Source organism: Haematobia irritans, chromosome 3, assembly GCF_050003625.1.
Source record: "Haematobia irritans isolate KBUSLIRL chromosome 3, ASM5000362v1, whole genome shotgun sequence".
NCBI lineage: Eukaryota > Metazoa > Arthropoda > Insecta > Diptera > Muscidae > Haematobia > Haematobia irritans.
The window spans coordinates 80,422,180-80,566,358 of record NC_134399.1 but is presented as its reverse complement, the minus strand read 5'-3'; the positions used below and the strand labels follow the sequence as shown (position 1 = coordinate 80,566,358).

General features: G+C 33.5%; 7 protein-coding genes and 1 long non-coding RNA gene across 9 annotated transcripts; 4 read left to right on the top strand and 4 right to left on the bottom strand.

The window, feature by feature from the left end:
• Positions 1–17,183: 17,183 nt before the first annotated feature.
• LOC142230424 (uncharacterized) lies at positions 17,184–17,852 on the bottom strand. The gene is made up of 3 exons (XR_012720681.1): positions 17,519–17,852; positions 17,344–17,454; positions 17,184–17,278 (listed from the first exon to the last, which is right to left on the bottom strand). It is a non-coding gene; the product is annotated as an uncharacterized LOC142230424 (long non-coding RNA).
• Positions 17,853–25,226: 7,374 nt separating this feature from the next.
• Positions 25,227–26,339, top strand: Kmn1 (kinetochore Mis12-Ndc80 network component 1). The gene is made up of 3 exons (XM_075299147.1): positions 25,227–25,447; positions 25,512–25,548; positions 25,915–26,339. Exons 1-3 carry the CDS (start codon positions 25,309–25,311, stop codon positions 26,261–26,263), a joined length of 525 nt encoding a protein of 174 aa, XP_075155262.1. The 5' UTR covers positions 25,227–25,308; the 3' UTR covers positions 26,264–26,339.
• LOC142228658 (transmembrane protein 242) lies at positions 26,226–27,051 on the bottom strand. The gene is made up of 3 exons (XM_075299148.1): positions 26,868–27,051; positions 26,555–26,793; positions 26,226–26,503 (listed from the first exon to the last, which is right to left on the bottom strand). Exons 1-3 carry the CDS (start codon positions 26,920–26,922, stop codon positions 26,372–26,374), a joined length of 426 nt encoding a protein of 141 aa, XP_075155263.1. The 5' UTR covers positions 26,923–27,051; the 3' UTR covers positions 26,226–26,371.
• Positions 27,052–28,298: 1,247 nt separating this feature from the next.
• On the top strand, positions 28,299–29,532 carry LOC142229758 (NFU1 iron-sulfur cluster scaffold homolog, mitochondrial-like). Its single transcript, XM_075300325.1, has 3 exons — positions 28,299–28,453; positions 28,517–28,764; positions 28,820–29,532. The coding sequence occupies exons 1-3, from the start codon at positions 28,323–28,325 to the stop codon at positions 29,341–29,343; spliced, it is 903 nt and encodes a 300-aa protein (XP_075156440.1). The 5' UTR covers positions 28,299–28,322; the 3' UTR covers positions 29,344–29,532.
• Positions 29,533–32,051: 2,519 nt separating this feature from the next.
• mahe (maheshvara) lies at positions 32,052–46,555 on the top strand. Its single transcript, XM_075299146.1, has 3 exons — positions 32,052–32,464; positions 37,238–38,767; positions 39,446–46,555. Exons 2-3 carry the CDS (start codon positions 37,340–37,342, stop codon positions 40,781–40,783), a joined length of 2,766 nt encoding a protein of 921 aa, XP_075155261.1. The 5' UTR covers positions 32,052–32,464; positions 37,238–37,339; the 3' UTR covers positions 40,784–46,555.
• A 6,636-nt stretch (positions 46,556–53,191) lies between these two features.
• Positions 53,192–54,534, bottom strand: LOC142229834 (uncharacterized). The gene is made up of 2 exons (XM_075300413.1): positions 54,474–54,534; positions 53,192–54,414 (listed from the first exon to the last, which is right to left on the bottom strand). The coding sequence occupies exons 1-2, from the start codon at positions 54,482–54,484 to the stop codon at positions 53,232–53,234; spliced, it is 1,194 nt and encodes a 397-aa protein (XP_075156528.1). The 5' UTR covers positions 54,485–54,534; the 3' UTR covers positions 53,192–53,231.
• A 570-nt stretch (positions 54,535–55,104) lies between these two features.
• Polr2A (RNA polymerase II subunit RpII215) lies at positions 55,105–63,596 on the top strand. The gene is made up of 6 exons (XM_075300002.1): positions 55,105–55,624; positions 55,703–56,227; positions 57,761–58,717; positions 58,789–61,606; positions 61,666–61,854; positions 61,909–63,596. The coding sequence occupies exons 1-6, from the start codon at positions 55,547–55,549 to the stop codon at positions 63,018–63,020; spliced, it is 5,679 nt and encodes a 1,892-aa protein (XP_075156117.1). The 5' UTR covers positions 55,105–55,546; the 3' UTR covers positions 63,021–63,596.
• A 244-nt stretch (positions 63,597–63,840) lies between these two features.
• fd3F (forkhead domain 3F) lies at positions 63,841–128,365 on the bottom strand. 2 transcript variants are annotated; one of them, XM_075300004.1, is made up of 5 exons: positions 126,870–128,365; positions 120,813–120,908; positions 70,798–70,969; positions 70,249–70,735; positions 63,841–65,422 (listed from the first exon to the last, which is right to left on the bottom strand). In XM_075300004.1, exons 1-5 carry the CDS (start codon positions 128,033–128,035, stop codon positions 65,064–65,066), a joined length of 2,280 nt encoding a protein of 759 aa, XP_075156119.1. In that variant the 5' UTR covers positions 128,036–128,365; the 3' UTR covers positions 63,841–65,063. The 2 variants fall into 2 exon arrangements, with proteins under 2 accessions (XP_075156119.1, XP_075156118.1); XM_075300003.1 differs by having other exon boundaries at positions 63,842–65,425.
• Between the last annotated feature and the right edge of the window lie 15,814 nt (positions 128,366–144,179).

Below are 144,179 nucleotides of genomic sequence, written 5' to 3'. Positions count from 1 at the left end.
CATTACCAAAATTAACATTTTGCTCTTGAAACATATTTGGGGTGATCATATTCCTTATATGGTTGTAAACACTATCATTTTGGAACTCGGCGAATTGAGGAACAATTCCATAGGCGATAAGAAAAACATTTTCCGCGGCGAAGAAATACAATAACCTTGTCGTCAAAAATTTCCTTTTCTTTTTATTCCGGATGTATTTTATTTGCAGGCAGGTCAAGTTCGATAATATTCGAACTTGACGGTTCGATCCACCGATTTGACTTCCTGAGTATATAGTCACCGCTACCTTTATCCGATTTTCATGATATTGGAATTCTAGAAGTATTTTAAGTCCATAAAGCGCAGTGCTAAGTTTGGAGTATAGCGGTTCGTGTTTTGATATTGCGCCCATATAGACCGATCTCCCGATTTCACTTCTTGAAGGCATGTAAGCCGATTTGCTTGAACTGTGAGTCCTAGAATAATTTTAAGTCAGTTAAAGGCTGTACTCACAGTTGCCACTGGAGCCAAAAATCATCTAAAACATTTGGAGAAAATTTTTACAAAAAAAAAATACGAAACAAAAACAAACTATTTTTCATAATTTTATTTTACAAGAAATTATGTCAAAATTTTATTTTTGTAGAAAATTTTTAGAAAATTTTGTCAAAATTTTCTTTCTATAAAAAATTTTGTCAAAATTTTCTTCTATAAAAAATTTTGTCAATTTTTTTTTCTATAGAAAATTTTGTCAAATTTGCATCACTATAGAAAAATATTTTGTCAAAATTTTATTTCTATAGAAAATTTTGTCAACATTTTATTTCTATAGAAAATTTTGTCAAAATTTTATTTCCCAAAAAAAATTTGTCAACATTTTCTTTCTATAACAATTTTGTCAAAAATTTTTTTATAGAAAATTTTGTCAAATTTTTATCATTATAGAAAATGTTATCAAAATTTTATTTCTATAGAAAATGTTGTCAAAATTTTCTTTCTATAGAAAATGTTGTCAAAATTTTCTTTCTATAAAAAATTTTGTTAACATTTTATTTCTATAGAAAATTTTGTCAAAATTTTATTTCTATAGAAAATTTTGTCAAAATTTTATTTCTATAGAAAATTTTGTCAAAATTTTATTTCTATAGAAAATTTTGTCAAATTTTTATCACTATAGAAAATGTTGTCAAAATTTTATTTCTATAGAAAATTTTGTTGTCAAAAATTTCTTTCTATAAAAATGTTGTCAACATTTTATTTCTATATTCTTTTTATAGAAAATTTTGTCAAAATTTTCGTTCTATACATTTTGTCACAATTTTCTATATATAGAAATTAGTTGAAAGGAATATTTTGCAAAATCTACCAAAACTTCAAGAATTCTACTATTCTACCAAATTGTAAATAATCTACCTTTTTTGGTAAAATTCTACCAACTGTGGTAACCGTGGCTGTGATATATTTGATATATATTGGGTTATGTTTTCAAGTAGTTAAGTTTATGACTGAGAACATGAAAGCCACTAATTTCATCCGATTAGCATTAAATTTTATCAGCCGTGCAAAAAATACCGGTATTTTGTAGAAATCGTCATTGTATGGAGGCGTTCCCGCTACATGATTGCTCCAATTCCTTATGCTCTCTATCTCTCTTTTAGAAAGGCATCTGAGAGTAGGCTTAACCCCCTCAAGAAAATGTAAACCCCCAGAATTTAAAAACCTATAAACCATTATTGTATATTGGAGGCTCTAGTTTTATAAATACATATGTATATAAATAAATATTAAAACAAACCAACAAAAAAATAAATAAAACAATTTCCTATTATCGCATGGGAAAAGTAAAACAAATAACAAAATAAGTGTGTGTGTGGTTTTCCGTTATCTTCTCAAAAATACTCTTCGTAAGCATAATGAATGGCAAGAGAGAGAGTGGCAAAGGAAGAGTCAGAATGACAACACAAATGCAATCAGCCAAAAGAAAACAAAACGCCCATATACAAGGTCATTTGCAATGCAGTTCAATACACCTTTATTGATAGCCAAAGTATTGACGTAGGACCGTAAAAGCAAAATGCGGCCAAAGCACAATTCCCCCTTTCCCGAACATATATAGCATGGAAACATCCGCGCATAATATAGTATGTAACAAAATAAGTTTGCGATCAAGTAAATGGTGCAAGTGCAAAATACCATAACGAATTCAAAGTCGCAAAAGCACGCAGAGAAGAAACATGATTGCCACAATCATATTCGAAGAGCAAAATAATATGACAGGAGCTATTTTTGCGGCGTCCATGTAACATTTTCACCTGCAACCATGTTGGTCCAGTGAATATGGTTCTAAGAAAAATAAAATTTTCCTCATCTAAAATGTTATTACATTGATAAAAAGAATATTGTTTGAATCAAAAGACAATGGTCACGATCTAAACTGTTATGGTATTCGTCAAAAATGGTTTTCTTTCAGTTAAAAGAACATGGTCACAACCTAAAAAACTTTTTTCGTGGTCGAAAAAAAGACGCCACTTGAGAAAAGAAAACACAAAATTAACTCTATTTATTTATAAATTAAATCATTGTTTACTTGTATTTATAATGTCGTGCAAGCTAACATCACATATTTTTACACATTCAATTTGGTTTAATTTCAACAATAAGAAATCATTCCATATTTACTTCGTGATCATCAAATGTTCTAACGCAGACATCATATAACTGCAAATAAAAATAAATGATACCGTATAACAAAATGCAGAACAAAAACAGGTACATTTTTTCAATTACACTTCCCTTTTTGTGGAATGAAAATCATGTGTTCCTGCTCAATGTTTTTATAAAATTATTTTCGCTGCAAAAAAGTTAAAAAAATTGGATGGTCGCGAAAACAATGTACATGGCCTTTTTGGCCATTTAATGGTTTTAGACATGTCTATACGTAACCTATAAAAATACTTTTTTCCCTGCAAGAAAGTAAAAAAATTGAAAGGTCAGGTACATGACCATGTAATGGTCTCAAATTCTATCATTTAAATAATATGCTTATTGCCAACATTTATTTTTCTCCGCTCGAAAATTATTTTTACAAAGACAAAATACATGGGTTTCGCGACAATTTCATACTCTAGATAAGCATTAAATGAGTGCGGCAACCATGTCCAAACATGTTTTTCTGTGGGTGAGATTAAGAGAAACAACAATTAAAACAAGTAAGAAAAGTCTAAAGTCGGGCGGGGCCGACTATATTATACCCTGCACCACTTTGTAAATCCACATTTTCGATACTATATCAAATCCGTCAAATGTGTTGGGTGCTATATATAAAAGTTTTTGTCCAGAATTCATACATTTAAATCTGACTCCATCTGAACAAAATTTATAATCTAAAGACTTACCCCCATATTCATAAAAGTAAACGTAAACTTTAAACTTGCTATTACCATACAAATTCCTTCGATAAACTATTAGTAAAACTATGAGCATTAAAATTTAAGTCGGCTAATGCCCTGGGATGCTACACTATGTTAGTAAAAAAATATGGGAAACATTTTAATCTGAACCAATTTTGAGGCAACTTTGCAAAAGTGTATTTATGATTTATCAGTCGATAGATATGTATTAGAAATAAAGGAAAATTTGAGTCACTTTTACAAGTTTTCGACTTAGCAGTGGCGATTTTATAAGGAAAATGTGGGTATTTTGGTCATTTTTGCCCAAATCGGAAAAGCATATATATGGAAGCTATATAGAAATCTGAACCGATTTCAACCAAATTTGACATGCATTCTTAGTATTTTAATTCTACTCCCTGTGCAAAATTTCACGTAAATCGGACTACAACTTTGAACTCTGTGGTCGTATGACGGAAAATCGGGCGAAAGATTTATATGAGAGCTATACTCAATCTAAACCGATTTCAATCAAATTTGGCACACCTGATGATAGTACTTGTTGAAAAAAACCAATCTTGATTTAAACTTGTAAAACCGTTTATTCAAATTTTGGTATTATTTGCTAGAAGTCATGGCTGAACAAGAAGGTTAAATCATAGGCCCATATGATTACAATTTTTTTATTTCGACAAAATTTTAAGATGTCAAAATCATATGTTTATGGTGATTGCAGCTCTCCAAATGACACTGCATAGCAAATGCACCTCAAACAAACTCGCGCGTTCAAAGATGACTTGAGTATCTTGATAACATATTCCAGACCCAAAATACCACGCATATCAGTTTTTAAACTGCATCATAAACTGTTTTTGTTAATAGATGGCGAAGATCCATTTGACTGACTTCCATTCTTAACTTTGGTGGGTATTATAGTCTTATTTGTCTCATATCGGCGTTCCTCGGATGAATTATTCACTTCACAATCACTCATATATGACACAATTAAATTTGAACCTTTATTTTTCTCTGGATTTTAATTATTTTTTCAGGACAATTGAAAGAATAAGTAATTGCCACTTTTACCAATGCCATACGACTCTTTTATCAGCTGATTTTGACTTCTTAGGGCCACTTTCTCAATGTCTTGTTATTATTTATCGTGTCGATAAGACAGCTGATCCCATACAAACATTTTACTAACCGGAGGTTTATCCTCCGGTTAAAATTAATCGGATCATGAGAAACTGGCCATTAAAATTGTAAACAACATATTGAAATTTGTTGTTTTTGTTATCGTGATTCAACCTCCTTATTCAGTCATGCTAGATGTTTTGCAACAATTAAGTTATTTTTATGCATACTGACAATGTTAGAAAAGTTATTCGAATTTCAATGATAAGTTGATATACATATATATAAACTGGAAACAAGTAAAAATTATTAACAGTACTTATTGTTCTCCTGTTGCAAAATTTCAAGCAAACTAAGGTAAAACTCTGGCTTCTGGGGCCATATAAGTCCATATCGGGCGAAAGATATATATGGGAGCTATATCTAAATCTGAACCGATTTCAATCAAATTTTGCACACTTGACTATACGACCAAGTGTTATGTTTGTGCAAAATTTCAAGCAAATCAGGGTAAAACTCTGGCTTCTGGGTCCATATAAGTGCATATCGGGCGAAAGATATATATGGGAGATATATCTAAATCTGAACAGATTTCTTCCAAAATCAATAGGGTTCTATTCTGACCCAAAACAGGAACTTGTGCCAAATTTGAAGGCGATTGGACTTAAACTGCGACCTAGACTTTGATCACACGAATGTGTTCACAGACCGACGGACATGGCTAGATCGACTCAGGGACCCACCCTGAGCATTATTGCCAAAGACACCATGTGTCTATCTCGTCTCCTTCTGGGTGTTGCAAACATACGCACTAACTTATAATACCCTGTTCCACAGTGTGACACAGGGTATAAATATTGCTACGGAAACCTTATATATCCCGAAGAAAAAGTTCTATAATGTCCCAGAAGGAATTATTCATGTAATAACCAGATGGCATTACTTAAACTGCAGAAGTGCAAAGATAATTGAGTATAACAAGATTGAGCATTGTGCTCTTATAAAGAGAAAACAAATGTCAAGGTGTAGAGGGCTATGAGAAAAAATTGTTTTATTTGTCAATTTTTTCCAAAGCAGCTCTGCCCAGGAATAAATTCAAAACGGCAATATTCACATAAAACCATAATGAATATTCGCTTTAAAATACACATACGTTTTATTTTAATTTTCTACAATCGTTTTGGTATTGCTTTTGTGGATTTTTATTCCGAAATTTATGAAAAACACAAATGTTATGATATTTTCCGACGCAAACGGCAGTACATTTGAGAGACACGTCGACGCAAACTTTATGATATTTCGTTGGCAGAGTCCTCTGGTGCTTTAGTTTTGTTATGACAAGACTGCATCTTCTTCTCAATTATCTTTGAGAAGTGTTCTTCAAAGTATAACAGTATATTAACATATTCTAAAGACCGGTACAAATGTGTGTATCACAAGTGAAAATGCAAAATGTTCACGCCCACACCCAGAGAAGGAGTATGATCACCTTCTGGAGCAAAATGTTATTTTGTTTTCTCCCAAACATAAAATGGTTGTCAAAATCAGATACATAATGTCCGAGAAAATAACATTTTGCTGTACACTTATGCGCTTTGCAGACTATCAGTTATTCCGGACGGAATGTCCGTGTTTGTAAAGAATCTTACGGTGTGTCGGATCGATACGACTTGTCGGCGATGACTAAATAATCGGTAAATGTGTTATCGATCCCATAAACATGCAGCAGTATCGATTATGCCTTCGGACTTAACTTATAATGTGCACAATACATGGGATATGTTCGACACGAGCACTGTCGTCCGGAATAACTGATAGTCTGTAAAGCACATTAAGACCATTTTCTCAACCACAGATTAATATATATTGTGTCGATAAAATCGTGTATTTTCTTATAAATACCAACCGGAGAATGACAAAAAGACCGTTATAGTTTTGCATCGTCGTCGCAAGGCGCGAACAGCACTTGGTAACATGATTAAATTTATGAGCAAATTTGATACATATATGTTTATGTTCAAATTTTAATAATAGAACTTCGCGATAGTAATGTGTGACAGTGAACGCACATTTCCTTGACCGTAACCTATAATCGAAAAACAAAAATAAACCCCACCTCATATCAAACAAATGTATGGAACGAGTGGGGAGATGGTGTGATGGATAGCCAATCTATTATTGCCTTTCCAAAATCGGCAGCTCTTATCTATGCGGGACTAATGTTTATTTGTTTTCATTTTGTTGGGGGGATTGGCACGTGTTTTGTTGTAGTTGATGGAAAAAAACTAACTAACTAGAAAATAATATGCAAAAACTACAAAATAATCTTATCAACCGACCGGAATCCAATGAAAATGAAATTAAAAGTAAAAGAAGCAAAAAAATGTGTTAGACGAAATGGATAATGATACTGTTACGTTTTTATATTTAGGCGTTTTTAATTACCCGACAATTAAAACACAGTTCTTTTAAATAACGGCAATCTACAATTTATTTACTATGACTTCACACTTTACAATTCGTTCACACTGAAGTTATTCGTTTGACGCTTTAATTAAGACTGACTCGTTAGCAGCATGCGAGCGCTTTTATATATGACGGTGTGGCAATACGAGAACATTCTGGTAGCACTACAATTTTTCTGGCAACGCCAGAACATTCTTAGACAATGCTAGAAGGATCTACGACCATTAAGTAATTCGTCTGGTGGCTGCCAAACACATACACACTCACATAGATATATGCTCGCATTACTACAACAACAATGACAATAGACAATGAGATGAAATGAGAAAGCAAAATAACAAAGCAAAGGGGTTGTTATTCTATGAGAGAGTAAGAACTAACATTTCGGTAAGCAAACAAAAGAACATAAAAGAAATTCAGGAAAATACTAGAAAATGAATGGATGATTCCAACAAGTGATAGCGAAATTTTATCGTTACAATTCTAAATTTTAAATTAACGGAAACTAATTTAAATAAACTTATATCTATAATTATCAAATTCGTAACACTGCCTCCCGCTTAAGCCTGTTCGTCCCGAACAGGCACAGAACCTGTTCCGTAAGGAGCCAATCGTTCCAGATGTACAACTTTCATCTTTGATCTAGGGCTGTCGTCCTTCTGAATCCGGTATACAACATCATTGATCTTCTTGATGACTTTGTATGGGCCTTCCCACTGTGTTTGCAGTTTAGGACACAATCCTTTCCTTCGTTGCGGGTTAAATAGCAGAACCAATTCTTCTTCTTGGAAGCCTTCAGTATTTACAGCACGATCGTATCTCGCCTTCATTCTGTTGCTGACCATTTTTATTTTGTTGCGCACTGATTCGTGAACTTCACCGAAAGTGTTTGGGATGTCGTTTCTGTTTTCTTCCATGGCGAGCTCATTAGGTTTAGCACCGAATATCAGATCACCAGGCAACTTCAACTCAGTTCCGAATAGAACATTGGCCGGTGTTCGAGAGGTGGAATCATGAATGGCAGATCTATACGACAGCAAAAACTTTGGTATATGCTCGTCCCAGTCCCTCTGGCCGTTGTCCACTACTTTTCGAAGATGTTCCTCCAGAGTGCGATTAAACCTTTCTACCATGCCATCGGATTGTGGATGTAATGGTGTAGTCCTCGTTTTCTTGATACCAAGGGATTCACACATCTCTTTGAATATGGCCGATTCAAAATTTCTTCCCTGGTCTGAGTGAATCTCGGACGGCACACCGTAGCGATATATCCAGTTTTTGTTGACAACATCCACAATCGTTTTTGCTTCTTGGTTTGGAATTGCATACACCTCCGGCCATTTGCTGAAGTAATCCATGACCACAAGGACATAACGGTTTCCAGAATCACTTACTGGGAAAGGGCCTGCCACGTCCATTGCTATTCTTTCAAACGGGGCTCCTGGTCTATATTCTTGCATAGGACCTCGACTTTTCCTTGTTGGACCTTTCGCCTTCATGCACTTCTCGCAATTGGCTACCCATTCAGCAATTGATTTCTGGCATCCAACCCAGTAGAATCGTTGCTTCACTTTCTCGGCGGTTTTGGTTATTCCCAGATGACCTCCACTGGGACCATTATGGAACTCCGCCAAAACATCTCTTATTTTGGAATCTGGAACGATGATCAAATTTCGGCTGCTCTTGCCATCTTCGCTTTCCCATTTACGTTGCAGGGATCCATTGACTAGAACTAAACTATCCCATTGAGCCCAGTATGATTTCATAAGTGGACTTTCGGCTGCAATGTCTTTCTTACTGGGCTTCTTGTTCTCTTCCTTTGCCAAAATAATTTTGATCAAAATGGGATCTTTACGCTGTTCTGTTGGCCAGTCCACTCCAGATTCGACGTGTAACAGCCGAATATCAACAATCTCCTCCTTGTGTTCAGCTTTCGAGCAGTGCTTGCATTCTATACTGCAAGGTCGACGTGACAAGGCGTCAGCGTTACCGTGTTTTCCACCTTTTCTATGCTCGATACTGAAATCATAGCTTTGGAGCCTCTCGATCCAACGTGCCAGTTGAGCTTCCGGATTCTTGAATTGGAGCAACCATCGTAGAGCTGAGTGATCAGTCCTGAGCAAGAAGTGTTGTCCATACAAATATTTATGATAATGTTTTACACTCTCTATGACGGCTAGCAGCTCTCGTCGCGTTACACAGTAGTTCTTTTCGGGCTTGGACAACGTTCGGCTGAAATATCCGATGACCTTCTCCTTGCCGTCTATCTGTTGGGATAGCACACCTCCAATACCATGCGCGCTAGCATCTGTATCCAAAACAAATTTTTCGCCCGGAATAGGAGCTGAACATAAAAGTTCTTTTAAATGTTGGAATGAATCCTCCTGTTCGTCGCTCCACTGGAACTTCTGACCTTTTTGCGTCAATTTATGGAGACTAGCGGCGATGCTGGCGAAGTTTGGGACGAATCGTCGGTAATATGTACATAACCCAAGGAAACTTCTTAATTCGTGTAGATTTCGGGGTCGTGGCCAATCTCTGACAGCTTGGATTTTGTCTTCATCGGTGGATATGCCCTCTGCAGTCACATGATGACCCAGGTATTTAACTTCCCGCTGGAAAAGGGAGCATTTCTTTGCGTTAATGCGAAGACCAGCGGCTGACAATTGCTGGATAACGTCTTTCAAGTTCTTAAGGTGCTCGTCAAATGTTTTGCCCATCACTATGATGTCGTCCAAGTATATCAAGCACGACTTCCAGTGCAACCCCTTCAGTACCCGCTCCATCAATCTTTCGAAGGTAGCCGGAGCGTTGCAGAGCCCGAACGGCATTACATTGAATTGCCAGAGACCGCCATTAACGCCAAAAGCCGTCTTTTCCTTGTCTTTCTCGGCGATCTCTACTTGCCAATATCCACTCTGCAAATCAAGCGTAGAAAACCATGTTGTTCCGGCTAGTGTGTCCAACGTGTCATCAATGCGTGGAAGCGGATAACTGTCCTTTTTGGTGACATCATTCAGTTTTCTGTAGTCCACGCAGAATCGGGTACTTCCATCTTTCTTTTTGACCAGCACAACTGGGGAACACCAAGGACTTGATGATGGCTCGATCACTCCACTCTCCGCCATTTCCTTTATGAGCTTTTGAACTTCGTCTCTTTTTGCCAGGGGAACACTTCGTGGTGCCTGTTTTATGGGCTTTTCTTCTGCGGTTTTAATTTCATGTTTCACTACAGATGTTCTTCCTTGATTTCCCTTTTCAGAAGCAAAAGCACAGGCGTTTTTCCACAACAATTGCTTGGCTTTATTTCTCTCTGACGGCGATAGATGACGTGTCCAAGCCTCGACATACGCTTCTAGATGTTTTCTCACTGCTCCATGTGTCTTTGATGAGTTGCCTTCCAAATTGACTATTGCCTCGGCTGGTGTACATTTGCCAATGTCAGAAAATTTTACAATTTGCTCGTGATTGTCAGACAAGTTCAAGACACGAACTGGTATTAGTCTCTCTTCGTTCGTTGTTACCAGGGCATTTGCTATCAAGATGTTGTTGCTTTTGTTTTCTGCTGGTTCAACAACCCACAATTGGCCGACTTCACAATCTCCATTCATAGGAACCCATATAATTGCTTCGGCATTCGGTGGTATAGACTCTGACTGGCTCGTTGTCAAACGTCTGACAGGTGTATTCTCGTCGTATCCCACGTTTACCGTTATTTCGGCATCGCACCATGTCATTACACGACGCTTCATATCCAGATTGAGGCCAAAAGCAATCATGAAATCCGCTCCAACTATAACTTCGTCTACAATATCGGCCACAATGAAATCATAAGTAACGGATTTGTTAGCAATAGTTAATTTTACGGTGACCTTTCCATATACGGTTGCGGGTTCCCCTGTAGCCGTGCGTAGCTTGACTCCAATCAGTGGTGTAACTTTTCCTTTTACTAAATCAGATCTAATGATAGACTTTGATGCACCAGTATCCAACGTCAAAGTACGCTTGTCGCCATTAATAACACCCGCAATAGTTAAATTGTTATTTTTCTGTTGAACTATTGCTATGGAGATGGTGGGGCCATCGTCTGTGGGAGCCAGCTCTTGCCCCGCTGAACTAGCTCGATTTAGTTTAAAGATGACTCACTTGACTGTGGGGTCACCTTCTTATGGCTATTGTTTAATGGAGATGGTGATGTGGACCTTGACCGTTTGCGTCGTGCTTTGCATTCTCGAGCTAGATGTCCCGGCTTATCACAGTTATAGCATTTGATCCGGGATTTATTTGCCTCTTGCTTCATTTCTTGCATTGCCTGCTTCATGGCCTCTTTCATCGACTCAATAACGGACTTTGATTCATCACACTCTGTCTCTACTTTACGTACTTTGTGAATTTGAGGCCGCGCTAGCAATCTCGCAGTCTCCTGTGCAAGTGCGAATGTTACTGTTTCAGCGAATGTAGCCTTTTGTGACGCATATGTTGCACATTTTATATCTGGGTCTCGAATTCCATTGACGAAGGTTTCAATCTTGATGCGGTCCACAAGAGGATGACTCTCACCTGGGTATGTCAAAAGCACTAGCCGCTCAACTTCTGTTGCGAAATCTTGTAGGGTTTCATTCGATTTCTGGATTCTTCCTCTCAATTCCATTCTGAAGATGTCCTGCTTGTGCTCTCCACCATACTTGCGTTGAAGTGCCGCTATTACTTCATTATAGTTATTTCTAGAAGCAGCGGGAATGCTTTGTATCACATCAGCAGCATTGCCCTTTAATGCCAATAGAAGTTCAATTGCTTTATCATCGTCATTCCACAAATTTCTACAAGCAACCATTTCGAATTGGAATTTGAAGACATCAAATGACGTTGAGCCATCGAAAACAGGAGTTTTGATTTTTGAGCCCTCGATGACGCGCACTGGACCACCTTTAATTTCCAGCTCTGACATTTTTTTCTCGATGTGCAGAAACTTCTCATCATGAACCATAATTTTCTCATCCACGGAAAGAACTTTCTTATCCAATTCCACAATTTGATTTTCTATATGGTCCACACGTTTCTCCATGCCTTCAGAAATTTGTTGCAATTTTTCGTTGACCATTCTAGAATTTTCGTCGAATTTTTCTTCCAATTTTCTAGAATTTTCTTCCATTTTTCTAGAATTTTCTTCCATTTTTCTAGAATTTTCTTCCATTTTTCTAGAATTCTCATCCATGATTTTTCTAGAGTTTTCTTCCATCATTTTGCTCAAAACATTGAGCATTGATGTGTAATCCACAACACTCGAAGCCACAGATGGAGTTTCTACACTGCTTGTATTGACGAGTATTGATTCATCAATGTCCTCCTTATAATCAAACTCATGCGTCGCAATGTCCATATTACGCCGTTCAAACTCTTCCAGTAGACGCTTTTGAAGCTGGGCCTTATTGCCTGTTGTCGGCAGCTCCAGTTTGCTCAATTCCTTTTTTAAGTCTTCCACACGAAGCTCATTAAACTTCATTGTAGATTGTTTTTTTCGTTATTCCACTTCTGACACCAATTGTTACGTTTTTATATTTAGGCGTTTTTAATTACCCGACAATTAAAACACAGTTCTTTTAAATAACGGCAATCTACAATTTATTTACTATGACTTCACACTTTACAATTCGTTCACACTGAAGTTATTCGTTTGACGCTTTAATTAAGACTGACTCGTTAGCAGCATGCGAGCGCTTTTATATATGACGGTGTGGCAATACGAGAACATTCTGGTAGCACTACAATTTTTCTGGCAACGCCAGAACATTCTTAGACAATGCTAGAAGGATCTACGACCATTAAGTAATTCGTCTGGTGGCTGCCAAACACATACACACTCACATAGATATATGCTCGCATTACTACAACAACAATGACAATAGACAATGAGATGAAATGAGAAAGCAAAATAACAAAGCAAAGGGGTTGTTATTCTATGAGAGAGTAAGAACTAACATTTCGGTAAGCAAACAAAAGAACATAAAAGAAATTCAGGAAAATACTAGAAAATGAATGGATGATTCCAACAAGTGATAGCGAAATTTTATCGTTACAATTCTAAATTTTAAATTAACGGAAACTAATTTAAATAAACTTATATCTATAATTATCAAATTCGTAACAATACATTATTGGCGCTGACTCAATTTTAGTCAGTAAAACAAGACCAATGACACCTTTGGACATAAAAAATTAGTCTATAGTGCTAATAAAGTATTTTCGGGCTAAAGGCCGGTATGCACCTCTAGCGAAATTTTCGGTAGCAAAAATTTATTTAAGACTACAACAAAAAAACAGGGCTGTGTACACAAATTTTAAACCAGCTAATCGGTATTAAAAATTGTTAATAGATGTTCCAAATATTCCTCAAATAAATTGTTTATTATTTACAGACCTTTTAAAATTTTTACGCACACAATGATTCTAATAAATTAAATGTTTGCTGCCAATATATGCTTTTGACAACCCTGTTATTTTCATTAGAGGTGCGTGCCAGCTTACGAAATTGAACGCTACCGAAAATTTCGTTAGCATAAATAGCAATGCATTTCTTATGGGAATGAAATTTTTCGCTAGAGGTGCATACCGGCCTTAAGCCTGGTATGTAGCAATAGCTGAAATTTCAATATTTGCTAAATACAATTGTCAGTTTTATGTGTTATATGTATATTATGGGAGCAAAATATAAACAATAATTGCTTTCACGGAATTTTCGGTAATAAAAGTAGCCAGAGAAGGAATATAATCACGCCAAACATGTTTCACGAGCAAAATGTTATTTTTGGACGGAGAACATGGAACATTTTTGCCGCAAAAATGTTGTTTCCTCGACAATCATATACATGGTTACCGAAATCAGATACAAACATGTTGCATGTTCACCGTCCAAAAATACCATTTTGCTCTTAAAACATGCTTGAGGTGATCATATTCCTTCTCTGGGTGTTTATCTTATGAGTAGCGAACTTTCCGCCAAAGCCCAATAAACACAAACGTTTGAAAAATGCTAAATTTCAACAATTTGTCAAACATTTTTTCAAAGGATTAGGGTAATATTCAAGTTGAGAAATTGTTGAGAAAATCGCTTTCTCAACAAAAAACAGACATTACCCTCAACAGTGAAATTCAACACATTAGCAATAATATCTCAAGTGTTATCCTCAAATTGAAATGCATCGCTACTCAATAATTTGTCAAACAATTTTCGATGCGAGTCAAATTCAAAATTAACATCGTTGCAAATACTTTTCAACCTAAATTTGTATGAATGATATCCCCACTTCAAATTGAAAGTCAAAGCCAAAATTCTATGAATTTTGTATAATTTATTCATTTTCATCAAAATAAAATATATAATAATACACTGCACTACATAATACACTACAATACCAATTTATAAATAATAATCTTATTAAACATATCAACAAATAAGAACAACAAAAAAAAAACAAACAACAAAACTTTAAATATCTTAAGCATTCAACAGTAAACACTTTTGCATTGCACCCTCACAAAAAATCGCTTCTGTAACATATACTCCCAAACATATTTTGCTTCAAGCATATACATTTTTGGGTATTGCCCAAACATTTATATGTTTGATCTCTACCAATACATAATATGTTTGAAAGCATATTGGTCTAAAAAATATATGTTTGGGTAGTCTAAGCTCCAAACATTTTGTATTTTTGCATCCAAATTCAATAATGTTGTCTTCTAAAAAACAATATGTTATTATGTGACCATATAATATGTTTGGAAGCATTTTGCACCCAAAAATATTATATGCTTAAAAAAATTCTCCCAAACAATATTGGGCTCAAAATTTTATTTATTTATTTATATATTTACAATCATAATGAATTATGAAAATAAACAGGTAATATAGGTGCTAACAACATAGGTTTTTGACCTGAATGCTCAAAATCCCCGACATCTTTCTCACTTCCACGAGATTTTTTAGTTCTTAGCACCTTTTTCTGTAATACAAACATTGTAGAAGAAATTATTCAATTTTATGATTTTTTTATTTTAATTTTACCTTTTGCCGGACGGGGATTCGAACAGCGGACCACACAGTTTGTAAGGATCAAAGAAGTAGCTGATCAATTGCCCAAGGAAAAATAAAATGTTAATTTTGTAATAACAAGCAACAACCACCAACTTAATTCAATATCGCTCCCTGTTAAATAGCGCTCCAAGCTACTAAACACATATATGTTTATAGGCTATTTCTAAATTAATATATGTTTGCATCCAAGCATATTATATTTACAAACATTTTATGTCCCAAACATAATATGTTCTAACATATTAACATATATGTCCCAAACATGTTATGCTAGTTTATGAACATTATATGCTTGCACTCAAAAATATTGTGTTTAAAAATTTGTATTCCAAACATATAATGTTTATAGCCAAACATATGAAAAACAGTCTTTTTCATCCGTGTGATAATTCGATTTCCTTCCTTTTGGTGTCATAAAACAGCATTAATATTTATTAACATGCGGGCAATTTGAAATTAGGAACGTACTGGACCGCGAGTTAGAATTGATTTCCAGCAGAAGGAATTCACAAAATATCCATTTTAAACTGATAATAGCACCGTCAAAAAAAAATCGCTTCTCTAACATATGTTCCAAACATATTTCGCAGGAAGCACATATATTATTGGATACTGCCGAAACATTAATATGTTTGTTTTATGTGAGCGTATTATATGTTTGGAGGAATTTTGAGTCCAAAAATAGTATATGCTTGGAAGAATTCCCCAGAGAAGATTGTGCTCATTCCCTCACATAATTTTCACTTCCACGAAATTTTTGAGTTCTTCGCATCTTTTTCTGTAATACAAATATGTCGGTTTTTTTCAAATGTCTATTCCCTTGGTTCCGAATGTCTATTCTCTTTATTCCGAATACTCATTCTAATATTCAAATTAAATAATATTTAGACTTAAGCATATTAAATTTTTGGCCTTATCATGAAACAGTTTTCCGAAGCAACATACAAGCGGTTTCACAGAAATTGCTCTCATTCCATTCTCTCGCTGTGTTATGTTGATATCTTTTTATTCAACCCTCCCGGTTTCCATCTCTATTTCTTTCTCTATACTCACTCTCTCTCTGTCGCTCTCTGAATAAAGTATCACAACATATATATGTTTACTCGAAATTTGTAAATTTATATATGTTTACATTCACACATATTATGTTTATGAAACATTCATGCCCCAAACATAATATATTTTAACATATTAACATATGTGTTCCAAACATTTTGTGTTAGTTTAGGAACATTACATGTTTGCACTTAAATATATTGTGTTTAAAAATTGTGCCCGAAACACATTTTGTTTATATCGGAACATATGAAAAACATATTTTTCTAACAGTGAGCATATGAATTAAACTGACGATGTGATGCACATTTTCATCCAGAAGTTGTTGATTTCAACAATTTGTTGTTTTTAACAACTTTAATTGGTTGCACTTGTAATGTTTCTGGAAACTTTTTCTTGTCGATAAGCCACTCAGCTTCTTAATGTTTGCAAGAATGTAGCATCCAAAGATTTTAGTTTACTGCAAAGAGATTTAAATTTAGTGTCTTCTCTAAAGTGTTGATTTAATTTTTCATATTGATAATAGCATATGAATTAAACTGACTATGTGATGCACATTTTCATCCAGAAGTTGTTGATTTCAACAATTTGTTGTTTTTAACAACTTAAGTGTGTAAATATAACCATAGCGATAGGCGGTAGGCGAAACATTTTTGCCGCAACGGCAAATACAATAAGCTTGACGGCGAATAATTCCCTTTTTTACGTTTCCTAGCGTTTTTGTTGTCAATACAGCACGCTTTGACAATATTAAACAATGAAGTTGAATAAAAACATACAATGGCTTGTTATTTGTTGAGTTATTTCAAGAAAAAATAATCTACACGTGTCCAGGCAACAGATATTCCTAATGGTGAGTTAAAAAAATTGATAAGCGATGGCAACACTATACCAGTTTTCGCCAAGGAGTTAGAATAAGTTTTAATTTAGCGACACGCCGCTAGCCGTCACGGTATTCCGTCGCGGATTTTGGGCTTCCCATAAGAAATACACGTAAATAAGTGTTCGCCTACCGCCTATCGCTATGGTTATATTTACACACTTAATTGGTTGCACTTGTAATGTTTCTGGAAACTTTTTCTTGTCGATAAGCCACTCATTTTTCATTGGTCAGCTTCTTAATGTTTGCAAGAATGTAGCATCCAAAGATTTTAGTTTACTGCAAAGTGATTTAAATTTAGTGTCTTCTCTAAAGTGTTGATTTAATTTTTCATATTGACGTACCAATTATTATAAACTATTTGAAGCAGTTTCAGTTAATTGTCCACCATTTTTTCATCGGTCAGCTTAATGCTTTAATGTTTTCAAGAACGTAGAATCCATAATTTTAGTTTTCTGCAAAGAGATATACATTTAGTGACTTCCTTAAAGTTTTATTTCATTTTTTATTTTCACTTACCTATTTTTATAAACTATTTGGTTATTTGTCCAAAATTTTCCATTTTTTAATTTCTTGCAATTGACCACGAACTTCGTTGCACAAATAAGTATTGAAAACCACATGGTTTTTTCGTTGCATTTTAGGGTAGTGTTTTGTCAAAGTTTTCTCATATTATCTTCAACACATTTTCAAAGATTTCGTCAACATTTTGGCAAATTGGAAGTAATTCGCAAACAATTTGAAGATGTATTGAAGATGAGCTATTTCAAGTCAAGTTGAATTTATGTTGAAAATTATATTTACCCTCAAACTGAAAAGTTGTTGCATTTGAAAAACGCTCATCCTGTGTTTATTGGGAGGTTCATACTACCCATAAGAAATGCATTGCTATATATTTGCTAACGAAAATTCCTTGAGGTGTTATTATCGATTATTTACATTTTGCTCCCACAAGAAATACATTGTAAAACTGTGTTATTGGGACGCAAACGAAATTTCCGCTAGATGTGTACACCTTTAATCAAAGAAAATGTGTTTACATTGATAATAAAGTGCAAACAAATCACTAACAAAATTTCTATACATTTCTTAAACTACTAAGTTCGTTTCTTGCGAAAAATGAATATCTTCATCTATCTCCGTAAATAGGGTCTCAAACCCAGGGATGTTAACTTATTTATGCGAAATAATATACCGGCCTATTTTTTCACGCGGAAAATCCAAAGTTGTATAAATATGTGTTTGATAATGCTCAAAACAAAGATTTCGCTTTTATTCCACGCTAACGTTTTTTATATGGAGTATAACAGTTTTTCGTGCGAAAACGTGATCTTAGTACTAGGCTTAATGTAGAACACCGTTCGGATTCGGAGGTGTTCTGACAAGGAGGTTCCTTGTTATTGAGCTGAACATCACAATGGACGCAATAGTCTAAAGGTCTGGTTATGCATCCAAAAACAGCTCGTAATGCGCTTTACAGACTATCAGTTATTCCGGACGACAGTGCTCGTGTCGAACATATCCCATATATTGTGCACATTATAAGTTAAGTCCGAAGGCATAATCGATACTGCTGCATGTTTATGGGATCGATAACACATTTACCGATTATTTAGTCATCGCCGACAAGTCGTATCGATCCGACACATTGTAAGATTCTTTACAAACACGGACATTCCGTCCGGAATAAATGATAGTCTGTAAAGCGCATAAGCGTAACGTCATAGACCAAGTAATGTATAGACATCTCAAGTGAATTCACCATGGTTTTGTTTATTTGCAGAGCGCAGTCATTCCACTCAATTGCGCAGTCAAGTGACTCAATTTCTTTTTGGAAAACAAGAATTACCGTACAAATCAGTCAATTTGCATTACAAAAAAGGTGTGGATGTATAGAATTTTATATGCTTTTACAATATTTGGTGTTTCATCAAGAAAACAAAGGAAAGAAAACAAATTAAAGCCAAATTAAAAAATCACTCAATTGCAGGAAGGTATAGACATATCAAGTGAATTCACAGCGCTGTAGTTTGTCTGCACACCGTAGATGGCTCTTTTTCGTCTGCAAATGAGTGATTTTTTAATTTGGCTTTATTTGTGTTTTCTTTCCTTTGTTCTCTCGTTGAAACACCAAATATTGTGAAAATTTATAAAATACTATTCATCCACACCTTTTTTGTAATGCAAATTGACTAATTTATACGGTTATTCTCGTTTTCCAAAAAGATATTGAGTCACTTGACTGCGCAATTGAGTGGAGTGACTGCGCACTGCAAATAAACAAAACCATGGTGAATTATCAAGATATGTCTCTATATTTTCTTGGTCTATGGTAACGTTGCGTGTCAGCTGTTTGTTTTTGATATCATAGACCAAGGAAGGTATAGACATATCAAGTGAATTCACAGCGCTGTAGTTTGTCTGCACACCGTAGATGGCTCTTTTTCGTCTGCAAATGAGTGATTTTTTAATTTGGCTTTATTTGTGTTTTCTTTCCTTTGTTCTCTCGTTGAAACACCAAATATTGTGAAAATTTATAAAATACTATTCATCCACACCTTTTTTGTAATGCAAATTGACTAATTTATACGGTTATTCTCGTTTTCCAAAAAGATATTGAGTCACTTGACTGCGCAATTGAGTGGAGTGACTGCGCACTGCAAATAAACAAAACCATGGTGAATTATCAAGATATGTCTCTATATTTTCTTGGTCTATGTTGATATACTACACACAGTAGAGGTGTGCACGTGACACGAAATTGCCATGAGCGTGAGTCGCGAAAATTTTCGTGAGTTACGCTCACGGCGTGATGGTGCGTGAGCGTGATTAAAAAAATCAAAACGTCGTGCGTGAGCGTGAGTCACGAAGATATTATCTTCGTGAGTGTACGTGAGTAAAGATTTACGCTCACGAAAATAATCCCACTCACCAACATAAAACGCTTAATTGTTAAATTCATTTACAATTTTAGTGACACCTGGGATCTTAAGAGTGTAATAACGGTCTCGACTTTAATAATGCTCATGTGTTCAGACACGTCGTTAAGGTAAATTACTCAAAAAATTGTTTGTGAGTCACGACAATTTTAGTGAGTCACGGTATTTTTCGTGAGTCACGACATTTTCGTGAGTGAGTGTGCGTGAGTACAAATTTTCTTTTCGTGAGTGTGCGTGAGTCCTTCCAAACAATATCGTGCGTGAGAGTGCGTGAGTAAGATTTTTCCGTCGTGAGTGTGCGTGAGCGTGAGTAAAATATTACTCACGTGCACACCTCTAACACACAGTGGCTCCAAATCCTTTTTTGGAAATAGTTCTGCAACTTTTGAACGGATAAAGATATCAACATAATTTTTACATTGTGTGAAAGCCGAGGTGTTTTCCTCTAAGTTTGTGGGTCCCTAGTGGGTCCACGGGCTGACATGTAGAGGTTGAAAGTTGGTCACCTCGGGGGTACGAGATTTTGTTTTAGCTTCAAACCGCAATTATGAACCGATTTCGACGTGTTTTGCTGGATAGAACTTGTAAAACCCTCCAAAAAAGTATGCGTGCGTGTGCGAATATATTTTACATTTTTCGAGATATGGAATCCACAATTTTATTTTGGAACAGCAGACATTCTGCAGTAAAGTCAGTAGTTTGTTGAAATTTTCTGCCGATCCGATTAAAATTATAAATTCACTCCGGTCAAATGGACAATAGTAAAATGGTACACATTATATAACTACATTAAATTAAACATTAAAAAACAAATTATTATGCAAAAACATTTGTTAACAAGCCACGAATCGCGAATACGAAGGGAGCGCAGCTATGTTTCCATTAAAATAAAAAAAATCTCTGCCAATTTCCAACTACTTTGCTTTTCGTCTTTGATAGCATGTTTATTTAGTGTTATTAGCTCCGTTCGAGAACCCAATAACTTTTGATAATTATCACAATTTTTTACTAGAAGTCCATCGATTACGCCAAAAAGACGGCGAAAGAGAGCGTGGGACTACATTTGACAGTTATCAGATTGGTAAATTGCAAGTTTTTGCTAGTGTTTGATAACAACAAAACACAAGTAAAATGTACATGTTCCGCAATTATACTGTAAGCTAAAAACTGAATATGTTTAATGTTTTTGAAGATCAAATGTCAAACGCCAACGCTGTCAAAGCATCACTTTTTAACGAATTTAACACGAGAAAAGCCGGGAAAATGGAAAATTGGTTAAAATTATTTTGTTTTGGAATATATTTTCCAAAATTTATTTTATTATAAGTGTTGTTTTTGTCATTTAAGAAATTTGCCATAACTTTTGTAGTCCTTTTGTTTTTAATAATTTGTTTTAATAATTTTTAGATTGGAAAATGGCTATTATACATTGATATAGGGAGCAACCGTCGTGCAATGCTTCATGTCCGCTTTGCATACAAACGGTTATGGATTCAATCCCAGTTTTGACCAAACACCATAAAGTTTTGCAACGGTGGATTGGTGGATTACTCCCTCTGTAATACTGGTGAAATTTCTAAGTGTTTGAAAGCTATTCTAAAATTTTCATCCCAATGGGAAATGATGTTCAGGCTCGGCTAATAAAAGGAGATTCCTTGTCTTTGAGCTAAACATGGAATCGGGCAGCACTCAGGGACAAGAAAGAAGTTCAACACTGCAGTATCCTAATGGACTAAATAGTCAAAGTGAGCCTATAGCTAACCTAAACTCTACCCGAATGTATCACAATTGGCAAAGTTGCAAATGTGAGTATTAAAACCAGGATAACATTACAACGATGCTATTTTAGCGAAATAATGCCAACTAAATACGGCCTTAAGAGAATAGCATACATTAGTGCTGTTTTCTTTTAGCACTAGATGCCCTAAGACGTGGAGGACTAAAAGAAAACAGAGTACTCGTTTATCCAGGACATCTCCAAAAATATGCAACACTGTCATCAGCTGTTCAAAAACAATCACAGAAAAGAAGTGAAATCTTGCATTTTTAATGTATGAAATGCTCCAATTAGTAATAAATATTTATTGCTGCGATTATTTATGACACTGTACCACTTTGAATTTCATGTTTTTCGATAAATTAGTCACAATAAATTGCTATTGTGAATCGAAGAAGTGTCACTTTATCAAAATACAATCTGGCAACATCGGCGCGATTTGCACTGATGAGATGTTCTGGATAGAACACCAGTGCAACGATGTTCTGGATGGCCCATACAAATATTGCATCCAGTGCTAAAAGAAAACAGCCCTATTATTCTCTTATGGGCTTTACAGAATATCAGTTATTCCGGACGACAGTTGGCAGCGCATTACAGACTATCAGTTATACCGGACGGAATGTCGGTGTTTGTAAAGAATCTTACAGTGTGCCGGATCAATTTAAGAAAAAAAAAAAGAAAACGGACAAAAGGGAACCCTCTCACCACCTTCGCTCTATTCCGACCTGATATCGGACTATCACGTACCCTATATTAATTTCACAAACTATTCAATGGTCCCTATAAATTCTATCGAAGTAAATCGACAAAGTTTATTTCAATTTTCCCCTTCCCCAATCAGATATCGAAAAATCATATACTAATTTAAAAATCATGTATACATTTAATCACCTCCTCCCACGTTCCCTGTAAATTTCAAGTAGATCGTTGAAATTTTGCTCTATTGTTTTAAAAGGACGTCACTTTCCCCGATACAATATCGACAAACACCCTAGTGAATAGCACCCCTAACTTTCCCTGAAAATTCTTGAAACTTTCCTTCAAGTGTGGGGCAAAGAAGGTTGCCTCTTCGTTCATAACCTTCCCCCACTGCCTTTGTTAATTTCAAGAAAACTTAAGAATTTTTGTTGTTTGCAGCTTTAGAGGAGGACCTCCTCCCCGACATAATATCGAAAAGTGATGTAGCAAATTATAAGCCTAAAGGGTCGACCTCTCTTCCATTCAAATATCACAAAATCAGGTATCAACTATTAATATCGTAAACTCTCCCCAGCCCTCTGTAAATTTCAAGTAACTTGGTAAAGTTTAATTGTTTCTCTGTATGTACTTAAGAGAAGCGGATGTCTCACTATGCCTTTTTATTTTTATTAAAAAATCAGGAACCTGATATAAATTTCATAACCTCACCCATTTGTTCCGTAAAATTTCAGTCGGGGGAGTTTAGTTTTGTTTTCACTGTAGCGGATTTTTTTCTAGATGCCAACCCCAACATTCAATGAAAATTTCAAGCAAATCGCATAATTTTGTTCCAAGTCTCAAAAAGTATGGAAAGGGGGGGGGCCTCCCCCGTCCACATATGAAATCATCAGGTACCCCATATTAATTCCATAACCTCACCGCATGTTCTCTGTAAATCTCAGATAATTTAGAGAATTTTAGTTTTTTCACTGTACTTTAAAAAAAGTCGAACAAAGGGGAGGTCTCCCTCCGCCACCAAATATCGAAATATAAAGTAGCGGATCTTTGTCTAGATGCCAACCCCACCCTTCAATGAAAATTCCAAACAAATCGGTCAACTTTGGTCCAATTTTCAAAAAGTCCGACAAAGGGGAGGTCCCCCTCCGCGACCAGGTGTCAAAAAATTAGGTACCCTATTTTCACCATATGAACGCCTCTACAATCTCTGAAAGTTTCAAGTAAATCGGTTCAGCCGTTTCGGAGCCAACTCGGAACATACAAATAGATTGAATTTTATAGATATAGAAGATAGATGTTCGACACGAGCACTGTCGTCCGGAATAACTGATAGACTGTAAAGCGCATTACGGAGATATATGAAGATATTCGTTTTCCGCAGAAACATGCTAAGCATCAGGGATGGTAAATAAAATTTTTAAAAAAGTACAAAAAAGGTATTTTTTGAGCAAAAAAAGTACTTTTCACTAAATTTCAACAAAAATTCCATTAGAAGATTATTGTCAAGAGATGAATTTTAAAGACAATAAAATTTTGTTTGTCAACTCCTCAATTTTAAATATTTTTTTAGTTTTACGTCCGCTTACAAAGACTACCGTAGTATTGCAATCACGGTTGACACAGTTTTACTTCATGGTACATCATAAATTTTCTGTAGATAAAAATAAATTGTTGACAAAATTTTCTAATGAAATAAAATTTTGACAAAATTTTCTAATGAAATAAAATTTTAACAAAATTTTTCATAGAAATAAAAATTTGATAAAATTTTCTATAAAAATAAAATTTTAACTAAATTTTCCAAACGAAAACAATTTTGACAAAATTTTCCGTAGAAGTAAAATTTTGACAAAATTTTCTGAAGAAATAAATTTTTGCAAAATAAATTTTTTTGTAGTTTTTGGTAAGAAATGTTGGTAGATTATTTTTGTCTCAACTTTCGACCGTGACTGACTAATGGTTCGCATTATTTTAGTATGCGATCGATAACTTCTCATATATAAAGAGTTCGTGTGGAAGCTTAATATAGAAACACATGCTTTTTCGACTAAAACATTCTTGAAATTCAATAAAATCGTGTTTTTGACTATGGCTTTTACAAAATCAAATTTGTAAAAGACTATTAGCAAATAAGCAAAATACTTTCTTAAAGTATTAAAATATATTGTCAAAACTATTGTACCATAAATTCGATATCGGATCAAAAAAATGTCATACAAAAGGTACAAAATAATTCGCGGGTGTACTACGGTACCAACGGTGAAAAAGTATTGAAAAACGTACTATAGTACTGCATTTTCCATCCCTGCTAAGCATTAGAGGAGAACACTTCACACAAAGAAAAAATTGTGTTCATATCAAAAGTTACAGAGTTATATTCAAAAGTTACAGAGTTATTTCCACTGTGCGATAGCCCATAACAACGATTACCCAACATTAGCAAAACATAAATGTTTCGTATGATTCAGAAAAAACAAAAATTTACGTCTGCCAATAAATCTAACCTAACTTTCATCTACCGTTGATTCAACTCATACACGTACGTCAAACGTCAATATCACATGTGATTATATATTTGTAATTATTTGAGAACAAGAACACATAAAAATAAAGTAATTTTCACTTCGGAAACCGAACATATTTCCGGCCTTTGTGGGTAACGGATGCTTTATTCTGTCGCTATGGTCGTAATTACACACACAGTCGTAAATGCCGTACGTTACTTTACATTCACCACTAACGAAGTTAGGTCGTATGATCGTCTAAGGGATGGGTTGTATGAGGGTATGCGGGGTATTTTTGTTTACTTCTTCTTCTTCTTTGATAGTAGCTTGAAACATTCTTTGACAGAGTTTAAGCTTATAATTGTATCCTATAAGTGATTGGAAGAAAGTATGGAGCATAATATTCCCATATTAATTGATACTGAACCCGAAACTAGTATAGAACATGATGTCGAAGAGAAAGTAATCACAGTAGCGAGTAATGCGACACAAACAACAAAGAGTTTGTTTAATGTTACTTTTGAAAATAGTAATAACATCTTATTTCGCGTTAAAAATATTCCAAATTGAATCTTCTATTGTTCTCATTTCAGTCGAAGACGAAGATAATGAAAGTGCCGAATTTAAGGAGTAAGTTTTTGTCAGCTTTGCTTTTTTTACGCTGTCCAATCCATCCAGACCATGTCTATACGGATGGTGGGTCATTGGTCTTTAATACTCGCTATCAATATCAAATCTAAGGGTTTTGAAAATTTATCATGATGTGTTCTTAATGATTGAAAAAGGCATTTGGAATAAGGGTTTTATTATGACATCTCTTAATCTATTGAAGCATCACATAATGCAAAAATTATGCTTCTGTTCATTCATTTGTTTCAGTTCAAAAGTCGTTTTAAATTCACTTATTTCAGATCAAGGGTCATTTTAAATCACTAATGCGCAGAAAGATTCACATTTGATTAAAATATGCTTACACGTCAATTTCTCATTGCACAGCTACGAGTCCCGTTTGCACAGTGAAATGAAAGACTGGAAAACATTGTTGCGGAGCACCTACAATGAATTGAAAAAGGCGAAGGAAAAGTATCCAGTAATCGACAAGACAATATTGCCACCCGAGAAAAGGGAATATTTAGAAAAGGCTCCTTGTTTGCAGAGCTTCATTAGGGAGTCCTTGGAATTCCGCCAACAGGCCCATATATTTTTGGAATTAGATTATCCTGAGGTCATGGATATGGTTGCAAATCTAGAAGATATATGCGAGCGACGTATTAACTTGGTAAAAGCCCAAAAAATGAGAGAAAATCTTGCAAATTATCCCAGAACTTTATCAAACTCTCGCTAAAACAAAGCGATTTGTTCTAGAATATTTCTATATAAAAGAATATGTTTTTCAATAAACTTTTGGTTACTTAACAAAATCTAAGCTAGTACAAAAAATTTTTGAAATCATTTATTCTTTGCCCCATGCAGCCAAATATTTCATTAAATCAGTCAAGCTATCAAAATCAGTTCGGCTGGTAGGTGGCTGATCACTGGTGAGTTTTGGTAGGCCACTACCCATTTTAAAGCGGAATTCTTCCATCTGAAAAAAATCCCTAATTTAGCAAACGATATAGAATATGGATTTACCTACATTTTTTGCTCCTGATAACTTCCAAACACCATAACAAAATGCACCTGTTCCCAGCACAGCGTACAATGTTCCCCATCCCAATGCTCGCATGGCTAAGGCCGACCCTTCATCCAATAACAGTATAGTTTTTGTGCCACCTTTTTCTATCAGTTTAGATTCTGACTTCTTTGCCTTGCCAAGTGTTTTCGAGAAACCAAATAAGGCTGATATTCCTCCAACTAAACCAAGAAAAGCGGCACCTGCACAATGCAAAAATGTTTTGTAATCAGCTAACAAGCCGAAATGAATTGGCTCTTCCGATCTATGTACATACCTTGTATTCTATGTTTTTTGTTGTCGTCGCTAATGGTTGACTGGCGTTCATTCATGTTTGTATTTTGTAATTGATTTCTTTCTTCTATGTCAATTATTTTTTATAGTCTTTGTTTTTTATTTACATTGTTTTGGTTTACTTGAGGAAAGTGCCGTTGACTGATTGTGCTTAGTTAAGGGGTATGTTCAGTGATGCCCATACAGTGGGGTCAAATTAAGCGAACCAATAAAGCCTGGAAAGTAACAGAATATGAAATTCTGCTCTTATTAATGCTGACTTCATTCTCTCTACACACAAAAAAGGAAATACCTAATTTGACTTTGTAAAACTTTTTTATATGGAGTTGAAATGATTTATGCAGTCTTTTGTTGACTTACGAAAGGCCGATTCGAACATTTTACAAAATAAACTTGGTTCATGCTAAGATCTTTAGTATTTCGTATTATTATTCTAATGAAATTTTCACATTTCAAAACTTATGTATTTTACAAATTTAATCGTTCATCTCTACAATGAAATATGGAGACAAATACAAGAATATGATAAATTGCCATATTATTGATATGGCATATTTTCGAATTGATCCACGTCAATGGAAACTCGTTAAATTGTATACTCCAACACACATTTTTTAAACAGATGACGCAAGATAGAAGCTCCCCTATTTTTTGACATAATATCATTCCATAAGGACATTTGAAATCTGGAAAAAAGTGGATTTTGCAAGTATAATGTGAATGAGGTATTAGATCACACCCTTTAAAAAAGTTATATTGTGTTTGTGTTTATAGAGCTTAATTTTTGACTTTAGTGTTTAAACTCGACCTTAGTACCAACCACAATGTTACATACGCTCCGTAACACCAAACATCCTGCTTTATCACATACCACACTATAAGAATGGTTTTGCTGGATTTTTTCAGGAAAATTCGAATCCCTTGCGATGTTATTTACTTGTTTAGAGGCTGTATGTATATTTCGTGGGTAATAAATATATATCAACAGTGATAAGACATTTTGAGTTTTGTTTGGGGTATCTAGCAATAAATATTTATAACAAGTAGAAAATAGCAAATAGAAACAGTAATTTTTGGCTATTCTAACATTTTATTTTAATTTCTGCCAAAAAATGCTTTCTCAAATAAGCCAGTTGAAAGTTTGTAAAATTTACCAATTTTATTGCATGATTTTGCAATGTGTGTACCCAGAAATTTTCATTATCGCTTATATTGGATTTGCCGAATTTGAATATTTATAGTATGCAAATTAAAGGTAATAAAGAGTATATTTATAATTTAAACAAAAAACTCCGTGTCCGTGGACCCGGAGTGGTCCCAGACACTATCCGCATACATTGCGAATCCGATAAAAGTCCCGGGTGCATACTGGGCTTTTAATGTAATGCACATGTTCATTTCTTCGTGGAGAATGTTCAGTTAGCTTAAAAATACAACCATGTCAACAGCTGTTAATGTTTACATAAAGGTTAGAATTATTCAAACGGTAACAATGATAAGAGCCAAGATGTCCAAAATAATATTGAACGCAATTAAAAATTCACGTAATATAAACAAATCAGTGTTAAGGTAATGCAATTTACATATATATTTTTGATGGGCTTAATACAATACTTTATAATCTGTCATTAGCAATGTTATCCAACAGAGGAATTTCATGCAACATGTAAATGCGATTAATGTACAGAAATTTGGAAACAAAAGTAGGCTTTTAGCAAATAATGTAGCTTTATGGCAACAGCAAGAGCGAACAATGTTCATACAGACACAGGATACACCAAATCCAGATAGCTTGAAATTTCTTCCCGGTGTTGATGTGCTTGGAAAAGGAAACACTTATGACTTTCCTGCTGTTTCAGCAGCTTACTGTAGTCCTCTAGGTATTTTTATTTAAAGCATATCATTACCAATAGTTACTTAATAAAATGTTTACAGCCAAACTTCTGTTCCGAATTGAAGGGGTGCGTTCTGTGTTCTTCGGAAGTGATTTTATAACAATCTCTAAAGATGAAGAAGCAGAGTGGGGTATTATAAAACCTGAAGTCTTTGCTGTTATCATGGACTTTTTTGCGAGTGGATTGCCCATATTGAATGAAGCAAAACCGAATTCAGATACACAGATCAATGAGGAAGATGATGATACCGTTATGATGATCAAGGAACTATTAGACAGTCGAATTCGACCTACTGTCCAGGAAGATGGTGGCGATATAATATTTATGGGTTTCGAAGATGGCATCGTAAAATTGAAAATGCAAGGTTCTTGCTCATCATGTCCCAGTTCGATTGTTACTCTTAAAAATGGAGTTGAGAATATGTTGCAATTCTATATACCAGAGGTGCAAGGTGTTGAACAAGTATTTGACGCAGTGGACAAGATAACAGACAAAGAATTTGAAAAATTTGAACAGAACCTAAAATTGAAGGAAAAGGACGGTGGAGCAGCTGAAACGAAATAATAAAATAAACATAATGACATTGCAAATGCGACTACCAAAAATCTGTACGATGATTCGTTAATTGTTTGAAAAGCTTTTGGTTGTAACACTTTGCAAATTGATAACATTATGGGATATCCTAATATATTACTTGGTTATTTATACAAATAGATTAATGTGTTATTAAATTAGAATCTAATATTGACCAAATCATAAGCATTTTACTGGAAAATGAGGTATGTTGATATTGTCGTATTCACAAATCAAATTGGGTAAATCAGGTTTTGAAAAGATGTTTTGTCATGTGTTTCTTATGGAAGAATATGCAAACAATCGACCATATCGTCATAATGAATATTTCTATGATTTACCTATGAGTAGCGGAAATTTAGCTAGGACTGCAAACCCGGCTATATAGACTCTTCATGAACCACTAGAAAATTGTGCGGCCTTTTTATCTACCCAAAATTTTTGCTACCCATAATAAATACCAAAGCATTAGCTATCCAAATTTCCATTGGCGTTATTACAATTTACTCCCATAAGGCCGGTATTAAGTTGGCATTGTCGCCCAAAGTTGCGCCATTTTTCACGATTACTTTTCTTTAGTAAATCATTTCACAGATAATAAACATTTTCAATTGTTGCATTGGATCATTCCCCCAACATGTTATAGTAAAATTTGCAACAAGAAGATATAACTTTATTCTGTTTTTGCAGATATATTTTTTCTATAAAACCTGCTTTGCGCCTCTATCGAAAACTCCGAACCAACAGGCATGTTAAAATCGTATTATTGGACACAAACTGGTATAAGTCCAATATCCATAAGGTCATTTGAAAATGAAAATATACAAATATGTATCACAATTAGGGTTTTTTCTCCGGGAACGGGATCCCGGGAATTTGTTATTTTTCGCTCCCGCTTTCACGGGAATGAAGTGCGGGAATTCCCGGGAAATTTTCTTTACAATATTTTATATATAATAGAGGATTTTATATGGCAAATGACAGTTGAAATCTAGTTAAAGTGGATTTTGGAAGTGTAATGTGAATGAATATGGTACCAAGTAGTAGTAGTTGCCTTGTGGGAAATACATAGTCGTGGGTTCTAGCCCAGATTCTAAAAAAAAGATTGCACTTAAAAGGAAGATTGCACTTCCTAATTTATGATTGTCATATTTCTGGTAGACTGAGTAAACCTTTATAAACAACGGGATATTTTACTTTATGTATCTCACGTTTGAAATTGCACAATTTAAAAATGTCATAATTATTGCAAGGATTTTTTCATGAAATATGAAAATTCCAACATTTATTGAGATAGTTACCTTAATTTCAAATTTATACCTCGTACACATTAGGCTCGAAATCTATCATTTTCACCCAGCTGTTACAAAAAATCCCACAATATTAATAGTCTTCTTCGGAAAACTATACCGACTATGCAGACTGTCTTTTAACCATTGTAATATTTTTTATTACAAAATATTTCGTATTTTAGTATGATTTATGGCTGATGTAAGAGATCAACATAATATTTATTGTGAGTTGTTCAGACAGCGCCTTAAAACCGTAGCTTTAGGCGATTTCAAATTTATTCAAATGTCTAATAACTTAATAACTATACACATTCCTTTGTGGTACCTCAACTTCTCTCTCTATGTTTACCTCAATGAAGAGGGGCCTCTTTTTATAGCAGCGTCCAAACGGCATTTTAAATAACGATGAAACTACTTATAAAAACCTTTTGCTCTTCGAAACTGGGACTGAACCCATGACCCTTTGCATGCAAATCAGGAATGCTAACAATTGTACCATGACCGGCCACCAAAGTGGCTTCAAATTACAAAATGAATTAAAAATTTTAAAATACATATAGAATCATTTTCTTTAGCATGGTGTTCACTACTGGCGAAAATTTTTTCATGGCTATAATGCAGTTTTTTATATTTATTATGGAAATAAAATCGATAAATATGACTACCTGAGCTTCCGGTAACGAAAACAGCTATGACTTTTTTATGGTGAGCGGAATGTCGATTTTTCAAATGTTGACATTATTGAAAACTCGACTTTGTCACCACAAAAATTGTTACATCACATTCTCTTTTCAAATCAAAAGAGAGTTTATTCGATAAATTAGTCTATTTTTTATGCTGTCAAAAGCCGAAATGCTTTTAGAGTAGATTTAAAATTATAAATTAAATTAATTTTTCTTCAAGCTCGAGGTCTTAAAAATGATCTAAATTTGGTCAAATACAACGTTCACACTTGGTATGATATCCCGATCAAAATCTAAATAAATTTCAGTATATTTTCAATAGGGAAATATCAGCTGACTCGTTATGGATTACCAAAAATTCGATTTGTATATCTTATTGGAGCAAAATGTAAACAATTTATTAACCATGTTTTTACTCGAACATGGGCGTATAACTAGGCCTCACGGGATTTTCCGTAGCTAGATTGTCAATGCAGTTCTTATGGGTAGCCGAAATTTTGTCAGTGGCAGTGTATAAGTAGCGAAATCACGCTCGCTCCCAATTTCAAATATAAAAAACTACGCTTTGAAGAATAGTGTGAACGTACTATTAATACGTGCCTTTTCTACTAGTGTAGGCATGTCATTACCTTTTTATATCATTACTGAATGAGTACCTTTTAAAGCCGTCATAATTTTTTCACCGGCTCCTACATTTAACACGAAGTTACTTCGTCGTTTTCATTTGGTTGGGTTAAAACCAACATCGTCGTTCCTCGCTTTTTTGCTACAGAATTATTTTTATTTAAATAAATTAAAAAGTAATTTATTTAAATTTAGTAGATATAATAGTAGCATTAACACTTAAATATTTGTAAAATATTTAATCAAAAACGAAGAACGTACAAATAGAAACAAAGTACTTTTTTCGTTTTACTACTACGGCAGAAAAAAGCGACGAAAAAATCTAACTACTGTGAAAAAATTGATTTTTCATCGTCATACAAAGAGCAAACGAAAAAATCGAAAGCGAGGCGGCGGCTTTGGTCTTTGGAAAAATAACTTGTAAACGATATCTACATTAAATTTGGATAGAATATAATATACAAATTTAATAAAAAAAAGTCCCAACTTCTTGTGTATAATATATAAAGTTAGGTAAGTAGCACATCTTTTAGTTTTCCTTTTGCTGTTTCTCTTGTCCAAAGTGTGCTTAGTTGTAATGTGTGTGTATATAGTGTGGCTGCTTAGCTTAAGGGTTGCCAGCTTTTTTTTGGTGGTGACAAAGTTACAATGGCTTCATAGCATTATGTGTTTCAATGAAGTGGTTGGGGTAAAGGGTCATTTGATATCGATACCTAAATTCATTAATATATTATTTAAACAAAAAATAAAATCCCAATTTTATTGTCCGGAGATAGATGAAGAGAACTTTGAATTAATCACAATTTCAGAGTTATTTTGCATGACAAAAAGAAAGATAGCGAAAAGAAACTATCCCTACTCAAAAACATGGATAAGGACATTGAATTTCACGACGAAAAATAATCATGTCACAAATAGCACACCTTCGAAACGGTTCGAACATTTCTATTCTGGCGACTTTCTGCAAAACTCATTATTTGTACCCATTTATTACACTCAAAGTAGACGAAAAAGAAAAAAAATTAAAAAAGCCAGCCTGCTGTAAGAGAAAGCAGTCACAGTTTGCAGAAATAGCCAACATTGTCTGCTAGTTTTCAAACTATATTACTCAAAAACTTGTTCTAGCATTTAGGAGTTTTAGAGTGCTGGAATATGTAAGAAACTTTTTGATTCTTGAAGATACTTTGGGTAACGTTTTAAAAACCAATAATCTTCTAAAATTTCGACACATTCATAATTTAGTGGATTATTAGTTGCTATTAGAAGCGATTGTTTTCTGCAAATATATAATTTTAATTTTGAAGTTAATTACACGCTCTAAAATGTTTGTTATGAAAAAATATTTCTTTAAAATAAAAATATTAGTTTTCGTACCAGCGTACCAGCCACTACATATTTATATTTTGTAGATTTTTGATAGAATTTTTAAAACTTTTGGTAATTTTAGACCGAACAAGGTATTAATCAATATTTTTTGTCTCCTTTGCCTATTCATTAATATAAATGAAATAGGGTTTGAGAAGTAGAGATTCCTGGTTGGAATTTTGCCCAGAGAGGATTTCTAATGGAACTTATGGGTCCGTGTTGTCGGATAGCAACCAGAGCTTTGGAAGTTTAGCCAAGTATACTCGATCGCAGCTCTAGATTTCTTCATAAACTCGATTTGGTATCGACGCCAAGTTGTGTAATTCTATCTACAGGCCGGTATGCACCTCTAGCGAAAAATTTCATTCCCATAAGAAATGCATTGCTATTTATGCTAACGAAATTTTCGGTAGCGTTCAATTTCGTAAGCTGGTACGCACCTCTAATGAAAATAACAGGGTTGTCAAAAGCATATTTTGGCAGCAAACATTTAATTTATTACAATCATTGTGTACGTAAAAGTTTTAAAAGGTCTGTAAATAATAAACAATTTATTTGAGGAATATTTGGAACATATATTAACAATTTTTAAAAGCGATTAGCTGGTTTAAAATTTGTGTACACAGCTCTGTTTTTTTGCTACCGAAAATTTCGCTAGAGGTCCATACCGGCCTTACACCGTACATATTCATGACTTTAAAAGTAAAACAGATTCCAAATTTAACGTAAGTAGGATGACAATTGGGGCTTCTAGGTACGAAGGAGCTAAAATTAATAAATGCCATATTTACCATACCATATAAATTGGAAATTTCAGTCATATTATGGTACAACAAAAATAAATTTTTATCAAATTCATATTTTGCTATGTGCCAGACCTTGTACTCGATCAGTACTTACAACTTCCTTTTTTCATCAGCTTGGAAGGTGACCAGAGTTGTTAGGTGACCAAAGTTGAGGTTGCTGCTGGGGCCCAAGTAATTTTAGATCCATATCTAGACTAAGGTCTTGGAAAATTTAATTAAGGTACAAATTGAATTCACAATTGAATTTCTCTGATAACCAGTATGCCTTTCGTCATGGGCATAATGCTACTGCAATAAATGGTATTCTGTTGTTGCATATAGTGAAAGCACATAGTGGTGTGAATTATAGTAAACTTTTGCTAAAGCTTAGTAAACAGTTTCGATTATAGGTTTCAGCATGCAACCTTATTTTTTCCTATGTATTAGGGCGCATACAATATGTTAAAGTGGAAGATAAGCACGATTTGTTGGAATTCTAGCAACAATTGAAGATTTTTTCCTGTTTGGTAGATTAGAAGAATTCTTGAATTTTTGGTAGATTTTCTAAATAATTCCTCTCCAACTAAGAGGTACTCCAATTTTGAGAAAATTTTCTATAGAAATAAAATTTTGAGAAATTTTTCTACAGAAATAAAATTAAATAATTTGCTATAGAATAAAGATTTTTACAAAAATTTCTGTAGAAGTACAAATTTTGACAAAAAAAATCGTAGTCATATTGGACAACATTTTTAACTTTCCAAGTATCATAAAAAAACTGGTTATGATAGGCTAATAAATAAGCCATGATATTACATGTACTAGAGTACGCTGTGTGTACTTCGTACAAACAAGCATTAGAGCAAAAAATAAAGAACGAAAAAGCACAAAAATCATAAAATATCTTTAAAATGTTTAATTTTCGTTGTAGATCATACTATCAAAATCAATTTAAATTCTTCTTTTTTGCAGAAGTAGTAATTTTACTTTGATGGCGCAAGCTAAAATCCTTATAACATTTAAAATTCGACACATTTTTAATTCAAGAGAAATTTTTTATACACTCAAAAAATCTAAAATATAAAAAAAAAACATTTCTTTCGAAAAGAAAAAAAAATCATACTAACCACAAAAATTTGATCAAAAACTTTAAAATAGAATATTTTAAAGTTGGGAAATTGTTGGTAAAGTTTTCTTAAAATTTTCCCGACTTGGAAAATTTTAATACCTCATGATAAATGAGTATTCATAGTATGGCGACGCCAACAAAAGTGACAAATTTGTCATACTAACTAGAGCTCGAACGAAGCATCGGCATTCGGCCATAAATCGATAATCTGCCACAAATCGGCCTTCGGCGTCAAGAGGCCGGTTAACCGAAGTCGAAGTTTTTTGAATAATTTAATTATTTATAAAAAAATTATAAAAATCCTTTTTTGTCATTATAATATCAAACTACTGGACTGAATTACCATTTATTTTTGTATTTATGCATTTGTTGAAAATATATTGAAATATTGAACTAAAACACACCAAATTTCTTTAATTATAAATTTTAGGAAAATAATCGGCTTCGGCCGATTATTGCTTTTTTTGGCCGAACATCGGCATCGGCAAAAAAAAACAGCTTCGGTCGAACTCTAATACTAACCATTGGTGATCTATATATTTTTTAGTCTAACTACAAACAAATCGCCTTGTAAAACCTCAAGAAGTCAAATCGGAATATTTTTATATATTTCATTTCATTTTATTTAACAATACAGTAAGCCTTCGTGGCCAATAAATCGTATTGTTCTTAAAAAATACATTAATAGTAATTGTAAAGTTATCAATCCTAATCATTAATACTTAAATTACCCTACTATGCCTACCACTCCACCATCCTCACTTTGGCCAAAGTCACATAGAAAACTAATATTAATAAAGGTAAACTAACACCTACCATTGGTAAATAACAGTCAACATTAAATATATTCATTCAAACTAGTCCGTAGCAAGTTCCTAAATTGATTCTCAGGAAGCCCAAAATCCCTTACTGCTACAGGAAGATTGTTCCAAACCCTAGCAGTAGTAACAATAAACCCCCTCTCAAAAAGGGAACAATTTATTCGTGGTCTAATTATCTGCGGATTTCTCACCGATCTGGAAAAAACAAATCCCTGAAGAAGTTCATGTAACAACCCATTTCTTTTCATCCTATGGAAAAACATTATATATGTAGGACCTACACTTGAAATTTTTGTTTCCTCCAGCAAAATCCTTAGAATACGGCTCCATATCACGATTTCAATGTTTAAATGTCTTGTAGACAAACATTTTGTCCGATTTGCTTACCTTGTGGTTATAGTAAAAGCAATTTGGTCGCTTTCTACCTTCTTCGGTAGTACCATTTGAGGTAATGGAGATGGCCGAACCGGGTTAGAAGACGAGAATGGTGTCTTATCATATAATACCCATATTAATCCAATTGAAGAGTAGACTTTTTGAACGTCTCGAAGAAAATTCTTCGAATGTCTCTAAATTAGAGAAGTAGAGCTTATTTAGCTCGTACAATATTTTTTATTGTCCTTCGTGTTTGAAATTGAAAATCTCACAGATATACGAAAAAAAACTGACTCAGAAAATGAATACCTCTTGCAGGGATCTAAAAATGGGATGTTTGATATTATTAGGTAATATTTCAATTTATTAAAGAGGCCAATAATAGTGAACTGCCATTAAAAAAAAACTGTCTTAAATCTATTTGAATATTTCCAACGAAAATACACATTTTGTCATTTCGCTTATAGTGAATATGTAAAAGTGGATAGAATAAGAATAAATAAAATTGATGAAGTGTGTTTAGTCATCATAATTGGCATTAAATCCCTTGCAACACTGTGGTACCACTTTTTTGATACCCTTATATAAAAAAACTCGTTATTAATCTGAAACCTTTAAATCAACATCCAAAAGTTGGCTATTTTTACCCAGTATATTTAGATATTCTTGACGATATTAAGATTTTTTATGGCGATATTTGGTATAAACCACACACAGAGTGTGTACATCGATAAAAACATTTCGTATTTCAGATAAATTTTTAAATTTTAAATTATCTATTTCCCTTCTTTTGTGCATACACATATTTCAGGATATAACAATATCTCTTCGAAGAAATAAACTTTCGAATATCGCTAAACTTCAATTCAACTAAATATCACTGAATTTTGATATAAACTAATTAAGCACGAATATGTATGCAAACGGTTATACTGCTACTGCTCCCGGTGTTGGAGGTCCGGTTCCCAATTATGGCAATGCTAATGCCGGTGCCCCACCACGAGCTGATCGCCCACATTATCAACGCAATGCAAATGGTATGGCTAATGGAAGTGTCGGTGCTGTTTCTGGAGGCTATGGGGGTGCTCCCGCCAATATGCCAGGAGGTTATGGTGGCGCTCCACAAAATGCTGGCGGTTATGGTGGAGGTTACCGCGGCAATTTCAACCCTATGATGGCTAATGGTGGTTTCTACAATAATGCCAGTGGAGGCTTTCAACCACGTGCCAAAAGCTCCAATTTTGGGCCACGTTATCAGAAACCCCAGAATGGCGGAGGCTACCAAGGAAACAATATGTACAAACCATCGATTAATTTGGCCAACTTATCGAAAGAAGAACGTGCCGAATTACAGCGCGAAAAGGCTAAAAATCCCGGACGTACTCTCGATACACCAGAGTGGCACAATTTGCAGCCTTTTAAGAAAAATTTCTACAATCCACACCAAAATACTGTGAATAAAAGTGAGCAGGAAGTCGAAGAGATGCGTGCAGAATTGCAGATCACAGTTTCTGGCAATGATATCCCTCATCCGATTAGTTCATTTGATGAGTGTACTCTCCCTGAATATACCATAGAGGAGATGAAGCGCCAAGGTTTCACCAAGCCTACAGCTATCCAAGCCCAAGGTTGGCCCATTGCTTTATCGGGTCGTGATTTAGTTGGTATTGCCCAAACTGGATCTGGCAAGACCCTGGCTTATATGCTACCCGCTATGGTCCATATTGCAAACCAACCGCCATTGCAACGAGGAGATGGACCCATAGCTTTGGTTCTTGCTCCCACTCGAGAGTTGGCCCAACAAATCCAGTCAGTTGTGCGTGATTACGGTCATCTGTGCAAACCAGAAATTCGCCACACATGTATTTTTGGCGGTTCCTCAAAAGTACCCCAGGCACGTGATTTGGATCGTGGTGTAGAAGTTATTATTGCCACACCTGGCCGCTTGATTGATTTCCTGGAGAACCGTACCACAAATTTGAAACGTTGCACATATTTGGTTTTGGATGAAGCCGATCGTATGTTGGATATGGGTTTCGAACCCCAAATTCGTAAAGTCATTGAACAAATACGTCCAGATCGCCAAGTTGTGATGTGGTCGGCTACATGGCCCAAAGAGGTGCAAGCTTTAGCCGGTGATTTCCTCAACGATTACATACAAATCAATATTGGATCCATGAATTTGTCAGCAAACCATAACATTCGTCAAATCGTTGAAGTTTGCCAAGAAAATGAGAAGCCCCAACGAATTGTAAAACTTATGAATGAGATTTTGCCGACAACAAATAATGCCGCTAATAACAGCAACAAAATTATTATATTTGTTGAAACTAAAATTAAGGTAAGTACATTTGCATGAATAACAAAGTATTCCCTTATACCCGTGTAGACATGATAAAATTTTGAATATACCCAGGTTAGAGGTGTACACGTGAGTAATAGTTTAATCACGTTCACGCACACTCACGACTGAAAAATCACACTCACGCACACTAACGCACGATATTTTTTGGTGGGACTCACGCACACTCACGAAAAGAAAATTTGTACTCACGCACGAAAACGTCGTGACTCACGAAAAATTTTATGATTAATTTACCTTACCGAAGTGTCTGAAAACATGAGCATTATTAAAATCGAGAGTGCTATTAAACTCTTAACATCCCAGGTGTCACTAAAATTGTAATTGAATTTAACTCTTAAGCGTTTCATGTTCGTGAGCAGGAATATTTTCGTGAGTGTAATTCGTTACTCACGCACACTCACGAAGATATTAATTTCATGACTCACGCTCACGCACGACATTTTGGTTTGTTAATCACGCACACTCACGCTGTTGTCATGAGCGTTACTCACGACTCACGCACGAATCTCGAAACTTTTCGTGAGTCACGAAAATTTCGTGTCACGTGCACACCTCTAACCCAGGTGTAACCGTTTGCCCAAATCTACATCAAGGCATATCTTTCAAATGATGAAACATCTTATCTCTCAAATATGCTTAATGTTTTTTTTTTAGGTTGAAGAAATCTTGCAAATCATTCGTAACGAAGGCTATACCGCCACTTCTATACATGGTGACAAATCTCAAGCTGAGCGTGATCTAACCTTAAAAGATTTCCGTAATGGTAAGTCTAATATTTTAATTGCTACCGATGTTGCTTCCCGTGGTTTGGATGTTGAAGACTTGCAATATGTCATCAACTATGATTATCCAAACTCTTCGGAAAACTATGTTCATCGTATTGGACGCACGGGACGTTGCCAACAATTGGGTACCGCCTATACATTTTTCACACCAGAAAATGCCAAACAGGCTAGAGAATTAATCTCAGTATTGGAGGAAGCTGGACAACAACCAAATCCAGCTTTAATTGATATGGCTCGATCAATGGGTGGTAATGGCAATGGTCGTAACAACAATAACCGTCGATGGATGCAAAATAGTGGAGGTAATAATCAACAACGTAATAATCCTCTGAATTACCAAGCTAATGGTGGAGGAAGCAATGCTGGTGGCTATACACCAAAACCCCATTATCAACAATATGGAAACAGTGGAGGTAATAACTTTAATGGTGGCAATCAGGGTGGAAATCCGGGAATATCCAGAAATACTAATGGTGGTATGGGTAATTGGAACAATCGTAGTAATGGTCAATTTAATGGCAATGGCCAAGATCAAGGACAGGGAGGTAATAGACCTTATCGTCCACGAGCTCCTTTCAATGGAGCCAATAGTGGTGGACCTCGTCCTGTTATGGGTGGTGGCTTTATGCATCCCCATATGGCACCCCATATGCAACAAGGAGCCGGATATATGCCACAACAACAACAGTATCGGCCACGTGGTCAATATATGCCACCAAATGGTAATGCCCCACGTTTCCAACAGCAACAACAATTCCAAAAACGTGAGTACCAACAACAACAACAACATCCCAATGGTCAATTTAATAAACCCCAGACCCAGCAAATGGAAAATAACCAAGTTCAAAATGAAAATGCAGCCGCCCAGCAGCAGCAGCAACAAATGGCAAATATTGCAGCAGCAGTTGCGGCTGCAGGTGGCCAAGTCGGTGGTCCAGCAGAATATCCTAGCAATGTGTCTACACCACCAGCAGGTGCTCTGTATGCTGCCCCAGCCCAATCGCCACCAACCTCGGCAGGTGCTGCTTATATGTACGATGCTAGCGGTATGCTGGCTGCTGCCGGAAACCCATACGCCACCGGCCAGTTTGGACCACCACCTACAGCATACTATGCCCATCCACATCAATTTACAACTGCTGCTGCTCCCAATGGTAATGGGGCTGGCACACCTGGGGCAGAAATGTTGGGCCAACAGCAACAGTAAATTATCATGACCAGAAATAATTTCTAGATGGATACACTCTATATTTTCTATACCCCTTGAAACTTCCTTTTGCTTAATATACAACATAAAAGAAAAACAAATATTACTACTATTACATTATTAATATAAAACAAAGGAAAACAAATAATATCTATATAATTATCTATTAACAAAGAATATCAATTGATCGCCACTAAGGGATAAAACGAAAATTAAACAAAAAAACAGATTTCTTTTTCTCCAAACATAAAAAAATGAAACCAATCAAACATGGAGTATTTTCGAATGTAAGCAGAAAAGCGGGATCGACGCACAGCATTTCATAGCAGTTACATCTACTATTGGATGCTGGTCATCTATGACAACTCCTTATTTCAAAATAATTAAGAAAACGAAGGAATAAATCAACATTACCACCACCAACTACTACTCCTCACATACACAAGCGTAACATACAATAGGTCCAACTATTGAACTCTGCTAAAAACTTCCTTGGCAAAAATTCCAATGAAATATTTTAAAAAGATTGCATTTGCTAGATAAGCTAGAAAAAAAGAAAAAAGTTACCATTAAACACGAAAAGAAATACGAGCCGAGCTTGTGGATACTTTAGAAAAATAGCTAACTAGCTACCTCTTACAGAGGAAATTATTAAGTAAAATTATTCCCTTTATATTAAAACAGAAAGGAAGAATACAGCAGAGAAGAAGGATTTAATCTTGTATATGTAGAATTAATAATAATTATACCCATAGTAATACATTTTAAGTTTTTTTTTGTTTTGGGTCTAGACAGGACAAACAAAAAACTCTAGCAAGTAACACATATTTCAACGTCAATAATATTTTTGTGGAATTGAATTTTATTTTATTTTGAAATCGAATTAATTATGTACTAATTATTTAAGATTTTGTTCCGATTTTTTTTCTACTTTTTATATTTACATATGTAATAATATTTTTTCTTAAGCATTTTGTTTGTAAATTTACAATGAGTAACAACAAAGAATGTTCGAAATGAATGAAAATTTTGAAAATCTAAAAGAAATATTTCAAAATAAAACACAAATCAAATCAGATCGTAGAAATAAACAAAACAACTCTTCAGCCACTATACATATATATAAAATGATTAATTTGATTTAAACAAATTAATGAGCAACAAACAAATTTCATACATATATGTATTTTCTTTTCTATTTTTGTTTTAAGTATTACACGAAAGATATAACTTTATAAACAAGAGTTTGTTTGTTTTTTTTTTTAGATAATTTCACAAACAAATGAAAACATACAAACAAATAATTTCAAAATATTATTTTGTAATTTGAAATTAGTTTAATTTTTTTTCGAAAACAATTTCTTGTTGAAAACAAGTAAAACGTTAAGTAAATTGATACTTGCCAAAGCCGCCGCCGCCGCCACCGTTTCGCCTTTTTGTCATTTAGATATATAGATTGTTGTATTCTCGTAGAGATTTATATATACAACAAGAACAACAACAAAGAAAAGAGAACAACAAAATTTAAATATTTGAATTTAAATTTAAATGATATACATATGTGCAAGTAAGCAAGGACGACGACTCTTTAAAATATATAGTAGAAATTAAATCCATTGTCACTTTTTAGTTCTTATATAAATAATATACTACTACTAAACAAGAAAAGCAAAGAACGACAAACAATATAATACAACAAAATATATAAAAGAAATTGAAACTATATATGTATAAAAATGCGCCACATTCATCCATACAAATACAAGAAGGGATTTTTTTCGGGAATTGTTAACAATGACTTGAGGGAAGAACGTAACATAATGACATTTTTTTCTAATTAGAAAACACAAAGGTTGTGAAATTTTAGAACATATCAGTATAACAGTTTAACAAGTTTAGTTGGAAATAATTAATTTAAAGTTGATTTACAATTTAAATGACTTTTAGTTAACTTTCTACACTCAGAAGAGAATAGATCTATCGTCAACAATTTTACGATGGCCGATTCGCCACTATCTGTAGGCTTAGAACGACCGAACCGTAATTGCCAATTTAGTAAAAAGTTCACTTTGTTAAACCATGTAGTCCATAGCGCAAAAAAAAAGATTTTATATTTAAACAAAATGTATTGATCACAAAAAAATTAAATTAAAAATCTATAAAAAATATTGATTGAATTTATTTTTAATCAAAACAAAAATTTAATCACTCAAGTTAATTGAATCATTTATGCTTTTAATTGAAGTCTGAGATTGATATAATTTTTTTCAATGATTGAATCAATTTCAATGAAAAAATAATTAGGACAAATAATTTCGTGATTGAAGGCAACAAATTGAACCTGTGAACCAAAAAAGGATTCATTTAAAATTTAATTGAATCAATTGATTTCTTGATTTTTTTGTGGTCAATTATTGTTTTGATTTAAAATTTAATTGAATCAATTGATTTCTTGATTTTTTTTCTAAAATTTAATTAAAAATGTCATAAGAAATATTGGCTTTATTCTTTCTGGATCTTCAGGCCATATAATTTTTATGGACAATCTCTTATTTTTTTTTGTACATTTTTTTTCCTAAGAAATCCTTAAGAATTTTAAAATATCACAACCTTTGATATGTTGTTAGGCAATTAGAAAATTAAATAAAATCTCCTACTATAATACACACATTATTTGAAATGTATATGATGAAATAAATTAGTTATTTTTGCAAACCAAACCAAACAAAGAAAAGCAAGAAGAAATAAGAATCCTTTATATGTGTGTTGTGTTTTTTATGAAAATGGAATATATAAAGAAAAGAAACAGAAACTAAAACAAATGGATATTGGAAAAAACAAGAGCGCGAAACTAAAAGTAATTTAAGTAATATTTTCCCCTTTAATTTTTTTAAAAACAAAATACAAAACAATTTTTAATTCGTTAAAACTTAAAACGAACGAAATAAACAATTGAAAGAATAAAAAAGAAATTCGAATTTAAAATGTTTGAAATAAGCCTAGATTTTAGTCGTGCAAAAAATCTCGTTTAAAAAAGTATAAAGTAAAATAAAACACAAGGGAAAATACTAAATGCCAACACACAACCAAATGGAATAAAATACATTTTTGTATTTAATTATCTGTGTTTATACATAATAATTTTTTTTACCAAAAAGATGCTAAAACAGAACATTCTCAAATAAACAAAAACAGTATTTTTGTTTTTGTGTACGAAAACAAAAAAGAAAAATTGGATAAAGTCCATGTGGTTTTTGTTCAGAAACTCTCTTTGTAAAGCAAATAATAAAAACCACAACAAACAAAGGATCTCATATTTTTAATTACTATTATATATTACTTATTATATACTATTTTTTTTTGTTTTTTGTTTTAAATAATACTTAAATTTCTTTCTCACGTTATTCTCTCTCTCTATATATATGATATAGATAACAACAAATGCTGTGAATGTTGTTTTTCTTGGGAACTTTTTAAATCATCCCCTCTTCAATGAAGAGCGAAAAGTCGAAGAAATAACAACAATTTTTTGCATTTATTATACAAAAAAAAAAAACTTAAAAAGACGAAATAAAATATAAACAACAGGAATTCAAGAAATAAACTTAAAAATTTAAACTATTTTTAAATGAAAATACATGTGATGTGATATAGATTTATAAACGAAGATACATTTTTATGGATGACATGAGGCACATTCTCTTTATTAATATTATTATTAATATTTTTGTTTGTTTTGTTTTACTAACTTTACAATAATATTTATTTGCCCCGTTTTTATTCATAAACCACTATATACTGTGCTACAAGAAAAAAGTACAAGAAGACATATACAGACAACGGTATCCTATAAAAATTTTATGGGAATTTACGAGATAAATATGGCATCTCACCGTATTGAAAGAATTCGGCCCCTTTGAAATTCACAAAAAAAAAGGTTTCAAATTCAGAAATCACCAGTTATAGAATATATTTTTTTGTAAAGAAATTTGAATATTTTATGAATCTATGAATTGACATTTTCGTTTCATACAATAAAAAAAAACAATATCTCATTTTTTGAAACCTTTTTATGAAAAAGAGAGTTTGCAAACCACGAAAAAGTAATATTTGGGCGGATTATTGAAGAAAATGGTATAGAAGCTTGAAATTTTCGTCACCATTTTATTCAAATAATTTCACAAATATTACAGTATCACACGGGGTTCTATGTTATTGTTTTCAAAGCATTTTATTAATGATAATTATAATTGCAATTTGGGGACACATGAAAAAATTGAATAAATAAGACCTTTTAATTCCTTAAAAAGTTACATATTTCTAAAATTTAATTTTCTAGAAATTTTAGTGAAATCAATTTCTTTTGTTTTCTTTTTTTTTAATTTTCCATGGTTGTTTCAATTCTTCGATTATTATATTTGCCAACGTATAACAACTGTCTAGTTCCTTTGCTGTCTATTCATGTATATGTAATATTCCCCACTTTTTTCTGCAGTACAGTATTATGTTCACTACTACCCTTTCCCAAAAAAAAAATACAATGCATTAAAACACTTTCTATCTATCTGATGATACAAAAAGTACACGAAAAAAACTATGTATTGAACTTGAAGAAAAGTTTTTTTCAAAATATACGAAATGACTGATTTGGGTTCATAAATTTTTACCATAATATTAAAAAACAAAAAAACATAAATAACAATAAAATATCGTATCGTATGTTACCATAGCGAAACAAAAAGAAATAACTAACCAAAAATGTGATATTTCTAAATAAAACAAAAAAAATTGTATTACCTTTTATTAACAAACAAATAAAAACCTACACACACAAGAGAGTAAAAGAAAATTAGATTTTGTTTTAAGAAGCAATCAAAAAGAAAATTTCTTACTTGGTATCGAAAAAATTTATTTATCAAATCAAAATGAAAAATAATACATGGTGCTAAACTTTCTTTGAAATGCAACAAAAAGTAGCCACACACATACAAAACAATTTTTTCGAAAAATAAGGAAAATTCTCTTTCGAAAAATTGTAAACCAAGAGAATATATGAAATAAAACAAGCAACTTTAAAAGACTAAATTATTATTACTATTATTATCTATAATTATGATTTTTTTTTTGTAAAACAAAAATAAAAAAATTAGTAAACCAAAATAACATACGATATTATATTGTAAACCTTAAAAAAATGAAGGCAAACCCCTAACAAAATTTAATAAATTGTTGTTCTCATTGATTGATGTAAATTGAATTAAAAACAAAAAACAATTTTCTTTTGTTTTACATAAATATTTATTCTTTTTTTTCTATATTATATTTATTGCATTCTGTTATTTCCTTTTACCAATTATCTTTAAAAAAATACAGAACTATAGAATATGAGTTCAAAATCACGCCACCATACGTTGTCATTGACATTTTTGTTCATTTATGTTTCTTTTTATTTTTTTTTCTACCATATTTGTTAATTTTCTTTTCAAATTCATTTATAAAGCCAACAAGAAACAAAAAGACCGACCTCTATAAAGGAAGCAAAAATCAATAAATTAAACCACGAATGTATTAAAAAAAAAAAAAAAAAACAAAAAAAGAATAAAACAAAAGAACAGAACTCAAAATCAATTCAAGCAAATACTTTCTTTTATTACTCATTGTATATGCAATAATATATGTTACAACAATTGTCATTAAACAAAAAGCAAACCGCAAATAAATTGAATTTTTTGTTAATTTTTATTTTTTGAAATATATATATAAAAAAACACATGTTTTGTTTTTCTTAATCTATGATTTTTTTTTATTTTTGCTTAGCAGAACATTGTTCGATAATAACCATATTTAAAATGGATGGGTAATCAATCACAGTAGAAAAATAAAAAGAATTCTTTAAAAATTGCATATTCATGAAATTCATTTGAGATGGAAAGCTGCTTACAAATAAAATTTGTACCATACCCCTATGTACTTGATAATTTTGAGAGTATATATATTTATAGACAAAAGCAATTTAAAGGGGATAAATATGTACCGATATAAAGTGTCAAAAAGTTTTTGTTTTATTTTCGAAAAAAAAGTTTCCGAAATTTAAAAATCAAATATATTATCATCTTTCCAAGAAGTCGAAAAATCGACGTTTTTAAAAATACCGATTTTTGATTCTTCAAAAAAATTCAAAATTTAAAAATGTAAAAAAGTCGACTTTTCCAAATTTTCAAAATTGGAAATTTATGGCGATTTCGATTGGGGAAAAAGGTGCAACATTCTCGAAATTGATTGCAAAATATGAAGTACACTGTCATACGTTTTGGGACCTGAATCCCACACAATATTATGATTTAACAATAACTCTGGAATGATACTATCATTTGGGCGAAAATACAATGAGGGAAAAAGTAGTGAAACGCCAAGGCAACACATTTTTTTGCGAAACGTAAACGCCCTTAGATTCTGGCTTCGAATTCTGTTTTAAAAATAATGCCACGCATAGAGGCTGCGATTGCCCTGTTTGCTCCTTTGAATTCTCTTCTGTCCGCTGAAATGATAGCATCTTTTTAGGTTGCTGGCAACATTTTAAAAATGCGCATTCTGTACAGACAAAATGAAGGCAAAACCTTTTGTTCGGAAAACACCAATAAAGTTGAACGAACGTCCGTCCAGACATGTGTCACTATTTCGGTAAATGAAATGAATGTACATTTATCAATTTGCCATTGGTTTTAATGGCGTTTTGCGCAATTAAAAAAACAATCGAAAAATCAAATACTAATATTGATACCTAGTCTTTGAGGTCCGGTTTGAGGCAAGTACACTCGTGATAATAATAGCTTAGGATCGACTGCTATTTTTCGACAAATGAATTACTGCCATCTGAAATGACAGTAATGGCAGATTTGCTATTAGTGCTCAAACTAACCCCCTATCTTTTGTGATCTTATAAGTAACATTTTACAGCGTGGCCTGAGATCATCTTTTAACAAACTTAATATCACAAAATTTAAATATTCATATTTTCTATTGAAAAAATTCACTCCATTTAATTTGAAAGCTTTGACGATGACCTAGTCTATAAAAAAGCCAAAATATTTATTGTCGATATAAAATATAGCCACTGAAAATGGAAGTGATAAATTAATACTCCATACAAATCACATGGTTTTAAAATAAGTAAGTATGTAAAATAATGGCCAACTATAAAAAAATCAATTCCATTTAATCGCTCTCTACAAACCAAGTTCTGTTTTCCAAATAGTATGGTATTATTGCAATGTTCACAAGTGCTTCTCTTTACGAAAAGAGCTTAAATAAATTTTTTGTCACAAATTTAATGTTCTTATCAGTCAAACAATAATTAAAAATAAAAATGTTACAGTATTATATGCATTACAAAATTATATTTGGTTTATGTATGTAAATCTTCATTATTATAAGAACTCGAAACAAAAAATTGCATTTGAAATCTTAAAAGTTTATACAATTTTGATAATTTTTTTATATATTTTTTTTTCTTAATTGCAATTTAACAAACATTGAGAGATATGTAAAATGTGTGATAAATGAAAACAAAAACATTTTAGACTAAAATTTGAAAATCTATAGAAAAAAATGTTATGAAGAAAACAAAATGAAACAATTATAAGTAAAAAAACAATTATTTATAACCACTATGAATCAATAAATAATGCATTTTTACTTATATACATCAACAAAGAACTTTAAAAGTTTTCTTTAATTAAAGCGACGAGTAAACTCGTATTATCCATAAAGGTATTAAAACGAAAATGACATTTTTATATAAAATAATTTTTATAAAAATAAAGATATGAGATACATATTTAGCCTAAAATATAAAAAAGATATCACACAAATCAATTATTCAAAACTCAAAAAAAAAATGTAACCAGCACTTTTAATTTTCCAATAACAACGAATTCATATAGACTTTAATCATAAATCTCTCCATTACGGCTCCACAAAATAACAACTCAATGAAATAAGGCCCTAGAGATAAAATTAGCCTCAAAACATATAGAAGGCAACAACAATATTCGGGGATCTTCAGTTATTTTTGGGCTTTTAAACATGGTGGCCACACGAGTTAAAAATAATCTACAAAAAAATTCAAACAATTCTACCACATTTAAAAATTATCATTTGGAAATTTTTTGATGAAATTTTGGAGGTTGGTATGGATAAAGGCTTTTCTTTCAAAGAAATATTTTATTAAGTCATATAGCATTCCAAAGAGTATAGAAATTTGCCTTATTAGCTTAGAATTTAATATTTGTCCGATTTTTGAAGATAGCGGCCGTTGTTATTCAATATGAATATTGCTAACGTTGCAGTACAAATACAAACAGAATAATCGATATCATCATATTTCGTCAGAAAAAAAAAACAAAAAGCAAGAATTCTACCAATCTACCAAACGGTAAAAAATTCCACCAAATGTGCCAACCGCGCTTTTAATGCGAATAAAAGATTAATTTTTCCAGCTTCTTAAGGGATGGAATTTTTATTGAATCTGTCATTATATAAATAATCTGGTGTATAATATAAAAATTGTTACTTTTTATTTACCATAAATATTGGAACTGATAGTAAAAGGGCATACACCAAAATTCGTAAAAATGTATCAGCATGCACCGATTTGAAAAGTTTTTCGAAAATACCGGTTTTTGTAAAATACAGACTTTCAGATATTACAAAAAATGCTTAAATAACACGTTTCTACCAAAAAAAAAAAAAGAAATTTCTTGTATAGAGTGAAGGTACATTTCCCCCAAATTTCCCTTTTTCAAGATTTGGATTCGAGATTTTCGTAGTAAAAAAAATTTTCTGTGAATTTGGTATAACCATGTGGTTGCAGAACATCTCTAAATATTTAATTTTGTACAAGAATCCTCATAATAGAGGTAGCCATGAATTAATTATATCTTTTGAGTTGAAATACTTCAAACTTTAGATATACTTAAGGAATAATCAAATCAAATGCAATTTAAATTATAAATAAAAGAAGATTACATTCATAACTATAATAGACTTTATAAAGAATACACTGATCAATGTGTACTTAATATTTAAATTTTTTTTTGTTTGCCTACTACAAACAAAATTGAGATTATATTGTTCGAAAATTTTTTATTTATCATTAATTTCAATGTCCGTAACGTTTTCCAAACACAAATCTTTAGTTTTGTTTTTCATAAAAAATGTTGACATAAAAGAACGAAATATGCAATGAAAAATTAAACAAACGCCGAAAATGTTTGAATTATCTAAGTGTTTTAAACACATGCAAAGATAACATGAAATCATAACTTTTTTGGAAGTAAATAAAAGTTATTTTGAAATAATAAAATGCGAAGAAAAAGAAACTAAAAACGCAAAGGAGTTTTATTTTAGATGGATGAGTGGACGTATGATTGGGGCAAACAATATATTCCAGCAAAATTTGGTATTTTATAAGGTAAGCATGGTCATATGGAATTTTTAATTCGATCGAAATTATGTAAATTAATTGGTTGATATAAATAAAATTAACTATATATATTTATAATGTGATATTTCGAGTAGCAAATTTCAAATCTACTATAAGGGCTGTTTTCTTTTAGCACTGGATATGCTAAGCCGTGAAGGACTAAAAGAAAACAGAGTACTTGTTTATCCAGGACATCTCCGAAATATGCAACACTGAAATCAGCTGTTTAAAAACAATCACAGAAAAGAAGTGAAATCTTGCATTTTTAATGTATGAAATGCTCCAATTAGTAATTAATATTTAATGCTGCGATTATTTATGACACTGTACCACTTTGAATTTCATGTTTTTCGACAAATTAGTCACAAAAAAATTGCTATTGTGAATCGATGAAGCGTCCCTTTATCAAAATAAAATCTGGCAACATCGGCGCGACTTGCACTGATGAGATGTTCTGGATAGAACACCAGTGCAACGATGTTCTGGATAGCTCATACAAATGTTGCATCCAGTGCAAAAAGAAAACAGCCCTATAGACAAGTTGTAGGAGTAGAATTTTCGAGAGAAAATGTTAAGTAAGATTTTTGTCGGAAAAGCCAAGTTTTTGAAATGACCCCTAAAAATTGGCTTTCGTTTTATTTATTTTTTTTTTTTGTAAATATTACTACATTTTGTATAAAATTTAATCTCTTTTTGTCGGAAAATCCTAGCTTACGAGATATCGACAACTGAGAACATTTATATTGTGGTTTTTGGAAAGTATAGTTGCAATTTTTATTAAATTGAAAAAAATCATTATTTAGGGCCTGGGATCTCTCCGAGTTCAACGGTATGTAGTTTCTTGTTTGAATTTGAAATACACTATTACTTCTTATTTGGATACCATAAATGTGGGCAAGGAAAAGAAGTATGTTCGAACGGACATACTTCAAGGTTTATTGTAGCAACACACAAGAAGACAACATCAGTTGAAAGAGGACACTCAAAAACGACGATTGTGCGCAGGACGACGAATCGCTCAACATTTTTCATTCCTTCTTCTTAGAAAACGTGAAGTTTATTTCTTTTATTTTACCAATATTTTAATTTATTCCTTTTTATTTTACTGAACATTGAATTAAACATTAACAAAAATCTCAAATGTGTTTCATCTTTTACTACCGATCGTAAAATCCCACATAAAAATTATATTTGGAAAGATTTTCTGTGATGGATTTCCAAATCCAATATAAGCTTTAATTCCATTAAACTTCGAAAAATCTATGCCCTGACCTAAATCGGACAACAAGTACATTTAAGCCGATTTGATATCCTCTATGCTCAAGAATTAGATTTGAGAAATTATAGAGATGATCGTCTTACATGGAGAACGCAACTTGATAATCTTTAAGTTCATGATGATACCGCTCTTACTTCAACGCAGCTTATCATCGAGGGCCTCCTTTCCGCTTATCATGTAGGGATTTTAATTAATTGATAATTGACAAAATACTTTTTCGCTGCATTTCACAACTTTCGTGAGATAGAATCTCTGCTTTCTACTATAAAGCTTTGATCTAAAGAATGCACTTCTTTTTTGTCTTGTCCGAATCGAAGGCCCGTTTTCTTAATATTAACATTTTATCTTTCTTTCTTTATTGACAGTAATATATAAAGCCTTCAAGGCCGATAACAATATTACAAACTTAATTATCAATAGTCTATGATACAAATTCAAAACATAATTTTATCTATATTTGTACTAGAATAATAACGATAGTGTCTCCCCAGTCAAATATATTAGTGTTAACTAGTTAAATAGTATAAAAATATAAATTTTTGCCCTTGCAGCAACGCTAGTATACAGCGACTAAATGACATGTTCAAATTTGAAGCAAAGTGATCAATGAGCTTTTTTCTGAACACAATGTTAGAAAATGAAAAGTTACGTAGTTCCTGGGGAAGATTGTTCCAAGCTCGCATGGTTCGCACCAAAAAAGATCACTCATAGAGTTGTGTTACCATATGAGGAGGTACTAATTGTGGATTACGAGTAGTCCTTGTAAAAATAAATTGTTCCATTAACATAGGTGGAAGATTAGACTTTATAATTTTGTAAAAACATTTCCATAATTCAAAAAATCTTTGAAAGGGAAGCCCCAGAAATTGTAAGGCATGTTGCGAAATGTTGTCGATTCTACGCAGTCCATAAATATCTCACAATTATATGAAAGCTTCGTTATCTTATCGATAGAAACTTGACTAACAGGTGGTTATCCATCTGTAAAAGCCGAATTTAAGATAACGGTCATACTCTTGAAGGCCCTAGACAAGTTATCAGAGTTGCTGAGAAGATAAAAACCGGCGATGTTTGCAGTTCTGATGCATCTGGAATTGAACCCATGATCCGTTGTGTGCAAAGGCTGGTTCGTACTTTACCATTATTGGCTTTTGGAAACTATGTTCTTCCTCATCGACCTCGAGTTCGTCTTGGGCCGCTTAGGATATTCTCTGTTATCTCTTCTACCTAGAAAACCACTGAAATATTTTGAAAAATCTACCAAAACATCAAGAATTCTACCCATTAAAGCAACCGTGATTGGTACTATTAATGGAGTCCAGACATATTGGTTATTATAACCTTGTGCCTAGAACTCAGGGTTTTCTCAGGCGTGTCGTCATATTTACTGCGGTATTTCGTAATGGTTCCACTTTCCTGGACAGATTCATAAATAGGTCTAGTGTTCACTACGATCTCGAAGAGCAAATAGATCAAATGTATTTTGTATGGGCGCCTTTTATATTAAGTTACATTTACCAAAGCCAAGAAAGAAGAATTTTTTGCAAAGAACAATAAATTGTGCTTAAATGCATTTGTCAAAGCATGAACATTCAAAGAACATATGTATATAACCAATTCTAATTTGTAGAGAAAAACTCAAGTGTTAAACTTAACTTTAATTTTATTTCTTCAAAATGACATGACTAAGCTTGACTTCTGGCAGCTTTGCGTTCATAATATCGTTGAACGGCTGCCTCAAATACTTCGCCAACGGTACGTTTTTTCCAAATATCTTCTTTACTTCGCTTCGGTTTTGGTGGAAGTTCTGGTTCCTCGCTCTCTACTAAAGGTACTGGCAATTTTTTCTCTTCATCGGGAACTATTGCTGGGTCTTGCGTTTTTTCTTTTTTCAATGAATCTAAATTAAGAGCTATCTTACTACTTTCAGAAACAGAACTAGCATTTGTTATGGAATCATTAGCTACTTTAGCTGACTTGTCAGACTTTTGTTTGGTATTGTTTTCCTTGTCCTCAGAATCGGAAGAGTCCGAATCATCAATACTAAAATCTGAATCAGCATCTATATTATTCGTTAAATGTTGTTTTTTATCTTCGGTGTCTTGAAGGGATATGTCCGCAGGTTTTTCTTCCTCTTCATCATCCGAGGATTTCCGTTTCCGATAAGCTCTTTGCTGAGCGGGTCGCCCAGATTTGATCGGTTTGTACGAGATCGCATCTTCATTAGAATCTCCAACTCCAGAACTAGTAACTTCTGGGTGCAACTCTGGCTTTTTTACATCTTTCGTCGTTCCCATTTTTTGTTCATATAAATGGCGATAGAAACCATCTAAGTCCTTTTGTTTTCTTACATCGCCAATAGCTTCGAGATAGTCATCGCGCTTGTTCTGTTCTTCCAGCTTACGCATTTCTTCTAATTTCTTACGATATGACGACGTAACAAAAGCTTCCTTGTCTTTGAACTCTTCACCTTCAGCTTCACGTTCCTTCTGTACTTGCCGTTCGACTCTCAGTTCATTTTCCAGCTTCCGTCTTTCTGCGGTTTCCAAAAGCTTAGTAATATATTTGGGTTTCTTGGGTTCATTGCTTTTGACTTTCTTTTCCTCTTCTCGTTTATTCTCCATGTCATCATACAATTCATCATATTGGAAAACAGTCGGATCTTCGGCTAAAGCTTTTTCTTGCAGATTCTTGGCCCGCCGCCTTTCCATAATACTGGGCCCTAGGGCAGTTTTCTTCATTTGCATTTTTGGTGGTCCATTGTCCGAATCCGAACTACTGCTTTCGTCGAAAATTGAAGGTCTGGAGACTTCACGATGCGTTGCAGGTGCTGTCTTTTTCTGTTGACCAGGAATAATAAGGCCATATCTGGAAAATGTACAAACGTTTCACAATTTTTGTAAATAGAGAATTCATATTTTACTCACTGTTTGGACATATTGAAAACAATAGAGTTGCCAAGAGAACATTTCTATGGTTGTAAAATTTGTTAGACAAATAGTACTAACAGTAATCACGGATGCCATATTGGCTCTTGCCACTTTTTTGGGTATTTTGTTTTCACGATGTTTTTCAAGATTATAATTGTAAAGAAGGATGAAAATTTATCCCAAATGATACCCACTACGAGTGTTTTTACTTGACTGAAGCAAAGTAATAAATACGGGTTTAACTCACGTATTTTTTATGGAATTTTATGTAAAAAGCAATATTATTGATTGCTTTAGCTCATTCCCATAGGTTAGGTTAAGTTAGGAAATGTCACCACCAATACTGAAATGGTATAATACCCCACTGCATCCAAGGTAGGCATTCAACCATTTCATTATTTATTCCCTACATATTTATAAAAATATTTTGTTCAAAGTCTATCATCTTTTTTTGAACATTTGTGCTGAATAACTTTCCCTATAGCACATCTTCCAAGCACTTTTTATCAATTTTCTTTTTGAACTAGATAAGTTAAAGATATGGCAACTCCATAATTAACCAACTGATTGTTGCTACGGGCGCAATACAACTCTGGTTAAAATGGCGCTCCGCGAATTGAAGAAATGCTTTAATTTTCAGACGGCTGCCACAACCTGCTGCGTGCGTTTCAGAAAGAAAATTTTGTGAAAAGCCGGAAAAACTCTTCAAACTAGACGAAAACACAACAGAAGTAAGCTTAGACCAATAACAATGCATTTCTAATAAAATTTTGTTGCAAATCGAGGATTTTTCGCGAAAAATTCATCGCAAAGATTCTTTGTTTCCGTGGAAGTTTGTGAAATTCATAACTCACGACGCAGCGAATTGAAAAAAACGACCGAGCACGAAGTGTTAAGCAGAAACGCATATATAGAGACGTGCCAGTGGAGTCTCAATCTTGAGGTTAGCTGTCTCAGTAAGACTCAAGGGAAAGTTTTGGTGCTGCAGGCTAAACCTCAGCTCCGGAAGAGCAAATTTTGCTCGAAAATTTTCTTTAGTTTAATAAATAATTGATTAAAAGCCATTTATCATGGCTACAAACGATTCAAAGGCCCCATTGAGGCAGGTGAAGCGTGTGCAGTTTGGTATCCTATCTCCAGATGAAATTGTAAGTTTTTTTGTTAATAAAAACTACTTTCAGGATGAAATTTATTACGCACTATGCTATGACTGTTTTTATTTACAGCGACGTATGTCTGTCACGGAGGGCGGTGTCCAATTTGCAGAAACTATGGAAGGTGGCCGACCAAAATTGGGCGGCCTCATGGACCCTAGACAAGGTGTTATTGACCGTACTTCCCGTTGTCAGACATGTGCTGGTAATATGACTGAATGCCCTGGACATTTTGGCCATATCGATTTGGCTAAACCTGTTTTTCACATTGGTTTCATAACGAAAACCATCAAGATTTTGCGATGTGTTTGTTTTTATTGTTCCAAAATGTTGGTTTCGCCTTCAAATCCAAAAATCAAAGAGGTTGTTTTGAAAACAAAAGGTCAACCAAGAAAACGTCTAGCGTATGTTTACGATTTATGCAAAGGTAAAAAGATTTGTGAAGGTGGTGAAGACATGGATATGACAAAGGATGGGCAACCGGCTGATCCTAATAAGAAACCTGGACATGGTGGTTGTGGTCACTACCAGCCATCTCTCCGAAGAACTGGATTGGATGTGACTGCCGAATGGAAACATGTTAATGAAGACTCACAGGTAAGTCATGGGAATTTTTTTTCGGGAATAGACTGTCAAAAAAATCGAAAATTCCATGTGGATATTTTGTAATATTCAATATCTAATTTTAACAAAAAAAAATCTATTGTAAATCGCAGAGTAGACGATATTGTTTTTTTTTTTTTTTTTTAAAGAATTATTATTTTAATAAGTATATTTATGTACCGTGGTGCTATGGTTAGTATTTCCGCCTTGCATACATAGTTCCATACATGGCTTACCGAGAATAAAACCGAAGCCGATTTGTTAAATGTATAATTATTTGTTTCGAGTGGTTTATTTTGATATTACGAGCTTTTTTAACAAACTTTTTTGGGACTTTCAGCATACAAAATTCAAAAGTCATTTTAATTCAATACAGAAAGAATTAATATGACTTGAATTTTGTATGCTGAAAGTCCCAAAGAAAAAATTTGTTAAAAAAGTTGTATATCAAAATAAACCACCCGACACAAATAATTCGGTTTTATACATTTAACAAATCGGCTTCGGTTTTATTCTCGGCCGAAATAAGCCATTTTTGCCGAACATCGTCTTCATCCAACAAAATTTGTTTAGGTCAAGTTCTAATGTACGGACATGGGATGAATGTGAAAAGTCCATCTTATCAAACCTTGAAAAAGTCGAAAGATAGAAAATTTGTCTCCAGTTTTTAAGCACATTTAGACTTGGAATCATTTGTGATACTGAAGGTGGCAAGCGTCTCTCTTCATTACTCCACGTTGGCTCTGAGTTAGCATGACTTTCAGGAAATTAAACTGAGCTTTGCACAATTTATGCCTAAAAACACAACGAAATCTCTTGGAAATAGGAAATTTTGAGATGTCTGCCACACTATGGCACTAAAATTAACCCCCATATGCGGACAGTTCTCAAAAGTAGACAAGGAGACCTAGGATGTCTACTTCTGAGAGGTGTCACCACGCCTAAAGCTATGGTCACACTAGGCAAATATTTGACCAAATTGAGTGCCAAACATTTTTCCAGAACCATTTTCCAAATATCTGGATACGGTTTTTGGAAAATAACCCTACCATGATGTTAAATATCCAATATGAGCTCATAGTGTTGGCTGGCTTGGCTGTGGCGACGGATTCTTTTTCGATTTCTGTCAAATATTTGCCCAGTGTGATCATAGCATAAGAATCGAAGATTGCACAAATCAAATCAGAATTTCTCTATCTCGAAAAATATCGACAATAGACTTTATAATCCAAAGTGAAATTACTTACTTTGCGAAATTGTAGGACAGTTTTGCGAATAGAAACATAACATAACAAGAACAGAATGTGCAATTTTTGAATGGATAAAGGGGTTGAGTATATTATTTGAAATTTAGGATTATACGATGACGATTAGTTTATTCCAGTTTTATCCGCCATATGTTTGACGAACTGTTAGTTTTAATTTAATTTTTATCCGATATAAAAAGATATCTACAATTTACTTTCTATTAAGTGACACTGAATGGTCGTAAGTGATTTTGTAAAATATTTTCTTAATCTTTTGTAGGAGAAAAAAATTCAAGTCACAGCTGAACGAGTATGGGAAATTCTTAAACATATTACAGACGAAGAATGTTTTGTTATGGGTATGGATCCTAAATATGCCCGTCCTGATTGGATGATTGTCACAGTTTTACCAGTACCCCCATTGGCGGTGAGGCCGGCTGTTGTTATGTTCGGTGCCGCCAAGAATCAGGACGATTTAACACACAAACTTTCGGATATTATAAAAGCCAACAATGAGTTGCGTAAAAACGAAGCATGTGGTGCTGCAGCCCATGTAATTTTGGAAAATATAAAAATGTTACAGTTCCATGTAGCCACATTAGTCGATAACGATATGCCCGGTATGCCTAGGGCTATGCAGAAATCAGGAAAACCCTTAAAAGCTATCAAATCCCGTTTGAAGGGTAAGGAAGGTCGTATTCGTGGTAATTTGATGGGTAAGCGTGTGGATTTCTCGGCACGTACTGTCATTACTCCCGATCCCAATTTACGTATTGATCAGGTCGGTGTACCTAGATCGATTGCACAGAACTTGACTTTTCCGGAATTGGTTACACCATTCAATATAGATCGTATGCAAGAATTGGTGCGTCGTGGTAACTCACAATATCCCGGAGCTAAATATATTGTACGTGACAATGGTGAACGTATCGATCTGCGTTTCCATCCTAAACCTTCAGATTTACATTTACAATGTGGCTACAAAGTTGAAAGACATTTGCGTGATGATGATTTGGTTATTTTCAATCGTCAACCTACATTGCACAAAATGAGTATGATGGGTCATCGTGTAAAAGTTTTGCCATGGTCAACATTTCGGATGAACCTGTCGTGTACTTCTCCATACAATGCTGATTTCGATGGTGATGAAATGAACTTGCATGTACCACAATCTATGGAAACAAGAGCTGAGGTGGAAAATATTCACGTTACACCTCGACAGATCATTACTCCACAGGTAAGGTGTAATAATTTGAGACGCCAATGATGAGGCTAATATTCAATTTTTTGTTTGTTTTGTTTCTATAGGCCAACAAACCCGTCATGGGTATTGTGCAGGATACCTTGACAGCTGTACGTAAGATGACAAAACGTGATGTCTTCATTACGCGAGAGCAAATGATGAACCTATTGATGTTCTTGCCCACTTGGGATGGTAAAATGCCTCAACCTTGCATTTTAAAGCCGAAACCTTTATGGACTGGCAAACAAATTTTCACACTTATTATCCCTGGCAATGTAAACATGATACGTACTCACTCTACACATCCTGATGACGAAGATGACGGACCCTATAAATGGATATCTCCCGGTGACACCAAGGTAATGGTAGAGCATGGTGAATTGATTATGGGAATTCTGTGTAAGAAGACCCTGGGTACTTCAGCGGGTTCTCTTCTCCATATCGTTTTCTTGGAATTGGGTCATGAGATTGCAGGTCGCTTTTACGGTAACATTCAGACTGTCATTAACAATTGGTTGCTGTTGGAAGGTCACAGTATCGGTATTGGTGATACAATTGCTGATCCTCAGACTTATAATGAAATTCAGAATGCCATTAAGAAAGCCAAAGACGATGTCATCAACGTCATTCAAAAAGCCCACAACATGGAATTGGAACCCACACCTGGTAATACACTGCGTCAGACTTTCGAGAATCAAGTAAATCGTATTCTAAACGATGCTCGTGACAAGACTGGTGGCTCTGCTAAGAAATCCTTGACTGAATACAATAGTTTAAAGGCTATGGTGGTGTCTGGTTCTAAAGGTTCCAACATTAATATTTCTCAGGTTATTGCTTGTGTAGGTCAACAGAACGTTGAAGGTAAACGTATACCCTATGGTTTCCGCAAGCGCACATTGCCGCATTTCATCAAAGACGATTATGGTCCTGAGTCTAGAGGTTTCGTAGAAAATTCATATCTTGCCGGCTTGACTCCATCCGAATTTTATTTCCACGCTATGGGTGGTCGTGAAGGTCTTATCGATACTGCTGTAAAAACTGCTGAAACTGGTTATATCCAACGTCGTCTTATAAAGGCTATGGAATCTGTAATGGTAAACTACGATGGTACTGTACGTAATTCGGTGGGTCAACTTATTCAGTTGCGTTACGGTGAGGACGGTTTGGCTGGAGAAACTGTGGAGTTCCAGAATTTGCCAACCGTGAAGCTATCGAACAAATCCTTTGAGAAGAGATTTAAATTTGATTGGTCCAATGAGAGATATATGCGGAAAGTTTTCACCGATGAAGTTATCAAAGAATTGAGCGAGAGCGGCAATGCTTTGCCCGAATTGGAAATCGAATGGGATCAGTTGTGCCGGGATCGTGAGGCTTTGAGAGAAATTTTCCCCAATGGCGACTCAAAAGTTGTATTGCCCTGTAATTTACAAAGAATGATTTGGAATGTGCAAAAGATTTTCCATATCAATAAACGAATGCCCACAGATTTGTCTCCCTTGCGTGTGATTAATGGTGTTCGTGATCTTTTGCAACGGTGTGTAATTGTGGTGGGCAATGATCGTCTCTCTAAACAGGCAAACGAAAATGCCACCTTACTTTTCCAGTGTCTGGTTCGATCAACATTGTGTACTAAATATGTGGCCGAAGAGTTTCGTTTATCCACAGAAGCATTTGAGTGGTTGATTGGAGAAATCGAGACCAGGTTCCAACAGGCCCAAGCCAATCCCGGTGAAATGGTGGGTGCCTTGGCAGCCCAGAGTTTGGGCGAACCTGCCACTCAGATGACACTGAATACTTTCCATTTTGCTGGTGTATCCTCAAAGAACGTAACCTTGGGTGTACCTCGTTTGAAGGAAATCATTAACATATCGAAGAAACCCAAAGCTCCTTCCCTAACCGTGTTCTTGACAGGCGGTGCTGCCAGAGATGCGGAGAAGGCCAAGAATGTCTTGTGTCGTCTGGAACACACTACTTTGCGTAAGGTGACAGCTAATACGGCAATTTACTATGACCCCGATCCACAACGAACTGTCATCGCCGAGGATCAGGAATTCGTCAATGTCTACTATGAAATGCCCGATTTCGATCCAACTCGCATTTCTCCCTGGCTTTTACGTATCGAATTGGATCGTAAACGTATGACTGATAAAAAGTTGACCATGGAACAGATTGCGGAAAAAATTAATGCCGGATTTGGTGATGATCTTAATTGTATTTTCAATGATGACAATGCCGATAAGCTGGTCTTGCGTATACGTATCATGAACAATGAGGAAAACAAATTCCAAGACGAAGATGAAGCTGTGGACAAAATGGAGGATGACATGTTCCTGCGTTGCATTGAGGCCAATATGTTGTCTGACATGACACTACAGGGTATCGAGGCCATTGGCAAAGTGTACATGCATTTGCCACAAACGGACAGTAAGAAGCGTATCATCATCACGGAAACGGGTGAATTTAAAGCTATTGGTGAATGGTTGCTGGAAACTGACGGTACCTCAATGATGAAAGTACTCTCAGAAAGAGATGTTGATCCTGTGAGAACCTCCTCTAATGATATTTGTGAAATTTTCCAAGTATTGGGTATAGAGGCTGTGCGTAAGTCGGTCGAGAAAGAAATGAATGCTGTGCTACAGTTCTATGGTCTTTATGTAAACTATCGACATTTGGCCTTGTTGTGTGACGTAATGACAGCTAAAGGTCACTTGATGGCCATCACTCGTCACGGTATCAATCGACAAGATACTGGTGCCCTTATGAGATGTTCATTTGAAGAAACTGTTGATGTGCTCTTGGACGCATCGGCTCATGCCGAAACGGACCCTATGAGAGGTGTATCTGAAAATATTATTATGGGTCAATTGCCGAAAATGGGAACAGGTAAGAGGCAAATGTTTGTTGGAAAAACTATTTTTATTATTCGTCTGTGATATTTACAGGATGCTTTGATTTGCTTTTGGATGCTGAGAAATGTCGTTATGGTATAGAAATTGCCAACACTATGGGCTCAAGTATCCTGGGAGGTTCGGGCATGTTCTTTGGAGCGGTCTCAACGCCTAGCATGTCGCCACCTATGACACCTTGGCAAAATTGTGGAACACCCAGATATTTCTCTCCTTCGGGTCAAAGTAAGTCCATTGATGGTATGATTTAAGTTAGATTTAATCCGATTTTTCTTGCAGTGAGCGGTATGACTCCTGGTGGACCCAGCTTCTCTCCTTCTGCTGCATCGGAAGCCTCTGGTATGTCGCCAAGTTGGTCACCAGCACATCCTGGTTCGTCGCCCAGTTCTCCTGGACCACCAATGTCACCATTCTTTCCACCATCACCAAGTGTGTCACCATCATATTCACCAACTAGTCCCCATTATACGGCATCATCGCCCGGTGGGGCATCACCAAGTTATTCGCCACTTAGTCCAAGCTATTCACCTTCGAGTCCAGCGTATGGTTCAACATCTCCACGTTATTCTTCGACCACGCCAAATTTCAATCCACAATCAACAGGTTATTCACCATCGAATAGCGGCTATTCTCCATCTTCTCCCGTGTATTCGCCAGCTTCGCCGTTTCACTCTTCAAGTCCTTCATATACTGGTAGCGGTGGCTCAAATACGTACTCTCCAACAAGTGCTTATTCACCAACTTCTTCCAATTATTCGCCAAATTCTCCTTCGTATTCGCCAACTTCACCTTCTTACTCACCTTCAAGTCCTTCATATTCCCCTTCTTCACCATGCTATTCACCAACTTCGGCATCCTATTCTCCCTCGTCTCCAACATATACGCCAGTAACTCCATCATATTCACCATCATCTCCAAATTTATCATCATCTCCCCATTATTCGCCGGCCTCACCGGCTTATTCTCAAACTGGTGTAAAATATTCACCAACTTCGCCCAAATATTCACCACCTTCACCATCATACGATGGCTCTCCAGGATCACCACAATACACTCCGGGATCTCCGCAATATTCTCCAGCTTCTCCCAAATATTCACCGAGTTCTCCGTTATATTCGCCCTCGTCGCCACAACATTCACCTGCCAACCAGTACAGCCCAACAGGATCGAGCTATTCGGCCTCATCTCCCCGTTATTCGCCCAATAACATGTCTGTCTATTCACCAGGAAGCACAAAATATTCCCCAACGTCACCCACGTATACACCAACCACACGCAATTATTCCCCAGCTTCGCCTATGTATTCTCCAACAGCGCCATCGCATGGCTATTCACCTACTAGTCCAGCATACTCGCCTAGTAGTCCCACTTATGAAGAGAGTGAAGACTAAGATATTGATGATAATGCTGTTAATGGTCGGCTATAAGATTAGTATCGACATTAAAACTTGGTTTTTGTATTAACTAAATGAAACAGCACGCATTTCCCCCTCATATCATCCATACATGTGATGATACCACTAGGGATTAGACACAGACACACACACGATTAGAATGTAGGTTTTAAACAATAGTAACAAAATATATTCTTTATTATATGGATTGTAGTAAGGATTGTAATAAGAAGTTTTCAATTATTACGGATATATATCCTCATCCTTTTGTTTTCTCCTCTATTTTTTTTTTCTTCACTATGTATTTCAAAAAATATATTATTTAAGGTGACGTAATAATCTATATAATTAAACACAAAATAATTATCACTGTTTTGATGCGACGAATTGGTTTCTCAATGAGCGGTATTTGTTGCACTCCAATGTACACAGAAATTGTCAAGGCAGTGATTATTTTTGTTTTTAGCAATTTTAACCTCATTTCTTTTGGAATATATAGTTTAAAGTATGTAATATTTTAAATTAAAAAAATAATAAAAAATAAAAACCATATATTCATACCAAACTAGATAATTGTAGACCTTTATTTGATGAAATTACGGCAGTCATGATCGAATATATCCTTTCGGAGTGGAATAGAAGATTAATATCAAATAATTGAGGAAGTGGACACCAAACGTGAAAACAACTTCAATAATCTAACCTAACTTACAAATCATTGCTTAAATTCGGTTATAGTAGCAAAATCCTCCCGCAATTGCGGATATTTTGATTGAGCAGCAAAATAAAACCACATATTTTTAAAGGTTTTTAGTTTTCATATTGTTTTTTATTATAGGAATTACAACTACTTGATTGGGAAATAAAACTAAAGTGTGATTCTATATTTGAACAGTAACTAAGTTGCTAATTATAATTCTCCGCTTAATCTTTGGTTAGTTTTTCTTTTATTTTTTGATAAATACTTAAACAATATTCTATTTAAATTAGATTGAATTCTACAAATATTTGTGAGACTAGAAAAATAATATGGGATTTGTATAAGGAAATTTTAGGACCTAAGTTAATTTTAAATAAATACAAAATAATTAAAAAGGCAATATTCATACAGCATTAAGGATTGACTGAGATTCATAAGTCAATCCATTCATGGGAATTTGAGTGAATAAATGATTCGGTGATATTTAGTTAAGTTTTAAATTTTCACTTTCCGTGTATTATTTGATAAGTGTTCAATTCAAATATATGTTCTAGCTCTGAATACACGACACCATGTTATCGACTGTTAAACTTCTCTCTTAAAACCCGGCAATTATCTCTAGTGAATGTTTTGCTACCCATGAGAAGTGTATTGCTATTTATGCTATTGAAAAGTTTGTTATGGCGATTTGGAGTCTAATAAAATGTGCAACATTTTCGAAATTGGTTGCAAAATATAAGCGACATTATAGAATCTATAAGATTTAATATCCCTTACAATGTTATAAATAAAGGCCTCCAACCCGAAATTTCCGTTACCCATAAGAATTATTTATTGCGATATATTTGCTACTGAAAATTCCATGAGACGTTATTATCGATTTATTACACTTTACTCCCATAAGAAATGCATTGCAAAACTGTGTTATGGGCACGCAAACGACATTACCGCTAGAGGTTTATACCGGGCTTCAGGAGAGAACAAATTTTAATAATCGATAAAAACATCTCACGGAATTTTAGCAATACATTCTTTACGGGTAGCGGAAATTTCCGCTTGTTATTCATACTAGGCTTAACTGATTGTAAAAATAATAGTCGAGAGCGCCGCTTTCAAACGGAAGTCGTCACGTAGTCCGTGAATACTTCCCTAATGATATGGACCTCACTCATATATTTTCTCTGCATCTCGGTTTCTTGACTAGGATTTGTGAATGGCGAATACATTTTTGAATTCACTATTTATTTATCTAATTACTTGCAGGATCGGGAAGTTGGTATAACCACTGTAATAAGTGGTTGCATATGCACTTGCTGATGTTTTTGATCTTCGTCTTTGGGTCATGCAACAATATCGGTTGCTGAATTGTAGGTGAAGTAATTTAAATTGAATTCATCATTAAATAAAACCACTTCCGTTTCTTCCCCACTGGTATTTGCATCATGTCCTTGCTGATGATGATGCTGATTATGGTGGCCGTGATGATGATGATGATGGTGGTGATGCTGATTACCGGCTGTAGTATGACTGTGTGCCAGAGGATGTGGATGTGATGACATTTGTATACCCAATTCCAGAGGATCGATTTCGGTTACATAATACGGTGTGCTTGTCGTATGACATTGGCTGGAAGATGAGGTAAGATGCCGCAGGCCACTTTCATTGACGGCAACATCCTTATGTATAGGGTTGAGATAGTCTTCTGGGACAAAAAGAAAAATATGATTATGAATAACGGGAAATGGAATGAAAACAAATCATGAGCACCCAGAAAGAGTTACAGTGATAGAACAAGTTTCATTATATCAACGAAATGTGTCGCTAAAATTGAGCCAACGTAATAAATTCGTTAGTACAACGAAATTGTTCATTATTATGACGAATTTTCTGTTAAACAATTAACTGTTTCGTGCTATTTACGAAAGTTTTCATTGTCAAAATGAACATATTTCGCTTTATCAACGAAAAACTGTCGTTGCCTCAATTTTAATGAAATTTTCTTTGTGTGTATGTCGATTCGTTGTGTTTCTTAAATAATTCCTGTAGTTTTTACTGATAGTGGATTTTATCAGGCCCAGCGATGTAGAGAACACTACAAATTATACATGATCACGTCTTCCAGTTACTTAGAATTATGTTTTTTAGCGTCTTAGCATTTGCTTTCTGAGTAAAACTGCAACAATTGGCGTTACCACTGAACACCTAAGTAAACCTAAGCGTTCTCTCGAAGCCCTGTATGAGATATGACTCGACATTAGTTTTGTCCCATTTTCGGCGGAGCACCACGAGAAGTTCAACACCTGTGGTATAACTATGGTCGGTCTGACCATTGAGTACGAATGGAAGACATGAAAATTCCGACAATATAGCACCTGAAGTATCACGAGTTCATATTATGTCAATGCTTCTTATAGATAAACTCAAAGGTGGAAACAAGGTTAGGTTTGTTTGGGTATAGTGGCATCCCGTTTTTTTCAGTCTCAATTCGACTATTCGGTCCATTGTTATACCACTGTGATGATCATCTCTTTTTTCACTGAATGCTGCCGGATTCTATGTTTAGCTCAATGACAAGGGACCTCCTTTTAATAGCCGGGTCTGAACGGCGTTTCACATTACGGCGAAACAGTCTGATATGTCACCAGCATTACTGAGAGGGGATAAACTACCGCTGGTGATGGCTCGAAAGTGTATGCAAGGGGTGCATGCTAACCATTGCACCACGGTGGTGCAATGGAATTAAAATATTTGCTGGTAGATAAAGAAACATGGATATATGAAGCGCGAGATCCAGATGTACCATAGAGGACCCCAAGTGATGGCCCCCATGACCTTAACTGGCCTGAGAACTTTTGGATACCAGGTAGCATGCACTGCCAAACTCCCGATTGCCTTCATATTCTGGATATGGATGTAGAATATATTGATAGACCCTAGGTTACGTTCTTGTGGCAGCTTGGTACGTCGGGCTTAGTTTGGCAGATGTGATACCATTTGAAACAGTCGTTGTATCTCAACACAAGCTTTTACGCAACCTTCGCATCAGAGTACGAACCATTATAACAGATTTAAGGAGAAATAACCGGGGTCTAGAAAACAGCAAAAATAGTACACTCATAGAAAAAACTCTGCTAAAAACAGCAGACGATGTCTGCTGTTATATTTTTGTACTTCAGGGCGTAATGAACAACAATTTATAAAATTTTTAGGTTATAAAATTTTCCCCAAAGCCTATTTAAGAACCAAAAGTAGTTTTTGGTATATTTTTGCACTGTAATATACTTACAAGCTCCTAAATACGATCAGCAAACATTTTGTTTGCTGTTATGCCTCAATTCGACAAATATTCAGATTTTTGGTCAAATACTATAGATATTCATAAAATATTATGTTAATTATGTTAGGATAGCTCCTAAGTTGACATTTTTATTTGTTTTAGCCAAAATCAAATATGTTTCAGTGTAATCGAGCTTCAAAAATAGCAGGAAATGTTTGCTATTTCAGCAAACAGTGACTGCTGTCCCTTTTTCAGCAGACTTTCTGCTGTTTTAGCAGACTTTTCTGCTGTCCCTACTAACAAATTTCTTTGGGTGTATGTACACTTGAGGAATACAGAATCCATGAATTTTAATGTAAATACGTTTTTAGGTTAACAGCAACGGAAGAATATGAGCCTAAATGGCAATATTCTTGGCGTGACGTTTGATAACCTGTTCCTCCATGGTAAATACGTTAAAATGGCTGCTAAGAACGGAATCCTGGGGTCTGGTAGCACTTTAGAAAAAGGTAAGGAGACGAATCAAAAGATTTACGAGTTGATTGATCATCCTCTTATCCATTATGCGGAACCCGTTTGGACTGAGAGACCCAATGGAGGTACCTCCCTGCAGTCGGTGCATCATACTACACTTCAGATAGTCACTGGATGTCACTCTAAGACACCGGAACAGCATTTGCAGCATGAGTCAAAATGCTCTTGGTGAGGCAATTCTGTGATCTCCTAACTCAACAGTACCTCATAAAGTGGAGGGGATAAATCACCCGAGGGCAACCCAGGAGGGCAACTTCTGAAAGAGCCAAGGCCATCCAGTTCGATTTCAGAAGGGACTTACAATGAATTAGTCACCTGATCGGCAATGACAGTGATGAGGGAGGTACACACGGCAGTTCAGAAGGCGATCTCTGTATAACAGTGCAGCATTGTACCTGGATTGGACCACCACCTGTCAGCGACATGGAGATGCAGTCGGTGCTGCCAGTATTTTCCTAACTCTTGTCCCCAAAAATCCCCAATTTAAATTAAAATTCTCAAAAAAAATACCCAATAAATTTATACCAAGTGTTTTTTTGGAAAAGGTTAAGGACTAGGCTCTACTGTAGAAAATCCGTAATAATGTAAAAATTGAAAAAAATATGAAGATTTCATAACACAAACCAAAGAGACGGGTGTTCAAAATTTTATCCGATACAAGTCCACATCGAATTTTTATCTTATGCTAATTGTCTTCTACATGCTCGAGAAATAGAAATGGGAGTTCGGTCAACATGTGTATTTATGAATCAAAAATGAGTTATAAATAGTCAAGAAATAAAATTGGGTGATCGACCAACATGGTGGAATATCTTTTCCAAAACTGTGGAGTACGTAGATGAGGGGGCAACATTTCGAGCAGACTCCTTAGGAAATAACTTCACATTAGTATAAAAAATTCTTAGGCAATCAGAGTAAATTGTAAAATGGCTCGTGGACCCCAAATAAACGCTGTGGAATAAAGAGGAGGAAAGGTTTTTTATACTTGTAGCATGTAGAAGGAAAGAATAAAGGGTGATACGGTCAAAATTTGGTCAATATAAACTTGACATATTTCTTTCAATTTTGCATTTAAAAAACCTGAACACCCCTCATTTTGAAGGTGTGTGTGTAGAATGTTGCTCCTATTTTGATTTTGGAATTCACTCTTCAGTTGTCAAAATGCCGTCCAAGCAAGAAGAGCAGCGTATCAAAATTTTGCTCGCGCATCGCGAAAATCCGAGCTACTCGCACGCAAAGCTGCCAAATCGCTAAAAGTTGCCAAATCAACCGTTACAAATGTAATTAAAGTGTTTGGGGAACGTTTGTCGACAGCCAGGAAGTCTGGATCGGGGGGAAATCGAAAACCGGAAGCCGCTGAGACGACAAAGAGAGTTACCGGTAGTTTCGAGCGAAACCCTAACCTCTCTCTACAAGATGCCGCAAATAAGCTGGGTGTATCGTCTACAACCGTGCATCGAGCCAAAAAACGAGCCGGACTATCGACTTACAAGAAGGTAGTGACTCCAAATCGCGATGATAAACAAAATACGATGGCCAAAGCGCGATCCCGGAGGCTGTACACGACGATGCTGACTAAGTTTGACTGCGTGGTAATGGACGACGAAACCTACGTCAAAGCCGACTATAAGCAGCTTCCGCGAACTGTCAAAGTTCGCAAAGAAATATCTGGTTTGGCAAGCCATCTGTACCTGTGGCTTGAAAAGCAGCATTTTCATAGCTTCCGGGACTGTCAACCAAGAAATTTACGTGAAAGAGTATTGGAATAAACGTCTGCTGCCTTTCCTGAAGAAACGCGGTTGTTCCGTACTGTTTTGGCCGGATTTGGCATCTTGCCATTACGGTAAAAAGGCCATGGAGTGGTACGCCGCCAACAACGTGCAGGTGGTTCCCAAGGACAAGAACCCTCCCAACACGCCAGAGCTCCGCCCAATTGAGAAATACTGGGCTATTGTCAAGCGGAACCTAAAGAAGACCAAAAAAACTGCTAAGGACGAGCAGCAGTTCAAGGCAAACTGGCTTTCTGCGGCGAAGAAGGTGGGCAAGGTGGCTGTACAAAATCCGATGGCAGGTGTCAAGCGTGAGGCCCGGCAATTCGGATTTGGAAAAGCGAAAGCCTAACTGAATATTTTTCCTGAATTTTATACTAATTGAACTTGAAAAAGAAATTTAATTTGATTTTTTAAATAAACGATTCCACCGATTTACATGCGTTTTCCCTTGACCAAATTTTGACCGTATCACCCTTTATCGTACAAAACATAACTCTAAACCTGATTTAATATACTGAACAGATTTCGGAAATTTCCCACAAAAAATTTCCCACTGTCAACACTGTACAGGTGCTATATCTACTACGTTCTGGCATCTTCAAGTACCTGGACAGTTACTTCTGCCCCACCAGTTCTAAATGAAAGGACAGGACATTCGCCTCACATCACGAGGCATCTCTTCGCGTGTCCCGAATCCATAAGACCTGGAACCTACATCACTCTGAACTCACTCTGTCTTTACTGCGGCAGCTCGCTTCCTCAAACAGGATGTAGGCGCATATTTTGCCGAACTCAATGTAATTGCTTTACCTTTCTTTCCTTTGTAATAACGTATGTATATATCCTAGGGGCTACAACAACAACAAAAAGTCTTTTCCGTTTCATCTGGATTTCCATCTTTTCTGGGTTCCCAAGATTTGTGAGATACACATTAATACTTACCATTATCCAGTAGAACATCTTGATATGTGCTGATTATCGATTGATGATTTACAGATTGCACTTCAACTTCTCGATGGATACCATTCAAAATTTGGCCAGCAGTTTTTCGCAACTCCTCCTCCGATAATAATTCATTGTAGGGGAGGTCATGTAATGATTGCTGATGATGTTGGTGCGAGGTGGACTCACTACCACCAATGTGTGTTATATTTCGACAATGATGAGCCGCAGAGTCATTCGTTCCACTATGAGTTTGTTGTTGCTGTAACATTTCCTGTTTTATTGCAGCAGCGGCCATTGCAGCTTCATCATATTGGCAAGGATCTTGGGAACAGTTGTTGACGTTATTATGATGTTGAGTGTTACGAGGCTGCTGCTGCTGCCTACAGTTGGCATTTGATTGTTGTTGCATTTGCTGGTGATGTTGAGCCAAACGTTCACGATTCATTGATTCCATTTTGAAGAATAAATCTAAACGTTGTTTTTTCTAAGAAAAAAAAAATACAGTTGTTTTTTAAATATTTTAGATGTAAGATGTTGGCAACTTACATGTTCCCAAGCTAAAACATTTTCAGCTGAATCCCCACTCGAAATTGTCCATAAATGTCCCGCTCCTTGGGGTGCTTTGTGGCCTTTGCGAAAATGAGGGTTAATAGAAAGGTTATGTCGTACGGAATTTTTCCATCGATCATCATTGGATTTGTAGTAGGGAAAGCGATCACTATAAGAGAAAAAGATGTTGCTACTCTAAGTTGAATGTTCATTACGGGGTGAAACACTAGAATGGCGGAAAATTGAACTCATTTATTGAATTTTCATTCTCTTTTCGCGGCATAATAATAAATTATACACATACAAACAAATGCTAGTTTAAAAATCCAATTATAATGGATACTTCAACGTACAAAATGTTTTCTTAATTTAAAAAAAAAAAAAAAACTTAAACCAAAGATGCGAAATCCTCAAAATAAGTCTTAACCTTTATTTGAAGCGGTTTTATCTTAATTCTAAAGATTCAATATTTCAGTTAGTTTTAAGACGATTTCATTAAATCAAAAATGTGTTTCTTTAATTTAAGTAAAATTTGCCTTAGTTCAAAGACGAACGACTTTAACGGAGGAACGCTAATTTTCAAAATATTTGTCCTAAATTTATTAAAAATTTTGAAGCAAAAATTGTATACTGTATTTTAATAAAAATTTCATTATTTTAAAGAAAATTGTCCTTAATAATTGAACATCTTAAATTTGGTTTGCATAATCTTTAAAGAGTATTTTCGCTCGATAATGTCTACTTTATACACTGAAAAAAATATTGACCTAATATGGAAGATTATGCAACTTTAATTTTAGGACTCGCAATTTACGCAAAGTTAATGACAAAATTCTTTAAAATAATGACATTTTAATTTCGCCCTTATGTTTCGAGAAATGATACAAATCTCAGTGTACATACACGCTCACAAAAAATCGCTTCTGTAACATATACTCCCAAACATATTTTGCTTCAAGCATATATATTTTTGGGTATTGCCCAAACATTTATATGTTTGATCTCTTCCAATATATAATATGTTTGAAAGCATATTGCTCTAAACAATATATGTTTGGGTAGTCTAAGTTCCAAACATTTTGTATTTTTGCATCCAAATTCAATAATGTTGTCTTCCAAAAAACAATATGTTATTATGTGAACATATAATATGTTTGGAAGCATTTTGCACCCAAAAATATTATATGCTTAAAAAAAATTCTCCCAAACAATATTGTGCTCAAAATTTTATTTATTTATTTATATATTTACAATCATAATGAATTATGAAAATAAACAGGTAATATAGGTGCTAACAACATAGGGTTTCGACCTGAATGCTCAAAATTTTGTTTCTGCCCAATTGCACGGATGAAAAAGACTGTTTTTCATATGTTTGGCTATAGACATTATATGTTTGGAACACAAATTTTTAAACACAATATTTTTGAGTGCAAGCATATAATGTTCATAAACTAGCATAACATGTTTGGGACATATATGTTAATATGTTAGAACATATTATGTTTGGGACATAAAATGTTTGTAAATATAATATGCTTGGATGCAAACATATATTAATTTAGAAATAGCCTATAAACATATATGTGTTTAGTAGCTTGGAGCGCTATTTAACTGGGAGCGATATTGAATTAAGTTGGTGGTTGTTGCTTGTTATTACAAAATTAACATTTTATTTTTCCTTGGGCAATTGATCAGCTACTTCTTTGATCCTTACAAACTGTGTGGTCCGCTGTTCGAATCCCCGTCCGGCAAAAGGTAAAATTAAAATAAAAAAATTATAAAATTGAATAATTTCTTCTACAATGTTTGTATTACAGAAAAAGGTGCTAAGAACTAAAAAATCTCGTGGAAGTGAGAAAGATGTGGGGGAATATAAAGGGTGATTTGTTAAGAGCTTGATAACTTTTTAAAAAAAAAAAACGCATAAAATTTGCAAAATCTCATCGGTTCTTTATTTGAAACGTTAGATTGGTCCATGACATTTACTTTTTGAAGATAATTTCATTTAAATGTTGACCGCGGCTGCGTCTTAGGTGGTCCATTCGGAAAGTCCAATTTTGGGCAACTTTTTCGAGCATTTCGGCCGGAATAGCCCGAATTTCTTCGGAAATGTTGTCTTCCAAAGCTGGAATAGTTGCTGGCTTATTTCTGTAGACTTTAGACTTGACGTAGCCCCACAAAAAATAGTCTAAAGGCGTCAAATCGCATGATCTTGGTGGCCAACTTACCGGTCCATTTCTTGAGATGAATTGTTCTCCGAAGTTTTCCCTCAAAATGGCCATAGAATCGCGAGCTGTGTGGCATGTAGCGCCATCTTGTTGAAACCACATGTCAACCAAGTTCAGTTCTTCCATTTTTGGCAACAAAAAGTTTGTTAGCATCGAACGATAGCGATCGCCATTCACCGTAACGTTGCGTCCAACAGCATCTTTGAAAAAATACGGTCCAATGATTCCACCAGCGTACAAACCACACCAAACAGTGCATTTTTCGAGATGCATGGGCAGTTCTTGAACGGCTTCTGGTTGCTCTTCACTCCAAATGCGGCAATTTTGCTTATTTACGTAGCCATTCAACCAGAAATGAGCCTCATCGCTGAACAAAATTTGTCGATAAAAAAGCGGATTTTCTGCCAACTTTTCTAGGGCCCATTCACTGAAAATTCGACGTTGTGGCAGATCGTTCGGCTTCAGTTCTTGCACGAGCTGTATTTTATACGGTTTTACACCAAGATCTTTGCGTAAAATCTTCCATGTGGTCGAATAACACAAACCCAATTGCTGCGACATTTCATTCATCGACATTTCACGGTCTTCAGCAACACTCTCAGAAACAGACGCAATATTCTCTTCTGTACGCACTGTACGCATTCGTGTGGTTGGTTTAATGTCCAATAAAGTAAACTGAGTGCGAAACTTGGTCACAATCGCATTAATTGTTTGCTCACTTGGTCGATTATGTAGACCATAAATCGGACGTAAAGCGCGAAACACATTTCGAACCGAACACTGATTTTGGTAATAAAATTCAATGATTTGCAAGCGTTGCTCGTTAGTAAGTCTATTCATGATGAAATGTCAAAGCATACTGAGCATCTTTCTCTTTGACACCATGTCTGAAATCCCACGTGATCTGTCAAATACTAATGCATGAAAATCCTAACCTCAAAAGAATCACCCTTTACAATTGGGCAGAAACAAAATTTTGAGCATTCAGGTCGAAAACCTATGTTGTTAGCACCTATATTACCTGTTTATTTTCATAATTCATTATGATTGTAAATATATAAATAAATAAATAAAATTTTGAGCACAATATTGTTTGGGAGAATTTTTTTTAAGCATATAATATTTTTGGGTGCAAAATGCTTCCAAACATATTATATGTTCACATAATAACATATTGTTTTTTGGAAGCCAACATTATTGAATTTGGATGCAAAAATACAAAATGTTTGGAACTTAGACTACCCAAACATATATTGTTTAGACCAATATGCTTTCAAACATATTATATATTCGAAGAGATCAAACATATAAATGTTTGGGCAATACCCAAAAATGTATATGCTTGAAGCAAAATATGTTTGGGAGTATATGTTACAGAAGCGATTTTTTGTGAGCGTGTGTATATTCCCCGACATCTTTCTCACTTCCACGAGATTTTTTAGTTCTTAGCACCTTTTTCTGTAATACAAACATTGTAGAAGAAATTATTCAATTTTATGATTTTTTTAATTTTAATTTTACCTTTTGCCGGACGGGGATTCGAACAGCGGACCACACAGTTTGTAAGGATCAAAGAAGTAGCTGATCAATTGCCCAAGGAAAAATAAAATGTTAATTTTGTAATAACAAGCAACAACCACCAACTTAATTCAATATCGCTCCCTGTTAAATAGCGCTCCAAGCTACTAAACACATATATGTTTATAGGCTATTTCTAAATTAATATATGTTTGCATTCAAGCATATTATATTTACAAACATTTTATGTCCCAAACATAATATGTTCTAACATATTAACATATATGTCCCAAACATGTTATGCTAGTTTATGAACATTATATGCTTGCAATCAAAAATATTGTGTTTAAAAATTTGTGTTCCAAACATATAATGTTTATAGCCAAACATATGAAAAACAGTCTTTTTCAACCGTGTATAGATGGAAATGAGATTTTTGAATCTGAAAGTGTGAAATACCTCGGTGTAAATCTGAGTCAAAACCTTTGGTGGGAAAGTCATATAAATCAAATGAATTCGAAGATATCAGCTGGTATAGGAATGTTACACAAATTTAAAAACAAACTTAACATCGAATCTAAAAGTATGCTCTATAATTCTCTTGTGCACTCACATTTATCTTATTTGCCAATGATTTATGCAGTAAGGAATACTGTATCTTTAAAATCCTTACAGTCTGCACAGAATAGGGCTTTGAAGATTGTTTTCAACCTTCCACGAAGATTTCGTACAATTGATCTTTACAGAGAGTATGCTCGGAATATCTTGCCAATTAGAGGTCTTTGTAAACAGCAAATAAATATGTATATGTTTAAAAGTATTCGATTAGTAGGAGCAGCCACTATAAGCTTTAATAGGAATATATCAACAATACAAAGAATGACCCGTCCAAAGATAATAAAAGAGGAAGATGGGAGATTGGCTTGCGTCATACCAAATGTTGCATTTACCAGATTAGTTTAATACATGTTTGTAACCTTTTAGTTGTTTTTAGTTTTTATTTTTTAAATGAAAAATTTAATTTTCTTAATGAAACAATGATAAATTTTAGGCAACAACAAAAAAAATTACATATTCCCCTTTATGGAAATTTATTTCGTGCTCTTAATTTCTTTTTATGTGCATTTTAATGCTATGTCAATACTTGTCGTATACGCGTTTGGTTCGAGTATTAAACTAATGTGGTAAATGGTTTGATGTGCTCAGTAGCTAATCTCCCATCTTCCTCTTTTATTATCTTTGGCTCGGAATATCTTGCCAATTAGAGGTCTTTGTAAACAGCAAATAAATATGTATATGTTTAAAAGTATTCGATTAGTAGGAGCAGCCACTATAAGCTTTAATAGGAATATATCAACAATACAAAGAATGACCCGTCCAAAGATAATAAAAGAGGAAGATGGGAGATTGGCTTGCGTCATACCAAATGTTGCATTTACCAGATTAGTTTAATACATGTTTGTAACCTTTTAGTTGTTTTTAGTTTTTATTTTTTAAATGAAAAATTTAATTTTCTTAATGAAACAATGATAAATTTTAGGCAACAACAAAAAAAATTACATATTCCCCTTTATGGAAATTTATTTCGTGCTCTTAATTTCTTTTTATGTGCATTTTAATGCTATGTCAATACTTGTCGTATACGCGTTTGGTTCGAGTATTAAACTAATGTGGTAAATGGTTTGATGTGCTCAGTAGCTAATCTCCCATCTTCCTCTTTTATTATCTTTGGACCCGTCAAGCACATGCTCTAAGCACTGTTCGTTGACGCTTAGAACTAACCAAGCAACGTATAACATATGCTGGTCCCACCGAATATAATATCCTTCCAGCTTATTTAAAGGAAATATCGGCATTAAATTCCTTCAAGAAGGAACTGAAAACATATTTTATAGATAACCTTGAAATACTTCTAGTGTTTTAACACGCATAACTTCAAACTAAAATACCCAATGTAATTAAATTAAATTGAATTTGTACCAATAGCATTTGTCAATAGGATTGTAATTTAAATTGGATTTTTGCAAGTGTTAATTGCCAGCTAGCCTCTACAAAGCCAAATGTGGCGCTGAGGCATACTATGAATTGTAATGAAATAATATATTGAATAACTAATAATAAAAAAAGAAGGTTTATAATCCTTGCTTCAAAAATATTTTCATTAAATTTAGGACACAAATTTTGACATTTTGCGTCCCTCTGCTGAAGTTGTAGATATTTGACGTAAGGCAAAATTTCCTTAAAATAAAGAAAAACATTTTTAGTTTAAAGAAATCGTCTTTAACTCAACTGACAACTTTTAAATTTAAGATAAAAACGCGTCAAATATACACGCAGAGAAGGGACATGATTGTTACAATCATATTCGAAGAGCAAAATAATATGATAGGAGCTATTTTTGCGGCGACCATGTAACATTTTCACCTGCAACCATGTTGGCTCAGTGAACATGGTTCTTAAAAAAAGTAAAATTGTCCTCATCTAAAATGTTTTTATATGGATAAAAAAATTTTGTTTCCATTAAAAGACAATGGTTAGGATCTAAAATGTTATGGTATTAATCAAAAATGTTTTTCTTCCAGTTACAAGTATATGGTCACAACCTAAAATGTTTCGATCTTTACGAAAAAACTTTTTTCGTCGTCGAGAAAAGGACGCCACTTGAGAAAAGAAAACAAAATTAACTTTATTTATTTGTTTTTATTTATTTATAAACTAATTCATTGTTTATTTGTATTTATAATGTCGTGCAAGCAAACATCATATATTTTTAAACACTCTATTTTGGTTCAATTTCAACAATAAGTAATCATTCCATATTTACTTCGTGCCCATCAAATGTACCAACGCAGACATCATGTAACTGCAAATAAAAATAAATTATACCATATATCAAAATGCAGAACAAAAACCAGGTAAATTTTTTTCAATTACACTTCCCTTTTTTGTGTTCACATAAAACCACGAGCCACTTCTGAATAAATAAATTAACACAAAACACAGTAATTCCGTACACGCAGAGAAGGAATATGATCACCTCAAACATGTTTCAAGAGCAAAATGTTATTTTTGTATGGTGATCATGTAACATGTTTATCACTAAAATGTTATTTTCTCGTCAAATATAACCTGCTTGCCGAAAACAGATGCATGATTTCCGAGAAAATAACATGGTTGCGAAAACCATGTTACATGGTCACCACCCAAAAATAACATTTTGCTCTTAAAACATGTTTGAGGTGATCATATTCCTTCTCTGGGTGTATTCTCCGTCCATTCTAATGGCGTTTTCTTTTCATGTAAAAAATGCACACTTTTTTGCATTTTGCCCGGAAAATGTACTCTTTAGGTTCTTTTCTAAAAAAAAAACAGGCAAAAGTGCGAAATGGCTTCGAATTCTGTTGTGAAAATAGCGCCACGCATAGAGGCAAATTACGGGCATTTTCAGCACTGCCAACAAACGAGAGTGCTGCGATTGCCCTGTTTCCTTCTTTGAATTCTTTTCTGCCCGCTGAAATGATAACATTTTTTTAGGTTTCTGGTAACATTTTAAAAATGCGCATTCTGTACAGACAAAATGAAGGCAAAGCACTTTTTTCAGAAAAGAAAACACCATAAGAAACAATCAACGCACGACTGACGCGCAAAACGAAATTCTTTTCGCTGCAAAAAAGTAAAAAAATTAGATGGTCACGAAAAGAAAGTACATACTCGTTGCTTTAAAAATGTGTTCATTACATTTGGGAAAAAATTAATTCCGTAAAAGTCATATGTCCCCATCAAAAAAAAAATTGGAAGTTGTTCCACAAACATTTCGTTTAAAGCGCATCCCGGAATCACAATTAAATTAAGGACTTGAGGACACTTCCCGAAGATAAATTTAAAGATTTCACCTTTGAGGACCTTATCAGATTCTGGATTTATAAGAACCATTTTTGTTTGAGTTTTAGAGGAATCATTAACATCTCTTGTAAGTGTGCAAGAAAATTATAAAATAACGTCTTGATTTGAAATCTTAAATCTGTAGAAGTAAAATCTGGAAATTTTACATTGAGTTTCAAGCAATTTTCATGATCGGTGCGCCTTCTACACCCTCAAGAAGTGAAGTCGGTTTATATGGAGGCATTACCAAATGGACCGATAAAAACTTAATCCGATACACGTTTTTGTGAGCCTAAAATACCAGAATATTTACCATTTCAGGCAAATTAGATAAAAACTACGGTTTCTAGAAACCCAAGGAGTTAAATCGGTAGATCGTTCTTATGGGGGCTATACTAAAATATGGACCGATACTTATCGTTTTCGGCACACCTCTTTATGACCCGAAAATACCTCTAGATTTCCAATTTCAGGCAAATAGGATAAAAACTTCGGAATGTAGAAGCCCAAGAAGTAAAATCGGGAAATCGGTCTATGTGGGGGCTATACCAAAATATGGACCGATACTCAGTGTGCCGATACTTCGGCACACCTCTTTATGGTCCTAAAATACCTCAAGATTTCCAATTTCAGACAAATTGGATAAAAACTACGGTTTCTATAAGCCCAAGACCCCAAATCTGGAGGTCGTTTTATATGGGGACCATACCAAAACATGGACCGATACTCACAATTTTTGGCACACGTATTTGTGGTCCTACAATACCTCTAGATTTCCAATTTCAGGTAAAAAAACTGCGGTTTCTATAAGCCCAAGAAGTAAAATCGGGAGATCGGTCTATATGGGGGCTATACCAAAATATGGACCGATACTCACAATTTTTGGCACACGTATTTGTGGTCCTACAATACCTCTAGATTTCCAATTTCAGGTAAATTGAATAAAAACTGCGGTTTCTATAAGCCCAAGAAGTAAAATCGGGAGATCGGTCTATATGGGGGCTATACCAAAACATGGACCAATACTCACCATTTTTGGCACACCCCTTTATGGTCATAAAATACCTCTAGATTTAAAATTTCAGGCAAATTGGATAAAAACTACGATTTCTATAAGCCCAAGACCCCAAATCGGGAGGCCGGTTTATATGGAGACTATATCAAAACCTGGAGCGATATAGTCCATCTTCGAACTTGACCTGCCTGCAGACAAAAGACGAGTTTGTGCAAAATTTCAGCACGATAGCTTCATTATTGAAGACTGTAGCGTGATTACAACAGACAGACAGACGGACATCGTTATATCGTCTTAGAATTTCTCCCTGATCAAGAATATATATACTTTATATAGTCGGAAATCGATATTTCGATGTGTTACAAACGGAATGACAAACTCCGTCACCATTCTATGGTGGTGGGTATAAAAAGAAAAAAGTAAAAAAAAAATAATAAAAAAAATCATCTCCGCTGGGATTTGAACCTGTGTTGATTTTTAATGGAAAAAATTAATTTATAGAAAAATATATGACGAAGAAACAAAAACAACAAAATGAAAACCATGTCACAGAAAAAAATATCACCAAACTATTTCCAGTTAAAAAGTTGCAAAATTTTTCAATACATAAATTAATTGATTAACTGAGTCAATGATTGAAAATTTTTATATTTTTTATTAAAAAATTAATTGATACAATTAACTTTTTAATCAAAATCGGAAGACTAAGTCATTAAAAAGCGATGGAAATATTTTTAATTTTTTATTAAAAATTTATTTCAAACAATCAATTTTTTTAATCAAACTAAAAACACAATGCCAGATAAGAAAGTAATTGAAAATAGTCACGTTTTCATTTCAAGAATTTAATTGAGTTTTGCAATCAACATCAATTAAATTTTTAATTGAATCAATTAAAAAATTAATTGAAATTTTCAATTGAAATTTTCAAATCAAACCAATTAATGTTTTAATCAAATATTTTTTTATATCAAATTAAAACTGTGATACTATCATACTCATTTCATTTAAAAATTAATTGGATCAATTAATTTCGTGATTGAACCAGATTTTTTTTGCTGTTTTAATTCTTTTTTATGTTATAACATAAAAAATAATGTTAAAAAAAATATTTAATAAAAAAATTGCCGCTGGTGAGATTTGAACCAGTGTTCTTTATTTTTTCATTCATAATGATAAGTGTAACAAAAAATACTTATAAAAAGTGAATTTCTTCATTTGGATGAAGACAATTTTTTCCCTGAGTATATATATTGTCCTAACTTTCCAGTGGCCATTTTGTTCCATACTGCCTTGCGGTTAAGAAATACATAAAGCACAATGAGTATGTATTTACGTACATATTTTCGGAAATACAACTACATATAGAAAAGACTGAAGGCCTATTAAAACTTTTTGACCAGTGGCAATTAAAACTTTTTTCCTTGAACAAGTTGTGCACCCAACAAAAAGATTGCCTACAACATCTATACATGCATATACATGAATACTATATACACAGGTCCTATATTATCGTTGTACCGACGTACAAACATGTATATGTGTTGTGGGCTTTCCGTTTCCTCTTTCCCCAAAAACAAAAAACTTTGAAAGCATTTAAATAAGAAAAGCAATATACCAAAGCAATAACAATGTACAACGGAACTATCCAAACGGAAGGGACATCGCGTGTTTTGCGCACGCTCTCCTCCACAGTCATGCAATCAAACAGCAAATGGACGGAATATGAATAATGATGGCAGTTGAAAACTTTTGTTTCTAGTCCGAAAAGAAAAATACTTCTACACCTATTACAGTGCAACGTCTCAAAATTGGTTTCTCTTAGAAATGAAAAACTCTTCAAAGTGGACAATTTTCATGGAACGTTTAATACATTTTATGATATTAAAATTTACCTATCATAAGAGAGGGTGACCGTTGGTCTCCACTTCTAAGAGTTTTCACTGTACTAGTTCTTATATGGCTAAACGCACACACACACACAAGAAGTAATTCTTTCCTCCAAACGAAATTTTAAACAAACAAATATCGAAGATTGTTTGGAAGAAAAGTATAGAATTTCTGTGAGAAACGTTGGCTCTTTTACAGTATGTGGGGAAAAAATTAAAGACTTACTCAAAATTTGGTTTTTGGAATTTTCTTTCCTCATATATTTCTCACTTTCACTTGGTACACAGAAAAAAATATCACCAAAATATTTCCAATTAAAAGGTTAATTGAAGTTGAAAATTTTTTCAATTAATAAATTAATTGATACAATTAACTTTTTAATCATGATAGAAAATTAAGTTAATTAAGTCAATGATTGAACATTTTAAAATTTTTAATTAAAAAATTAATTGATACAATTAACTTTTTAATCAAATTCGGAAGACTAATTCAGTTAAAAAAAGTGCTGATTTTTTTTAATTTTTAATGAAAAATGTATTTCAACCAATCATTTGTTAATCCAAATAAAAACTTTAAGCCAATTCAGAAAGTAATTAAAAATAGTTACCTTTTTTAATTATTAATTATTTGAGTTTTGCAATCAACATCAATTAAATTTTTAATTGAATCAATTAAAAAATTAATTGAAATTTGCTGAAAAAAATCAATTAATTTTTTAATCAAGAATTTTTTCTATGCCCAATTAAAACTGTGATTGATACTATCATTTTCGTGATTGAAGACATTTCAATTAAAAAGTTAATTGGATCAATTAATTTGGTGATTGAATCAGAAAAAAAATTTTTGTGTGTATATTTACTTCTCCACACTTTTTTCTGTAATACAACCCTGCCAAAAAGAGCTTTCAAAAAAGTAGTATGGATCCCCAATTTGTGATCCGGAAGTAGTGCAAACTTGAATGATCTTCCATGAATTTTACATGGGCTTGTCATAGGACGGAAGTACTCCATTTTTGGGATTGCATTGCTTTAGAAGTTGTGCCTTCATTTGGATGAAGAAATTAAAAAAACTAAAAAACAAGTTTTTTTTTTCAAATTTCGCTTTGTATTTTTATCAGTATTTTTTGTTACACTTTTATTTTCCTATTATATAATTTTTAAAAATTAGAAAAACTTCTTCGCTTCCGCCGGGGATTGAACCTGTTGGCACCATAACAGAACGCTTTAGCACACTCAGCCACAAACGAACTTAATATGACATAACGGGACGACATTCTAACTGCTTTCTGAGAAGCTCTTTAATATTACGATTTAGAGCAGCTTCTACATAGCGCTGATATAATTGCTTATTTTAATAAAAATATTTCTCAGAAGTGATATAATCTTGAGTATAACATTGTTGGCGTGAAGGAAAACAGCATTACCTTTCATGCGTCTATGCTGCATGAATTGGTTGCAATAACGTAAACGAATGATCATAAACTTGTTTGATTACTCGTTTACGTTATTGCCACCGATTCATTCAGTGTGATGCACTGCCTACATTACTGTATACCAAAAAACGCAACTAAACTCTTACTGCTTAAGTATTCTGGAGTGCTACCTATCGTGTTCAACTTCGAGTAGAAACAATTCGATAACGACTGCGGTGATCCGCGTAAACTACATTACGATGACGAAGTATTCGATTTCGGCTGCGGTGGTCCCTGATCGGATGAAATTTTCTCCACCATGAGGCTCAAGAAATCAACTCTGGGGAATGGTTTATATTGGGACTATAAAACTGGAGCGATTTTTGCATGGTTCATTAGAGCAATTTACTGACATCGGAAACCAAATTTTAACCGGGTCGGAATGAATTTGCTCCTGCACGAGGCTCAAGAAATCAACTCTGGGAAAAGTTTTATATTGGGACCATAAAATTGGAGCGATTTTTCTATTGTCCAATATACTGACATCGGAAACCAAATTTCAACCGCATCGGATGTATTTTTCCTCCAGTGGGCTCAAGTAGTCAAATCTGGGAATCGGTGTATAATTATGGACCGACACAAATCAATTTTTGCATGGTAGTTAGAGGACCGATATTGACATCACATTCGGATCAGATAAAAATTGTGGCATCAAGAGGCTCAAGAAGTCAAGTCTGTAAAGATCGGTATATATGGGGGCTATACCATATGGGCAAGTTGCAATAGCATCCGACCTACATCAATATAGGGACCCACCGTGATGCAAGGGTTAGCATGCCCGCCTTGCATATACAAGGTCGTGGGTTCGATTCCTGCTTCGACCGAACAAACCAAAAAGTTTTTCAGCAGTGGATTATCCCAAAGCTTCTGTAAGTGGTTTCACTGCAATGTGGAACGCCGTTCGGACTCGGCTATAAAAGGAGGTCCCTTGTCATTGACCTTAACATGGAATCGGGCAGCACTCAGTGATAAGAGAGAAGTTCACCACTGTGGTATCACAATGGACTGAATAGTCTAAGTGAGTCCGATACATTGGGCTGCCTCTTAACCTACATCAATAATAAGTAGTTATTTTTGTCAAGCTTCTTCCATTCTGGTGTTAGCGTGATTTCACTAGACGGACGTACAGAAATCGCAAGATAGACTCAGAATTTCACCAAGGCCAGGAATATGTACACAATTGGGGACATAGACCACTATTCGAAATTATGATTGATTCTGAATTTATTAGTTTACAAAATGGTGGGTTTAGGACCAATGTATCTGCAGGAAATTTTTCGCATAGAACTTTGATCTTAATTATAATCCGAGGAGTATTTTAGGGTAATGATATCTTTTCTCTCTGTGTGGAATTGAGAAAGAGTAAATAATCTATTCAATGTCCAATCAAAATGGTCTCAGTCCTATATATTTTTTTAGATAGACGAGAAGTACATATTTACGATTCTCTACCAGTCAAACCATTACCATATTTCAACCCCAATCTCATTGGAGGGGCGAAACAAGCAAAGCCACCCCAGTACTTTAGCTTAACTATACATTTTCTATGGCGTCACAGTGAATGTGGGTATATGGCAGGCAGAGTATAGTCAGTATGCCATTGGCGTGGAAATTACCTACCAGATTACATTAAGGCCATTCCTAACCCATCATGAGAAATGGTGGGGAAAGGGGGTGATGGTATGGGGTTCCATAAATTTTTTTTCGGCAATAAAATGAAGTAACACGCGATCATTTATACGAAATGTATACACATACGAACATATCTTTATAAACTCCTTCTCGCTTACTCACCAATGTGTTGAAGGATTTGATTTTGTGAATTGAAAACAGACCGCTTGTAAAGATTGGGGGTGTATATAGAGCTAATATGTCAATTCATATTTAAGACCTCATTTCTTGTAATAGATGCATATTTTCTGGAATTTCAAATACAAACACATACACTTGAATATTCCATATCATCCGAAGAGAAGAAAGAAGTAGACTGTGTTTGGTATCTTCACTAATTGTCATCATTGTTATAAAATCGTAGGGTCCTAGTTGAGAATTTTCCCAATGTGGAATTGTTTTCAGTTTGCGTGTATTTTATTGTTTTTAATAGTCAATATAATACAATTAAATTTTTTTTAGGGGGCGTAAAAAATCATAGCATTAATAATTGTTGCATGTGTGTAAATCAAGTATGCCATGCCAAAAAGGAAAAAATCTGTATTTAGGGATCAATTTTTTAAATACAAAATAATTGATTTAAATATTTACGGGGGTTGCTTTTTATTTCGAGATTAGAGAATACAAGTAAATAGTAATCATCAAAAATTGTTTTATTGTTTTTAAAAATATTCTTCATTAAGATTTCTATACTGTGGCATTTATCGAAACACTATTGCCACTTTGATTTATGTATCACCAAAACATGAAGGCATCAACCGCTTCATCAGGTGACAACCTTTCAACTGTTTACTTTCGGGCTCATACGCGTAAATCGACGATTTATCATCTGTCATGATGAAAAGGACGAGTTTCGAATCACCGCCATCTTATTTTTGGAGCATTTCGTTCGACCAATCAATACGAGCCTCTTTTTGGGCGATTAACAAATTTTGTGGTATCCAAAGCGAATAAATTTTTTTGACGATAAAAATGTCAATCTTTAGGATAGAGCTATCAGTTGGCAGATTGCAACACTAGGGTTGCCCAATCTCAGCATATAAAAGGCAACCCTAGTATCGATATAAAAAAAAATGGGAGCCACTGTGGTGCAATGGTTAGTATGCCCCCTGCATACAAAGGGTGATCCAAAGGGTGATTCCAGTTTCGACCAAACATCGAAAAGTTTTTCAGCGGTGGATTGTACCCTCTCAGTAATGCTCAGCTTCTTAAGCGGTTACACTGCAATGAGGAACGCCTTTCGGATTCGGCTACAAAAAAGAGGTATCTTGTCATTGAGCTAACCACGGAATCGGACAGGCCTCATTGATAAGAGAAAAGTTCACCATTTGTGGTATCACAATGGACTGAATATCCTAAGTGAGGACGGAATAGTCTTATAAGCGGCTTCCACTAAACCTAACATATCCCGGCTCTACGAAATAGCAAAGACCCAATGAAATAAAGACCCAGAAAGAAAATGAGATATGACCCCAAATATTTATACAGATAACAAAAACAACATTTTTAGGGACTTTATTCCATTTTCCTGAGGCCTTGTTTAGCTTCATTTTTAAGACTGTGATTTTATTTCATAATGAAATAACGCCACAAAATAAAAATTGAAATAATTTCCCAAAAATATATTTCGGGGCATTATTTCATTTTACCTAAATTTGCAATTAACCGAAAATTACAATATTTTTACTATTACAGCCTATGAAGTGATAGGTACGAGTATATAATAAATAAGCTAGTCAGTTCACAATTATATTCAGCCGTTGAAGTTTGAAAACTCTGAATTACGACATAATTTCGTGTGCAAGCAGAGCAAACGAACTTTTTTATGTTCCTGACAGTGTTGCCAGTATTTTTCTTGCTCTTGTCTCCAAATTATGATAGTTTCGTCGCCAAAAATCCCCAATTTAAATTTAAATTCCTCAAAAAATCCCCAAAACAAGGTTTTTTTTTGAAAAAAAAAAAAAATATTTTAAAAGTAGTAAAATTGTGTGGCCAAAGTTGGTAGAATTCTTTCAGAAATTGTAGTTTTTTTATTGTTTTGTAGATTGGTTTTGACGTTTTGGTAGATTTTGCAAAAAGGTACTTCATTTTCTATAGACATAAACTTCTGACAAAATTTTCTATATCGAAATAACATTTTGAGAAAATGTTCTATACATGTTTAGGAACGAAAATTTACTTTTAAATGTTCAAGTAGTAAAATTGGGTGGTAGATACGTTGCCAAAGTTGGTAGAATTCTACCAGAATTTGTAGATTTTTCGATTGATAAACAAAATTTTGACAAAATTTTCTATAGAAATAAAATTTTGACAAAATTTTCTATAGAAATAAAATTTTGACGAATTTTTCTATAGAAATAAAATTTTGACAAAATTTTCTATAGAAACAAAATTTTGACAAAGTTTTCTATAGAAACAAAATTTGACAAAATTTTCTATAAAAATAAAAGTTTGACTAAATTTTCTATAGAAATAAAATTTTGACAAAACTTTCTATAGAAATAAAATTTTGACGAAACTTTCTATAGAAATAAAATTTTGGCAATATTGTCAATAGAAATAAAATTTTGGCAAAATTGTGAATAGAAATAAAATTTTGACAAAATTTTATATAGAAACAAAATTTGACAAAATTTTCTATAGAAACAAAATTTTGACAAAATTTTCTATAGAAAAAAAAAACAAAATTTTCTATAAAAATAAAATTTTGAAAATTTTTTCTAAAAAATAAAATTTTGACAAAACTTTCTATAGAAATAAAATTTTGTTAAAAAAGATTGTTAAACGATTTCTCGAAAAAAATCCCCAAATTTATGGAAATTTCCCACCAAAACCCCATGTCCCCAACTGAGAAATTTCGTCCCCATTCATGAAAAAATATCCCCAATTTGGGGGAAAATCCCCAATACTGGCAACACTGGTTCCTGAATAAATGAACATAAATAAAAAAATTGGGGAAAAAACTATTGTGAAATACGAATGCAGATGAAAATCATGCAAGCTAGGATTAATTTGGAAACTCTGTAGAAGCTAAATATTACGTTGAACACAGACACCATTGATTGATAAGTATGTTAATATCTAAAGACCGGTACTATGTTCATTCTTGCGAAAAAATTTTTATAGAAACCATTATTTCGCACATAGAAAGCGGTGTTTATTTAGGTAACAGGGAGCGCTATTTAACAGGGAGCGATATTGAATTAAGTTGGTGGTTGCTGCTTGTTATTACAAAATTAACATTTTATTTTTCCTTGGGCAATTGATCTGCTACTCCTTTGATCCTTTGTATATTTTTGGAACAAAAATATCATCTGTGTTTGTGTTATAAAATAGTTATAAAATAGTTTTAATAAATAAATTATTTCTTAATTAACATTGCAAATGGCGCCATGCTATAAACGTCAGTTTTTCAACTCGAAAAAAACAAAGTACCACAAATGGAAAAAATTTCGCTAGTTTTTCGCATGTTTTGGTTTTGTATGGGATTTAGCAGCGGAAATCGAACATAGTACCGGCCTTAAAACTTGAGATTGGAGGAATAGGTAAGTTAAAAAAAGAAAAAAAAAAATGCGCAATCCCCTTAGATACTTCAATATTTTCAATTTCAGGAAAATCCGATAAAACTTGAGGTGTTTAGATGTCCAAGAAATCAAAGCGCTAGATCGGTCTATATGTTTCATATTCATGCCAGGAATATGAAGCGGTACGAACCCCATATTTGAATTTTTAAAATTTCATTTAGATTTAAAATTTCAAATCGACCGATATAAACCAAATTTGATGAATTTAAAATACTCGTACCTGATGGTTTATTAAAATTAAGGTCAATTTCTCCTAAAAAAATCGAGATTTTTTATAACCTGACTATAGCTAAAATCAATTAAAACCTACACACAGAGAAGGAAGATGATCACCCCAAGCATATTTGAAGAACAAAATGTTATTTTTGGACGAGGAGGATGGAAAATGTCTGTCGCAAAAGTGTCGTTTTCTAGCCAAACATATACATAGTTCCCGAAATCAAATACATAATCTAAGAGAAAATAACATGGTTGAGACAAACATTTTACATTTTCTCCATCCAAAAATAACATTTTGCTCTTGAAACATATTTGAGCGGATCACATTCCTTCTCTGGGTGTACACACAAAAAAATTTCGTAGTTAAACCTACGCTAAATTTAACTTATTTTTACTGCAAAAAATTTATTTGTTTGAAGTTAACTTTTATTATTTCCTTCGAAATTTATCACAGCCCAATGATAGTTTCCTTTGGTTAAGTATGTCTCAAACATTTTATGTTTAGTTCATAAAATGTTGTGGGTATAAAGTTCAATGACCATACACATACCAAAGTGTTGTTTTCTAGCCAAACATATACATAGTTGCCGAATTCAGTTGCATAATCTCAGCGAAAATAACATGGTCGAGACAAACACTTTACATATTCTCCATCTACAAATAACATTTTGCTCTTGAAAAAATTTAAAAATTTTAGGACTCGCAATTTACACAAACTTAACGGCAAATTTCTTCAAAATAATAAAATTTAAATTTACTTTTAAATGTTCAAGTAGTAAAATTGGGTGGTAGATACGTAGAATTCTACCATAATTTGTAGATTTTTCGATTGAGAAATAAAATTTTGATATAATTTTCTATAGAAATAATATTTTGACAAAATTTTCTAAAGAAACAAAATTTTCATAAAATTTTCTGTAGAAACCAAATTTAACAAAATTTTCTATAAAAATACAATTTTGACTAAATTTTTTATAGAAATAAAATTTTGACAAAACTTTCTATAGAAATAAAATTTTGGCAAAATTGTCAATAGAAACAAAATTTTGGCAAAATTTTCTATAGAAATAAAATTTTGACAAAATTTTTTTTAGAAAAAAAATTGACAAAATTTTCTATAAAAATAAAATTTTGACAAAATTTTTCTATAAAATAAAATGTTGACAAAACTTTCTATGCTATAGAAATAAAATTTTGGCAAAATTGTCTATACAAATAGAATTTCGACCAAATTTCAAAATAATAAAATTTAAATTTACTTTTAAATGTTCAAGTAGTAAAATTGGGTGGTAGATATGTAGAATTCTACCATAATTTGTAGATTTTTCGATTGAGAAATAAAATTTTGATATAATTTTCTATAGAAATAATATTTTGACAAAATTTTCTAAAGAAACAAAATTTTCATAAAATTTTCTGTAGAAACCAAATTTAACAAAATTTTCTATAAAAATACAATTTTGACTAAATTTTTTATAGAAATAAAATTTTGACAAAACTTTCTATAGAAATAAAATTTTGGCAAAATTGTCAATAGAAACAAAATTTTGGCAAAATTTTCTATAGAAATAAAATTTTGACAAAATTTTTTTTAGAAAAAAAATTGACAAAATTTTCTATAAAAATAAAATTTTGACAAAATTTTTCTATAAAATAAAATGTTGACAAAACTTTCTATGCTATAGAAATAAAATTTTGGCAAAATTGTCTATACAAATAGAATTTCGACCAAATTTCTTATAGAAATAAAATTTTGTTAAAAAAGATTATAACGATTTCTCGAAAAAAAAAATCCCACAAAAATCCCCAAATTTATGGAAATTCCCCACCAAATCCCCATGTCCCCAACTCAGAAATTGATTAATTAATTAAAAAAACTCATAATCTTTATTTTTATACCCATTACCATAGAATGTTGATGGGGTATAATAAGTTTGTCATTCTGTTTGCAACAAATCGAAATATCTGAAATTTTGCATTTGAAATTTTTTGTCCGTTGGAAGGTCAAGTTCGAAGATGGGCTATATCGGTCCAGAATTTGATGTAGCCCCCATACTGACCGAACCCCCGAATTTGGGGTTTTGAGAGTCTAGACATCCCAAGTTTTATCCGATTTACTCGAATTTTAAAATTAGAGGTAAATCAGATGCATAAACTCGTGTGCCGAATATGATCTGATTTGGTTTACATTTTGATATAGCCCCCATATATGTTAGTCCGATCTCCTGATTTGACTTCTTGAGCGTCTAGGTATCCGAATTTTTATCCGATTCGCCTGAAACCTCGACGTATTTTGGGTCCATAAATAAGTGTGCCGAATATGGTGTGTATCAGCCCATGGGTTGGTATAGCCCTCATACTAACCGAACCCCCGATTTGGGGTCTTGAGGGTGTAGACATCCCAAATTTTATCTGTTTTACCTGTATTTTAAAATCTAGTGGTATTTTGGGTGCATAAGCACGTGTGCCGAATATGATGTGATTTGGTCCACATTTTGATATAGCCCCCATATAGCCAGATCTCCTGATTTGACTTCTTAAGCGTTTAGACATCCGAATTCTTATCTGATTTGCATGAAATTCATAATCTAGAGGTATTTTGGATTCATAAACAAATGTGCGGAAGATGGTGTATATCGATCTATGTTTCGGTATGGCCCCCATATAGCCCCATCTACCAATTTGACTTCTTGGGCTTCTCGAAACTGCAATTTTTATCCGGCTTGCCTTAAAATCGGAAATCTAGAGGTATAAGAGGTCCACACATAAGCGTGTTGATACACACCATCGGTCCATGTTTTGGTATTTCCCTCATACAGACCGATCTCGTGATTTGACCTCTTGAGCGCTAGAAATCCTATATTTTATCCGATTTGCCTGAAATTCAAAATCTAAAGGAATTTTAGGTCCGCACATAAGTAAGTCGAATATGGGGCGTATAAGTAAGTGGAATATGGGGCGTATCGATCCACATTTTGATATACCCCCCATATAGACCGATGTCCCGATTTCCATGTTGTTGGTATATATGCTTGCTTCGTAGAGTACCTGTCATCAAATCCACCTGAAATTCTATATATATTATAAAGTAACCCGACGAAGAGTTTTAAAAGAAAACAATTATATTATTTGATTCATGGTGGTGGGTATTTAAGATTCGGCCTGGCCAACTTAAGTCTGTATTTAGTTTTCTTTTTTTAATTTTTGCGTCCATATGTTGAAGCCATGTTTTTATTTAAAGAAATAGTTAATGTTAAATCTTTAATTTGAAAAAAAAAAAACATTAAAAAGTATAAACTCAAATTTTTTTCCCAGTATCAAGTGCACAAAACACAAAAATTTTAATCGAATTGCATCTTAAATGCATCCATAGTGCAATTAACCACATCTTTGGCACGAAATCAAACCCAAAATCGTTGGTGTAAAGACAAACTCTTTGGAACGGGACATGTTAGATTGAATTGTAGCTTTTTTGTGGTCATAAACTGTTATCGGAACTTTAATTTAATAAAGATTTTCACCAGTAAAATAAAATTTTAGCTCTTTCTTAAATATCTTACAGATTGCATATGTCGGAATTAATTTAAAATTCTTATCACAAAGATATACCCATTGTTGTAACTGGGTAACTTGCCTTTGCTCATCTAAGTAGAATTTTTGAATAGTTTCTCTTTAAATTGTTATGTCAATAATATAAAAATTTCCTGGACGAAGCTTAGCCCCCAACCAGAGAAATTTCATAACTCCACCAATGGACGTACCATATCTAATTTTATTGCCCTTGCAATTCCATTACTTTAAGTAAAAATCAAATATATCATATCTCTTGGTCCTGTGAGGAAACAAATTACTTCAGTTTATTACTGCCATATTTCCAAATACAGGTGCATGCTTTCCAATCAAAATTGTCCAAATCATTCAACCCTGTCATTGTGAAGTTTATGAATACAAAAATCCTTTTTTTTATTACTGTGTGCAGTTGGGTTGGTGGTGGGTTCTTCGATCTCTTTGTCTATTATCCCAAAAAGGATATTCATATATTCTCGCCCCATATTTATGACAGCGAATGTTTATTGGTATTGGTTATGTTTTGGTCGATAACGGATATTCGATTATTATTGACTGACGGTGAATGCATGAAATTCGATATTGGTTTTATACTTATGAAATATTCTAAATTTTTTTATTGAATATTTATGTATATGGAACACGCATTCAGTATAGTTGAAGTCAACATACACTGAAAAAAATATTTACGTGATATTAGAGATTACGCAACCTAAATTTTAGGGTGCGAAATTTACAAAATATTAAGGACAAATTTCTTTAAAATAATGAAATTTTAATTAAAATAAAGTTTATAATCTTTGCTTCAATTTTTTTTTCATGAAATTTAGGACATACATTTTGTAAATTTGCGTCCCTCTCTTAAAGTCGCATGTCTTTGAACTAAGGTTAATTTTCCTTAAAGTAAAGAAACACATTTTTGATTTAAAGAAATTGTCCCTAAATTAACTGAAATATTGAAACTTTAGATTTAAGATAAAAATCCTTCAAATATAGGCTAAGACTTATTTTGAGGATTTAGGGTCTTTGGTTTATAGTTTTTTGGAATTAAGAAAACAGTTTTTACTTTGAAGTATCCGTTATAATTTGGATTTGGATCTGGCATTTGTTTGTACGTGAGTACCTTTATTAATAAACCGCGAAAAGAGAATGAAAATTTGATAAATGAGATCTGTATCCTAATTTTAATTTTATTGGTCCTAGATTTAAAGACAGGTAGGTCGCTAAAAAAATTCTTTTTTTTAAAGAAGCCTCAACTTTGGCTCGGAATCAATACCTAAATCCTTAAGGGAAGGTCAAAATCTTTGGGTCCAAGTAAACTTTTTTTGAGTGTAGTTGTAAACTTATTGTGCACACAAAAAAATAATTCTTTCCTACAAAATACAATTTTAGACCAATGAAGCTCTCTTTTATTGTAATGTTGTATTTTTTAAGTATTTGTTTATGGTTGCTTAAGGTTGAGTTACATACCATGCGTTAATGTGTCAGTTGATTGAAGAGTTGAATTTTCTCTTTGAAAACAACAGTTTTGTTCGAGTGCTTCAAACTGAAAACATCAACCCTTCCATCAACGCACGAAGTAACGCATGATATGTAACTCAACCTTTATGCCACCTTTGTTCCCAACGGACGTTATTTGAACTGAAAGAAATAACTTTCCCCCACTCAAACAAAACTTTACTTGGTACACCGTGACCGATATTGGTATTGAGCCACCGTGGTGCAATGGTTAGCATGCCCGCCTTGCATACACAAGGTCGTAGGTTCGATTCCTGCTTCGACCGAACACCAAAAAGTTCTTCAGCGGTGGATTATCCCACCTCAGTAATGCTGGTGCCATTTCTGAGGGTTTCAAAGCTTCTCTAAGTGGTTCCACTGCAATGTGGAACGCCGTTCGGACTCGGCTATAAAAAGGAGGTCCCTTGTCATTGAGCTTAACACCGAATCGGGCGAATAAGGACGTTTTCGATTCGCAAAAAATATGTTGCCTTGGTGTTACGAATGATAGTGTAATTCTAAAGATATTATTAATTTATAATATTGTGAGGTATAAAGTATCCAAAATCTATGACAGTGTCCTTGATATTTTGCAATCAATTTCGAGAATGTTGCACCTTTTTTCCCAATCGAAATCGCCATAAGTGAGCCTGATACTTCGGGCTGCCACCTAACCTAACCTATTGGTATTGATTCTGAGCTAAAGGTATGGTTTCTTTAAAATCATGACACTTTTTAGGGAGTTATTTAGATCTAGGCTTTATAAAATTTAAATTCGTACACTAAAAGAAAAATGATTTATTCCGGAACAAAATTTTAGACAAACGAAATTCCATTTCTGTAAGAGCAAATGAAGCCGAATTTATGACAAACGATGCAGCTATTGTCTCTAATCTTTTTTATTTGTTTTACAAGAAAATTTGTTAGCATCAACAGTAAACTTTGTCTAAAATTTGATCAGATAAAACTTTTTTTCTATATATGCAGATCTTGTCAAAGTAAATTTTAATCCTTCTTTTAATTAAATGTCTAATTTTAAGGAAATATGTTCCCAATGTTGATTATATCAATATTTTTTTCAGTGCATAATTCCGCCTTCATAACCTCTTAATGCTGGACGTTTATCAACCAAATAAAAACAAATATATACGGCCGTAATTTCGGCCAGGCCAGAGAGCCAGAAGTGAAATATGGGGGGGGGGGGGTCAGTTTATATGGGGGTTATATATATAACTATGAACCGATATGGACCAATTTTTGCGTGATTAGTACCAAATTTTAGAAGGATCATTGTTGTTGGAGCCAATATACAAACACCCAATTGGATATGGCTCCTCGAAGAGGCTACGAAACTCAAATCTGGGGATCGGTTTATATAGGGGATATATATAATTATGGGCCGATATGGAACAATTTGTTATGGCTTTAGTGGCAATATACTGACACGACGTACAAAATTTCAACCGAATCGAATGAAATTTGCTACTCCAAGGGGCTCTGGAGGTCAAATCTGGGGATCGGTTTATATGGGGGCTATAATGAATTATGGACCGATGTGGACCAATTTTTGCATGAATGTCGGGGACCATATAGTAAAACCACGTACCAAATTTCAACCGGATCGGATACACACAGAACTTTTTTCTGATTCAATCATAAATTTAATTGATCCAATTAATTTTTTAATTGAAATGTCTTCAATCACGAAAATCACAGTTTAAATTGGGCATTAAAAAATACTTGAGTAAAAAAAAATTAATTGATTTCATTAGCAAATTGCAATTAATTTTTTTAATTGATTTAATTAAATTTTTACTTGATGTGGATTGAAAAATTCAATTAATGTTTTAATTAAAAACGTAAACATTTCTAATCACTATACTATATTTCAATAACTTTTTTAAATCACTTTTTAGTTTGATTAAAAAATGGATTGTTTCAAATAAATTTTTAATTAAAAAATTCATCATTTTATAACTAACTTAGTCTTCCTAGTTTGATTAAAAAGTTAATTGCATCAATTAATATTTCAATTGAAAATTTACAAATTTTAATCATTGATCTAATTAACTTAATGTTTTTTAGTTTGATTAAGAGGTTAATAGTATCAATTAAATTTTTAATTAAAATGGTTTTGGAAATATTTTCAACGGAGGACTCAACTGCCAAAAGCCATGTTACCAATAAAAGGCCCCAATGCCTTTTGAGTGCTAGTAATTATCAAAATTAGTAGTTTCTTTAAAAGCAAATAAATCCGAATTTATGACAAACGATGGAACAAATGTCTCTATTCATTTGTATTTTTAAGAAACCTTTGTAGCATCTCAAGAAAATTTCGTTTCTTCTTTCAGTGTATAGTCCTCCTTTAAATGAATTCCTCTCTTTCTTATATTGTTGGAATTATTCTAGTTTGGCTATCGCTTGATGGTCAGTAATGTGTAGTCAACCCAATGGTATGAAAAGTCATTCTCCAATGAATCCTTTTCCTTTTTCAGCCAACCCTCGTATAATCTTTCCATATGGTGATAACCTGAAAAAATATATTAGACAATTTCCTATGAGTGTCCATTAGCTTCTGCGCTGGCAAACGGAAAATGGAATCATGCAAACTTTTGATTGATGTTTTGCTTATAGTGGAGGTGAAACCTCTTTTTTGGATAAGTTCTTCTTTTTTGTTTAAATGGCGAATAGCGAATGGCCATGTAAACGAAAATGGATAATGGAATAGCCTTCATAGCAAGAACGTTTAATGGCTATGGTCTATTTTTTCTCTTTTGTACATAAACATGCAGACCGCCTGACAGAGATTGGTTGGTAGAGGTTTCATGGTGATAGAAAAGGTAGAATTTTAGAGGAGAAATTGAAGCCATCCAACCAACCAACCATTCATCCATCTAGCCAGCAAGTAGACATCCTTTGATGATTGGTTATCGTACCACTCAGTAACAGGCTACAACTAACCGTCCAAGTCATCATCTGTTAGGATACACTCAGAGAGAAATAAGTGATACATTTTGTAACATTTCCCAAAATGTAAAGGACCTTACGATTTTATATTCTCGAAATAATTAGAAATTGGAAACAGATAACCTCCTCAGTGAAACATTAAAATTCTTAAATGGTTTTTATAGTAAAAAGTTTTTTTTTTTTTTTAAGAAAAAATGGAAACGAGGGATATGAATCACGAATATTTGTCTGCATATTATGGCTTTATTTGAAATGGAAAAATTCAAATATGATTAACAGTAGTCCAACGCCCAAAAATGTTCTTCATGTAACATATCCTTATGTAAAATAAATTTGTTTTTAATACCATGTACATTTTGTGTACTAAACTTTAGGTTAAATATTTTATTATTAACCTAATATTTTGATGGGCCGAAATATTTGTCTGCCCAGGGCTTCAATACTGTCTTAAGAACATTTTTTTTGACTTCACGTTGGAACGTTGAGCGACCATCGGCCGTTTCGGCGTCTCACACCATTACCATCAATCCCACGGCGGCGGGTTCCTTGCACCGGATTGACCCGATGGGGCCAGCTAATCGGCCTGCGGTTGCCACAACAGTGTGAGTGTTGTTTTGTACTTTTTTGTGTCAGAGGAGGTGCATCTCGGGGAGATTCCTCCTTTTGCTTTTGGTCGGAGCCGGTATAGAGGTAAATTCCGGATCATGATACTGTTCAGTCTGTCGAAACTAAGTTTACCACCGTTCGATTTCGGTGAGGTGTAACTGGTACATGAAGTGGGTGCACTTCCGAAACTGTTCCGGCCTAAAATCGCTGCGGGAGTATACTCATACTGATTCCGTGACATGATGCAGTGGGTCGTCAGACTACTTAACCACAAGACTTCTCCCGCACAACAATATTCTTAGCCGCAGCATATAACACAAAATATTGTTCGACATATTCAGCGGCGGCGTCGACTTGTGAAAACTGGACGGTGGCGTCGTAAATTGGCGGTTCGACTCGGCGGCTTGATTCTCTGTTATAGACCATAGATTGACTGGCTGTTGTGTTGTCATAACCGATTGGTGCTAGGATATTTCATGAACTTTGTCTTTCTCTCCTGGGTAATGACCAGAAAGGCATATATTTGGCATAGCAGGTAGTTTCGTATCCTGGCACCCCGTCATTTCGCTGGGATCCGAAAACCTCTCCATAATTCCCAATCCGTCATTTTGCTGGGATCAGAAAACCTCTTCATAATTCTCACCATTGAACGACTCTCCGATTTCATAACCTCTGAAGGTTATTTTCCATCAACCAAAAGAAGATCAGTTGGGACGGCTTCAGAGAATGCACAGATCGCTTCAGTGAGCTTCCGCCCCCTCCCATGTTCATGTTGGCAAAAGGGTGTTCCGGGACATCATCAATGCAGCAACCGTTTGCTTCATATCCGCTGGTTGAATTGCCTTAGTGAGACATAACTTCCTAGCAGAAGTGGCGGGACTCACAGAAGTAGTGGAACTCTCAGCGCGATGGACGCCATCGTGCTAGAGTCTAGAGATTAGTAAGATAGTCGACGAACACAAGCGCTTCAGTGCGCTGCCGCCCCCTCTCATGTTCGTGTTGGCCAAAGGGTGTTCTGGGACATCATCAACGCAGTAACCGATTGCTTCATACCCGCTAGTTGAATTGCTTAAGTGAGCCATAATTTCCTAGCAGAAGTGGCGGGATTCACAGAAGTGGTGGGAGTCTCTGCGTGATGGACGCCGTCGTGCTAACCCTACTGATCCAAGAATCAGGGAACAGAATCTAGAGATTAGTAAGATAGTCGATGAACACATGGTTAGACTACTTGATGCTATGTAATCAAGGCATTGGTTACATTGCTAGAAATGTAAATTTGAGGATATCCCAACCAAATCTTCAGCAGCACTATACGCTGCGACAGGATGTATCCGCAGCAAATCCCTGGATCATCTATATGTGTAGACTAAGATCGTCTCTTGACGTAGACACAATTGAATGTCGTCAAAACAGTATTATTTGGTTTTTATCCATCCAAATCACTATCTTTTGGAGGCAACTACCACTCAAGAGTCTCTAGATCAGATCATGAGGATACTGTAGCTAAAGCGATGGGTAGCCGTGGTTAATCCCCGACCACCACCCACAGCACCGGTGGAAATTGACCTCCCATGATAGAACAGTGTGTAGTTTTGGTCTAACTAAGATCAAGCCTCAATTCCCACCAACTCAATTTTGAATGGTTTCTCGTCGGAAAAAACAAGATTGGCTATTTTCTTGCAAGCGAATTAATTCCTTGACCCGTGTACTTTTTGGAACTTCAATGTCTTTAGTCTTAACTCATTTTTTAATATGTGTTGCATTTGATCCCGCTCAGTAAAAATTTTTGTACCACTATGGCATTAATCTGGCCTCCACATTTCGTATCATTTCTGGTGTTTTACCATTTATTTGCGTTCATTTTTTGAACGCGATGCAACACTGTCAGTATCACAGTCAGAGATTATTAAGAAAACAAGAGGACAAAAATTTTTCTTCTGCAAAAAGAACAAATGTCAACCGCATAGATGTCGCACAATGCCTGCAGCTTTGGTATAACCGACGTTGCGGTCGAAGTGCTGTTTTGATAAATTCTTTATTAAGGCATCGGCAGTTATAATTTCAAATTGTCTGCCAAAAAAATTAATAGAATAAAAAGATTTTTATAAAAGAACATTTGTTACTACAAAGTAGGTTCTAAATCATATTTTTCTTACGTTTCATAAGGCTGGCAGAGAACTGAACTGGGTGACGCCGACGCAAACTGTATGATATTTGAGAGAAGCGCCGACAAAAACTGCATGACATTAGATAAATTTCTTCATGACTGCCACCTACTGTCGCAGTTTCGCTCTCTTGTTTTCTTAATACTCTCTGTCACAGTAACGAGCAATGGTACAATAAACAAAAGCTTTATACACATTTAAATGCTGGAGGGCTCTAATGATTGCCAAATATAAAGCAATCACATTATCACGCTTGAATTTCATCACTATTAACTTTATTTCTGGGTGGAATAGATCAAAATGCTTTTGTAAGCATGTATACAATAAAATGAACTGTCACTGAAGTAAATCTCTCAGAGTATTAGTATACCCCTATCCTATTAGGTATCAAAAATAAACCATAATTGGGGAGTAGGTTATGTTTTCATTTGTCACCATTTTTTGAGTGTATCAAAAGAAGTTAATATTTGTAGCAAAAAAAGAATAAACTCTTTAACTCTTCTGTGATTTAAGATTCCCCCATTGCAGCAAGTGGTTTTAGCATTTCCCAAAGTATTTGTAGTTGAGAGCAAAAAGAAAAAACGGAAAATGTAGAGTTCATAAATAATATTTCTTTATTATAATTTCCTTTATTTACATTTAGTTAAGTCTATTTTGGCCAATGTTTTGCTATTCCATTGGTATTGAGGGTTTGGTCTTCTCACGACACAGCTGAATATGACAGAGAGCAAGACATTCATGGCATGATATTCACCATCATTTAGAGGTAAAATAGTTCTCCGTTTTCTCTTATTTCGAGGATATTTTGTTCTTATGCCGGATATTTTGTTCTTATGCCTGGGCGGTTGTTTTTGTTTTGTTTTTTTTTTTTTGCGCAAACTATTTGTGAATGGCCTTTACTGTTTGGGAAAAGTTTCCCAACTCGAGCATTTTGGCCAGAGGAGTTTTTTTCTTAATGGTTGCCTGCTAAAGTCAATTATGAGTACGTTAATGGGAAAATTATTCGTTTTACTCTTCCTTCGTTTTGTTGGAAATTGCAAAAAGTGCGACCTTCATGTTAACAATGAAAAATAGCCAATAAAATGAGAATTTCCATCAGTCAGCTAAATTTGCGAAAATTGTCAACTGTATTCTTTCGAAGTTCTTGGAACTAATTTATTTGCACAAATGTTTACTTATGGTGTCATATACACGATTTTCCCTACAAGATTTTTAGTATTTACGCCAGAAATTGCACAGAAATTGCCAAATAGTCGAAGTAATTAATTAGCTTCTATTATAAAAGTGTGAAGCTATTAATCTTTATCTAATTGGGGCCTATAGCCAGAAGAACAGGTTGGCTGATATGTATTGCAACCAATTTCCGGTCGCTATAATTTCTAAAACACTCATTGGACAGTTGACAGATTTGTTTACAAGCTTACAAAAGCATTTTGATCTATTCTATTCAGAAATAAAGTTGTTCGTGACAGGACAGTTGACAGATTTTTTACAAGCTTATAAAAGCATTTTGATCTATTCCATTTAGAAAAAAGTTATTCGTGACAGGGATGAAAAAATTTTAAATTGTGCAAACGAGAATAAAAAAGTGTACTTTTTGATATCAAATTTCAAAAATAATGAATTGGAATATAGTAACCTAAAAAACACAAATTATTCATAAACTTGTAAAATAATGAAAGTGCCATTTGTAAAGGTTTTGTGTCCAATAAAAAGTAACAAAAACCAAAAACCAGTCACAGAATTTCCTTAGTAATATAATAATAGAAAAAATTACGTTCCAAAATCGTGAACGGACTGTAACAAAATGAAACGGAAACATTCACGAAAAATCAAAACGGATTGGTCACGGTTCCATCCACGGACGTTCACGATTTTATGAACGGCTTCAGTTTTTCTTTGGCCATGAAAACTCTCAAAATGATGGTGCATTGTGCTAAGGCGACGAGTATAAAGCAGGCAATTCAGGTTCGAGTCACCGTAGCGGATTTTGTTTAAATAAATTCGTAACCATTATGTTTTCAGATCATGGACGCTATTTGAATAGTGTCATTTTATCGTTGATACCTTCTATTCTCCGTTTGAAACCACATGTGTGTTGATTCACTTTCATGAACGGATCGTTTCAAAACGTGCACGCCGTTCGTCATTTTCTATGGGTGTTGGAGAACTTCACAATCAGGATACCTCACACTAGCTCGCTCAGGTGGACAGTAAAACTTATCCCCGATATAGAGAAGTGGACGAACAGACGGCAAGGGGACGTAAACTATTATATAACGTAAATGCTATCTGGACACAGATACTTCCGAATGTATTTGTATAAGATGGGCAAATGTGATAGCCCATATTTCGTATACGAAAAAGGGAATGTCATCGATGATGCGCATCACACGTTTTTCAGGTGCATACGATGGGTCATCGAAAGATCAGAACAACACGCACAAATATGAGAAATAGATGTGCGGAACCTGATAGATGAAATGATGGCAGACGAACAGCATAGGAACTTCATCGCGAAGAGGAAGAAAAAGATCGACCTTGACTACACAAGGTCTACCCACACTATAGAGTGATACGGAATGACCCCAGAAAGAGATGGACATTTGGATAAGGTACGGTCTGGACGCAGACACGATAGACGAAGGGGTCGAGCACCTACATGGGGGTCTACCTCGAAGTAATGTGGAAACGGTACCGAGGTGGAGCAAAACTCCAGGTTTTTTAGCCGACGGTAGACGTTACGACGGGAGACGTTACTTGTCAGATGCGTAAAGGGATTTTGACCCACGCTACCCATTTGAAAATCAGACAATTTTTGTCGATCGGCGGGTCCAGATTTTAAATGGACAATTTTTATCTAAATGACGTGAACAAGATAATTTATAGTGGACAAATTGGATTATTATTATTATTATTGCCGATGGGACTTCTTAGAGCATTTTGAAGACGAACTGAATATTTCAAATCGTACCAAATAGGATGTACCAAATTTAGTACAATTGTACACATTCTTACATTCCTGATTCGTGATGCAATACAAGCGTGATAATGAGACTGCTTTATATTTGGCAGGAAAACCACATGGGACTATCGTTAAGAGTCCTACAGCATTTAAATGTGAATAAATCACTTATATCTCGTTGTCATGATACTTTCATTGTTGCATCGCGTCCAAAAAATTGAAGAAACCATAAACACCAGAAATTATACGAAAAACTAAGGCCAGATTTGGTAGAAATCTGCCGCGGTGGCAATAAAGTTGCCCTTGAGCTGAACATATCAAGAGAATGGATGCAGCACATTCCAAAAAGTGGAAGAGCTCACCGATGACCAAAAAAAGTTAAACTGGAAAGGCCAAGGAGTTACTTCGCCTGGACGAAAGTGGCCAGTTACAGAATTTGATTTACTCTGATGAGAAGCCATTCCAAGTTGAGTTGATCGGTTTACTCGCCAAAGAGGTAAACGGAAAATGTACACATTGATTTGTCACACACAAGCGCCGCCAATGGTAATGGTGTGGGCCGTCGTAATTACCGTTCCAATTCATCGACCATGGGGTCAAAATAAATGGTGAAGGTTATCGGGAACATGTCCTAAAGACAGTATTGTAGGCCTAGGCAGACAAACATTTCGGCCACACGCCTCAACCAAGAATGCCTTAACCCTGGAGAGTCATCCTTATTTTTTCTACACTAACGTCATCGTTCGTCATTTTGGCTACGGCTCATTTTAAGGCATACTGAGTAAAAGTGAGAATCAGAAAATTAGTTTAATTTTTTATTCAGTTAATTATACCCACCACCATAGAATGGTGATGTATATATATATATATATATATATATATATATATATATATATATATATATATATATATATATATATATATATATATATATATATATATATATATATATATATATATATATATATATATATATATATATATATATATATATATATATATATATATATATATATATATATATATATATATATATATATATATATATATATATATATATATATATATATATATATATATATATATATATATATATATATATATATATATATATATATATATATATATATATATATATATATATATATATATATATATATATATATATATATATATATATATATATATATATATATATATATATATATATATATATATATATATATATTATTGATCAGGGAGAAATTGTAAGACGATTTAACCATGTCTGTCTGTCTGTCTGTTGTAATCACGCTACAGTCTTCAATAATGAAGCAATCGTGCGGAAATTTTGCACAAACTCGTCTTATGTCTGCAGGCACGTCAAGTTCAAAGATGTGCTATATCGGTCCATGTTTTGATATAGCCCCCATATAAATCGACAACCCAATTTGGGGTCTTGGGCTTCTAGACACCGTATTTTCTATCCGATTTGCTTGAAATTGGATATTTAGAGGTATTAGAGGACCACAAATAGGTGTGCCGAAAATGGTGTCTATCGGTCCATGTTTTGGTATAGCCCCCATATATACCGATCTCCCGATTTTACTTCTTAGGCTTTTAGAAACCGTAGTTTTTATCCATTTTACCGAAAATGGGGTGTATCGGTCCATGTTTTCATATATAGACCGCACTGAAAAAACAGTGAACCCACCAGGAAGAAAACTTTCGGTTAATTTTAGAAAATTTTGAATATTTGTAGAAAATTTTAACTAAACAGTATTACAAACGTTGGTATCACGCCGATGTCATAAAAATAAGTAAATATTTTTCGACAAATACAAGAAAATTTATTAGACATAATTAAGTTTTTTCACTTGTTAAAGACAATTTTGTAGTTTGAAGAAAAAACTTGGAGTTCAAAATTGCAAGAATGTCTTTAGTGACATACGAAGTTCACGATGGACGCATTTTTGGTAAAATTTACAAATTTAAAGAAATTCTGAACTATTTTGTGGAAGACACGAATTTAGTTAATCTTTATGCTTCATTTGAGTATATTTTTTCCTCGGGATTAGTTAATTTAACTAACGTACACAAAAAAGTATTAGAGTAAAGAAAACTTTCTCCAAACATAATATTTCTATTAACTAAAATAAAGTTAAATTGGCTTTAGTGAAATAGAGAGTTCACTTTTTTTGAGTGCGATCTCCCGCTTTTACTTCTTGTGCTTTTACACCCAGAAAAAAGTGCCTTCGAAACTAAAGGAAAAATTTTTCATCAATATAGTTTATCCATTTTATTTCCATTAAGGTAAATTTTTGTGAAAAATAATAAAATTTACTCGTTTCAGTAAAAAAATCCTAAACTGTAAGCAGTTAGGAATAGTTCATTAACTAGAATAAGGCATGGACTTTTACTCATACTATTTTCTTCGCTGGGTATAAGAATTTACTACTGAAAAAGAAAATTTTATTCATCGATAACAAAGCATTCGTAAAAATAAACAAAAACCAAACTAAAACCAAGTTTCCTCAAAATTAGTAAAATTTCTTATAAAATGATAATTGCGACTTCCTTTATAATAGAAAGTTTTTCATACATACGAACAACACTTGGCATAGAAAAATATTTTAGTTCATTCGTACTAAGAAGTATGCAATCCTTTCAAAACATAAGGAAACACACTTGTTAGAATATAGGAAATTTTCCTAAATTTCTATTGTCTACCTGTAATCGATACCTGTCATCGTAATCGATGTGTTTGCGCGTGGGTGTAATCGATATATTTGCGCGTCGGTTGTTTTTTTAGTTGGAATCGCGTTGTTTTGGTATACGGAGAGATTGTTAAAAAAATAATATGGTAAAATAATATAATAAATAACAAATAAAATATATAAAATATTTGTTATTTTAAATTAGTGAGAAAAATTTTCGTTTTTTTAAATAAATCTATCAATGTTCGTGATAGTGTATAAAGAAAGAAAACACCAGCAGAATAACAACCCTTTCATTTGTCTTCATTTTGGAATCTTCAATTATCAGGTAATATTCAGTGACGCTAACCTTTTGCAACAAAAATGTTTTATGATTTTTTATATTTGTAGGTATTGAAATTGTAAAAGGAGGACAAAATCGTTAGGCAGCAACTTATTAAAAGCGAAAAGTACAAGAAGAAGTGCGTTTTACAGTTGATAATATCACACGGAAATTGGAAATAGTGGAATAATAAACTAATATCTCAAAGAGATTCGATGCTGTTGATTCTTAATAAATATATTCAATATATTAATAAAACATGTCTTTTATTGAAGATAAAATTGCTTATAGAAATAAATAAAATTGTATTTAAAAACGAAGGTAAGCAGTTCTAATTATGAAGTAAAAGTTTTACCACAAATGTGTAAGATTTGTCGAAATGAATGAAAAAATTTCATTAAAATCATTCCATATATGAATTCAAATTAGTTAAATTTTTTAATTCTGTAGTATAGTGGTATATAAATATAGGAAAATGTTAACTAATATATGGAATGCATTATTCCTAATTTCTACGAAAATCACATCGTTCAAACAAATAAAAATGTCTTTGGCGCTATACGAAGTTCAACTTTCTTCACAATGAGTTCATTTTAACTTAAAGAAGGGGTCACTTTTTTCTGGGTGTAGAAGCCGTAGTTTTTATCTAATTTGCATGAAATTGAAAATCTGGTGATTTTTAGGACTATAATTAGTTATACTGAATATATTGTGTATCGGTACAGGTTTTATATAGTCCCCTTATAAACCGGCCCTCCGATTTGGGGTCTAGATTCTAGAACCTCCATATAGACCGATTTCACTCTTTCGGATGATCATGAAAATTGCTTGAAACTGAATGTAAAATTTCCAGATTTTACTTCTCGTAATCATTTAAATAATGGGAAGTAAAAATCTACAGATTTTAGATCAAGGTGTTGTTAAATACAGAATCTGATCTAGTCCTCATAGGTAGAATTTTTAAATGTATCTTCGGGAAGCGTACTGGTTGAACTGATCTGCTTGGGAGAATATTTCTCATAAAACCCCATGAAATTCTATATATTATCAAATAACCCACTACGACGAAGAATTTTCAAAGGAAAATATTATAACTTGATTATACACGTTTTTCATTAGAAACGTTCAGGAAATGATGAAATAAATTTGTTTTATTTGCATCTTCAAAAAATTGACCACAAATAGTCCATCACAAAGAATTAAAAACATAAATATTGGTCATGAAAATATTATATTTGATTCATGGTGGTGGGTATTTAAAATTCGGCCCGACCGAACTTCCTGCTGTATATACTTGTTTTTTAATTAATATTAAACAAAAATTCATAAAATGTTTGAATTAGAAGATTTCTCGGTTCATTTCTACCGCAAAATGGTCACCAAAATCTCTGGTTATCAATCTGTTGGACTATTGCATTTTGGAGAGCAAGGTTGGCGTTCAAAAATATCGAGCATCTCAAGGCGGAACCACTTTCGGGCAAAAAATATCGAGCATCTCAAGGCGGAGCCACTTTCGGGCAACGTGTGATGGCTTTGTAGGCCGTTTGAAGGCTATAATTCGTTGCGAAGGTACCCAGTTGGAATAAATCTAAACTTTAAATTTTAATGTTACGAGTATTTCCCACAGTTTTGTTGACATTAGGAAATGGAAATGAAGATATAGCACTTGCTTTGTTCAGAAATCTTACAGAAGGTGTGGCAAAATTAGTAAACCTTCCATCCTATTTAAAAAAAAAAATTCTATAATATTATTAAACTTCCCCTCTTATAACTTCGAAATAAAAATTTTCTCGTGTTGAAATAATAACTCATAATATTGACGAATAATTGCTGTCATTACTCACCATGTCATATCAGTCACTAGACTTCTTCTTCAAATAATCCTTAGAACCTATAATTTCAAGGCAATCAAACAAAAGGGTGTTGAAACATAACCATGAAGAAAAATCAACCCTCCACAAATGGCCGGCCAAGAAGAAATGATCATCTAACGATGATTATCTCCTATGGAACTCATGCGTGATTGGCACCCCATAGGCCTCGAAAATGAAAAAAAGGATGATTGTATGCAGACAAAATTAACCGGAAAGGACAAGTAATGGTCAATAAATGAAATTTGAATTTGAATTTTGAAATGTACGAGAAATAAAAACCAAATGCCAATATCCGTTCAATTCTCAACAACGATCCATCCGAATGCCACATGGTTGGAGTTATATGGGCACTTACCTCTAACTATCACCACCACGATTCCCCTCATCATGGAACTTATCATGAAACCGATATCTTAAAACATATGACACCTGATAGACTGGGCGGTATTTGGCCGGAAAATGTATGCAAAACGGAACTGCCAAGGATATGATAGAAGGGCGTCACGTGGCATTTTCCCTTTTAGACTGGACATTTCCATTACAAATTGCTGTTTGTAGTCAAGGACTATGGCTACCTGTTCATTTTCGTCTGACATTCACTTTGTATAGGGCAATTTTGACGATCCTGTGAAAACGTCAAAGACCACCACCCTTATTTTGGGAAAAAGTCCTTGTGATGTTCCACCTTTCTCTACTCATACCAAAATCCTATTTTGTGGCATGATCTAAACGGCAGTTAAACGTTTTTCAACGCTCTATGAAATAAAACTGTATTAATTGCTTTTATTGCCATCATTATACGAATAGTTAAGCATTATATGATTATAATGACATACATACATACACATATATAATTTTATGCCTATATGTATGTATGTGTTCGTATTAAGACACTGGAATTTGCGTTCATATGTGAAAACTTCATATGGGGCATTTTGCATACAATATTACCAAGAATTTTTTGTTAACAATTTGTTTTTCAGAGAAAGATTAAAATTATGACATAATCTATTCTAAAACAAAAGTGTACATTGATCCCAAGACATTAACCTTCCTTTAAGAATTTTGGTATTGAGTCCGCACCAAATATGTGGCTGCTTTAAAATAAATACATATTTTTGCGAGCTATCTAATTTTAAATATACGTTCTATGAAATAAAATTAGGATACAGATTTCATTAATAGATTTTTTATTCCCTCTTTGCGATATAATAACAAAGCTACACGGAAAACAAAGCAAAGCCGGGTTCTAAAGATTTTGTCTTAATCCTAATGATTTTGGTATTGATTCCGAGCCAAAGAAATGAAGAATTGAAGTGAGGATACTTTTAAGATCCAATTCTCATTTAAATATGAGTTTTGCGTACTTGCTTCTAGGAAACAAATTTGAATCTACCCGTTTTTTTCAGCGTTTTTCTCTACACGGACGAAAAAGACTGTTTTTCATAGGCAGCACTTGGGGTGCGGACAAAGAAACCTTGCTAACTACATATAAGGCAATTGGCCGGTCAGTGGTAAACTATGCAGCGCCAGTGTGGACAGCTCAAACGAGCGATACGCAGTGGTATAACATACAGACCTGTCAGAACGCTGCCAGAACCGCAACAGGATGTCTCCGCAGTACACCCCTGGATCACCTTTATGCGGAGACTAAGATCATCCCAGTGCGTCGACACAACTACATGTTGTCAAAGCAGTACCTCTTGGGTTACCATCGAAGTTGTCATCCGAATCACCATCTTGTGGATAGACAACCTCCACCCAGGAATGTAAGGGTTCATCTTCACCTTCTAGAGCCCGAGATCCAGCGTTACAAAAGAGAGCCTCTAGATCAGGCAGCGTACAAGACAGGTCTGAACAGGATTGATGAGGATACTGTAGCTGAAGCGGTGAGAAGCTACAAGGTTAATCCTGTTCTCGGAGTTCGACCATCGCCTGTAGCACCGGAGGAGAGAGACCTCCCACGTAGACAAGGGTAGTTTTGGCCCAACTAAGATCAGGCAAGTGCAGCCGCCTCACTTCATACTTATCAGTGATTGATAGCAGCGTAGCTGACGTGTGCCCCATCTGTAATCAAGGGCCACATGACACTCGTCGCCTTTTTTTGCTTGTCCAGCTAAGCCTACCCGTCTGACTACCAGATCACTCTGGACACACCCCATCCTTGTCGCAGAGTTCCTCGATCTGGCTACCAGCTGAACATTAAAAACTGTTACAACAACAACAACTGTTTTTCATATGTTTGGGTGTAAAAATTATATGTTTGGAACTCAAATTTTTAACACAATATTTTCAAGTGCAAGCAAACAATGTTCATAAACTAGCGTAAAATGTTTGGGACATATATGTTAATATGTTAGGACATAAAATGTTTGTAAATATAATATGCTTGGATGCAAACATATATTAATTTATAAATATCCTATAAACATATATGTGTTTAGAAAGAGAGACCTAGAGAGTATGCTGCAAGTAAAATAATGGAAGTAACCAATTGGCGCCTTAAAAATATATCCACACAAAGAAAATTTCATTAGAATATTTTGTTTGGACCAATCGTGAAAATATATATGATTGAAGCAAAATGTGTTTGGGGCATATGTTACAGAAGCGATGTTTTTTGTTATGTTACAGAAGCGATGTTTTTTCATTAAAAATTTGTTAACGAAAATAACAAGTTGGCTGATAAGTTCCCGGTCTAACAAAGAAAAACACATTTTTTTTTGTCAAAATTCGTTTTTATTATTCAACATAGTTCCCTTCAAGAGCGATACAACGATTATAACGACCTTCCAATTTTTTGATACCATTTTGGTAGTACTCATTCGGTTTTGCCTCAAAATATGCCTCAGTTTCGGCGATCACCTCTTCAGTGCAGCCAAATTTTTTCCCTGCGAGCATCCTTTTGAGGTCTGAGAACAAGAAAAAGTCGCTGGGGGCCAGATCTGGAGAATACGGTGGGTGGGGAAGCAATTCGAAGCCCAATTCATGAATTTTTGCCATCGTTCTCAATGACTTGTGGCACGGTGCGTTGTCTTGGTGGAACAACACTTTTTTCTTCTTCATATGGGGCAGTTTTGCCGCGATTTCGACCTTCAAACGCTCCAAAAATGCCATATAATAGTCACTGTTGTTGGTTTTTCCCTTCTCAAGATAGTCGATAAAAATTATTCCTGGCGCATCCCAAAAAAACAGAGGCCATTACTTTGCCAGCGGACTTTTGAGTCTTTCCACGCTTCGGAGACGGTTCACCGGTCGCTGTCCACTCAGCCGACTGTCGATTGGACTCAGGAGTGTAGTGATGGAGCCATGTTTCATCCATTGTCACATATCGACGGAAAAACTCGGGTGTATTACGAGTTAACAGCTGCAAACACCGCTCAGTATCATCAACACGTTGTTGTTTTTGGTCAATTTTTGCACAGAGCTTCCGCATATCCAAATATTGATGAATGATATGACCAACACGTTCCTTTGATATCTTGAAGGCCTCTGCTATCTCGATCAACTTCAGTTTACGGTCATTCAAAATCATTTTGTGGATTTTTTTGATGTTTTCGTCGGTAACCATCTCTTTCGGGCGTCCACTGTGTTCACCGTCCTCCGTGGTCATTTCACCACGCTTGAATTTTGCATACCAATCAATTATTGTTGATTTCCCTGGGGCAGAGTCCGAAAACTCATTATCAAGCCAAGTTTTTGCTTCCACCGTATTTTTTTTCCCTTCAGAAAACAGTATTTTATCAAAACACGAAATTCCTTTTTATCCATTTTTTTCACAATAACAAAAGTTGCTTCACAAAAGACGCTCTATCTCACAAACTAATTGACTTACAGACGTCAAATTTTGACACGAATCATTTGAAGGTTGGTAATATAAAAATAATATGCATTTAATACTAGCGACGCCATCTATGTGTCAGACCGGGGACTTATTAGCCAACCTGTTATAAACTTCCAAATTCAGACTCGACTTCAAGTAGAAATAATACTATGTTTTAAGTAAAAATCATCTTTAAAATAAAATGTTTAAAAATATGTCCTATATTTGAACGCTTTTTTCTCTTTGTAGTCAAGATGCTAAAAACAACAAATTTAAAGTCAATTTCATTAATTTTAAAGAATTTTTCAGAATTATTAAAGCCAAGTTGCCCTTAGTCAAACAAAATTTTCTTTTATGTAAAGATACGAACTATGAGGACAAATTGACTTCATTGTAAAGTTAATCGACTTTGGACAAGGGATAAAAAAAACTTTATATCAGAGAAATGAGTCTTCAATATTTTTTAGTGTATATATCACCTCAAAAGAAATTCTTATGAAGTGAAAATTAACACTATTCTCTATAAAAGTATTCTCCAACTTTTCTAAATAGTATATAAAATATCCCATATAAATACAATTGAATATACAACCACACGGTATAGTTCATGGACAGATGGATGGCTAGATTCATAAAATTGTAACTGCAATGAATTTGTCAACATTTTGAAGCTTTAATACTTTCCATTCATATGCGCAGTTATTCGCTAAGTATTCAGAGAGTGTATAATTCATAGTTTTTATGATTTATATGGCGAATCCCCCGTCCCACTGAAAAGTTCTGGAAAAAGGGGTGGTTAATTCTTCATGTCCCCAAAACTTGAAAGTATGTGCAGATACCACTACCAATACTAACATATACCAGTGCTTTGACGTCTACTTATTTACTAACCTGAGGTCTTCTGGGTAAATTTGTATATGGCTGGTTTGGTTAAATGGTTTGCTAATGGTGGTTAATGGAAAAGGAAAACAGTCTACGAATAATGTCTTTCGGTCTATCTGTCCGTCTGTTTGTCTGTGAATATATTGAAACCCCCATTTGGTATTTGATTTAATGGAATGGTTTCATAGTCAATAAAATACTATTCCAGTCGAATTCTCGATGAGCCAAAGCGAAAAAAGCAGGTGAATATTACCCTTGCTGTTTCTGTTTCTGCTTCAGTTGGAGGTGGGAGGGAGACCGGCATGGTCGTCCTTTGGGTGGCGGTGGTAGGTTTTCTTGCTTTGAAATATGACAGGTAATTGTGAAACTATGTAAATTCATATATGATTTATACACGCAATCTTTATTAACATTTTCTTTTTAAGTGGTTTTTCGTTTAACTTGTTTTCCGAATTCTTCTTTTTTTGTTTTTGCTTTATGAATATAAAGTTTTGAAATAAAAATTATTTTATTTCGTTAATTTTTTTTGGTAAACCTTGAAATTTTTAATGAAGATATTTTCAGTGGGCGGAACTATTTTGCTAATTTTTTTATATGAGAATGGAATTTATAATATTTATTTACTTTTTAGAGTAGAGACTACTGACTTTTCAAAACGTTTCAGTTGGTTTTGCAAGCGTTGCTCGTTTGTTTCAGTTTTGTTTCTAATTCTTCTTCTAACTGTTATCACTAAACGAATTTTTTGTTATAAAATTTTTATTTTTGTAATAAAAATTATACCTTTTATTCCAAAATCACCGTCCGATTTTTCCAACCTTAGTTTAACTCTTTCTTACTTGTTATTGCACGACAAAAATTTTTTTATATTTATTTTCATAATTTATTATGATTGTAAATCTTGTAATAAATAAATAAATAAAAATATCACAAAACTATTTCTAATTAAAAAGTTAATTGAAGCTGAAAGCTTAAATTGATACAATTAACGTTTTAATCAATCTCGAAATATTAAGTCAATTAGTTAAAAAACTAAGTCATAATTAAAAAACTAAGTCATAATTAATTAAAATATTTAATTTTTTAATGAAACGCGGCATTAAAAAATGATTGAATTTCTAAAATTTTTAAAAAGAAATTAATTGACACAATCAATTTTTTATCAAACTTAAAACACAAATTCAATTAAGAAAGTGATTAAAAATAGTTACGTCTGTAACTAAAAAATAATTGATACAATCATTGTTTTAGTCAAACTAAGAACACAAAGCTAGTTAAGAAAATTAGTGAAAATTACATAAAAGTTTGCCCACATCGGTGCAAAATTATATATAGCCCCCATATAAACCGATCCCCAGATTTGGCTTGCGGAGCCTCTAAGAGGAGCAAATTTCATCCGATCCGGCTGTAATTTGCTACATGGTGTTACTATATCGTTTCTAACAACCATGCAAAAATTGGTCCTCATAGGTCCATAATTATATATAGCCCCCATGCAAACCGATCCCCAGATTTGACCTCTGGAGCCCCTTGGAAGAACAAAATTCATCCGATTCGGTTGAAATTTGGTACGTGATGTTAGTATGTGGTCTCTACCAACCATGGAGGAATTGGTCCATATCGGTCCATAATTATATATAGCCCCCATATAAACCGATCTTCAGATTTGACGTCCGGTGCCTTTTGGAAAAGCAAAATTTATCCGATCTGATTGAAATTTAGTACGTGGTGTTAGTTTATGGTCTCTAACAACCATGCAGGAATTGGTCAATATCAGTCCATAATTATATATAGCCCCCATATAAACCGATCCCCAGATTTGACCTCCGGTGCCTTTTGGAGAAGCAAAATTCATCCGATCTGGTTGAAATTTGGTATGTGGTGTTAGTATTTGACATTTAACAACCATGCCAAAAGTGGTCCATATCGTCTATATATGTTATATAGCCCCCATATAAACCGATCCCGAGATTTGGTTTTGGAGCCTCATGGAGGAGCAAATTTCATCCGAACCAGTTGAAATTTGGTACATTGTGCTAGTATATAGCCGTTAACAAGCAAGGTCTATATCGGTCTATAGTTATATATAGCCCCCAGATAAATCGATCCCCAATCACACAAAAATTGGTCCATATGGGTGCATAATTTTATAGAGCCCCCATATAAAGCGGCCTCTATAAAGTACCGTGGAAAAGCCCATATCGATTCGTAATTATTTGTAGACTTACCTATATATACCTTTTTTTCTAATATGTACCACGTATGGATTAACTTACAATTTAGAAGACGACGTTAAGAAGTTTTAAGATACCTTACCGTCGGTAAGTATTACCACAACCCAAGTAAATCGATTCTGGATAACAGTCTTTAGTAGAAGTTTCTACGCAATCCATGGTGGAGGCTACACACAAAAAAAAATTCTGATTCAATCACGAAATTAATTGATTCAATTAATTTTTTAATTGAAATGTCCTCAATTACAGAAATGATAGTATCAAATAAAAAATTAATTAAAGGCCAATTAAAAAATTAATTGATCCAAATAAAAAAATAATTGATACTATTAATGTTTGTGATTGATTTTTGTTTCAATTAAAAAATTTGTTGAATCAATTAAATTTTTAACATTAAAATTTTAATTGAAAAAATGTTCGTGAATTTTTTTTCTGTGTACATAAGATTCGGCCTGGCCGAACTTACGGCCGTATATACTTGTTTATTTTGATGTATTTACTCTAATTTGGTTTTATAAACTGACATTTGCTTGTACGTAAAAATCTTTATTAATGTATTCCAAATAGAGAATGAAAATTCGATAAATGAGATATATGTTATACCCCGAAAAAAATTCTGTAGTTAAGCTCTCGCTAGTTTACTTGGATCCAAAGGTTCCTTAAGGCTTTTGGAGTTGATTCCGAGCCAACGATTGTTTAAAACAGACATTTATTATTTGGCTTTAAATCCTACATTTAAAAATAAAAAAAAATTAAATTATGCTACAGATGTCATTTATCGAATTTTTATTCTCTTTTCACGGTATATTAATAAAGCTATTCACGTACAAAAAAAAGCCAGTTAAAGAATCCAAATTATAGCGGATACTTAAAAGTAAAAAATGTTGTCTTAATTCCAAAAAAAAAAAAAAATAAATAAAACAAAGATGCCAAACCCTCCAAATAAGTCTTAGCCTATGTTTGAAGCGTTTTTATCTTAAATCTAAAGATTCAACAGTTCAGCTAATTTAAGAGCGATTTCTTTAAATCAAAAATGTGGTTTTTTAATTTAAGGAAATTTTGCCTTAGTTCAAAAATTTCTGAAACTATAGGTTTCAAATAGCTCCCTCTGCTTGTTACATACAAATGCACGAACTTATTAGTCTAACACGTACTAAATACTAAATTAATAACTCTAAATGAAAAGTCAAAAAATAAATCCTAAATTTATCTGCAAAAATGGTAAAATGGTCCCACTATACTATCGATGAATTGTAAAAACATTCTAATTTATTTACACTGAAAAAACAGTGAACCCACCAGGAAAGATAACTTTCGATTAATTTTAGAAAATTTTGAACTTTTTTAGAAAATTTTAACTAAACGGTATTACAAGCGCTGGCATCACTCCGATATGGCAAAAATAAGTAAATATTTTTCGACAAATTCAAGAAAATTTATTAGACATAACAAAATTTTTTTAGTAGTTAAAGAAAATTTTGTAGTTTTAAGACAAATCTTGTAGTTCAAAATTGCAAGAATGTCTTTAGTGACATACGAAGTTCACGATGGACACATTTTTGGTAAAATTTACAAATTTAAAGAAATAATGAACTATTTTGTAAGAAATACGAAATTAGGAAATCTTTATGCTTTATTTGTGTATAACTTTTTCCCGTTTTTTAGTTCATTTAACTAACATACGCAAAAAATTATTTGACTAAAATAAACTTTTTCCAAACATAATGATTCTATGAACTAATATAAAGTTAATATGGCTTTAGTGAAATAGAGAGTTCACTTTTTTTGAGTGTATATTCATCTTTATAAAAATTCCGACCAATTACATTATATTCTTTTTACATAAAATGTATGTAGCAACTTGTTGCAAATTTGTTTTGTTTACATTTGGTATTTGTCAGCTTTTTGTTGAAACTGACTGAAATTCCTAAAACCTCCATAAAAGAACAACAAATGAATGTCGTAACAACATTCTTTACAAAAGTCTAAACTATGGAAGAGGTAATAAATTAAAATTACACATATTCGTAAATACCCGTACAATACTAACATGCATACTGCACACATACATTAATTATGCAATGTATAAACAAAAACAAACGAGTTGTTACGTCTCTCGCTGTATAGGAAAACAATTTCGATTATTTCGCTACGTTACGTTAATAACGTAAGGGACTATAGCTCGTTGCAATAACAAATATCATCATGTGGTTAAAACAGCAACAATTAACAGATTTGTTTGATTTGGCTCTTCCAATTCAGTTTCCTGTCTAAGGTTACTCCTATTTTATCGTACACAGAAATCGTCGGGCCCACAAACCTCGGTTCGATATATTGGGAAATTTTAGTCCTTCTTGTGAATGGGCATAATTCTGTTTTCTTCCCATTCTTAGGACCCTTTCTGTCATCCTGTAGAGTTTTTTAGAATTCGTTCCCTGCAGAAGTATTATAACCCCGTCTGTATAACCGACGGGTTGAAATTCCTCAAATCCCTGAGGAAATATTCTATAGAAATAAAGTTTTGAGAAAATATTCTATAGAAATAAAATTTTGAGAACATTTTCTACAAAAAAAACTTCTATAGAAATAAAATGTTGAGAAAAATTCCTATAGAAATAAAATTTTGAGAAAAATTCCTATAGAAATAAAATTTTGAGAAATTTTTCTGTAGAAATAAAATTTTGAGAAATTTTTCTATAGAAAAAAAATTTTGAGACATTTTCCGTAGAAATTTTCTATAGAAATAAACTTTTTTCTTTAGAAATAAAGTTTTGAGAAAATATTCTATAAAAATACAATTTTGAGAACATTTTCTACAGAAATACAATTTTTAAAAAAATTTCTATAGAAATAAAATTTTGAGAGAATTTTCTATGGAAATAAAATTTTTAGAAAATTTTCTATAGAAAATTTTTTTCGAAAATTTTCTATAAAAATAAAATTTTGAGAAAATTTTCTTTAAAAATAAAATTTTACAAAAATTTTCTGTAGAAATAAAATTTTGATAAAAAGTTTCCATAGAAATAAAAATTTGAGAAAATTTTTCATAGAAATAAAATGTTAAGAACATTTTCTATAGAAATAAAATTTTGAGAAAGTTTTGGGAAAATACTCTATAGAAATAAAATTTTGAGAAAATTTTCAACAGAAATAAAATTTAAACCAAAAAATCTATAGAAATAAAATTTTGAGAGAATTTTCTATGGAAATAACATTTAGAGAAAATTTTCTATAGAAAAAAAAAATTTCGAAGATTTTCTATAAAAATAAAATTTTGAGAAAATTTTCTTTAGAAATAAAATTTTGCCAAAATTTTCTATTGAAATAAAATTTTATATTTTATTATATTTCCATAGAAATAAAATTATATTTTCTATAGAAATACATTTTTGAGAAAACTTTCTTTAGAAATAAAATTTTGCGAAAATTTTCTATAGAAATAACATTTTGAGAAATTTACTATAAAAATAAAATTTTGAGAAAATTTTCTTTAGAAATAAAGTTTTGAAAAAATTTTCTGTAGAAATAAAATTTTGATAAAAAGTTTCCATAGAAATAAAAATTTGAGAAAAATTTTTATTGACAATTTTAAGAAAATTTTCTATAGAAATAAAATTTTGAGAAAGTTTTGGGAAAATACTCTATAGAAATAAAATTTTGAGAAAATTTTCTACAGAAATAAAATTTAAAACAAAGAAATCTATAGAAATAAAATTTTGAGAGCATTTTCTATGGAAATAAAATGTTTAAAAAAGTTTCTATAGAAATAAAATTTTGAGAAAATTTTCCATTGAAATAAAATTTTAAGAAAATTTTCTATAGAAATAAAATTTTGAGAAAATTTTCCACACAATTTGAGAAAATATTCTGTAGAAATAAAATTGTGAGAACATTTTCTATTGAAAAAAAAAATTATATTTTATTATATTTCCATAGAAATAAAATTATATTTTCCATAGAAATAAATTTTTGAGAAAACCTACTTTAGAAATAAAATTTTGCGAAAATTTTCTATAGAAATACAATTTTGAGAAAATTTTCCATACAAATAAAATTTTGAGAAATTTTTCTATAGAAATAAAATTTTGAGAAAATTTTCTATAGAAAAAATTTTTGTGCGAAAATTTTCAATAGAAATAAAATTTTGAAAAGATTGCGAACATTTTCTATAGGAAAACAATTTTGAGAAGTTTTCTATAAAAATAAAATTTTGAAAAGATTTTCTTTAGAAATAAAAGTTTGAGAAAATTTTCTATAAAAAAACTTTTTGCGCAAATTTTCTATAGAAATAAAATTTTGAGAAATTTTCTAAAAAATAAAATTTTGAGAAAATTTTCTTTAGAAATAAAATTTTGCAAAAATTTTCTGTAGAAATAAAATTTTAATTAAAAGTTTCCATAGAAATAAAAATTTGAGAAAATTTTCTACAGAAATAAAATTTAAAACAAAGAAATCTATAGAAATACAATTTTGAGAGCATTTTCTATGGAAATAAAATGTTTAGAAAAGTTTCTATAGAAATAAAATTTTGAGAATATTTTCCATTGAAATAAAATTTTCTATAGAAATAAAATTTGGAGAAAATGTTCCACACAATTTGAGAAAATATTCTGTAGAAATACAATTGTGAGAACATTTTCTATTGAAAAAAAATTAAATTTTATTATATTTCCATAGAAATAAAATTATATTTTCCATAGAAATAAATTTTTGAGAAAACCTACTTTAGAAATAAAATTTTGCGAAAATTTTATATAGAAATACAATTTTGAGAAAATTTTCCATACAAATAAAATTTTGAGAAATTTGTCTATAGAAATAAAATTTTGAGAAAATTTTCTATAGAAAAAATTTTTTTGCGAAAATTTTCAATAGAAATAAAATTTTGAAAAGATTGCGAACATTTTCTATAGGAAAAAAATTTTGAGAAGTTTTCTATAAAAATAAAAAGAAAAGATTTTCTTTAGAAATAAAAGTTTGAGAAAATTTTCTATAAAAAAAAACTTTTTGCGCAAATAAAATATAGAAATAAAATTTTGAGAAATTTTCTAAAAAATAAAATTTTGAGAAAATTTTCTTTAAAATTTTCCAAAAATTTTCTGTAGAAATAAAATTTTAATAAAAAGTTTCCATAGAAATAAAATTTTGAGAATATTTTCCATTGAAATAAAATTTTAAGAAAATTTTCTATAGAAATAAAAGTTTGAGAAAATGTTCCACACAATTTGAGAAAATATTCTGTAGAAATACAATTGTGAGAACATTTTCTATTGAAAAAAAATTATATTTTATTATATTTCCATAGAAATAAAATTATATTTTCCATAGAAATAAATTTTTGAGAAAACTTACTTTAGAAATAAAATTTTGCGAAAATTTTCTATAGAAATAAAATTTTGAGAAAATTTTCCATACAAATAAAATTTTGAGAAATTTTTCTATAGAAATAAAATTTTGAGAAAATTTTCTATAGAAAAAAATTTTCTGTAAAAAAAACTTTTTGCGAAAATTTTCTATAGAAATAAAATTTTGAAAAATTTTCTATAAAAATAAAATTTTGAGAAAATTTTCTTTAGAAATAACATTTTGGAAACATTTTCTGTAGAAATAAAATTTTAATAAAAATAGAAATAACAATTTGAGAAAATTTTTTATTGACAATTTTAAGAAAAATTTCTATAGAAATAAAATTTTGAGAAAGTTTTGGGAAAATACTCTATAGAAATAAAATTTTGAGAGCATTTTCTATGGAAATAAAATGTTTAGAAAAGTTTCTATAGAAATAAAATTTTGAGAAAATTTTCCATTGAAATAAAATTTTAAGAAAATTTTCTATAGAAATAAAATTTTGAGAAAATGTTCCACACAATTTGAGAAAATATTCTGTAGAAATAAAATTGAGAACATTTTCTATTGAAAAAAAAATTATATTTTATTATATTTCCATAGAAATAAAATTATATTTTCCATAGAAATAAATTTTTGAGAAAACTTACTTTAGAAATAAAAATTTGTGAAAATTTTCTATAGAAATAAAATTTTGAGAAAATTTTCCATACAAATAAATTTTTGAGAAATTTTTCTATAGAAATAAAATTTTGAGAAAATTTTCTATAGAAACAAATTTTTTGCGAAAATTTTCAATAGAAATAAAATTTTGAAAAGATTGCGAACATTTTCTATAGATATAAAGTTTTCCATACAAATAAAATTTGAGAAAATTTTCTTTAGAAAATAAAATTTTGCGAAAATTTTCTATAGAAATAAAGTTTTTGCGAAAAATTTCTATTGAAATAAAATTTTGAGAAAAAGTTTGAAAAGATTTTCTTTAGAAATAAAAGTTTGAGAACATTTTCTACAGAAATAAAATTTTGAGAACATTTTATAGAAATAAAATTTTGAGAAAATTGTCTATAAAAATAAAATTTTAAAAAAATTTTGAAAAAAATAAAATTTTGAGAAAGTTTTCTGTAGTTTGAGAACATTTTTTATAGAAATAAAATTTTTTAAGAAATAAAATTGTTGTTCTATAGAAATAAAATAGTTTTTTGGTAAAATTTTGTCCAAATTTTGGCAGATTATTTTTGACTCGAGTGGCAACCGTGTTTCCAAACTAGGGTGACTACTACGTCTGACCGTTATATATAAATTCACAATATTATTATATCCTTTACTACAGTAGTGTTGAAACTTATAAACATAACTCAATTTTTTCAGTGTATGCCACACAATTAAATTATGGGCATCTTTGAAAATTGTGTGCCTCCGTAATACAAAGTCATAAAAAATAGAAAAAATCTTCTACAAATTCGTTACTGAAATCGTAAAATATTTTTATAACATTGTGAAGCTTACATGGAATGGGGGTGGAGCTCCACTGGAGAATAAAATGGCGTTGCTTTGTTGAATGAACTACTAAGATATTTATGTACTTACGATATCCATGAATAGATGCCAGAGACTGTTAGCTCACCCTTATCCTCAAGGGCGTATTCGATGAGTTCCGTGTATGTGAATGGTGGTTTTTTGGGCCTTCCAGTGATAATAATGGCGAAAACATACATAGATGGTTGAGTTTGTGGTTTATGAAAATCGACCACACGCATAACACCCCACGAATAGTGTCCAATGTTGTCGGGTTTATGGTCATAGGCAAAGGGATGATTTGTTTTTTTTTTTGTGATATATAAAAGTAAAAAATAGATGAAATTTGTTATTTTATAATAAAAATAAATACCTATAAACATTTATAAAATATTAATTAGTTCTTTCTTTCTTTCGCAACAATAATGAACAATAATGAAGTATAAATGAAGTATAATGAAGCGAATAATGTATGTTGATTCATAATTTATAACAGCGGAGGTAGGTACATAATTGAATATATTCCCGGCCTCTAAAATCCAATACTTGCGAATGCGGCTAATATGCCAACTAAATACTAAAACTAGCTTTTTATAAGGCCAACTAAATACTAAAACTAGCATTTTATAAGGCCAAAGGTTCGGCCAATGCGAATTTTATGAACCCTCCACTATGGATAGCGTACAAGGTTCTACTAAAAACTGTCATCTATAATCGAATTACTTACACCCAAAGTAAAAATACTTTCTTCCGGAACGAAATGTTATATAAATTATTTTCTTTAAGAGCAAATAAATTCGAATTTATATCAAGCGTTGCACAGTGGCTCGATATGGTTTTTTTTTTAAATAATTCTGAAACGTTTGAACTGATAAAGAGATCAAAATGATTTTTTCTTTATGTGAAAGCTCGTATATAAAATACTGTCAAATTCAGGTGTTTCAGCATTATGGCCCCAGAGCCCAGAGTTTTGATTTGATTTGCTTCAAAATTTGCACGAGGAGTCTAATTAGTAGTATAGTCAAGTGAAGTGCTAAATTTGGTGGAAATCGGTTCAGATTTAGATAGCTCCCATACATATATATCGCCCGATTTATTCTCATATGACCACCGGAGACAAAATTTTCACCCACAGATCACTGTATCACAGCGATTGAGTTGAAATTTCGCAAAGGCAGTAAGATTGACATTCTGCTATGCATACCAAGTTTGGTTGAAATCAGTTCAGACTTAGATATAACCCCCTTACGCCGGTCTATATGTGATAAAAACAAGTATATACGGCAGTAAGTTCGGCCAGGCCGAATCTTATGTACGAGTGGTCTCCAGCATATATTGCGTCGAGACTTCTACTAAAAACTGTAATCTAAAATCGAATTGCCTTAGTTGTTGTCTTAGTCCATATGTTATTACGTATATAAGTTATTGATCTGTTTATGAAAAAATAATCTATAAATAATTATGAACTTATTTGAACCAATTTTCCGGACAGTAATTACAGGGCCAAATTTCAACCGGATCGGACGAAAAATGCACCAGCAGGAAGCACGGGAAATCCAATCTGGGAATCGATTTATATGGGGACTATATATAGTTGTAGGCCTATATAGACCAATTTTTGCATGGTTATTAGAGGACATATAGCAACACCATGTTCCAAATTTCAACCGGATCGGATGAAATTTACACCACCAGGAAGCAAAGGAAATCAAATCTGGGAATCAGTTTATATGGGGCTATATATAATTATGGACCTATATGGACCAATTTTCACATTGGACCATATACGTACCAAATTTTAACCATTTGCTCCTCCTACATACAAAAAAAAATTCTGATTCAATCACGAAATTAATTGATCCAATTAATTTTTTAATTGAACTGTCTTCAATCACGAAAATGATAGTATCAATCACAGTTTTAATTAGGCATAGAAAAAATTCTTGATCAAAAAATTTATTGATTTCAGTAGCAAATTTCAATTAATTTTTTAATTGATTCAATTAAAAATTTAATTGATGTTGATTGCAAAACTCAATGTTTTAATTAAAAAAGGTAACCATTTTCAATTTCTTTCTGAATGGGCTTAGAGTTTTTATTTGGAATAACTTGATTGTATGTATTTCAACATTTTTAATTAAAACAAGTAAGTAAATTAGAAAGTCGGGCGGGGCCGACTATATCATACCCTAAACCACCATTACAGAATTAGTAATCATAAGCATTTGTGGGGTAACATATAGGTCTGGGAGATAAACCGCAGTTGCATATTTAAGAAAATTAAGGGGTACATGTCTACGGGTGCTTTGTGTCAATCTGGCTATAGCTCATAGTCAATGTTGCCAGGGAAAATGTTCGGTTTACCCTACAAGGACAAAAAAAGTTCCCTACTTTCCCATACATTCCCAAACAATTTTCCCTACTATATTTTTCGTTAAATTTAAAAAAATTTACAAAACAAAAATGGTTCTAAGTACTTTATTATCTTAAAACATGAATATGCAACGTATATAACTTAGAATATAAATTTGTATTACGACCACGGTTGCCACAGTTGGTAGAATTCTATCCAAATTAGTAATCTTCTTTGTTAAATCTCTACAAAAATAAAATTTTGGAAAAAGTTTCTATAAACAAATTTTTGTGAGAAATTTTTCTATAGAAATAAAATTTTGACAATAAATTCTATAGAAATAAAATTTTGAGAAAAAATTTCACAGAAATAAAATTTTGAGAAAAATTTTTATAGAAATAATATTTTGAAATAAATTTCTATAGAAATGCAATTTTGACAAAGTGTTCTATAGAAATAAAATGTTGACAAAATTTTCTTACCACACATTATTAAAGATCAAGCCTTGCCGGCTTCTAATTTCCTCCTCTAGAGCCACCAAAATGTAAAAATTATTACAAATTGTGTTGAGTGAAAATGTCCTACATTGTGGCCCTACGTCCCTACAAGACGCTAAATATTAGGAAAACCCTACATATAGGGAATTTCCCCTACTTCTAGCAACACTAGCTGTGTTGATCTTGCGCCTACGGAGTTAGTATGCCACTAATATTGAGCCCATTATTAAAATAGAGATAATCGTTAAATTATTGTGGGTAATAAATACAAATTTGTAAAAATCGAGCAATATTCTTATGTAAGAGCTACAAGTACATATAAGTACGATTGGCTAGTACATCAAAATTTGAAATTTGATTAACATTGGTTAATAAATAAGAGTACTATGGCCAAATTTGGGAAAATCGAGCGATGCATATATATGGAAGCTATATGTAAATCTGAACCAATTTGCATAATATTTTGCGAGTTTGATTAATACCACAAAAGGTTACCTTGTGCAAGATTTGAGTAAGATCAGTTAAGAAATGAGGCCTGTATGGTCAAACATAAAGTTATTAGGGGCGAATTTTTCAAAATCGGGTGATACATATATGGGAGCTATATCTACATCTGAACCGATTTCGATGAAATTTTGCACATATAGTTAGTACTATAGAGGATTGGATCTAGTAAACTTTTAGTAAGATCGGTTAATAAATAAGTGTTCTATGGCCAAATTTGGGAAAATGGGCTATACATATATATGGGAGCTATATCTAAATCTGAACCGATTTCGATGAAATTTTGCACATATAGTTAGTACTATAGAGGACTGGATCTAGTCAACTTTTAGTACGATCGGTTGATAAATAAGGGTTTTATGGCCAAGTTTAGAAAAATCGGGCGGTACATATATATGGGAGCTATAGCTAAATCTGAACCGATTTCGATGATTTTTTGCACATATAGTTAGTGCTATAGAAGATTATATTTAGCCAACTTTGAGTAAGATCGTTTGATAAATAAAGGTTTTGTGGCCAAATTTGGGAAAATCGGGCGATACATATATATGAGAGCTATATCTAAAACCGATTTGGATGAAATTTTGCAGACTTGAAGCGCGATGGAAAAGATTACCTTTTCCAAATTTGGTGACGATCCGTTTGAAAAAACGCGCCACGTGACCCCATTTGTCGAAATCGGGCGATACATATATATGGGAGCTATATCTAAATTTGATCCGATTTCTTCCAAATTCAATAGCCTTGTGCCCAAAAAACTCCCTGTACCAAATTTCATCAAAATCGGTTAATAATTGCGACCGGAATCCTGTGAACAACAAATACATGGACAGACGGACGGACGGACGGACACCAAGCGCTAGATTGTTTCAGGAGGTGATTCTGAGTCGATCGGAATATATTTTATGGGGTCTAAAATCAATATTTCTGGTAGGCACATTTTTTGGCCGATCAAACTTACTATACCCTGACCCTGACTATGTGGTTTAGGGTATAAAAATGTTAATCACTTTTTTTGACTGACTTACGGCCATTTTCATGTAGGTCCGTTAGGCTTTAACTGCCAGTTAACAGAAAGTAAATTGCAAATATCTTCTCTCCGGTTAACTTTAACTGAAAAATTTTCGGCAGTTAATTTCCTAACTGGCATATGGAATATATAGGCAAGATGACAGCAATGTCCATAATACGGTTTAAAAGTTCGTTAGTTAACGGAGCACTAACGGAGCTTCATGAAAATGGGGGTTAGTCTTCCGAATTTGATTAAAAATTAATTGTATCAATTAATTTTGTAATTAAAAATTTTAAAATTTTCAATCTTTTACTTTTTAATTGGAAATACTTTTTTAACTTTTTAATTGGAAATATTTTGGTGATATTTTTTTCTATGTAGAGGATCTGTCAATCCAATCTGGGAATCGGTTTATAGGCCCCGTATAAACCGATCCCTACCTAAAAGTGTCCCGATATGGCTCATTTGCAATACCATATGACCTACATCAATAACAACTCCTTAAGCCATGTATCAGGTCAATAGCTTGTTTTGTTCGGACGTTAGCGTGATATAAACAGATGGATGAATGGACATCGCTAGATCTACTCAAAATTCAATTACGAGCCAGAACCTATGGTGGAGGGTATAAAACGACAGTTTAAATAAACCACTTCAGTTCTTGATCGGTTTTTATAGAAGAGTCTATATATAATTTTGTGAGCCATACATAAAATTGTATTTGCTTCTCGTTTAGGATGAACGAATTATTTCCTTAAAGCCATGTTCGATTTATTGAACTGAAGATTAATTGATTTTTTTACATGAGTGTTGGTGATAGTTTTCTGTATGCTGTTGTCCGAAAGACAAGAGGACGAAACTGTGAAGCGAAACTGCGTCAGTAGGTGGCACACACCTCGCTCACACCTGTCCAGAGATTTGAGACTTGATTGGGCTTGCGTCCGGGTAGACTTGTTCAGTTTAATTATTGACGTTTGAGTGCAATGGTACTATTTAGTACATTTTTAGTCCATATTGCTACGAAAATGTAAGGAAGGTACATATATCACATTTCTTTTTCGATAAAGCGCGAATAAACATTTTTTATACTGATTAGACAATGATAGTTTAAGTATTCCACATTGATTCATAGGGATAACGCCATCGAGTAGACCTCTCAAGTTTTGAAACATCAGGAATCTTTTAAACTATTATACATCCCAGTAAAAAAGTTGGAAGTTCTTCCAAAGGCACAACTTTAAAAGCACTTCTTTATTTCAACTACATAGGAAGTTCTTTTAATTCAATTATGTATAACTCGATTTTTTCTTATTTTTAATGGGTAAATTTAATTTTTTTGTTTCAAAAGGGTTAAAAACAGAGTAAGCTTTAATAAAATGGTGCAAATTATTGAAATTTTGTCGAAAAAAAATCAAAATCCACTCAAGAAATATTGCGAATTTTTCAAAATATTTCAATTCAAACGTTTCGGGCAAGCGTTAGAATGCATTAAAAATTGTAAACAAGTTATAAAAATTATTTATTTGTCAAAATATGACAACATTTTTTAATTCACATCCAAAACACCGAATTTGAGTCACAGAGTAAGAAGTGATGCAAATTCAGTGCAACGGCTGTTGAAATGGTGGACATCCGTTCTATGACAAGCCCGTGTTGAATTCATCGCTTCTGCGCCAATTTTGCACTACTTCCGGATCCAAAAAGAACTTTTTCACTACTTTTTTGGCGACGCATTTTTTACTGGGATGTTTATATAAACTTACGCTCTCTGCTGCGATGTTGTATCCTCAATGATGACATTTTCCGCTACAACCATATCATTACCATCCATTTCCGATGTTACCTCCATGACAAGTTCTTCGAATTTTTTGCCAGTTTTATTGGAATTCTTAGGTGACTTAGATCGCTCTCGGCCATTGCCAAGGCCACTGATTTGTGAAGAGCCATTGGGAGATTTGTAAGACACAGAGTTCCCGCTATTTTGAGATTTGGACGATTTGATATTGGAAGCGGCTAAATCGGGATTGAGATGGGGAAATTCATCAAATTTGAAATTCAAAAGCCATGACAAATTCCTATCTTCAAAGTCAGCATCGTTATCCAAAGATTGAACAATTCCACACGAGTGTCTATCCAATGGAGATTTCGGAGTTTGAGCCACATATGCAGTTTGGTTGGAATGCAATGGATGATTCTCTAGAGGCGAATGGGGATTATGTTTTTGTTCGGCCAAGGTCACTAAGGTTTCCTCATGGGGTTTAAGTGAAACTGTAGGATTCAAATGTGTGATTTCGGTTTGTAAGGTGGAATTGTAACGATGATCAAGTTCCAGTAAATCAGTAGCCTGCCAGTTATCATTCTGATCCTCCTCAAACTGTTGGGTGGAATTTACACAGATCGTAGAGGGTGTGGTGAATGTGGGTTCTCCATGACCCAAACTACTGTCACCAGATGTTGAGGGTACAAGTAAATTTGCATCATAAGTGAAGAGATCATTAATGAAGGCTGAGGAATTTGCCATGATATTAAATGATCCAGAATTGGAGACCGGAGTTGGTGCAGCAGATGTTGTGGAAATGATAGCATTCGCAGTACCACTGGATATATATTCCGTAGAGTTGGGAGAATTATCGACATTGCTGTTATGATTGTAGGAATTGATCGATGTATTGTGGGTTGATGGCATTTCATAGCTGTTATTGTCTTCCGTGTGTCTGGGTTTCTTCCAAACATTCGTATTGCCACTATCATGATTCTCTGCATATGAAGCCGTCACTGGCGGCTCCGTTGAACTGGGATTGGAGGCAGAACTGCTGATGTCACTTTCGGGGTATTTGCGTTTTAAGAAATCACAAAATTCACTTTGGCCTTGTGAGGAAGGAACAGATGATGTTATTGCACCGTTTGTAACGGGCGTATTGAGAATCATTTTCTATTGATCACTTTCAAACTTCTTCTCACTGATAAATTGTTGAAAAATGCAATTTTTTCTATACAATTTGTTCAACAATTTTTTTTTATTCGTATTTGAATTTTAATTTTGACGTTATAACAAAACTTCAAATATGTCACTCTTAACCACTTGTCACTCTCTGTTTAGTTTTTCATTTCAAAATATTCAACAAAAGTAGGAGTAACCGTTAACCGTCTTCTAAGCGTAGGTAAACAATTGATGTTTGCTTTTCTCGAGTTCGTTCAATACTGAATTATCCTTTATCGTTTAATTTCTTTTGTTGTCTCATTCATAGGTTCTGTCATCGCTATTCAGGCCTATCAATTCAATTTCATGTTAATTTCGCGCAATTACTCTTTATACGCTTTACATTTCTCTTCGATTAGAATTTCCTCCCTCCGTTGTACAGTGGGTTCGGAGGGGTAAATTACAAGAGTGCCCACAGGTGGTATAAAGTTATTGTGTTGTCTGAAGTAGAGAGAACAATTATTAAACACTCCACCATAGTACGGAGGGCGGGAGATATACTAAGTTTGCAATTCCTTTTTTAACGTAACGAAATATTGGTCTCAGGCCTCATAAAGTACCCAGCAAACAGAGAGCTTCCAAAAAACTAGTTTGGACACCCAAATTGTGATCCGGAAGTAGTGCAAACGTGGATCATCTCCAATGAATTTTACATGGGCTAGTCATAGGACGGAAGTACTCCATTTTTAGATCGTTTGAGTTGCTTTAGAAGTTAATTTGGATGAAGAAATTTAAAAATTTTAATAACAAAATTTTTTTCTCCAATTTAACTTTTTATTTCTTTCAGTATAATAATTTTTACAAATTGAAAAACTACTTCTCTTCCATCGGTGGTTGAACCTGAACACTATGCGTCGAGACGTCTATTCAAATGTTTGTGATATGAACCTAATATGACACCACGGCATGACATTCTTACTACTTCTTGAGATGTTCTTTATTATTACCCAGCAAAAAAATCTGGAAGTTCTTCTAAAGGCATAACTTTAAAATCACTTCCAAAAATGTCATATCAATGATGTTTTTTTTTTGTTTAACTATACAGGAAGTGTCAAAATTTAATTTAATTTTTATAACTCACTTTTTTCATATATTAATGTAAGTTTTTAACTTTTTTTGTTTCAAATAGGTTAAAAATAGAGTAAAAATTAATAAATAATGATTTTTTTTGAAAATATTTGCACTTAAAATAAAAGTTTACTTGAATCCACAGATTTTGATCTTCCCATAAGGATTTTGGTATTAATTCCGAGCCAAAGATGCGACTTCTTTAATATAGAGATATTTTAGGATAGGATCAATAAAATTAAAATTAGGATACAGATCTCATTTATCGAATTTTGTTTCTCCTTTCGCGGTATATTAATAAAGCTACTCACGTGCAAACAAATGTCAGTTAAAAAATCCAAATTATAACGGATACTTCAAAGTAAACGTATATACGGCCGTAAGTTCGGCCAGGCCGAAGCTTATGTACCCTCCACCATGGATTGCGTACACTGAAAAAAATATTGTCGTGAGGTCATGTCTTTAAAATACGAATACAAATTTTGCTTAGCATAGAAGACGCATTTCTCTAAAATAAAGTTATTTTCCTTGTCCAAAAGTCGATAAACTTTTCAATGAAGTCATATTGTCCTTATAATTAAGTGATTTGACTTAAAAATGGGTATCTTAACATGAAAGAAAAAATTTATAGGCTAAGGTCAACTTGACTTTAATAATTCAGAAAAATTCTTTAAATTTAATGAAATTGTCTTTAAATTTGTTGTCTTTTTGCATCTTGACTACAAAGCAAAATATCGTTCAAATATAGGACATGTTTGTCAAAACTTTATTTTAAAGAAGTTTTTTACTTCAAACATAGCATAATTTCTACTGGAAGTCGAGTCCTAATTTGGAAAATAAAGTTGCCGTTAACTCGTTTTTAAAGGACTTTGATAGCATATGAAGAAAAAAAGCTGAGAAAGCGAAAAATTAAAATTTGCTTCCTAGAAGCAAGTACACAAAACCTAAATTTAAAAGAGAATTGTGTGTTAAAAGTATCCTTACTTGTATTCTCCGCTTCTTTGGCTCGGAATCAATACCAAATTTTTTAAAGTAAAGACAAAATCTTTGGAACCGAGTATGCTTTTTTTCAGTGTAGAAACTTCTACTGAAGCCGATGGCAAGGTATCTTAAAACTTCCTAACACCGTAATATATACCACATAGTCCATACGTGGTAAATATTAAATTAAAAAGGCCGATTAAATACGTATATAATTAAGTTTAAACTTTCTATAGAAATAAAATTTTGTCAAAATAAAATTTTGACAACATTTTCTATAGAAGTAAAATTTTGACAAAATTTTCTATAGACATAAAATTTGGAAAAAAATTTTATAGAAATAAAATTTTGACAAAATTTTCTATAGAAATAAAATTTTGACAAAATTTTCTATAGAAATAAAATTTTGACAAAATTTTCTATAGAAATAAAATTTGTCAAAATTTTCTACAGAAATAAAATTTTGACAAAATTTTCTATAGAAATAACATTTTGACAATTTTTTCTATAAAAATAAAATATTGGTACATTATTTTTGGCTCGAGTGGCAACCATGATTATGAACCGATATGGACCAATTATTGTGTGATTGGGGATCGGCTATATATAACTATAGACCGATATGGACATAAGCGTAGGAAGGCCTCTGGGGAGGGGGCTTAGACCCCCCAGAAAAATTTTAGCCCCACCCCCAGAATTTGAAAACCTATTAACGATTTTCCATTTTTATAAAAAATAAACAAGCCCAGCCAAAAAAGCGTCGCCAAAAAAGTAATGAAAATGATCTTCTTGGATCCGGAAGTGGTGCAAAATTGGCGAAGAAGCGATGAATTTAACATGGGCTTGTCATAGGACGGAAGTCCTCCATTCCAACAGCCGTTGCACTGAATTTGCATCACTTCTTTAGGTGTGATCCGAATTCAATGTTTTGAATGTATATTAAAAAATTCTGTTATATTTTGTCAAATAAATAATTTTTATAATTTTTAATGGACTCTAATGCTTGTCGGAACGTTTGACCTCAAATATTTTTAAAAATTCACAAGTTTTTCAGATTAGATTTAGAATTTTTTTTGACAAAATTTAAATTATTTGTACCATTTTATGAATTCTTACTTCGTTTTTAAGGTATTTGAAACAAAAAAGTTAAAATTTCCCATTAAAAGTATGAAAAAAAACAAATTATAAAAAATTGAGTAGTTAAAATAAAGAAAATCATTGGGAGTACATCTTCTGGAAGTGCTTTTAAAGTTGTGCCTTTGGAAGAACTTCCAAACTTTTTTGCTGGGAAATGTGTGGAACTACTTTTAGTTGTTTTATTATAAATTAATTTTCGAGTTATTTTGATGTCTAATTTTTTTTATTCATTTTTATGAAATAAAACATTAATTGAAATATAAATAAATGAAATATAAATTTTTAACTAGGGGGGCTATAGCCCCCCCCCTAGGAAAATTGTCAAGCTACGCTAATGGATATGGAACAATTTTGGCATGGTTATTAGCGGCCTTATACTAGCACCACGTTGCAAATGTCAACCGGATCGGATGAATTTTGCTCCTCCAAGAGGCTCCAGAGATCAAATCTGGGGAACGGTTTATATGGGGGCTATATATAATTATGGACCGATATGGACCAATTCTTGCGTGTTTGTTAGAGACCACATTCTAACACCATGTTCCAAATTTCAACCGGATCGGATGAATTTTGCTCCTCCAAGAGGCTCCGGACGACAAATCTGGGGATCGATTTATATGGGGGCTATATATAATTATGGACCGATATGGACCAATTCTTGCACGTACCAAATTTCAATCGGATCGGATGAATTTTGCTCCTCTAAGAGACTCCGGAGGTCAAATCTGGGGATCGGCTTATATGGGGGCTATATATAATTATGGGTCGATGTTGACCAATTTTTGCATGGTCATTAGAGAACATATACCAACACCATGTTCCAAATTTCAGCCGGATCGGATGAAGTTTGCTTCTCTTAGAGCAATCGCTAGCCAAATTTGGGGGTCCGTTTATATGGGGGCTATACGTAAAAGTGGACCGATATCGCCCATTTGCAATACCATCCGACCTACATCAATAACAACTTTCAAGTCGATAGCTTGTTTCGTTCGGAAGTTAGCGTGATTTCAACAGACGGACATGCTCAGATCGACTCAGAATTTCACCACGACCCAGAATATATATACTTTATGGGGTCTTGGAGCAATATTTCGATGTGTTAAAAACGGAATGACAAAGTTAATATACCCCCATCCTATGGTGGAGGGTATAAAAATTTTGTCTTAATTACAAAAAAAAAAATTAAAACAAAGATGCAAAACCCTGAAAATAAGTCTTAGTCTATATTAGAAGCATTTTTATCTTAAAGTTAAAGATTCAAAAAGTTAATTTAAGGACGTTTTCTTTAAATCGAAAATGTGTTTCTTTACTTTAAGGAAAATTAGCCTTAGTTCAAAGACATGCGACCTTAGACAAATTTACAAAATTTGTGTCCTAAATTTAATGAAAAAAAATTTTGAAGCAAAGATTCTAAACTTTATTTTTAATTAAAATGTCATTATTTTAAAGATTATTATCAGATCATTAATATTTTGTAAATTGCGCATCCTAAAATTTAGGTTGCGTAATCTTTAATATCACGTAAATATTTTTTTCAGTGTGAGGTCAAACGGTTCAGACAAATTATATTTTTTTTGGCAAAATATCACACAATTTTTTAATTCACATCCAAAATACTGAATTCGGATCACACCTTAAGAAGTGATGCAAATTTATTCAACGGCTTTTTTGAAATGGTCGGCATCCGTCCTATGACAAGCCCATGTTAAATTCATCGCTTCTGCGCCAATTTTGCACTACTTCCGGATCCGAAAAGGGCATTTACACTATATTTTTGGCGACGCTTTTTTTTGCTGGGTTACAGATAGATCGTTAAAAATGTCTTTATTTTATGGATAAAAATTCTTAATGATTATTCCCTTAAAATTCCGGTTTGAAACCACAGTACATAAGCGAGGGGCTGATGAGGACACATGCTCAGTCAGTATGAGCATTTAACCAATTTCCTCTTTCTCAATATTATAGTCAGTATTTCCTTATTACAAAGGGTTTTGAAAAAAACCCACTCGCTCACTATACACTTGGGTCTCTCTCAGTCACTAAACTCTAGAGTTGGTTGTTTCTTTGCTAACTTAGATATTACTCTTGGCTAGAAGACTAACATATGGGCTAACATTCCTAATGTCATATTGGTAGGTAATACAGGGTGTTACTTACAAAATACCAAAAAATTGAAACTGCTTTCATTTGCCAGGGCGATTGTTGTAACCAATCAGCCATGAAATGTATTTTTCTACATGTTATTGTTGTTTTTGTTGTTACTGCTGCCCATAAAGAGATAGTTTATCACAAACAGGTGTTGCTTTGCATGTAAAAGGTCTAACTTCACCCACAAAAAATGAACGTAGCTAGCTCACAAGGATTTCATCTACTTGTAGGGAAATGTTTCTGAGAAATTGTTTGTCAAAATCCCAAAAAAAAAATTAAAATAGACTTTGATTGATTTGTTTTATTTAATTACTTAATCTAGTTCGACTTAAGTAAATATTATTTTAATTAATTATTAATTATTAATTAACTTAAATTAAACTAAACTAACGTAGTTTGGGTTAAGTTATATCAAAATGAATTATGGTAATGGTACACAGAAAAAAATTTCACGAATTTTTTTCCTATTAAGGCCTTAATTGAGTTTTAAAAATATTCAATTAACCATTTAATGAATTCAAAAAAAAATAATTGAAACAAAAATCAAACACATAATTAATAGTCTCAATTAATTTTTTAATTGGATCAATTAATTTTTTAATTGACTTTCAATTAATTTTAATTGATACCATCATTTCTTGGACTCTGGTTTCCTTAACTCGAAAACGACCACAAATCTCTCAACGAGATGGCTGAGCAGTACAATATCCACCTAATATGGGGGGTACCTGGTCATAGGAACATACCGGGGAACTGCGAAGTGGATGAATTGGTAAGGCTATGAACTATCTTCCATATTCCAGGGGGACTAGAATCTGTGGCGCGACATATTATAACTACTTCATGATGCGGAAGAACTTCGAATAGCGAAAAGATTACCTAATCACTGTAGTGTTTTTCAGGTTGAAATATTAGCAATAAGAGAGGTGGCGAATTGGCTGAGAAGTAATGTTCCAATACAAATTACAATTTTCAAAAAAGTTCAATTTTGTCGAAATTTTATTTCTATAGAAAATTTGGTCAAAATTTTATTTCTCTACAAGATTTTGTCAAACAAAAAATTTTTTTCTTCAAAATTTTATTTCTCTACAAAATTTTGTCAAAATTTACAAAATTGTATTTCTATAGAAAATTTTGTCAACCTTGACCCTGTTCGGGTACCATTTTATAACGTGGTTTTGTCGTAGTCTGAGATAGACAAGTAGTTGTCCAGGACTACCTTTAAGGACCCACAAACTTTAAAATAAAACAAGTAAGGAAAGTCTAAAGACGGGCGGGGCAGACTATATTATACCCTTCAGCACTTTATAAGTCCACATTTTCGATACCATATCAAATCCGTCCAATGTGTTGGATGCTATATGAATCCATACACGTATATATGAGCAGATCTGCAAAATTATAGATTTTACATTTAAGTCGGTTAATGCGCTGAGGTGGAACACAATGTTAGTAAAAAACAAGTAAGGAAAGTCTAAAGTCGGGCGGGGCCGACTATATTATACCCTGCACCACTTTATAGATCTAAATTTTCGATACCATATCACATCTGTCAAATGTGTTGGGTGCTATATAAAGGTTTGTCCCAAATACATACATTTAAATATCACTCGATTTGGACAGAATTTGATAGACTTTTACAAAATATATAGACTCAAAATTTAAGTCGGCTAATGGACTAGGGTGGAACACAATGTTAGTAAAAAACAAGTATATACGGCCGTAAGTTCGGCCAGGCCGAAGCTTATGTACCCTCCATCATGGATTGCGTAGAAACTTCTTCTATACACAGCCACCCACAATCGAATTACTTAAGTTGCGGTAACGCTTGCCGATGGCAGATATCTTAAAACCTCCTAACACCATCTTCTAAATTGTACGTAAGTCCATACGTGGTATATATTAAATCAAAAAAGATCGATCCAATACGTATATAATTCAGTTTGACAAAGTAGACATAAAATTTTGACAAAAATTTCTACAGAAATAAAATTTTAACAAAATTTTCTATAAAAATAAAATTTTCACAAAATTTTCTATAGAAATAAAAATTTGACAAAAATGTCTACAGAAATAAAATTTTAACAAAATTTTCTATAGAAATAAACTTTTGACAAAATTTTCTATAGAAATAAAATCTTGGTAGATTATTTTTGGCTCGAGTGGCAACCATGATTATGAACCGAATAAAATTTGAACAAAATTTTCTATAGAAATAAAATTTTGACAATGATGAAAATTTTATTATGCACCGAATAAAATTTTAACAAAATTTTCTCTAGAAATAAAATTTTAACAAAATTTTCTATAGAAATAAAATTTTGACAAAATTTTCTATAGAAATAAAATTTTGGTAGATTATTTTTGGCTCAAGTGGCAACCATGATTATGAACCGATATGGACCAATTTTTGTGTGATTGGACCAATTTTGGTATGGTTGTTAGCGACCATATACTAACACCACGTTCCTAATTTGAACCGGATCGGATGAATTTTGCTCCTCCAAGAGGCTCCGGAGGTCAAATCTGGAGAACGTTTTATATGCGGGCTATATATAATTATGGACCGATATAGACCAATTTTTGCACGGTTGCTGGAGACCATATACCAATACCATGTACCAAATTTCAGCCGGATCGGATGAAATTTGCTTCTCTTAGAGGCTCCGCAACCCAAATTTGGGGATCGGTTTATATGTGCGCTATATATAATTATGGACCGATGTGGACCAATTTTTGCACGGTTGCTAGAGACCATATACCAATACCATGTACCAAATTTCAGCCGGATCGGATGAAATATGCTTCTCTTAGAGGCTCCACAAGCCAAATCTGGGGATCGGTTTATATGGGGGCTATATATAATTGAGGACCGATATGGACCAATTTTTGCATGGTTGTTAGAGACCATATACCAACACCATGTACCAAATTTCAGTCGGATCGGATGAAATATGCTTCTCTTAGAGGCTCCACAAGCCAAATCTGGGGATCGGTTTATATGGGGGCCATATATAATTATGGACCGATGTGGACCAATTTTTGCGTGGTTGTTAGAGACCATATACCAACATCATGTACCAAATTTCAGCCGGATCGGATGAAATTTGCTTCTCTTTGAGGCTCCGCAAGCCAAATCTGGGGATCGGTTTATATGGGGGCTATATATAATTATGGACCGATGTCGACCAATTTTTGCATGATTGTTAGAGACCATATACTAACACCCCGTTTGGGAGCCACCGTGGTGCAATGGTTAGCATGCCCGCCTTTCATGCACAAGGTCGTGGGTTCGATTCCTGCTTCGACCGAACACCAAAAAGTTTTTCAGCGGTGGATTATCCCACCTCAGTAATGCTGGTGACATTTCTGAGGGTTTCAAAACTTCTCTAAGTGGTTTCACTGCATTGTGGAACGCCGTTCGGACTCGGCTATAAAAAGGAGGTCCCTTGTCATTGAGCTTAACATGAAATCGGGCAGCACTCAGTGATAAGAGAGAAGTTCACCAATGTGGTATCACAATGGACTGAATAGTCTAAGTGAGCCTGATACATCGGGCTGCCACCTAACCTAACCTAACCTAACACCCCGTACCAAATTTCAGCCGGATCGAATGAAATTTGCTTCTCTTAGAAGCTCCTCAAGCCAAATCTGGGGATCGGTTTATATGGGGGCTATATATAATTATTGACCGATGTGGACCAATTTTTGCATGGTTGTTAGAGACCATATACCAACACCAGATACCAAAATTCAGCCGGATCGGATGAAATATGCTTCTGTTAGAGGCTCCACAAACCAAATCTGAGGGTCCCTTTATATGGGGGCTATATATAATTATTGACCGATGTGGACCAATTTTTGCACGGTTGTTAGAGACCATATACCAACACCAGATACCAAAATTCAGCCGGATCGGATGAAATATGCTTCTGTTAGAGGCTCCACAAGCCAAATCTGAGGGTCCCTTTATATGGGGGCTATACGTAAAAGTGGACCGATATGGCCCATTTTCAAAACCATCCGACCTACATCGATAACAACTACTTGTGCCAAGTTTCAAGTCGATAGCTTGTTTCGTTCGGAAGTTAGCGTGATTTCAACAGACGGACGGACGGACGGACGGACGGACATGCTTATATCGACTCAGAATTTCACCACGACCCAGAATATATATACTTTATGGAGTCTTAGAGCAATATTTCGATGTGTTACAAACGGAATGACAAAGTTAATATACCCCCATCCTATGATGGAGGGTATAATATGGGAAACATTTAAACCTGAAGCAATCTTAAGGAAACTTCGCAAAAGTTTATTTATGATTTATCGCTCGATATATATGTATTAGAAGTTTAAGAAGATTAGATTCATTTTTTCAACTATTCGACTAAACAGTGGCGATTTTACAAGGAAAATGCTGGTATTTTGACCATTTTTGTCGAAATCAGAAAAACATATATATGGGAGCTATATCTAAATCTGAACCGATTTCAACCAAATTTGGCACGCATAGCTACAATGTTCATTCTACTCCCTGTGCAAAATTTCAACTAAATCGGAGTTAAAAATTGGCCTCTGTGGTCATATGAGTGTAAATCGGGGGAAAGCTATATATGGGAGATATATCCAAATCTGAACCGATTTCAACCAAATTTGGCACACATAGTTACAATGCTAATTCTACTCCCTATGCAAAATTTCAACTAAATCGGAGCAAAAAATTGGCCTCTGTGGGCAAATGAGTGTAAATCGGGCGAAAGCTATATATGGGAGCTATATCTAAATCCGAACCGATTTGGCTGATATTTTGCAAGCTTTTCGAGACCCATAAAATATTCGGATGTACGGAATTTGAGGAAGATCGGTTGATATACACGCCAATTATGACCAGATCGGTGAAAAATATATATGACAGCTATATCTAAATCTGAACCGATTTTTTCCAAAATCAATAGGGATCGTCTTTGAGCCGAAATAGGACCCTATACCAAATTTTAGGACAATCGGACTAAAACTGCGAGCTGTACTTTGCACACAAAAATACATCAACAGACAGACGGACAGACTTGGCGTTACATACAAATGCACAAACTTATTATACCCTGTACCACAGTAGTGGTGAAGGGTATAAATATGGGAAACATTTAAATATGAACCAATTTTGAGGCAACTTCGCAAAAGTGTTTATGATTTATAGGTCGACAGATTTGTATTAGAGTAATAGAAAAATGTGAGTCATTTTGATAAGTTTTCGACTTAGCAGTGGCGATTTGATTAGGAAAATGTGGGTATTTCGGACAGTTTTGCCTGAATAGGAAAAACATATATATGGAATCTATATCGAAATCTGAACCGATTGCAAACAAATTTCACATGCATAGTTACCATGTTGAATATACTCCCTGTGCAAAATTTCACGTAAATCGGACTACAACTTTGACCTCTGTGGTCATATGACGGAAAATCGGGCGAAAGATATATATGGGAGCTATATCAAAATCTGAACCGATTTCAACCAAAATAAACACGCATATGCATACCTTAATTCTACTCCCTGTGCAAAGTTTCATGTTATATTCTACTCCCTCTGCAAAATTTCACGTAAATCACAGTAGCACTTTTGCCTCTGTGGGCATATTAGTCCAAATCGGGCGAATGATATATATGGGAGCTATATCTAAATCTGAACCGACTTCAACTAAATTTTGCACAATTAACGATGCTATTAAACGTACTCCTTGTGCAAAATTTCAATCAAATCAGGGCAAAACTCTGGCTTTTAAAGCCATATAAGTCAAAATCGGACGAAAGATATATAGGGGAGCTATATCTAAATCTGAACCGATTTCAACTAAATTTGGCACAATTAACGATACTATTAAACGTACTCGTTGTGCAAAATATGAAGCAAATCAGGGCAAAGCTCTCGCTTTTGGGGCCATATAAGTCCAAATCGGACGAAAGATGTATATGGGAGCTATATCCAAATTTGAACGGATTTCAACTAAATTTGGCACAATTAACGATACTATTAAACGTACTCCTTGTGCAAAATTTCAATCAAATCAGGGCAAAACTCTGACTTTTAAAGCCATATAAGTCAAAATCGGACGAAATCTGAACCGATTTTTTCCAAAATCAATAGCTATTGTCTTCGACCCGAAGAAAGACGTTATGTCTAATTTGAGGACGATCGGACTTAAACGGCGACCTGTACTTTGTGCACAAAATTACATATACACGCAAAAAAATAATTCTGTCCTCCCAAACGAAATTTTAGACAAACAAAGTTCGTTTCTCATTTGCTTTTCACTGTAAGGAAGTGTATTTAGAAGAAAAGTATATACTTTTTGTGATAAACGTTTATTCTTATGTAAAAACAATTTCATAAAGACAAACTCAAAAATAAAAACATTGTTTTCTTGCTAATTGCATTTTCCCTCACATCTTTCTCACATCCACGAGTTTTTTTTTGTTCTTAACACCTTTTCCTGTAATACCAACAATGTAGAAGAAATTGTACGATTTTATAAATTTTTAAAATTTTTTTACCTTTCGCCTGGACGGAGAATCGAACCGCGGACCATGCACTTTGTAAGCCAACACACTATCCACTGAGCTATGTAGCTGTTATGGTCATCAATAGATAAATATCCATATAAGTTATATTTATATAGCATAGCTTGCGGCGCCCACGAACCGAATAAACAAAGTTTATTTAACAGAAACAAGCATTTAGTTTGGCACCGTGGAGCAGTGGTTGCTACGTCCGACTTGCATACCAAGGGTCGTGGGTTCGATCCCTGCTTCGACCAAAGTTTTTGTTTTTGTTTTTTGGTTTTTACATATATTCCAGATATGTTCCGAAGATTCCGAAAAAATGTTTAACATTACATTGCAGTATATTAAATTTTGAACTGTAAAATGTGTCTTATTAAAGACCTAAAGTCAGAAAAGAACAGTGTTTGATATAAACGAAATGGACTGTGTTGTTGTTTCAAAACTAACTTTTTTTATTGAAAAAATAAAAATTTTGTAACAAATGAATTTTTTTGGTGATAAAAGTTTAAAATTTTCGAAGCAATTCAAAAAACTCTAACAAAAGAAAAACGTTTTCGGTACACGTTTTCCAAACGTTTTTTTTTTCTTTGCGTGTACAGACAGACGGACGGACAGACAGACAGACGTACATCGCTAAATCGACTCAGAATTTAATTCTAAGCCGATCGATATACTAAAAGATGTGACTATGACGATTATTTCTTGGCGTTACATACAAATGCACCAACTTATTATACCCTGTACCACAGTAGTGGTGAAGGGTATAAAAAAGAGGGAAAACCTCGCAAAGAACTCATTATCCCATTCATTTTTTACACAAAATCAGACACAGGATTTAGCCGCTAGAAGTGCCGTTGACACCTATATAAACGGATCAACCAGAAGCCAAATATCTTTCATAATCAGCTCCTGCGGTAAGAAACATCAGAGGAAAAGGGGTAGAAAAAGCCGAAGGTATACCAACCTCCATTAGAGGCTCGAGCCACAGTCACTTCGTGCATTAAACTGGAAGCAGCCCCATTTCGATCCCTTCTATTTCGCCCCCTACGCTCGTCAGAGCTCCAAATCGGAAAGTGTGCTTTGCGAACTGCATGTCACCGCCTCCACTAGCTCTAATGAGTAAGCCAGCTCCAGCATCGGCTCAACGAACCGCAACTAATGCCGTTTCAAACATATCTATTGCACCACCAAAATTTAATGTGGTGATCCCTACCCCGGACGTATTCAGAGGGGTAGGCTTGACCTCCATCAAAAATTCCATGCCGGTGCAGGTCACGGAGAGGGCGTCACCCTTGATGAGGATGAAAACGAAACCTTGACGAGCAAACATTGCGGCCTGGCTAGAGACAATACGCACTTGATGCCCCCGTTCGAAACACAGACGACAAACGGTTCTCAGATTTGAAAGGAAGCCTGCTGTAAAGGCAACATACTTGATTAATTATTTTCTATTTTATCAAAGCTTTATTTATATAGCAAATTTTTTCAAAATATTATTTCTATAGAAAATTTTATTTTTCAAAAAACGTTGTCAAAATCTTATATCTAAAGAAAATTTTGTCAAAATTTTATTTCCATAGAATATTTTGCCAAAATGTTATTGCGAAGCGAATTTTAGGGGCATATAGCTTTAAATTACTGGCGGACTTGGAAAACGTTAACTTAGGCTGTCTGCTAAAGTTTTTGGAACAATCTGGTTTGTTCAACAGAAGAAAATAATCGAGAAGGTTCAGCGGTTAAAACTAAAAATGTCCATATGTAATAGGTATTTTAGTTAATGTGGTATCACAATGGACTGAATATTCTAAGTAAGTCTGAAACTAAATCGGGCTGCCACTTTTACCTAACCCAACCTATGGGAAATTTTGACAAAATTTTATTTCTATATAAAAATGGACAAAAAGACTTCATTGAAGAGTTTATCGACTTTTGGACAAGGAAAAAACTTTATATCGGGGAAATGCGTTTTCTATGCTAAGCAAAATTTGCTTTCGTATCTTAAGTATATGAAATCTTTGGCCTCAAGATAATATTTTTGCAGTGTATAAAGTTTACCAATGAGTGTTATAATTTTATTCTTCTTTTGCAGTTTTATTTTTATATTTTAGCGGCTATTTTCTAAATCGCTTCTTCTCTCTGATACGATTTATGGGCCCATTGATTTTATAGATTCAATGCAAATCAAATTAAACTGAAAACAAACAAAAAACGAATCAAACATCGGTTGTTATAAGCTTTTGTTTTCTTTATAGAAAAGTTCCCCTTTTTATTTGCAATTGCAGTTAAATTAGATGAGTAACAACATCAAATACCAATCGAAACATCGCCTTTTATATGCAATCTGTCACAGACATGATGACGATGAATATCAATTTGAAGAATTTTATTTTGTTTTGACTGTCTTGCCAGTGTTGCCAGGTAATTTTTGATTCTTCCCCCCAAATCTTAAGAAAAAAACCCCTAAATTGGTCCAGACTTTTTTCAAAAACCCCCAAAAATGTTAAGTATGTAAATAGTACAAAAAGAGGTCCAAAATTTCGTTAAAAAATCCTGTAGTGATAGACTTTAAAAATTAAATTTAACACAAATATATAAACTGAAAGAAGATTTTTTCTGAGGAACAAAATTTTAGACAAAATAAGTTTTTTTATGCTAAAAATTTTCTTTTGAAGTAAATAAAAATCATTAGATAAATTCATTACACCACACGCACAGAAAAAACATGTTTGGACATGGTTGCCGCATCCATTTAATGCTTATTTAGAGTATGTAATTGTCGCGAAAACCATGTATTTTGTCTTTGTAAAAATAATTTTCGAGCGGAGAAAAATATATGTTGGTAATAAGCATTTAAATGGTTCTCAAATGCCGCAAACATGTTCTATTATTTAAATGATAGAATTTGAGACCATTATATGGTCAGGAAAATCATATATCTGACCATTCAATTTTTTGACTTTTTTGCAGAGAAAAAAATATTTTTATAGTTTACGTATAGACATGTCTACAACCATTACATGGCCATAAAGACCATGTACATTGTTTTCGTGACCATTTAATTTTTTAATTTTTTGCAGCGACAAGAATTTTATAAAAACATTGAGCAGGTACACACGATTTTCATTTTGCGCGTCAGTCGTGTGTTGATTGTTTCTTGGAATGGACGGAGAATACGGAATTATTGTGTTTTGTGTTAATTTATTTATTCAGAAATGGCACGTGGTTTTATGTGAATACAAAAAAGGAAAGTGTAATTGAAAAAAATATACCTGGTTTTTGTTCTGCATTTTGATATATGGTATAATTTATTTTTATTTGCAGTTACATGATGTCTGCGTTTGTACATTTGATGGGCACGAAGTAAATATGGAATGATTACTTATTGTTGAAATTGAACCAAACTAGAGTGTGTAAAAATATGTGAAGTTTGCTTGCACGACATTATAAATACAAATAAACAATGAATTAGTTTATAAATAAATAAAAACAAATAAATAAAGTTGATTTTGTGTTTTCTTTTCTCAAGTGGCGTCCTTTTTTCGACGACGAAAAAAGTTTTTTCATAAAAATCAAAACATTTTAGGTTGTGACCATGTTCTTTTAACTAGAAGAAAAACATTTTTGACGAATAACATAACATTTTAGATCGTGACCATTGTCTTTTAATGGCAACAAAATTCTTTTTATCAATATAATAACATTTTAGATGAGGACAATTGTATTTTTCTTAGAACCATGTTCACTGAGCCAACATGGTTGCAGGTTAAAATGTTACATGGTCGCCGCAAAAATAGCTGCTATCATATTATTTTGCTCTTCGAATATGATTGTGGCAATCATGTTTCTTCTCTGCGTGCACTTGTCACAAATTCGGATTCGATTCCTGCTTCGACAGAACACCAAAAAGTAACACCTCAGTAATGATGGTGACATTTCTGAGGGTTTCAAAGCTTCTCTAAGTGGTTGCACTGCAATGTGGAACGTCGTTCGTACTCGGCTATAAAAAGGAGGTCCCTAAGTTAGTCTAAGGAGGTCCCTAAGTGAGCCTGATACATCGGGCTGCCACCTAACCTAACTTTGTTTTTAATTGTATCAAATATTAAAAATGCCCCTTCAACAGATGCATTTAAAAAAGAATGACATTGCATACTTGCTTGTATTTAAGAATATGGGTTGACTTCCCTTATTTTTTTCT

What these genes read in the sequence shown, in the direction of transcription:
- Polr2A (XM_075300002.1), top strand. Translation starts at nt 55,547, where the DNA reads ATGGCTACAAACGATTCAAAGGCCCCATTGAGGCAGGTGAAGCGTGTG. An exon ending in ATTGCCGAAAATGGGAACAG is followed by an intron (nt 61,607 to 61,665) that starts GTAAGAGGCAAA and finishes TGATATTTACAG; the next exon opens with GATGCTTTGATTTGCTTTTG. An exon ending in TTTCTCTCCTTCGGGTCAAA is followed by an intron (nt 61,855 to 61,908) that starts GTAAGTCCATTG and finishes TTTTTCTTGCAG; the next exon opens with TGAGCGGTATGACTCCTGGT.
- LOC142229758 (XM_075300325.1), top strand. Translation starts at nt 28,323, where the DNA reads ATGTCAACAGCTGTTAATGTTTACATAAAGGTTAGAATTATTCAAACG. An exon ending in ATAAACAAATCAGTGTTAAG is followed by an intron (nt 28,454 to 28,516) that starts GTAATGCAATTT and finishes ATCTGTCATTAG; the next exon opens with CAATGTTATCCAACAGAGGA. An exon ending in AGCTTACTGTAGTCCTCTAG is followed by an intron (nt 28,765 to 28,819) that starts GTATTTTTATTT and finishes AAATGTTTACAG; the next exon opens with CCAAACTTCTGTTCCGAATT.
- LOC142228658 (XM_075299148.1), bottom strand. Translation starts at nt 26,922, where the DNA reads ATGAATGAACGCCAGTCAACCATTAGCGACGACAACAAAAAACATAGA. An exon ending in CAAAAAACATAGAATACAAG is followed by an intron (nt 26,794 to 26,867) that starts GTATGTACATAG and finishes TGCATTGTGCAG; the next exon opens with GTGCCGCTTTTCTTGGTTTA. An exon ending in AGTTATCAGGAGCAAAAAAT is followed by an intron (nt 26,504 to 26,554) that starts GTAGGTAAATCC and finishes GATTTTTTTCAG; the next exon opens with ATGGAAGAATTCCGCTTTAA.
- mahe (XM_075299146.1), top strand. Translation starts at nt 37,340, where the DNA reads ATGTATGCAAACGGTTATACTGCTACTGCTCCCGGTGTTGGAGGTCCG. An exon ending in TTGTTGAAACTAAAATTAAG is followed by an intron (nt 38,768 to 39,445) that starts GTAAGTACATTT and finishes TTTTTTTTTTAG; the next exon opens with GTTGAAGAAATCTTGCAAAT.
- fd3F (XM_075300003.1), bottom strand. Translation starts at nt 128,035, where the DNA reads ATGATTCTCAATACGCCCGTTACAAACGGTGCAATAACATCATCTGTT. An exon ending in ATGTTTTAGCTTGGGAACAT is followed by an intron (nt 70,736 to 70,797) that starts GTAAGTTGCCAA and finishes TTTTTTTCTTAG; the next exon opens with AAAAAACAACGTTTAGATTT. An exon ending in AGATGTTCTACTGGATAATG is followed by an intron (nt 65,426 to 70,248) that starts GTAAGTATTAAT and finishes TTTTTGTCCCAG; the next exon opens with AAGACTATCTCAACCCTATA.
- Kmn1 (XM_075299147.1), top strand. Translation starts at nt 25,309, where the DNA reads ATGGAGCATAATATTCCCATATTAATTGATACTGAACCCGAAACTAGT. An exon ending in TAATGTTACTTTTGAAAATA is followed by an intron (nt 25,448 to 25,511) that starts GTAATAACATCT and finishes TTCTCATTTCAG; the next exon opens with TCGAAGACGAAGATAATGAA. An exon ending in GAAAGTGCCGAATTTAAGGA is followed by an intron (nt 25,549 to 25,914) that starts GTAAGTTTTTGT and finishes CTCATTGCACAG; the next exon opens with CTACGAGTCCCGTTTGCACA.